Genomic DNA, 144,179 nt, shown 5'->3' with positions numbered 1-144,179 from the left:
GCAGGAGAAGCATTGAGAAGGTGAGCAGGACCTTCTGCCTTCAACAGGCATGGAGAAGCAGGCACAGCAGCCAAGGCACTTCCCAGTGCCACTGCTGAAGAAGGGGGCAGGGGGAAAATGCTGCAGGGTGCTTAGAAGACTGGAAAATACCTTGGAGGCAGTGGGGACATGAATACATGAGAGGAAGGCAGCATGAGCTACTTATTAGAGGCTGAATGGATAGAGATGGGGAGAGAAGGGGAGAGAATGTGTGGCAAATCAATCTGCAAGCACCAAAATTATTTAGAATAATGCAAAAGGATGCACTTGCCATTATAAAATCAAATAGGAAGAGCAACAAATAAACATGGTCTATGATTCATAAAACCATTGTTAGATAGATAGCAGAATCCTTTTCTCGGCAGGAGAACAGGCAACTTCAGCTTTTTCTCATTTCTGCTTTTCACAAGGTCCTTCCTTGTCCTCTTCATCTTCCCATTGACATAAAAGCTATTGACTGGACCTATAAGCATGGCATTGCTTTTCATTGTCTCTTGATTTAAACTCTGTTGCTTTCTTCCTTGTAGGGTATCTCAGATCTCAATGAGAATTCAAAACACTTCCTTATAACTTTGCAGTCTCCATCTTTTGGGTTTTACATCCCCCTCCTTGCCAGCCTTTTCAGATCTCCATCTCACTGCTTCCTACAGAGTACAGCTGCCAGGCCGATGATACAGATGCAGAGATAAAATTCAATTCTCAGACGTTGGCTTAGTAAAACAATTTAAGCATACAGTTCCAGATAGTTTTCTCTATATGCATTTTCATTATGATTTTAGATTCATAGCATTGATCTTTGCCTCATAAACAGGTGAAGAAATCAAAAACACAAGCAGGGTGTTAACCTCCATGCTCTCTCATGCCACAGGGAAAGTGAGCACTTGGGGAAAATACTAAGCAAGTGGCTCAATAGTTGTTTAGTTGAGCAAGAGGCTGCTCCGCAAAGTGCTAGGAAACAGGATCTAATGGACAAAACCATTACTTCCCTTTGCCCTAAGCCTGACTTCTCTCTCCCAACACTAAGATCTCATCAGTCCTTCTCCAGACTTCTTGGTGTCTTGTCCAGTCCCAAGCCACCCTGTTTCTCAGATCTACTCTCATCTCCTTACCCCAGTCTCATCTCCATGCTGAGCTGGTCTTGGTCCCACTGTAGCTGCATTTGGTCTTGGCTCATTTGCTGTGACAGATTTCAGTGAGCTGCCTGCCTGTGTCCTCAGAAGAAATGTCTCCTGCACCAGTTATTTCCCATCAGCTTTCTGATGCCAGAAAGGCTCCAGCAAAGGTCTCAAGGGGGAGGTCACATATTATCTTATTCTTTAAAAAGGCAGAGAATTTCTAGAAAAATTCACCCTGAAAAGGATATCTAGCATGGAAAATTTAATTCAAATATTGTGAAATGTATGCAAACAGCCTCTTACAAGAAGAAATGCAGAAAAGGATGGCTATTTGTGGCACACCAAGTCTGTGACTGAAGTAGTTATGTGAGCTCTTTTCCACTGCTTTCCTAACCAGGAGTAAGAGCTTCCAAATGAGTTAAGTGATTCTCTATGTCAGGCCATATTAGCACTGTATGAACTGCAATATCTATTTAAAATCCTCTTACAGACAGTGTCTTGGTTCAAACTGGATTCCATAGCTGTTGCAAACAAGGTCATTATTATACAGCTTGTTATACCGTGACACCTGGCAGAAGTGAGCTTGGTAATTCACATGCAACTTTGAAAATGTGGCTACACTTCTGTTCACCCACCAGAACTTCTTAATGGCTGCTTGGACAGGCTTCTACTGAACGGGATTGGTACTGATATTGCAGGCCAATGGAAAGAAACACATGAACATGAGGTAGGTTTCTCCTGGCATATGCTGAGGTTATGCCCATGGCCACTTTTTGCTGTGTGACTGTGAAGACCATGCTGGCTTTGTCATGTGAGGTAACCATGACAGAAATCTGCAAGAAGGTACAACATTTTGAGGTTTCCTCATGATATTCAGGGTTTGACAGGCCCATTGTTTATACAGCATTAATACCAAATTGATGCTTTTGGGAAACTCCACCCATGAGTGATCTAGAAAATTTCCTGATATGCCCAACAAAACTTCAGCCAAGTGCAGTAATTGTAGGTTGCAAAATAATTTTTCAGAGTAAAAGGATGGGAGAGAAGAGAGGGTGAAAACACAGAGCAGAAGAGATAAGCAAAGAACTGATGGCTGCAGAAGGACGGACAATATAGGCATGACAAATATTAGTGCAGAAGGAGGCAGAGCTTGTTGGTCCATTTGTGAAGACTGTACAACCATATTATCAGAGGCTGCATTTAACGAGAATGAGGTTCATCTTTTTCCTCTCCCTATCTCTCTCTCTGCCTTCACTCAGCCTGTGCTGGCATTGTCTCTTCCTCTCACACCCTGAAATCTTGAAGCCTCTTCTCCTTGGAAGTTTCAGGGTCTGGCAGGACTTACAACATTGCCTAGAAAATTACACTGGAGCACATAACTTTCTTTCCCAATTCTTTCTATAGCTCCTGGTCATGCTGTGACAGCAATACAAGACTGATCTTGTTGGCTGTGCCAGCCTCTTGAGCAATCCACTTTTGGATATAATGGGTCACTGACTGAGAAACTAAAACTAAGAGGTCTGGAAAAAATTATATACTTTAATGCTTAAAGAGATTATTAAAATGATGCTTGCAGTTGGATTTTGTTGTTTGGTAACACCAAGATCAAGTCAACTTCAGAGGTTAAATCACGAGATCTTGATGTTGACCAAATGCTTCTCCTCAGTCAAATGCTTTCCAAAGCCAAGGTAACCCAGGTACACAGACACAATTAACACACCGATGCTTATGAAGTGAAGTTAAAAAACAGGCATAGGATGTTGTTAGAGGTTAAGAATTTGGAGTACAAAGGCAGATAAAGGTGACTGCCTATGACATGAGTTCTCAGGTGGAAGTTATCCGCCTTCCACAGCTTGCTTCGCCCATTGAGCCCCCAGGATCCCAGCACATGCCTGCACAAGGCCCTGTCCTCAGATAATTAAACATTAAAGAGAAGGAATGAAACATCCGGCACCCCAGGTGATTCAGACTGAAGTGCAGAGAAATATCTCTGGCTCCAAGGGAACATGAAGCAGATAAACCAGGGAGCAGCAGCCAAACCACCACCAGCAGCTGGCCACCGAGGTGGCTTTCAAGAATATATCTCTGTGTCCCAAGAAACCACCTCACATCCACAATTCTAGCAGCCAGAGTGACCAGAAGACAGCCAGCCTCTGTCTCAGAAACTGGCCTGGAAAAAGTGAGTGAAGCAGACAGTGCTGAAGGGCACTGCTAGCATGAAGAAACCACAAGGCAAGACGGCATTTTAGAAAATAGAACAGACAATATTGGCACTGGAAGGTCTCCTGAAAATGCTTAGAAATGAAGCTCAGTGTGATATAAAAAATATTCCTCTTCCAACACAGTTTAACTGGAAGCAGCTTCTCAGGAAGGGAGGAAAGCTGCCCTGGGTCTCCCACATAATAAAACATGGGACTGGTCTATGCAAGGTCCTTACTATCAAAATGTCTAATTCAACACAATCAGAAAATGCCAAGCAGAGCCAACTTGTATTTCTGTCAAGACCTTTTCCCTCTAATTAAAAAAAAACAAAAGTAAAAAAATAAGTAAAAGAAGTCAGGAAGAATGACAGGTTCAGTCCAGAGCCATCCTGGAGCCGAGGAGCCTGGAGAGCTGCCAGGCAAGCTGGAAGGAAGTCAGGCGGGCTTGCGATGGAAACCTGCCCTGTGTTTCATCGGAAGTTCATTCAAACAGAGACGCTTCTGCAAAACATTTTGCTTACGACAAATCGGCATTCTCTGACAAAAACCTGGGCTGACAGAAACCTCCCAGCCCCTGTTCCCAATGGCATAATCGTTCCTTACATAATAAAAAAAAAAAAAAAAAAAAAAAAAAAAAAAAAAAAAAGAAGGAAGAGGAAAGAAACTGGGTGTGTCATAGCTAACGTTAACAGGCTACATTTTATATAGTTTTGTAAGTGACTCCTTATATGGAGCAAATCTTAAAAATGAGTTCTTGAACATTCCAGTCTGATCTTCCACAAGTGCTGAAGGCTCAGCTTTGTTACCCTTCAATGTACACAAACATAGAAGTAACAGTGAGATTTTGGGTGAAGATGGAGCAATTTTATTGTATCCATCATCTTTCCTTTCTGAAAAGCATTTTTCAGATATTACAGATTTGTTAGTTATTAATTCCTCCTTGTTCCCACTACATCCATTAGATAAGAAAATATTGATAACTTCTCCCCCAAACACAGATTCTGTAAGAAGGGCATAACTCTCTCCCTTTGAAATTACTAACTAGAGCATTTAAAGAAAATAGAGAAATGTAGAAAATACATACACAACTTGGGTTACCTGGATGGTTGACAGCATTTTTCTTCTTCAAATAAAAAGACAAGATGAGGCATATTTCCTCTTTTATGGTTTTGAATCATACTGGCAACCTCTCTTGGTCTAGCATCTCTTCCAAAGGAGAACCCAAAAGGTGTAGGAGAAGGTCTGCATGCAAACTGGGGATCTAGTCCTACATTCTCTTCATTTACATGAGAACCAGAGCCAGACCTGGGAGGCTCTAATTCAGATAGCTGTGAAATAAATAGCAAAGTGCCCTTTTAAACTAACCAGAAGCTCAAGTTAAGTGGCTGCATTTGTTTTTCATGTACCTTTAAAGGAAACAGACATCAGCTGCAATTCAAACTTTGCCCCCAGTTATGTGGACACAGGGACACAATGCACAAGATTAAGACATTTCCAGCATGTAAATTCAATCATGTGAGAAGTCCCACTGATTTCAGGCAGTGACTTCCTATTGAGTCAGCAGAGCACTTCTGCCCGTGTGTGATTTTAGGATGACTAATCTCCCTGGCTGTGCTAGGCTGGCGGGAGGTGCATCGGCAGGATGTCCTGCGGGCCTGCGTCCTGCCTCTGGTTTGGGACAAGATCGGTGTGACCACGAGTTCCCACACGCTGTGCTTTCGTCCCTGTGTCCAGAGCCAGCAAGAAGTGCACTGTGCAGTCAGGCTGACAGGGGGATGCTCGAGGGGGGCATCGCTGCTGCTGCTGCATGGCCAAAATCCAGCTTCGTGCTTAGGCTTACCCACATGCTGAAACACTTTGGTAATTTGGAGTGGCACTATATCAGCCCTGGCACGAAGGAGACTTTCACAACTTCTCTAATGAACCTCTCACAGTCTTTCAATAATGCAGCTATTTATAGGCTAGGTCTATACTGAATAGATTGCAGAAGCTGCACAAAAGCTCACAGTGTTTCAGAAATGAAGCTGCAGAGAAACATCAGAGCAGACTGAAATCACTCAGTATGGTTACATACAATCAAATATAATCTGTGTTTTGCATGATTAGACTCAATGCTTAACTGAAAAGTTAATGGCATTTTAACCCATGCATGTAATTTTCTTAGAAGTGAGAGCTGTTTTTGTGAAGTACAAGAGTTTTCAAGTCTTAGACTAAGGGCTAAACCCTGCTCTTGCTCACAACATCAAATCCTAGGTGTGGCATCACTGAATTTTAACAGAATACCCCCAAGCAGTCAGAGCAGAAATTGGACATTATCAGAAACCATCTCAAACCATCTCATCTTTCTCTTACAAATTACTCCTTTTAGGCTTTAGCAAACATCCTGGGTCTTGCAGTTCCAGCATGTATCATGAAATGAAAAGATTAATTAAAAACTGTTCAACCAGTGCACTCATGAGAAAGCATTGCTGCTGTTCTTTTTATCACCCAAGCCCATTTCATCTTAAATGTTTCTGAGATGTGCAAGATGAAGGTAGCACAAAACAGCAGGACTTTGTGCATATGGCTTGCCTGAATCTTTCTTAGAAAAAATCAGAGAAAAAATTTGACTGCTTTGACCTTCCCAGACTTGTGTCTCTTTGACACTTGTTCATGAAGTCCCAGTAAACAGCAGATTTACACAAACATACTTTGCTTATGAATGTTATAAATCTTTTCCTGAATCTTAGGGGAGAATTGACATTCAATGCAGGTGTTGGAGTAAGCACTGCAGGCCTTTGGCTTTCACTACTGTGGCCAGAAGAGGCTTTAGTGACACCCTTTAGCACAGACTCCCAGCTCTCGCTACCTTCTGTGAGCTAAGGTTTTATCTCTCTAAAAGGAGCAGGGATTTCCTCTGCGGATTAGGAGGAGATAAAAACCCAAGACAGAGCTACTATTTCATTACATTACAAATCACAAGTGGATGAAAAAGACAGTGATTGCCTTTCCTTTTTCTCCTTTGGCAACTGATCCCTCTTTAGTGGCTCTGAAGAGAAATAAGGTCCCTCTTTTTTTTTGTGCAGGTCTCTAAGGACACAGGCCATAGATGGATTTACAAACTCAACGGCTACTGAGAGCTCCGGAATTCTATATTTATATGGCATTGAGACTCACAGTATTTCTTCTCAGTCCATTCCTGCTTCTGCAAGTGCACTGAGCAGGTCCTTGGTACAGGCATGGGAAAATCATGTAACCCCAGCCACCAGCAGTCTCAGTACCCTCATTAGTGCCAATGGGCCATCTTGAACTAGATTTTCCTGCACTGGTTTAGACTGTTGATACACCCCAGCCAGAGGAATTTCACATCCAGCCCTCTTCTGACTTTTGATCGATGAGGTTAGGCTAGGCATGTGGATCCAAACCGAAGTTCCCGTTGCAGTGGACTTGTATGAGTAGCCTAGAAATTCCCAGAGACCTCTGAACAGAACCATTAAACTATCCAACAGCAGCTCTTCTGACCCTGACACACCCAGATAGTTTTTTTTTTCCAGCTGCTTCATTAACTTTTGCTTCTGAACTGTGGGAAAATGAAGCAAGGCAAGACAAGACCTTGACCTGGTTGTGTAGCTTCATGGCCGGAAATCTGTTAGCGAAAAAGCCAATATTTCTGCTTTAAGTTTTATTTACAATTACACTGGTGGTACCTTGTCTAGAACTGCTGACTGTCTTAAAAAGAAACAATCTGGAAAGGATGACACATTTTGTCTCATGTAAGATACCGGTGCTCACCAGTAAAATTTGACAATATCAATAAACAATCAAAGATTTTATTTTCATATTATTAAGATGTTTAATTGTAGGTACAATACTAAGTTATAAATATGCTCTATGACAGAAAATAAAAGCAGCTTATCACTCACTGACTAGTTTAGAAACTCTTTTTTTTCCTGCTGGATTTAAAATTTCTGGTGAAATTGGTGAGGAGTGCACTCAGCACATCCTGTTAGCTGAGTCAATTGAAATTGCACCTGTTCTTGGATGCAAGTCCTAACAAACGCAACCCATATACATTGTAAAGAAAAGGGCTTGTATGCACTTTTTCCAATTAACATCTGCCTTTTGGCAAGTCATTAACCTATTTTCTCACAAAGAAACAGCTTCAATTGTATTATGCATCCGAAGCGTGCAAAAGTCCCTGAGGGGGTACTCTGACAAAAACATACTGTTCCTGGATCCAATGTGAACATACATATTCATTAATTGTTTGGGGCAATGAGTACAGAATTTCTGATTTTTACAAGTCCTACAAGGTAAACAGGTTACATAAAGCTACGTCCCTGGAAATAGCCACATCCTGGTCACTGTTGCTCAATAGAAAAATCAAGAGTGATTTTGTGCTGTGATATGGCAATTAAAATAATTCAGCAACACTGTAAAAAACCTTCTAGGAAGAAAAAAGAACATTGTTTACCCTAAAAATAGTACAGCATATTTATTTATTTATTTAAAGAGACATAAATAAAGATGGTTAAGTTGTATTTTTCAAATCTCTCATGCTATATGAATCTGTTCAGGACATCCTAAAATGGCAATGAGAACCTATTCTACCACCATTTTTCCAGCCAGAAGATTAATATGATCAAAATTTAAAACTACAGTTTAGATTCCTCACCATGAAGATGATAAGAACTAATTATTATCTTACATGTGTAAAAGCAAGAAACAACAATCCCCCAAAGACAAGGGAATTGTTCAGATGCATTCACCTCTGGGAACTGATTTTCCAAAACTCTAAATTTATAAAAAATATATCAATATCAAAAAATGAATGCTGAAGTAACAACTGGTAGCATATCTTTCCATTTGGAAGAGCATTTTTAGTTTGAAATGTCTGCTGAAGTACATTGCAATGAGCTGCTGAGCTACTGCACATCGTTTTGACACTTGAGGAATTTGAAGTTGGGTTTCTCCAGAGACAGTCTCCCAGCAACAACTATTCCTGCCACCACCTTCTCCCTCTCGACACACAAACCTTGGGAATCTACTACATGTCATTCTTTTTAGTAAGTAATTGAGCCATTTTTGCAGTAGCAGGCCTGAAAGCTGGAAGCAGTCTTTCTCCAGCAGGGGGGCCTGTTTATATTTAGTATCAGAGGGATAATTTAACCTGAGGGAAACTGTACTGCATCAGGTATATTGTTCAGCTTGTTTAGAACAAGTTTGGGCTATCAATACTTCAATCCAGTCTCCAATACAAACATAATTTTAATAATTTAAAGATCCATGCAATTATTTTTTCACATAGTGCAAAAACACAACTAAGACTAAACAGCAGTGATTTTCCTCTAGTTTTATAATTCAAACTAGTCAAGTACACTAGTTACTTCACAGAGTACAAACCCTAAAGTAAATGCTTCTGCGAGTTTAACAGCCTTGGCAGGTGCTTTTAAAGGAAGTATTCCTGTTCCAAAACTTTATTAGAAATTATATGGATGAAGAGAATAAGATAACTAGCCCACATCAATGTTTTTTGAAAAGAAGCATCACGTTAGATGGTTGTGGCTGTGTTCTAAGAAAGCCTTCACAGCTTGAGGAAAATACATCCATCCTGTTTTCAACCAACCATGACCAGACATCCTCCCAAGTGTTATCACATTGAGTTTCAGTACCAACAGAATGACAATAACATGTCTTAATTTGGGAATGTTATGTTGGTTCACCAGATGTGCAAACAACAGAGGAACAAACTGGATTAAATAGAAAATGCTCCAGATAATAGGTACTGAAAAGGTAGAGGGATTAGTAACAGGAGCTAAGGCAGAAGGGAAAATTTCAGCAGAGATTTTATTTAAAAATAAGGAAGTAAAAGAAATCTTATTGATAAATAATCCTGAAAAAACTCAAAAGAAAAATCTGCAGATTTAAGACATGTATATATATACACACAGTCCACCAAGAGAAAACAAGAAATAAGCAAAAATTTTAATAGCTACATGGTTTTGTGTCTTCTAATGGAGACAAGAAAAGGCAAAAACCATAAGCGTATTTGCAAATTCATAAAGTGAAGTACACTTGATCTAAAAGACAGCATTTACATAACTTTGTGTTATGTATAATTAGTAAAAACAATTGCATAATCAAAGGTCAGGCTGGAATACATATGACCATTCTTTAACAAAAAATCTGTGGTTAGGGTGCTGCCTAGAAACAGTTGCATCCAAAAATTTTGTAAGAAACTGCTTCTTTGCCATAACCAGTAGAGCTCAAGACTGAGCTGCAAATATGGAGTACCTATTGGTAAAAATCAGAGTTAACAAAGGGAGTGAGGTGGTATCTGGCTCTCTGAAGGTGGTTGCTGAGAGAGAAAATAAGTTATACAAGAAAAATTGACTGCACGTTTCCGTGGCCTGAGCTGCAGTCATATTTATACAGTGAGCCTGTGTACTAAAGCTGAGCTCTGCTGATGGTAATGAGGTTCAGCCTGGGAAATGGGCTTTATCTATATACAGTCAGTTGCAGAATTGGATTAAAGTGCTTCCCCATTTCAAGTGTCCTATTTTTCAACACACACGTAAAGTTACAGAAACGCATGATTACCTAGTTTTGACTGCGGATTTACAACAGGTGTTCTGCACTTGCCATTTAAAAACATAACAGATAGACATAAAGAAAATAAATGTTTTCCGTTAAAAAATAAGACCCAAAATCATCTTTCTAAGAATTGCATTTTTATTAAAAATAAAACCCAAATCATCACACACTGCAAAGTTTTTCCTGACTTATGTCTGCATTCACAATGCATTACTTGATGGGGTACATTCACAGCAAGCAAAGCTTGAGCACACGTGGGCATTCTTATAGGATAAGAATCTTTTGTATTTATGACCTAGATTTTGCATATTTTTGTGTTTGCTTCAAATATATTCTTCAGAAGTATAAAGCTGATTTTTATTTTTGTAAATATGAAAAGTGAATTTTGACGGGGATACGATAAGCAGAAGTGTTCAAGTGCATGAAAACTCATGTTTTGCAGCTGGATTCACACAGATGCAATTATAGCTTCAAAGTTTAAATGACTTAATTTCTGCATTTGTAACTAAAAGTTTTCACACTACATCTTCTTGCAATCATTACTAAAATGTTTAGAAGATACAGAATAGCACACTACTTTTTGGTAAAACACTTGAGAATATGTAAGGGACAAAGAACACCTCTGGCATTTTTGTACTGTCTTACTTAATTTAGGTGCTTAAGTAATGTTGTCTTAGCACAAAGAACATTATTTTCACAATCACTGACAGAGTTTAAAAATCTGCACAGTGGTAACCTGCATAATAACTGCTATTCATCTAAAAATACATGGTTAGTGCCTTACAAATACCTTGTTAGGTTGAAATAAGAGTTCTGGAATGTTCAATGGAAATTATTTAGAAAGTACTAGTTTTGATTGGGTTACACTTCATTGAATAGATAACCAGAATATCTGCTTGCTACCAATGTTTGAATTTTTTTTTAATTTCTTCCATTTTTATTACTTTCATATGATGTTTCTGCTTATAGCAAAATCCAGTGAAGAAACATTCCTTGTGATTTTATGAAACATACTCATCAACACAGTTCACTTTATTTTATTAGTTCTGTTTTCCCTTAAGTAACATTTTTTGCTGATCTTTTACGCATTCCTTCAATTTATCTTCCGTAGAAGTAAGACGTTGTTCCAGGATTGAAATAGTCTGCAAGGAGAATAATTTCAATTTGGTTTATATTATTCACACAGTATTATAAAAGCATGCAACATAAGAAAAGTAATTTGAACTCAACAGGAAAAAATACTTTAAGATAGCTTTTCCTTAGCTATTCCACTATTTACAACTTTATTTAAAAATTATGGCTTTGCCTCCATGGAGATTGTCCAAAGGCTTTTGTTTTCACAAAACATTTTCACTGAGAAAGAGAAATACATACATGTATAAGGTAAAGTACTCTGAAATACTACGTGAAAATTTGCATCCATATTCCAATAGAAAAACAGCCATCACTGTAACCACAAATGATACTTTCAAAAAACTAAAAAAAACTTTTAAGGCATCCCCAAGAAAAGGAAGTGAGGAGAAAATATACTATTACAAGGCATTTAGTCTCCATGATATTATTTTCAGCGGAAGAAGTATGTTTTTGGACCCAGGCTGGCAGTTTTTTTTACAACTTACTACACAAATAATTTACAACTCATGACTTGACTCAATACTTCCCAAATCTTGTTTCTTCCTACTTAACATATATATTGCAAAAGAACACAAAAAAAAAAAAAACCCTTAGCTGCTCTATTTTGAAGTGATTTAATGTCAATATATCACAGACTACAAAGAAGTATCTGAAAACATAAGGTAAATCTGGACTAAAAAGATGTATTGAGCACTTGCAAACAAGTGACTCAGAGTCACTGACTGAGACTGAGTATTTGTGCAGTTTCATTGGCACAAGGACTTACTGCACTGCTTGGATTCCTACCTAAGCCAACACCTCACACATGAAGTTGGGAAAGGGATTTAATGGTACATTGCCAATTTACTTTGTTCATCCCCTGTTGGTGTGTGATTGTTCCAGCTGGATTGTCTGCTAAACAACTGGCTCCTGACAAAACTCCCTAGATCTCACTACTCAAAACCAGCTATTCTCTTCACCCAGAATTAAAAATATAGCAACAATCTTTATGATTATGTACCAGGAAGCTTTCACTTTGGCAAACACAATACATGCAATCAATATTTTCTGAAAGGAAAACACCAAAACAGTCACTTGACTATACAGCTATTCAAAATAACCCCACAGTCTTTAATGTTCTGATTTATGAACATTATGAACATCCAGGGTACTGTTGCCCTTTGACAGCACTGTCAGTTTGCACTGCGAGCGTCACCTGTTATTGCATACTTACTAGAGTTAACATCTCCAGCTGCCCCACGATGTGGTCCAAAGCACAGTCCACGGAGGAGGAGATGCCTCTGGGCTGTCCCACAGCTGACCCACTCTCACTCTCTGCCTTCCTTTTTGAACTTCTTGCTGAGGAAGAAGCAGAGGGACTCGGCAGTTCTTCACTTTCACCAACACCCTTGAATACAGGAACATCATTTGAAGATTCAGCTGCCTTTGTCTTCATTTAAGTAGAACCACATCATTAGACAGACAGGATAGCCAAAAGTCAGGCTTTTCATTAAAAAATAACCTACACACACACATGCATATATATATATGCATTCACACAAGGACTCTCAGATTTGCTTTTTGTATCAGGTCCAATGCATAACACTTCAATTTGTTCTGACCTAATAATAAGGGCAATAAGGGAAATCTTAGCAGTCTTTATGTTTCAGGTACATGTGATTGAAGAGCTACGTGCTGTACCACTAGGGCTTGAATTAAAGCTTGAATAAATACAACTAATGAGGGGCATTTTCTTCAAAAAGATAGCTCTGACTGACAAAGAAATTCACTCAGAGTAGTCACATGGATGAAAAATCCATATGTGACTAAACAACCACAAGTGCTTCTTCCAACTTCATAGTATGAAACCTTTGTTTAGTATTAATTAACCTCTTATTTCAGCTTTAAAAGAAAGTAGTTTTCAGTTTGTTCAGTGATGGTACTTTTTGAAAAATTGATTCCTTCAGAAAATGGGAGAAGGAAACAACAGAGAAGATCCACACAATGCAACATTGAGAGAAATAACTTTGATGTGTAAACTTTGCTTCAGGCTAAATGAGAGAGCATGATCCTCCCCATCAATTTAGTTTTGTCTGTGCCTTGAAATTCTTAATGGTATTTTTGAGTCATGAAAGGTTAAATCATCACTAATTCATTATAAAGTCCTTCACAACAACTTTACCTGAGTAATTAATGACTTCTTGAGATTTCTGTGAAAATTTCTTATATCTTCAGACAATTTCAGTTTACTTATACACTAAAATAAATTGTTGTATTTCTAATTACATTTGATGTATCTATATTTACAAAATAAACCTTTTAAATGGTTACAACTAAACTATTTCTCTGGAATTTATTGATAGCCCACGAAAATATCCATTAGCTATGCAAAGGGGAAATATTAGTCTCACCTGATGTATTTAAAATACACAATATTTACAATGTGCCCAAAATATATTTATATTGTAAGGCTCAACAGATTTTCAAAAGAGAAGGTATTAAAATCTTGTCAAACATTAAAAAAAAATCTCCTAAGTCTCTAAAATAATCTTGTAGAATGTAAATTGCTAGCCAGAATTATTAGCAGACTTTTACAAGATCACCTAGGTACGTTGATGAGTTTCTGTCAAGAATGATTTACATGTAGTCGACCCTGCCTTTGAATCATGAAGGATCAGAGACTGATGGATTGAACACTGCAACGATGATAATGTAACTATTTTAAATTTAAGTAATACTAAATCATATCAATATTATTGTGAACTTATACTGCTACATTATCCACAATAACATTCCTGTGTCTTCAGTGCCATCCTGCACAGTCCTGTGTGGTGGGAAGCAGCTGAAAGCAGAGACTGTGGTAAGAGAGCAAAGAAGAAAGTCTTACAAGCCTCTCTGGGTTAAAAGTTCCATTGTACAGTCACATTCTGCAAGGACAGGTCCCGAGCTCCCAAGCAAGAACCCATGAAGTGCAGAGCATGATGTTAGTAGAGACAGGGGCACACACCCAGGGATGGATTTCACACCTTTACTGACAATGCTACAAAGCCAGAGAGAACCCATCTCAAGGTTTGATAGCGCCATGGTATTCACTGACATCACTTCCACTGATTTCTTTCATTGTTGCATTGCCAATAAAGGTCTGAAGTAAGAGAGATTATTTCAACCCAAGGAGGAAAGCTATCAATTCAGTAAAGAGAGCAAATGCTAAGCTACTGAAAGTCTTACCACTTTTTTCCTACAGTAAAATTGATCCAAACTTCAATATATCAGAAAAATAGACTGTGAAAGAATGTTTTGTATCTCAGTAAACTGCCACCAGCATTGCAAGTCATAGTAATGGAAAAGTCCTCTTATAATTTAGTGGGTTAAGCAGCAAATTGAGATTTTTCGGTTACATATTCAAAGACTTAGAAGCACAATACAACATAAAAGCATTTACAGAAGTAAAGCAAAGACCTTGATGTTTGTCAAAACTCAAACAAGATAAGCAAATAATTGAGCTTTCAAAATTTGTAAGGGAAATGAAAAAAGACAATTTCAAATTTTCAACTTATCTAACTTGTGTCCAAAATGATTATTTTTATCATATTCTGGAAATTTACAGATACTTTTTTAAACACTGTCAGACATCAAGTATGTTGCTATAATTTTAAGGTTATCTGCTTTATATTTTAACATTTCCTAGTATCGAGCTTTACAATCTCCTCCAGCTCAGCCAAGGGTCCAAAATGGCTGAAATCTAACACGACACTCAAATGCCAAAACCTTGCTGCAAAGGAGTGACACTAGTCTCAAAAGATTTTCTTTACTTTTGGATACCAGTTAGTTCATGTCCAACACTTTCATTCAGCACAACATTTCACTTTAAATTAAGTTCCTTTTAAAGGAAGTCTTTCTACTCAAAGTCTATTTCAAATGAAAAGTGTCAAGAATTAAATGTTGTCTTTCCTTCAAATTAGCCCCATTTCAGAATTCAACAATTCTGTATGTCACCAGCAATGTAGTAAAAATGTCTCATATTAAAAAAACCCCAAACTATTCTAAGAGTCATCAGAGCTATAGCTTATTTTGAGAGAATAAATTTTAATAAGGCAATCAATTTTAAGTTGTTACTTCTGAGCAAAGCAAAGAAGAAAATTAAAATGTGTACTGTGTTTCCAATCACAGACCATTAGTAATAACATAAACTCACATTTGGGCAACTTCATGCAAGTTACAAATAAGGAGAAGAAGGAACAGATTTAATTAATCAATAGGAAGTTATTACCATGACATTACCAGCGGATGTTCAGCAGAAAATTAAATTTAGCTTATAAAATGATGTTTGTAACAGCAAACCATAATTGCTCATCTTTGTTTTCCGTCAAGCAAAATAGCCAAAACTCTGTGGGTGGTACTTGATCAATTTGTGAGAAATCCTTACACATAACCTTATCACCTCTGCCTGTTCCCAAACGTTTTCCCATGAAACATTCACACAGCCCATAGACACAAACACTGCATCCCAGTCTCCCTTTGCTTCATAACTATTAAGAATAGAATCTGAGTAAAATGCATCCATATATAAGGATGCCTGAGCAGTTTTATTTATAGAAATAAAAAAAAAAATCCCTCCAGGGAAATAAGAAAGAAAAAAATCCAAGTCTCTCACACAATTGCCTATCAACAGGCTTCCATCCTCTATGAGCTCCAAATTTGGAAACTACAGACCAGAGTTTCTAAAAGCATATCTTAGAGATCTTATAATTAAGATGGGCTTATAAAAAAGTGACATTGGTAAGCTTCCTAATGAATCACAAAAATTGGCATGGTCTGCTTTTTAAAAAGAAACCTTTAAATTTTGAACACATGGTACATTTGCCTACTACTAGTAAAATATTTCTGATACTGTGATTAAAACAACTACAAATAATTAGTCATTAGTAGGACATTAAGCTCAAACAGATCAAAGAGCAAAGGCATAACAGAGTAGTGTCCCACCTTATCAGATGTTGAATTCCTGTGTCTTTTGGTTATTTGAAATCATGGGAAATTTTCAGGAGAAATAGTACTATCGTTATCACTACTTTTTTCCTCCTCTTTTGAACCTACCCTCATATAAAAATGGTTCACTGTGGAAATGCTAAATTTAACCATTCAAGAGCTATTTTTTCTTTTTTTTGGGGGGGCTTTTTGGTGTTTTTTTTTTTTGGGTGGGGGTTTTTTTGTTTTTTTTTTTTTTTTTTTTTTTTTTTTTTTTTTTTGTTTGTTTGTGTGGATTTTTTTTTGGGTTTTTATTGTTGATTTTTAGAGGGTTGGGTTTTTTTGTAGGATATAATTACTCAAAGATCGCTTCGACTGCTTTGGAATTATTTTTTTCAGTCAATGAGTGATCCACATAAAACAGCTCTCTGATCTATTAGTCGAACACTGAGTATGTTAAATCACAATCTGTTTTATCAGCTCCTACTGAAGAAAACTTCCCTGTAGTTTCAGCTGATGACAGCACTCTTCATTTCCTCTCCTCTTGCACGCACATGAATCAGCACAGCAACAACTTGCCATGTGCCAACTGTGGCTTTCTGCCCCATGTCATCTGATGAGGTATCTCTGGAATCATTTATTTGCAAATTTTAATGAAGTTGTGCATTCAAGCAGTAAAATACAGATAAACTATGTGGTGCATCCAGAGCAAAGTTCTACTAAGCATTTCTAGCTTGAAGCTTGAACAGTCTGCTTTCAGAACTTGTAACACAGACTCGCACACTTCAATCAAAGTCTTTCATGTCATCTTACACATCAGAGTCTTTTCCAGCTTTTAAAAAAATGCCCAAGCTGAAATAAAAAATTTAAAGTGCACTTAACAGAAGTGCATCACATCCAGTCTGACATGGAAACACCTTGAAAGACCCCTGAAGGTAGCACACCCTTCAGTTTAGAGCCTGATCACGAGCAATGGTACCAGGTTACAAGTTCATGGCCAATAAAACATGCCAAACTATCAGACTTTAGCAAAACAGGCACTTCCACCTTAGGTGGAAGAGCATAACATTTTAAGTCTTGAAAATAGCAAATTCAAAGTTAACTGAGTTTATAGAGGCCAGAAGGCCAGTAAAAAGCAATGAGAACTCGTAGCTTACTTTGGTGGGTTTTTTTATTTAATTATCTGCACAAAAAAATTAACTGAAATCCTGATGCACATACAGCTATGGTCTGATTAATCAGATTTATTTATTTCTATCAGGATGACAGCTATATTGAATTTAGTAATCCTGTGACAGCATGAAATAATAAACTCCCCTGTCCATAGGCACATCTCAAGATATCCTGAAAGTTCTAGACAAAGAAATTACATCACATTTTACAAGCATCCTTTCACACACATAGTGAGAAACTGACTACATAGTTTTCTTATGTCATCTTTTCCCCAGAGTGCTGCTTCTGGTTTGAGAAAACCCGGCAAAACAGAGTAGATCTAATGCACTCAGTATTTTATGATTCCACATATACAAAATCCAGTACAGAACAAAAATATTTTCCTCTGTATTCCATCCAAGTCAAGAAAGCACTGAAAATGAACACAGAATAAGCCTTGTTTTCTTCAAGAAATATAAAAACATTATTTCTATTTCCATAATAAAAACCTCTTAAAAGTCTATAGATATTGGAATGCATCCAGTTAGAAATAAATAATATTCCTGAAATACATCTTTCTAAACTCTCAGATCATCAGTCATAAACTTTACTTAAAACCAGGTGATTTTTTCTTTCTAATTTGCTCATTGATGTTAATTTCTAACATTAACAGTACCCTGTACAGAGTCTGCATCAGTTTAAACTCTTAGAAAAAGCTAAGGATTTCCTCCCAAAAAACAAGCAATACGGGTGAAAAGTTAGGAATTGATAATTAAAAACCAACTGAACAAAAAATCCCACAAAACAACAAAGAAACAAATAAAAAAAGCCCCCAACAAAACAACTAAATAAACCCCAAAGCATATCATGAATATACAAAACAACCCAAGCAGAAAGCATTGGAGGTTGAATTTCCAAAGGTGAGAATCCCCTGTCAGGAAGTCAATTCTAATGTAACAGTTCACGAAGACAATACTCAAACACTTTCATAAGTTATAAAAACTCAAGAGTTTTTTAAACAAATGTTAATGAATAAAAACAAAGGTATATAGCACGTGGGAAAACTCCTTGTACTTGAAATAGCAGTTTGTGGGGGTTCACAGAGGGCATCAACTACTTGGGAGGAAGGAGGCAGGGTGTGAGAGTAGAGCATCCTCACCAGGAACATATCTGATCAGAGATACGACAGCCATTCTTCTGGCTTGCCTGCTCATGACTCCTTTCTGTCCTCTTTCCCCTATCTAAAAAACCTGAATGAAAGCCTTTAGACCAATACCTAGCTAGAAAAGTCTAACTGAACTTTACAAAGAAACAATACCTGGTAGCAGTGAGTTTGTTGTACAGTGTCTTAAATTATATATAAAGGACAGCACTTCCTCTATATCATTCAAAGTCACCTAGTATATCCATATTCAACATGAATTTAGTGAAAAGAGGTTGATCAACAAACCCAGAGGAATTTCTTGTTCTTGAAGGCATATTTACTCCTGAGAAAAAAACCAAAAGAATATACTTTACAACATGCAATTGATTTCTCCTACGCAAGGCTTTCATACTTAACCTGTTGGGCCAAAACCAGTCTTGAACAACTTACACTGTACATAAATGAGAAGAACTAAAGGAGTACACTTCTGTCTTAAACCCCACTTCTCAATAAGAATGGACAGAAAAATTTCTGAATAGACAAAAAATCCAGAATAGACAGGTTCCGCCAGAACAAGAACTGAAGGCTGTGAATAATGTTCTCCTCAGCCCTGCAGAAAGCTGAAAAGGGCTGCAGTCCCTGGGCTCCAGCAGGGGTCTGGTGCTCCCCAAGAGCAGGAGGCTGGCGCAGGGCAGGGCTGCCTGTGCTGCAGAGCCTCCCTCCATGCACTGGCACTGTAGCAGGGCCCCCTGCTGCAGGAGCACATTGGAGCTCTTTGCCAGCCCCTACATAACTGTGTATTTATATGCATATCTACACACAATTTACTTTCAAAGTTATATGCAAAAGTCTATAGATATTGGAATGCATCCAGTTAGAAATAAATAATATTCCTGAAATACATCTTTCTAAACTCTCAGATCATCAGTCATAAACTTTACTTAAAACCAGGTGATTTTTTCTTTCTAATTTGCTCATTGATGTTAATTTCTAACATTAACAGTACCCTGTACAGAGTCTGCATCAGTTTAAACTCTTAGAAAAAGCTAAGGATTTCCTCCCAAAAAACAAGCAATACGGGTGAAAAGTTAGGAATTGATAATTAAAAACCAACTGAACAAAAAATCCCACAAAACAACAGAGAAACAAATAAAAAAAGCCCCCAACAAAACAACTAAATAAACCCCAAAGCATATCATGAATATACAAAACAACCCAAGCAGAAAGCATTGGAGGTTGAATTTCCAAAGGTGAGAATCCCCTGTCAGGAAGTCAATTCTAATGTAACAGTTCACGAAGACAATACTCAAACACTTTCATAAGTTATAAAAACTCAAGAGTTTTTTAAACAAATGTTAATGAATAAAAACAAAGGTATATAGCACGTGGGAAAACTCCTTGTACTTGAAATAGCAGTTTGTGGGGGTTCACAGAGGGCATCAACTACTTGGGAGGAAGGAGGCAGGGTGTGAGAGTAGAGCATCCTCACCAGGAACATATCTGATCAGAGATACGACAGCCATTCTTCTGGCTTGCCTGCTCATGACTCCTTTCTGTCCTCTTTCCCCTATCTAAAAAACCTGAATGAAAGCCTTTAGACCAATACCTAGCTAGAAAAGTCTAACTGAACTTTACAAAGAAACAATACCTGGTAGCAGTGAGTTTGTTGTACAGTGTCTTAAATTATATATAAAGGACAGCACTTCCTCTATCTCATTCAAAGTCACCTAGTATATCCATATTCAACATGAATTTAGTGAAAAGAGGTTGATCAACAAACCCAGAGGAATTTCTTGTTCTTGAAGGCATATTTACTCCTGAGAAAAAAATAAACCAAAATGCAATTGATTTCTCCTAGGCAAGGCTTTCATACTTAACCTGTTGGGCCAAAACCAGTCTTGAACAACTTACACTGTACGTAAATGAGAAGAACTAAAGGAGTACACTTCTGTCTTAAACCCCACTTCTCAATAAGAATGGACAGAAAAATTTCTGAATAGACAAAAAATCCAGAATAGACAGGTTCCGCCAGAACAAGAACTGAAGGCTGTGAATAATGTTCTCCTCAGCCCTGCAGAAAGCTGAAAAGGGCTGCAGTCCCTGGGCTCCAGCAGGGGTCTGGTGCTCCCCAAGAGCAGGAGGCTGGCGCAGGGCAGGGCTGCCTGTGCTGCAGAGCCTCCCTCCATGCACTGGCACTGTAGCAGGGCCCCCTGCTGCAGGAGCACATTGGAGCTCTTTGCCAGCCCCTACATAACTGTGTATTTATATGCATATCTACACACAATTTACTTTCTGTCATGTCAAACCATGACACTTTCAAAGTTATATGCAAAGCTAAAAGAAACTTCTGCCACCAGAGCTGTATCTGTATCAATGGTTTTGTCAGGATAAAGAAACTTCTGCCACCAGAGCTGTGTCTGTATCAATGGTTTTGTCAGGATAAGTGTCAGTGCTATGGTACGAATGTTCTTATTTTGCTACCTCGTATCAACATAACTTGTGTCATAACAAAACTTTGTTGCACAGACAAACCTAAATTGCCTCCTGTTAGGGGATGCTATGGTGGCAGGATGTCCACACCAAGATTTCACAGAGAAATCTCTTCCTAGCTGAGATCTGGCAGCTTTCATTTCCTTTCAGAGCAGCAGTAACCACAGGTGGTTATACCACTTGACCAGGTGGCTACCGACAATACCACGGAGTTTGTTTACTCCATAGAAGCAAGTGTCAAATCTCCTCTAATACAAATTACTTACAGGAAAATATCAAAGACTTAAAAGCATTTGAAATTAAGTTAGCAATCCAGCATAGCAGACTCCAAAGTTAAGTCCAACAGGTCCACCACAACTGCTTGAACACTTTGCCAAAGAGACAGATACTACTATCTGCAAAAGAAAAAAAAAAAAGTCCTATATTTCATAGCTTGAAACTGAAATCCTGTGACTATAGCCACGAAAAATATATTTTACTGTGTAACAGAAGAAACACGGTTCTTCAGCATTTTACAAGGTTTTTGTTAATGAAATGTTACCCCTATAGTGGATGGTGAAGGTTTCAAAAAAACTTCAAACATTTTAACAATACTGCCACAAAAATACTCCCATAAGGATAAAATGAAGCTTCAAAATTTTGACTGAAAAGTCAAATTTATGTGCTTTTATTAGATTTCACAAAATACCTGGAGAAAGCAGCAAAAGTCCATCCTGAGCTATTTCAGCGCTCAGCATTAGTAAATATTCAGAAGGTTTGGATAAGCTGTCCCATTTGTCAAGGCAAAAATAATATTCAGTCCTGCTTTGTTCAGAGGTGGGATTGTAAAAAAATGCTTTGGTAGCACCAGAACAACTTTGCACTTATGTCAGTTGAGTTTTACAATTCACTGTCATAGGAATCAAATTAGGGAACAGCAGAAACTGAGAAATTTGAAAATTACATACAAATATCCAAGAAATGTTAACTTTGGAGTGGTCTGACAGGCCTGTTTCACTTTTGAAAAATAATTTCTGTAACTCAAGGATTATTTGTACTTTAAAAGTATCAGAAACAAAGGAAGCCCCAGCAACAGCATACTTATTAGCTAGAGATGTTAAAGCATTATGCATATTTTTATGTGTTTAATAGGGTATTTTTATCTTCCATTTCAGAAGATAATAAATGTTGTATTTCTGGCAAAATACTTTCTACTCCAACCACAGCAAAAAAGACTATTGGTTTGGAAATGACTTCACAAGTCAGATAATGATACTGGTTTTTAATATATCCAGCAATAATGGAGAAAATAGCAGGGGTGTGGGGAAGATGAAATTCCATCAGTAATCACAAAGGATAAACAGGAGAATTGTGCGGTCACAGGTCACAGTCAGCATGAGAACTGTGTCAGGAAAAAGCCAAAAAATCAACTAAAACATTGACTTAAGACATATAGTGCAAATATTTAAGGCTTAACGTCAATACAGTTTGAGAGACAAAAAATAAATGGTTTATTAAACTGAAGACCTCTCTAATGAAATGTTCAGTCAAATTGTTACTGATAAAATCATCCTTTTTTTTAATATCCATAATATTGCTACAAATTTATTAATGCATTTTAGGTGGTAATGCATCATGAACTCAATTATCTTGTTAATGTATCTGTTAAAACAGTTAAAACAGAAAGACACTGCAGAATTATGCTGGTTTTAGTAACTCTATTGAAACCTGCTCTTGTTTTAGTCCCATACAAAACATACCAGCTATCTGGAAAATCAAGTTTACAGGTGACAAAAAAGGCACCTTGTAAACGATTAAAACAGGGTGACTTGGCATTCTGACTTCATTCAACTGTCAAAATGCAACTTTATGCAAGGCATCAGAGAAGAACACACTACAGAAAGCAGTGGTGTTGAAAAGACCTACAATGACACACAACAGGACAAAATTATAAACCTTTATGATAAGGTTACTGAGTGAAGAATTACAGTATCTTACATGCAACTAACTCAATCTGCTAAGCAAATAGTATTGTACTATTTTACTACACTAGCGAAAACTGGAAGTATGGACATGGAATTCCTCTCCTAAGAGACATAAGGAACAAGGGAACATCCTGGAAGAGTAACCTTTTCCTTGAGGAACACTTGATACTGGTTAATCTAAGAACAGCTTAAGGATGAAACAATTCTTCCAAATCTCTGATGCAAGTAAGCAGTCTTCCTTTACAATAAAAACACTGCAATATTTAACTCAGAGTTGCACTGCAATGCCTTCACTTCAGGCTCTAACATGCAGAGTGGAACTCACACTTTGGTGCACAGGAAATACCCATGCAGTAAGAACATGCCAGAGGACAGCATCTCTCCCCTCCCCACCTCCCTCCTTCAACCAACCCCAACTGCTACAACCAGAGTGCCACATGTCAGGGGATACAGAGAAAAAAAGAACAAGCCCAAACCCAACCAGCCAACTCTTCAGAGCAGTAATGAGTCCTCCACTGATGGTGTCACCCACAGAGCTACTCATTTTTTCCCCCAAATATTTTTTATTGAAAAATACAACAGAATCCAGTGTTCCTCTTCCAGAATTACTAACCATAGACTGTTTCTCACTTGCTTTCCTCTGATTTCATATACTCTCAGGTTTTACTTTACAATGCTTCAAATTCAAGCAAAAAGGATGGAGCTGCCCCCATTCAGTCTCAGTCTCTGTTTACATTACAGCCATGCAGACAGAAGAAATCTGAATCCTCTCAGTCTGAAAAAAAAAATAATTGAATCCAACATATGTACTTCCTGAACAAAAGGAAACCATTACTACCATCTCCATTTCTCCTATTTTTTTCCACTGCAACTTAAGAAAAATATTCAGCTGTTGCATGCATGTAACACACCTGTTTGTATTACAGCACAATCACGCTGGATACATAACTCCACAGACATCAGTCGATACAGTTAGGTTACAGCCAGCTCTGATCTACTCCTTCATCTCTAAATCATTTTTTCTCATCATTTCCTTCGTGCTCCTATTAGTGTTTGGACAGCTGAACAGATCAGGGAATTGACATGGATGAAATTAACCAGATAAAAACAGTCATTAAGTTGAAATTACTGTGAAATCATCCTTTAGCATTGCTCTACCTAATTTCTAACCCCCACACTGTTTTGGTGCAAGACACAAGCCAAGATGTTTTTCTACATCAAACACCTATCTGCTGAAGAAAATCTTTTTTCCTTAGTTGCTGAATTTTATTTGAAAAGCCTAATTTTTTTCAGACTTGTTTTAAGCAATCTATGTAATCTTTGGATGTGACTCAGTGTGTCCATTATCTCACATTAAGCAAGTAACTACATCTCTTACTGCAAACTTGACAGTAATGCAGCATGGCTTCAAGGAGAGATGTGTTGCATTGGAACAACTCATATATTTGGAAAACACTCAAACAAGCTTTTAGTCAGAAAGCATCCTCTGGGTTTAGATATCACTCTAATCTAAGTGATAAATAGAATTTGCTAGCACTTGTTTAAGCACTGTCATTTAGGAAAAAAAATAAAATTTTGAAGCAGTATTCAAGTGTTTGCTTTTATAACAAACTTGCTTTAACAATTTTGAATAACATAGGGGTTTTACATATAAATAAATTATATATAAATTTCAGTCAAGTTTCTACCACACAGTTGCAAGCATGCTGTGCTAAATTCATACTCCAGTTGTATTTGAACAAAGTGTAATTCAAGGGCAGTATTTTAGTTTTACAATCTTGTTTTCTGACATATTTGATCTGTAGCTCAGTTTTATTATGCAACTTACACAAAATCTTGCAGCCTTCTCTAAGAAATGCACATTATGAGCTAAACTTTGCACATTTTGTGGGAGTAAAAAGCAAGGGAATGCAATCTCAGAATTATTAAAGTCCTGTGAATAATAAGTTGAAAACTTTATTTGTACTACTGCATAAAAAAAGTTAAACTAGGTGCTTGCAGGGTAACAGAACCACTGAATGATAACTTCATTAACTTCCATGAAGCTAAATGACTCACAAATGGCATTTAGATCAGTAGTAAATCATCATCTAGGTCAGCAGGAAGCTCATTACAGACTGACAATCCAAGTGACAGAAACACTTTTCTACAAGTGCTATAGCAGTAATTTCCTGTGTGAAAGGCTTGCTGCTGTTCCTGCATTCCTCAGGGGACACTTCTTCTCAGAGGATGTTACTCTTCCCCAGGAAGAGGAAGGAACCAGTTGTTATTGGATGTGTGGGCTGATAGCTGTCGGGCATTTTCTGCATGCCGCAGAATCAGCTGTGAGAACTGTGACTACAGCTTAGATTTCCAGTCAAAGCAGAGGAAAACACTGCTTGAGCAGACAAGGTCACAGCGTACATGTACAGTATCTCAGGAAACTGAGAGAGAAATAATACCTGGAACTTCCATCCCTCCAGTTCCCAGAAATGTGCAAATGTGCTAAAGAAACAATATACACACATGGATCAACTTGAAAAACATTCCTGAAACACAGCTGCCCTGAGAAAGGCCCTACACAAAGTAAAATTTTGCCAGTTTTAAAAGGCCTGTCTTCTTTAAAATATTTATGTGTGCATGTGCACAATTTTTTCTTGTTAGGTCCCTCTCCTGGGCTTCCTGTTCTATAGGAACTCAAGCTCCCTCCATATGTGTTGAGACACTGTTACAGGGTGGGTCACCAGTAGCTACTTCATGCCTATTCCACTATCACATCCACTGACTTTTTCTTAAGTGATAGCACTAATATGTTTCCTTATTCTAATTGCTTATTTCCAAATTTCATTAAAAAAAACAATCCACCAATTATTTTATTATAAAATTATTAGGGAGACAGAACAGTGACAGACAAATAAACAGTACAATCTCATAAAGTACATTTCCTCAGGAAAGCAGGCTAAAAATAGGATAGGAAGTATTATATTGCACTCTCTAGCGCCAAAATTGAGAACTCAGTCTCCAATAAAAACCTGACTTTCTCTCCAGCTAACTCAGAGAATATAATCAAGATCATTAAGGAACATCAGGACACGTATTATTACTTAATTATGTAGAGGCACAACATACTTCCTGTTCTCTCCTTGTAAACCAGCAGTTACATGCTGTGTTAGAATAGCATCACCACAAAATGCAAGGATCATTTGGATCATATTCCTCTTTTATGACATGTGTTGGGTTCACCTTTAAGCATTTGATCCTTAAGCTTTATTTGATGCTAGTGGTATCAAAGCATACTAATTTTAAGGTTATGCACACAAATCTTTTTAAACATGCCTAGACATCTACAGCAGCTCAAAATGCAAGTTTAGAAATTCACTGTTCAATATGCAAAACACTTCATCTTTTCTGCATTTGTGATGAGTCATTTTGTTCATATACACCATAGCTTCTTTAGAAGGCTCTTAGCTGGGCAAGAGAAAAAGCTGTCTCTACTGCTTCATGCTCATTCCAAATGGATTAGGAATAGCCTTTGGGGGGAATGGGAGACATTCTTTCTCTGAAAGCAGCTGAACATGTTTAGCTGCAGAGTTTTGGGGAGAAGGCAGCCTATTGTCTTGCACCAGCCCCAAACATTCTACCTGCCTAGCATGCAAAGAGTAGAAAGGTCTGTTTAAAGTGTACTATAAGCCAAGATGACACCAAAAATTGCCTGTCTAAAAGCAAGACTGGACAGAGGGGGATTCATTTGCAAAGACACAAAAGCACAATTCTTATTTTTATTCTGCTGCATTGAACACTTCAGACTTCCTCTGAATTTACAGTATTTATTCTGTGTTTGTATAACGGCATGAGCCATTCAGAGCCTGTTCGAGAGTTTTTTGGTATGCTCATCTATGAAAAAGGTGCAGATGACTTTAGCTCAAAACTTTGGAGACACAGGATCTCTTCACACTATTTCTTAATTGAATTCTGTTTGTCATTGGGAGTTCAGGGAGTTGACAATTCAAATAAGCATTTACTGGTAATCAGAAGAATGGCAGTAAACAAAAAAAGTTCATAGCTATTCAGGGAGCGGCCTTTCTTATTTCCCTGTCTGGGAACAAAGAAGGTAAGGTGATGGAAGAGGCTGGGAACTGTCAATTCTTATCAAAGCCCTTTTACCCGTGGAATCACTCCCCAGTGCAGAGCTCAGTCTAATTGGCAACTGAGTTTTGGACAAGGAACACAAGTGGGGCAGTGATTCCAGTCTTTGTTTCAAAGGGAATACTGCTGGAACTTTTCTTTGGTGTAGAAAAATGTATGCATACCATGTACTGATCAGAGTTTTTGTCTGAGAACATTTGGGAAAGTTGATATCCATGAACTACAGAAAGCTGTTTGTTGTGCTTTCAAATGATCTATAAAAAACAGCAAAGGTAACTACTCTGCACAATGAAGTGACATATGAGTTTTGTTCTACCAGCTGTTCCCTTCTGAATTGGACTTAGGCCCCAGAGGAGATGATCTATGCATAAAATTGCCATTACTTCCTTTCTTCCTTTTACCCTCCCCTTAACCTCACTGAAGACAGTTGGTGTTTATTTCTTGTAAGGCTGAAGCTAGGAAAGGATGCAAATCAGAATAAATTTGAAGTTGCATGTTAAGGAAAACATGAAGTGTCTTAAAAATTAGTTTTTAAGATACAATTTCTATTGTCATCCTCTCCTACTGGATTCTGGAGTTATGTTAAGGAACAAGGAAGAGACATTACTGCAAGAGCTTTTCCAAGCAACTTTCCATGAGGAAGAAGAGTTGACTAAGCCATCATGTATGCTGAAATGGAGGAATACATGCAAATTTTTCATTCATCTTTGCTGTCTTTCCAAATACATGGGGTGTTTTTTGATTGTGGAGCTTTGTTGGTTTTTTGGTGCTTTTTTAAAATTCAAAACAAAGGCAGAGAAAAGCGTATCAAAAACACCTAAACCCTGAAACACTAACTGCGAAAGCGATGTGTACTGAACAAATTGAGAGTACAGATACTTCTACTTTTTGCCTCAAGACACCTACTACAAATGCAGTACACAAACTTTCTATTTTAAAACTTAATATGTTCTTTTTGCTCCAAACAGAAACAATCCTTATCTTTCCTTACTCAGTAATTAACCAAGTCTTAACTTTGCAGGAGTTGTACTGTAAATGAACAATAAGAATGTCTTGGTTTTAGTGTTAAATGGCACTGGAAGAGAAAGAACAGCAAACATCTCCCAGCTAGCACAGACATTCTGACTTCCAGATTACAGTACATTGCTTTGCTTCCTCCAAATCCTGTTTACATGAGCAAGGTCAGGGGATGAAACATTAGAGAGCCTCTACAGTGATTTCCTGCTTCTGTTAGTAAAAAGTACAGAGACACCATCAACTTTCCCTTGTTTCTAACAGCTTATCAGGGACCGGAGGTTACCAGTGTATTGCCTTGCAGAATTGAAAAGGCCCAACCTCTCTCATGACTAAAACTAAAACTGAAGGATGAAACAGAAAGTAGTCCCAAAGAGAAACAAAACTTCCAATTTTTCCTTTTCAATAGTTCAGAAAACAAAGGCAATGTTAAGTTGCTTGACACATGGAGCAGGAGTGGGAGAGAGGCATTAATGCTTTCCGAGTCTTCAATGAAATAGAAAGGAGAAAGAAGCACCACCCCCAGCCCCCAGATTTGACCCCAATTTAGTGAATATTTTCAGAGCACAAAAGGCTAGAACACACCTAATTTCTAGTAACTGCAACATATGAGAACTCTTATCATTGAAAAAGTCAGGACATTACACAAGTACCAGTTTGTTAGGCATTCACAGCTAATTTCTACAGTGCTTTCAATAATACACAGGAGAACTGAATAAATGAATCATCAAATCCAAAGCTATTTCCTAACCATAATAATACACAGGAATTCTTAATGGCTTTGTAATTGTAGTTCAAAAGAAAGCAACTCCATACTGAAGATTTCACTGAAATTTTTCCACTGACACAAGGATCATACTCCCTTCACTGAGTTTACAAAAAAAGTTGCATCAGTATGAACTTTAGATGAAAAAAGATTTTTCATTCACCATGTTCAAAACAACTGACCTTAGTACTAAGCTAGAAAAGAAGCTGAAAAGATAAGATGTTTACAATTCAGGCAGTTTAATAATGTGTTTTTAGCAAAATCCCTGTAAGAACATTCATATCTGCCTGTCTTAGCTTAAACTCTGAAGCAAGGAAATACAACTAAATTTAAGAAAACCAAAACATAAAAGCAGCCATTTTAAGTCTGGAAGCTGTGATGGATTGTTGGTTTTGATGAAGCAAGAAATTAAAATTCCTTGAAAAGAGGAGAAGTAGGAGGAAGAGATAATACTAGTATTTTCTTAGACAGCTACAGCTCAAAATAAATGAACTGTTAAGAAAATATCTAAATATATATTTTAAATTCACAATAAAGAATCGATTGTTATATTTTTAAATATTTGTTTTTGAAATCTTCTCTAGGCAGACAGTTGTCAAGAACAGATGATGGTGATACTTTGCTGCACCATAATTATCTAGAGTAGTGTGTCCACTTTTGGGCTTCTTGGTCCCAGATAGACACTGACATCCTGGAGCAAGTCGAGAGTGAACAAAATAACAAAGGGGCTGGAACATGATATCGAGAAAAGGCAGAGAAGCAGGTTTGTTCTCTGGAAGAAAAGGTACAGGGAGATCTTGCTGCCATCTCAGATATCTAATGGGTAGATAGAAAGAAGACAGACACACACAAATTAGAGGACCACTGTGAATTGAAGGCAACAGATATGTTGGAACATATGATATTCTAGTTACATATTATGAAAAAAAATATTTTTGTCAACCAAACATTAAAGCAAGCTGCCCAGAAAGGTGGTGGAATCTCTATCCTTACACATTATTAACAAATGAACTGGACAAGGCTTATAAGAACCTGTTCCAAGCTGGCCTTGCTTTAAGGGGAAGGTTAGATGAAATGACTCCAGACATCCCTCTCAACCAATACTATACCACTTTCATTAACAAATCTTCAAAGAAGGAAGGAAAAGAAAAAACCTTTTTGCTTTGTCACAAACCATCTCAGGGGCAGTAATAATATATTTCCCATAAAGGAGTAGGAGAACACACAATTCAAGCTGAAGAAAAGACTCTCAATAAGAAGAGCACTTTCTCCTACTGTCCTTTCTCCTGGATTAGACTAAGACCTATAGAAGTTTTTGACCACCTACTGTCAGGAATTTTGGTAATTATTCAATGAAACATTACAAGATTTTGCATAGACTTTCAATCTTCCTGAAGGCATTTCAGGGAGCTTTAAGAAACTCACCAGAGATCCTACAGAAGTTTCAGTGCTGTTACTCACCCCAGAGAAAGGCTGTATTTAAAGACTCGCGTTTTTGTGGATCACTGTCTCAAGTATCTCTCTCCTTCAGCAGAAAACTGAAGTACACATGTTGATCAGCTACTTCCAGTGGTCTAGGGACTTGACAATATGTTTTGTAAATAACCCTTAAGATCCTTCTGTGTTACATGTGTGATAAACACATTGAACAAGAATACATACAGATACCCAAATGCAGACTGCATTTTTCTCTCTGCACATGTCAGAAGGGCAGAAGAACTCCTTAAGGCAGAGCCTTAAAAGAATAAGTAGGTATAGATACAACACATGTAAATTAACCTGACAATCTGATCAAAAATTTTTGTTATTAGAACAGCGTTCTTTCAGTAGAAGCAGTGCCAAAAAGCTATAAACAGGTTTAAAATGGGTCTTGAAATGTTTGCAGGGGAAAAAAATGTACAGTGATATTGTCTTTGATAACCAGTAGAAAAAGAACAACCCATTGGGGCTGGAATCAGAGATATGTATGAGGTAGGATGATGAATTAGACTAGAATTAGAGGATGGCAACCTCAAGCTGAAAAAGAACTAAGAAAAAAAGTACAAATAATGCACAAAAGTAGTATCATTCAATTGAGGACAAACTGGAACAAGAGAAAATCTGTCAGTGAAGGTGTGATAGAAATAAAGGCAGCATCTGCCCTTTTCTCCTTGTTTCTTATGAAGAACACATCAAGCCTCCACTAGACAGAGTATCCATACATTAGGGAAACTGAGAAAGCTTCAGATAAAAAGGTCCAAGTTACTGAGATCCAGAACCCTCTAGAAACAAGACACAAAGAGTCTAGGTGGCTGGTCTGATTAAGAAACAGGTGATAATTCCACAAATTACAGAGGCTGGTAATGTGGTAGACAGACGCTGGACAGGAAGGTGATACTAAAGGATGAGCTGACATTAGAAAGTAGGGAGGGTCAGATTGGTTGGCAAAGTTGGAGAATGTTATTCACTATGGGAGAAGACAGATATTAGTGGCAAAGAAAACATGCAAATGATTCCTGAATTTGTGTGAACAGTGGAAGGGTTAGGGTTAACTTGTGTTGAACAGGACAGTTACCCTTAATGCTACAATCCAAGTAAAAAGGTTATAGAAATGTTTTTCTAGATGGAAAAAGAGGCAGATGGGGAATGCTGAAATGCAACATTGGTGAGAACCAATAATAACTGGTAGATTGAGATGCTGGGGGTGAAAAAAAAATAGTGATTACTGACACAGTCAAAAAGATTAAATTCTGAAGTAACATTTTTATATTGAAGATTGTAAAGCCAGACAGAGAGCAGTCAAAAAAATGCCGTACTTCTTGGGTCAATGTACTCCTCTGAGTTCTGGGTATAAAGTTTTATAAGCTGCTTTCATAGCAAAAGAATTAATGGAGACTAAGTGATTTGTAGGTATGTAATAAAGAATTACAGTGCAATCATACATTTGAACTCTGTGATGGGCAGAGTAAGTAATGAACACAGAGTACTTAAAAGTGATAGGCAGTCAAATTATATCTACCACAATCCACTGTCTGTGAAGCCTACTAAAAAGATGCCTGTAAGTCTACAAAGAACCACATTTCCATTATGAAAACATGACAACAGCTAAACCTTAAAATATATAATATTATCACCTCTCAAATATAAGTTATATGATTATTTGTTTTGAAGCAAAGGTTTCTCATCAACCTGTGCATCATGATCTTCAAAAATGATCTTAAAGAATTTTACATAGTACCTTCACAACATAGCTTTCATAAAGCATTCATGACAAAATAGAACAGCAGAAACCACACCTGCTGCCTATTTGCAAGTATTAACCCTTCAACCACACAAACTTTTTATGGTAACTAAAATTGCTCAAGACACAATTTGTGCATTCACAGGAACAGATTCAGAGCTAAAAGAAAATTTCTCATTTTAACCTAATTCTAGAACAGCATGTCTTTTAGATTTCATATCAGGAGAGCACATTTCTCCTCCCACGAAACTGCCACTAAAACATTGCCTTCCTCTCCTCCCACATGCCATACCAATGTCATATGTAAAGCCAACACTAGCAGACTCTAATCCTATCACTCTGTCTTCAAATGTATTACTTTTTTTTTTTTTTTTCCAGCTAAGGAACTATTAAATGCCTTAAAAGGAGAAATAATAAAACATCACTTTTAAAATTGTATCGGTGAAACAATGATTCTTTAGTGTTACCATTACTTGCAGATTAAAGGGAGAGTTACAAAAAGTGTTTGAGAATAAGCCAGGAATTTTAGCAGTAATATTTAGATGTACTTAGCATGGGCTTATAAATAGAATTTGTGCTTAGTATAGTGGTAAAATTGCAGCTATAAAATGAAAGCTTTGCTATTACACCATCTTCTGGTTAGACTTGGAAGTGTGACAAAGTTTAAGTTGAGAATTTAGGATATTGAGCTCTGAGCACTCGACAATTGCTAAAAAATCTATTTCATTCATATGGACAGTAAAAGCACATTTCCAGAACATGTTAGCCATACCTTACCTCTTTTTTTTTTTTTTTTTTTTTAAAGCAACTTACAGGAGTACTGATACGTGAAGATGTTCTAATATCGATGATAACTGGGTCAGGTGTTTCTATATCAGGCACATCAAAGGTAGGGTTGACCTGTTGAAAATAAATTATATCGTTATTTCAGCACCAACAGAGAAAAGGAAATAAGAGTGAAATAAAAAGTGAGAACACACACAGCAGCCCAGATCAATTGTTTCCCAATCCCTATTCAAGTTCCTTAAGTCATCCATTACTAACAGACTGTCGATATGCTGACTTCTTCTGTACCAACTCTGATTGCCAAAATAATTTTGAAAGTACTTCTGAGGAAAATAGGTAGTAGGTAACACTGAAGTCTGTAATAAGGTAACAGATCAAAGACAAAAGATGTTGCTCCTGATACCACAGGAAAAACTGCTTTATACTGGGACAACGTCAGAGGCTGATTGATCAGATAGAATGACAGATGACAGAAATGTCATCACAGTATCTGCAATTTTGCTCTAAATATCAGTTACTACTTGATTTTATTTTTGGCTATAAGAGTTATTCTATAACTTTAGCAGTATTTTGCTAATGTCCTTTCCTGAAAGTGAATCATTAAGAAAGTATCAGAGAATATGAAATTTGAGAAAGCTTATGGTTTCACCTAAGGATGAGAATAACCTCCCCATAAAAATCTGTATGCATATTATCTCTAGCACTATATTATCTAGGTGTATCACAGCCTAAGATGTTTGCCTTCTCAGAATGATGCATGGAAGTACTATTCTTAATATTTTATGAACTGGCAAAATTTACAGAAAGACTTGATGGCTTTCAAATCACCAAGAAGTCTGATGCAATATCATCAGTAATCCAGAGACAGTATTAATTCCAATCACCTTATTCAAAGATTAAAAAAAAGTCCCAGAACCCTCAAAGCTCACACTTGCCTAGTGACAGGGTTAAGTTTAGTCACTGAAAGTTACTTAGCTACAAGGGTGATTTTATTTTGACTTCTTAAGAAGAAGATCCTACTATTTCACCTGAAGACTGTCAAAACTCTGGCTCAGCCAGAGCTGCTCACTCAGTAATTGCTTCAGTGCTATTTCCACAAGGAACAATCTCTGATGTCCATACATTGGTATAAAGACCTTTAGGTCAGAGACGTGTTTGTTAAGTAGCTAGAATACAATTTATATCTGGAATTAATAGTCAGGGAAGGAGGGCAGCAACACCTTGTACTGCCTGAAGACTTTTCATTCAGTTTATTTAGATTTCCATAACTTAGATGCAGAAATTTAGGTTAAAATTAATAGAAGCAAGATCTCCCTCAGTAAATACAAGTGGAAGAAGATGGACAAAGTTTCCTAGCAAGCTAGAAGGTAAAGAAACATTTAAAAACAGATATTACCTGATTATTCAAAGTGAAAGTGATTCTTACACTTGACAACAAAATGGACAACATCTTCTTTGAGATACTATCTCTTTGTTGCATACATAGAAATATTGCAGAATGAGTTAAATTCTTGATACAGGTTGGTAAGTAAATACATGGTATTAAGTTTAGAAAAATGTTCTTATAACACCCTACTGCTGTCACAAACAAAATATTTTTCTATCTTTTAATCCACTTCTCTTATAAAACAAACTGCCTTTACTTCTGTCTAACATGCTGTAGCATGCAGTTCTTTTTGTAGAAGTGTCACATCCTGGAGCTAGAATGAAAGTTCCTCTGAGTATACTTCTGCTTATTGCTTTACCAGTGATAAGGGGAGGATGAGGCCACTGTAAACACTGACTGGGGATGGAGGAACTGTCATCAGCCATACTACAATAATTAAATATTAAATTATTAAGCAAGTAGTCAGAAATAGCATCCAAAAGGTGTTTAAAATGCACAAAAATATAAAGGCTGTATCTAAGTCCTTCATACAAATATTAGTGTTTAATATTGCACTAAAAATGAATAAGTTAAGGGAATGAAGCTAAATGTAAAAGTTTCAAATTACTTGACAATTCCTGACAAGGTGATGTGGTTAGCTGTAAAATAATCTTACCAAGGGAAATCTTCAAAATAAGACTTTGAAAAGACTTAACTTTAAGAAACAAGACAGAAAAACCAGAACACTAAAATGCAAGGTAGGGAGCACTGTCACGTATTACAGGTTTTCAAAAACACTCTTTCAAAGCCTTGCTTTAATTACCTGGTAAACTGATACCTAAATATTTTCAATATAATCTTCTAATATGATAATACAATTTACAATTATCACATTTTGATCCATAGCACAATAAAATATATTTGAAGGGAAGGTTTCTATAGAATCTTTCGTGAATTAGAAAAATAAAGTTAATAAAATTAAAAGAGGAAGTTTTAAATGACTCACAAAGCATTTCTTAGAAAAGTGATTTAGCTACTTGTGAAATAGTCTCCCCAAACACAACAAGAGAAAATTAGCTTTCAATTTGACTAAGCACTGTTCTTTGTTCTAGACTGGGGCCCTCAAACCAAGCAAGCCATATAATCTTTTTTCTACTGCCACCTAGTGTATATTTGAATTTCCTTCACCTGAGAAAATATTTACAACTGAAAATACACTGAAAATTACATCAATAAAAGCTCTTTGTGCACAAGAGATAAACTCTATGCACCTTAATATGTTCAAACCTCAAAGCTGTTTTAAAAGAAATTAATTTATTTTAAAGAAGTCTTTAGCACATGAAAGGTTAATTACATACAAACATGGCAAATTCAGAAATAAATTCTCACCAAGTGGAATGCAGTTTTTAGTATATTTCACTAAAATTGCATAACTGATTAAACTATTATTTTCAAATAACTCCACAAGGTCCTTATGTCAAACAGAGACACCAACTGGGATTTATCTCAGCTAAATTTAGACATACTGCTAGACACCTGTGTTTGAGCTGGTAATCACCTAAGATTATCTCTGTCACCAACAGAAAAAAATAGGCGCCTTTAGAGAACAAATAATTTATTTACATTTCCAAGTTTTCTGAAAAATTAAAATTATTATAAGCATTAAAACCCTACTTACTCGAATATTCAAGAATCACATCGATAAGTGCAGTGGGAGAACAATTATAAAATTTTACAACTCAAGAACATGAAATTCAACAATGCATTAAAATGCAGGCTACTGGGCTGAGGAGAAGACACAACTAATGATTTTCTTGTAAAAGTTAATTATGCCTCAAAATTAGGTAGGTAGAGAGAAAATAAAATAGGGAAGATATCTGAAATTTTACTGGTTCAATGTATAGCTTTGAAGAATGAATAAGAAAAAGTAATCAGAAAAAGCAAAATACACTCAAGCTTCATCTTTCTGTCACTATCCTGAAGACAAAACACCAGATGATACCTGCAATTCTTAGTGCCTTTGTGCCAGCTGCTTTATTCAAAACAGCATTTCCAACAGGTGATGTGTGAAAACATTGCAACTGTGCCTCTGATCCCAGCTGAATAAATTCTAAGCCAGCTCCATTTTTGTGTATACTATTCACCCAGAATATCATTCTGGAACTACAGGGACTTCACCACACTGAGACAAGCAGGGATAGAGAAGCAATAGTCAACCAAAAGCAGTAAAAATAAATAAATAAATAAACAAAGGAAAGGTTGAAACATTAGGAATTCTTAAAAATAGGGGGCAAATTACTTTCCTCTTGAGTTTTGCCTGTACATCTGTTGAACTTTTTGTATTCTAACACCTTTAATTTTATCCTAAGGCAATCCCTCTTCAGTCCTGTTGTAGAGGTGACTAAACCAGCTGAGCATAACTCAAGGCAATGTATTACAACACATCTCAAGCATTTAGATGACATTGTAGTGGCTTGTATTGTAGCAAACCTTAACAGTGACTGATACTTTGAAAAATCCCACCTCCAAACTGCCTCCTCTGCCTGCCTGTATCTCTTGTATATGTTACCAAGTCTCATAGAATACTGTTACTTCTGTTTAGTTAAGATGAATTATCTTACCATGGTCACCTAGAAATATGATGAGAAAGGAAGAAAATAAGAAAGGAAGCAGTTCTGTATGTTATCTGAGGTGCAGATGAGATGATAGGAAAACACTGTCATTACAACTGCTATGCTGCTGTGGAATAGATCACACAGAGAGATAGGGGAATCTCCAAACCTCTTCAAGACCCCCCTAACCAGACACAGCTGAACCAATGTACCATTGATAGGAAGAATATATGATATCTAGAAGCTCCCTTTGACATGCCTGTGATTCCATTTCTCTTTTCCCTTATATACTGGAAACATGATGAGCCATAGAACAATGAGGGTAGGATTGCAGTGGAACAGCCTAATGCTAGAATTATCTGTATTTCATCTGGCTTAGAAAGAGGTTGGCATGTGAAGAAAATAAAATGTTTTAACTGAAAAAGGACAAAACCACTTTTTTCTTTTTTTTCTTCTCCAGAGTACAGCACAGTGGGCCTAGACATTATGCTTGTTTTCAGTTACAAGAGGAAATAGTTAAGAAGATGGAGTACTGAAAAATTTCAAGCACAGTCCTACCTAAGAATTAGTGCATGCTAACTAAAGCATGTTACTGCTGGTAGTAACCTGATACCAGTTTTGTGTGTATAAATTATGGCTTTGTTCCAGTTGGTGAGATCTATTCTTCCTCAACACAACAAAAATCCCAAGATTTTAGTTGAGACAGACAGGAGGAGCCATAAAAACAAGAAAAGACAAATGGAGTGACAAAATGTGATTTCACCTTAACACCATCTCAATTATTATGCTATTACATTAATTCTAAAAATTAGCTGCAAAAGTGATTCTAATCACTATTAGTATATTATTTAATTTACAATATGAAAACATATTATATTCCAATAATGAGTTTTGTTGAAACTGCCAGACACTGTTTTGTCTTAAAAATTATAACATACTTGATGTTTACTTGAGAGAAAGATATTCTAGTGACAATATGATGTTAATAGAAAACTAAATACAGCAACACTTATTAAAATCCTGAAATCAGACCAGAAATATAACACAAAGAGTCCAAAACTTTGCTATAACAAAGCCATAGAGCCCTTTCATACTACGGAGCAGCCCAGGAGCCTATCAGCTGCTACAAATGCTGCAGCCATTAATAAATGCAGACATAAAATCAAGTTAAATCTGTCAAAGCTAACTAATAAAGACTTTTTTGACATTCAACTACTGACTTTCCCTGATGAGACTTTTCAGTATTGATAATGAGGTTTCCTAGCCTTAGTTTAACTTTAGCCTGAACTCCTCAATGCTTTTCCAGAGCTTCTCAATTATCCAGGAACAAGAAAAATAATTTTTGAAAAATTGGTTTAGAGTATATTCACATCTCTAGCAGGCATGTAAACACCAGAGACATCTGGAAATGTTAACCTGAAGACAATGGACCCCTGCAGCTATAAAACCACTGTGTTTGTTTAGTACATATTATAACTGGGTGCAATTTGAATGGTCTTGAAACAAAATGTTGCTCCAGCAAGACTGGCTTGAATCTGCTGGCAAATGCTGTGATTGAGTTTGTTCTGGCACTGACCAACTATACTGAAGGCTGGTACCAGGAAACTGAACTTCATTCATTTACTGTACAACAAATATGAAAGTCCAGCACGGAAGTTTGTTTATGCAGCTTGTTCATTTATGAAGCTTTTGGTCAGAACAGGATGCAGTCATCCTGCTCTGACCAAAATGCTAAGCATTAGAAAGCTTCATATCCGAGTTGGCAATAGTACCAGGCATAGAAGAAATCTTATTTCGTCACAGTTCTCTTCCTCCAGCACATGTTCTCAATCTCTATACCACTCATTTGCATGTATTCATATTGCAAACACACCCACCCACCCAAAAAAACCCTCAATATCCCCAAATGTCAATGTTTTAAAACTCTGAGCAGGAAACAAATGCCATGGCAGCAGTATCTATGTTTTCTATGTAGGCAAACAGGCAATGGTGAATTTCTGTAGTACTCTGATAGCTTATTACAGTAATCAGAAAGTTCTGATTGCTGTCCTAGATTTATCTCGGGTAAATTCTTCAACATTAGGGAACCTGGACACTATCAAAAAAGAGAAGAAAATACAGGTAATCGCCATGCAGAAGCCAGCCAGCTCTATCAGGGACTTCACAAATACAGCACAAACAATGGCCTAATTGAAGGGACAGCACTGTTTACCTATTGAGCATAACTTTCAGACTATTTGACAAACACAAGATTTTTCCTAACACTGACGCAGAACATTTGGCATTGCACATTGATCCCCTAATTTCCAACCCTTTCAATAGATGCCAGTAGATAGTTTGACAGTAAAGAAGCTCAAGAATGAAGTATCAGGAAATCAGACTACATAGTGCTGTAAAACACACTGCTAGCCTAGAAAGACTTTTAGATAGGTATCAAGACCTACTCACAATACTAAAGGTCTTGGAAAAAGGGACAGCTTGTGATAAGCAAGTTATTTGACTTTCAGAAATATCACCACTTTGTAATCCTTATAATGATATATTTTGATGAGTATTGTGAAGCTCATTGGAAATTCAGATACCTACTGCAACACTTGCAGTGTTATTTCAGAAACCAGACTATCACTATGTTTTGCTTGAATGAGATGTATAGACACAGAAGAAGCATGAAAGTAATTTCAGCATAAACCTGCCAGCATCAGCTTGCCTAGTAATCCTAATGAGGATTTATAAATTATGGTTGCTTCAAAAGTATTATACATAACAATAACAAGCTCCCTGGTACACATAAAACATATTTAATGTCAGACAGTGTTCACAAAAGCTTCTTGTTTCCTATATTAGACAATTTATTGCACTCACCTCAACTGATTCACGTTGTTCATCATGTAAGTGAGGTGACCTTGGGTAAACATCAAGAAGATGAGGAGGATCATCAATATGTGTTCTTTTAAAATTGTGTTCAAAAACTTCTTCATAATCCAAAGTATCAAAGTTAGTTTTCCATAGTAATACCTATAAGAAATCTTCATATCAGTAACTACTTGAAGGTTATGCAGTGCTCAAATCCTAACTACTCAGAAAAGTCTGCTATTACTAAGTAAATAACTACATCATCACAATACTGCAGTGATCTTAGTCCGATCTCTACTGCATCACAGGCACTTCCCCAGAGTATCTTTACTTCAAATCTAAAAGACGTGGTTCAGCCTATTAAAAAAGTAACCTCTAAAACACATGTGTAATCACAAAACAAAGCAAACTCCTGTCCCACTGAACTGTCCCAAGTTACTTTTCTGCCAGACTAAGGGATCTATACTGTTAAATTTCTGCCCCTATAAAGGCTTGCAGGTCTAATAAGAAAGTTTGAAGGAATAAGAAATCAGAGAGTTCCACAGAACTCGAAAACCTGGTTCCAGTATTTTAGCAACAGGAATCTCTTTTCTGAACTTTGTCTAATTATGTTCTAGGTAGAAACCATATATAAGCCACACAATGACCAAATGCAGAAGGTCACAGGATATGGAGGTACCTGTACAGAGGTACAGTCTTATGAATATTCCACACAGGCTACTACTTTCCAAACAAATAGGTGTAACTTTGCTCTTTCACATAAAAGGTCTTATGTTTTCCATGGCAACAGGTTAATGAAATAAATTGCAATATGCACATACAGCCAAAAACTGAGGAACATGACAGAAGGCTACACTTTGAGATCTTTTTTGTTTGAGGAAAGAAGCAAATAGAAAGAAACAAAAGTATCCAGTGTTTGTCTCAAATATTTAACCTGCTTCTAACAACACTGTCAGCTGGTTCTACACCAACCAGAAACTTGAAACAAGAAGCAGAGATACCGATTTTCCTTCTTTGATGGAAAGGCATGGAAGGATCTGCTGATTGAAAACGTCTTGAAATAATATATGCACAAAGCAAGCAATCTTCCATAAACTTAGAGTGTATCAACTCCCTCCAGTGCATGCTGTGAACAGACAATATATTTTTGGTACTGCATGAGGGGTAGAAGATGATACTTTTATGGCCAGCCTCTGCTCATAAGCCTGACATTGCCAGCAGAACTTTTCCAACAAATGCACCCTACAATTACAGTAAACAATAATCACAGTGAGTTGAGAAGAAGTCCCACAACCATCCTCCTGGCACACCTGGAAGAAGGTTGTGGATGGGTCAGCAAAACGGTATGTCTGGTAGTTACCCAACAGTGGTTAGCATATTTTAAAACATAGAAAAGTGAAAGTTGCAGCAAAGTAAGTACTCCTCTCCCACCAAAACTCTCATAAAACAAAGGGAAAAACTTCAACAAACACAGGAAGGCCCATTTTAAAGGTAATTTAAACAGTTATTAGATCTGCTATGACTACTTTTTAAATTCAACATTTAACTAAGGAAGTGTTTCCTGATGAAACTGGATCTTCCCTCTCATATATTCAGCATGAACCCACTATATCAAACTGCTGAGGAACATAAGACATAGATTTTTACCTACTTTCTCCATGCTCTCATGCCCCAGAAGCTTTACAACAGAAAATCAGGGCAGGAAAAACGCAATTACATGACTGCACTGAACACACATGTCATTCAGGAGGCTCTAAATTCAAAGAACTTTGAAGTAATACAGGCATTCCCAGGATGTGTTGGCATTCAATGGGGAGGTTGTGTTAGGCTGTAAGTCCTTGCCTTCATCAGAGCTTCTCAGATTAATCTTCTGTCACGTGAATACATGCACTTTTGTTCCTCTCAAGTTAAGTATAATGTACCAACAGTCATAAAACTCAAAAAACTCATAAAACTGCTGGAAAGTAAGGTCAACAATTCAGAATCATGTCGGACTAAGTTGCATTTTGGGACTTAAAATCTTATTTAAAACTTCAGTACGGAAAATCAAAGATCATTCTAGTGGGTCAAGAAATAAGTATCTTTCTCCCATTCTCGGTTAGATTTTGTGGGTTTTTTTCCCTGCTTGTAAAATTAATATTGGATGTTTGATAACATTTTCACTTTTCCAGTAACTTCAAGTCTTACTTACTTAACACTTGGTGATAGAAAGCAATTTTTTTTTTTTTTATTTCCCAAGACCACCTCTGCTACTAGCTGAAATTTATTTCAAACTCCACAAAACAGAATATATGCCATGAATTATGGTAAACTCAAAAGATCTTAATTTCAACAGCATAGCTTTTTGTATCTACATTGAGCTTTTAGCTGTTTGTTACAGGAAAAAATGAAAAAGACAACTAAGGAACATTTCAGAGTAAAAATTTAACATCTTGTGCTACAAAATTTCTTTCTTTTTGGAAACTTTATAGACCTCATAGAGATTATTCCAAGCTTGATAGTATTTGTTCATTTGTTCTTAATTATGAAATTACAACAGATGGAGATTAATTACAAGACTTACTGTTTAACATTTTTTTAAATGCTCAAATGACTCTTCTTCCCTTTATAAAATCTAGTACTTTACTGTTTTACCAAAATAAATTAGTAAAGGTAACACAAGGGTTTTTTTTTTCCCAGTTTTAGCCAAAGTTTTCCCAGTAATACAACTTAATACCTACAATTAGAGTAAGGACTTTAAAAGCAGTGAAAACCTAACAAAGCAGGTGCCAGTTAATGTTAATTGCATCATAACTACTTCATTGGCACTGAACTGCAATACTTTAAATATCCTTAGCTAAAAAACATTCCTTTATTTTAATATGTAAAATAGATGTGGTTAGTCTTCTCCTCATCATAACATCCCACGGAAAGTCTATAGAACACACAAGTAGACAGAATGCATGTGAGTAATTAGCAAGTTATTGTGACATACTATATTATAACTATATCCACTGTAACAAACAAAGACATTTCATTTAAGGAGACAATACCACAAACCTGAGCATCCACTCCACCTGAGGCAAACTTTTCACCACCTTTTGAAAAAGCCACACAAAGTATAGGTCCCTGGAAAACAAATAGCACACAGTAAAATTAGGCTATTACAGCGATCGTGATATTTTAGTGCAGAGAAAAACACCAATGCCATTACCTGATGTAATAGATTTTTCAATTTTAATAAAATAAGGAACATTTTTACTGTAGTGAAATTTCTGCAAAACTTGATTGAAAAGTTAATATTGCACATTTCAGTAAGATGCTACATTACAACTACAACAAATTATACTAGGAAAATAGTGGCATTATCCTTAGATTTTATACTCCAGCTTTGAAAAGAAAAATTACAAAATATATATTACATTACTCAAGGCAATATGTTTGAATGATTTATTATCATCAAAAATAGGATTTTGTTTGACATTAACAGGAAAATAAGGAAATGCTGCCATCCCTCAAAAAAGTTAGTCTCTTTAAGCTTCCCCCTCCTTAGAAAACACTGCTTTTCAATAGACAATAGTTTTTCAATACTGAAGCACCAAATAACATGATTTTGAAAATCAAGTGAATTATTAATGAGTTCAGAACATGAGCTTTTACTTAATATCAGGTGTGTAATACTGACAGATAAAAAGCATGGTTACAGGTAAAAACTGATGCATTTCCTTAACCACTTGTGACAAGGTGCATTAACACAACACTTTGGTGTCCACTAAATTTCATCTGCAAGTTGCAAGATAAAAGACACAACAGCATAAACGTTACTTTCCCTTTGTAAAGATCTTGAACAACCTAGTAAGATCTCCATTTAAAGAGGATTATTGTGTATACCTTGTGTCCACGAAGAGTGTAAATAAGTCTTTCTCCTAAGAGGTCCAGAATCTTAAGGGTACCATCAGAAGAAGCAGTGATGAGGTAGTTACCAGAAGGATGGAATGATATACAATTAACCCCTGCTCTGTGAACTGATTTACAGAAGACAATATTCAAAAGCTGTAGATGTCTAAGAGGATATGTACACTTTATTTCTTTGCTCTTTTCTACTTCCCAAAGAACTACTTCATTTAAATGGAAAACAACAAAAGTGTTGAGGCATAGAAGACTTGTCAGAGTATTTGCTTAGTTCAGTTCTAAAAATTAAGAGAAGCAAAGAAATAAAACCAATTCAGGCTGGATTCTTGGGGTTGATAGACTACAAAAAGATACTTACAACATGTCAATATGACTTGTTTGTCAACTTTCCCCAGTAATACTCTTAATAAATCACATTTAATTGCAAAGAGCCCCATTGTAAAGAAAATAAAACACACTACATTATTTTTACCTTTGAAATGCTGCAGCAGCTTGTTCGTTCGAATATCCCATAGTTTCACTGTGTTATTGGAACCTGCAGAAGCTATACATGTTCCACTTGGGTTGAAATCCACATAAGCTGGAAATCTAAATATAATTAATGAAAACAGATTCAGAATGTGTTTCCACAGAAATATTTAGGTGTGTGTACATATATAAAGCCCACAATATTATCACTGAGCTGTCATGAACTTGTGTGGAATCTACATGTATGGAAACTCAATTAAGGCATTTCAAGTAACTGAAATAAGCATAAAAAAAACAAGATGTACGTGATAAATCATAAGCTCACTTTTGTTGAAAATACAGTATAATTGATCCAAGTCAAACCTTCAGAGTTTGTGCAAGAGTACGAAGTTCCTGGAAGATAGTGCTGCAAAGAGTTTGCAAGCAAGAAATAAAATAATTTTGTCTAAGAACTGACAATACTTTGGACTCAAAAAGGATGAAGGTAGCCATGAAATCAGCAAAGCACATATAGAAGATAAATATTCCACTGACTTGTTAACTAATACTCTGGATCCAAGATGTTTAAGAAAAGTGCATATACATAAAAGCAAGTATTTTTTAAACTTAAATAAGGCAGATCACTGAAAGAAACAAAATACTCTTTTCATCAACTGGTGGAAAAGTCTTCAAGCTTTCTTCTTGTTGAAGCATCCAATATCAAATAGCATTATCAAAATTGAGGGAAAACATGGAAACATTCCAAAATCCAAGAATAATCTCACATCTGTTTGAATTATCTTTTGATTGCTGGAAAACAGCTGCATAAGTGCAGCCAGTTAACCTCTTTAGAAAAACATTATATGAATTCTTTTAGTTGACATGGGTTGTAGAATTCTGATCTGTTTTCAGATTTAACATATATAGATGTTAATACCACAGAACATTAAATTAATGCCAGTAAAATTACATTATTACATTTCTCCTTTTTTTCTAGTAAAACTTACCCTTCATAATCTGAGAAGGTATTAACACAATTTTTATGTCTTGTATCCCAGATGTTAATAGATTTGTCCTCACCACATGATGCTATTATTCTTCCATCAGGTGAAAATCTGGAACATGCAAGTGTATACATTACTTAAGAACTGATTCTGCCTAGATTAGCATTAGAGACATAAGCAGCAAAAAAACAGAACCAAGGAAGGCTGTTTGAAATAAGGATGCATAGCATTCAAAGGACATTTGAACTTCTAGTATTTTTCATGGATTAATAAAACTGAAAAGAAAAGCTTCTCCCTCTATTCCACTCTAGCCCATTTCACAATCAACTACAATTAAAAACAAAGCCATAAGCAAGAGGAGAGGGGGTTCGGGGAAAGGTATCAACAACCTAAGGATATCACTTCAGATGACAGAGATTATTATAGAAAACTATAGGTAAAAGGACAAAGAGGACACAGTAGACTCTTGTGTTCAATGTTAACCTATATTTATGTTCTCTGAGCTCTTTCTAAACTTACAAATAGTGGGTAAAGCACTCACAATTATTCCTAGACTAGCAGACCAGGCTTTTGAAGAGAAAAATTGACTCGCCTGTAACTTCCTCGGTCATTATTATTTCACTTATTGAGCACCTGCACAATGACATTGAAAAACTGCTCAAGAACTTTCACATGTGATTTCCTAGAGCTTTTTCTTTTTAACAATCAGATACTTTGAAACTTTGTAGGGGTCTGCACTTCACTAGTGTTAAACTCCTTTCTCAAGAAGCTTATATCTAGGCCTCTCCTAGCTGCAGATTTTCTATTAATATGGAGGAAAGGAAAAAAATTTTAAAAAATAAACAATCTTTTCTTGTCTTTGAAGAGCTGTTCTGTCTTTAAAGAGTATGAATCCTAACTGGCAATCCAAAGACCATTTTTTTTACCTTTTCCAATTATGTAAGCTTAACTCATCTGGATTCATGACCATTCTTTAATGCCACTACTATTCCAAGAATAGTTGAGAAAACCCCTACAAGGCATGATAAATCTAGACATGAGTGCTGGGAAATAAGTTAATACAACAAAAAACCAAACAAAACAGGGGAAAGACAGGATGCTGACTGAAAATAAATACAGAGGACCCCATTTGTCCTTTAATGTAGTAGAACGAAGACAGCAACTGATTTAGCACGTACACATATTAACATAGAGCAAACTTTCATACTTCACCTAGGTCTATAAAAAACATCTGTGCATAAGATTCATTTATTAAAATTTAATTACTGGTTTGAGATCATTGTTTGTCATTCACAGACGTTTCTTCTCTTATTTCTACCCTGGGATATAAAATCCCCTTTGTTAGGAATTCTACTTTACCAAGAGAATAAAAACAACACTTACTTGGCACAGCGAACCCAACCAGTGTGTCGGAATAGGGTAGACAAAAGGCGCTGATAGCTAACACTCCATATTTTTACTAATTTATCATTGGATGCTGAAACTAGAGAGTAGCCATCATGGGAGAAGCTCACACTCCGAACAGATGCTGTATGACCTTTCAGCACTGATGATTCTCCATGACTAAGGGGGGAGCAAAGAAAATGAAACAAAACCCCAAATGTCAAGTCACAAATCACAATTATATTATAGAGCTTAAATACCCATAAAAATCAATTTTGGCATATTTAGAATCTTACCCAAGTGAAAAAGCAGTAAACAGAGGCCAAATCTTAATGCCACCATTATCTTTTTACTTATTTAAATATTATTAAAATAACATTCCTTAAGTTGCATTTAAGATGACCAATTTTACAGAACAGTGCAATTAAGTAGCAGCAATGGCCTTTAGTCTCATTAGCATTAGAAAGAGAATATTTTACACAGTACTCTATAAAATGCTTGAAAGTTCAAGTAACATTGGTCTAAGATCATACTGAATTACTCATAATTACTACTACTAAAGAACAGTCTGATAAAGCAAGTAAATTAATTTTTTTTCCCAAAAACTATTGTTTTCTTCATCACTTGTCTCCCCAAAATGAAGTGCAGCCATGCAATCCTTATTAAAATATAATCTTTAAGCCAGAGAAATATTATAAAGCATAGCTCTACACAGATGAAATTGTGACTTCCGAGTTGTTACATTTTTCTTTTGAAACTACAGAATATTCAGAAAAGAACAAAGTAATACAGTAAAGAACCATGTTGCTTGTGGTCCCCAGTCTCTGATTCTGTCAAAGCCCAGGCATGTGGGAAGGAAAAAGAAACTTAAGTGTCCAATATTCACACTGCACAATAATGAAACACATATCCAGCATTGCTCAGTTATACTCACATGCAAGGAATCCACAGCCTGACAGTGTGATCCTGAGAAGCTGAAGCCAGCACCTGCCCATCTGGTGAGAACTCTACACTTGTCACCGCTTCCGCATGGCCTGAAAATCTGTAAGCGCTGCACCGTGTCTTCAGCTTCCACAATATGAGAAGCCTATCCACAGAGCAGGTAACTGCAAGAAGTGAAAGACATTAGGAGTCTGCTCACTGCTCTTATGAAAGTCAGAGCTAACAACTATGGGTTGTTAGTTAGAACAACCAGAGAACTTAATGGTTATTACGGGAGGGAGGAGTTACTAGGCTTTAATGGATACTTAGCCTAAGCAGAAGCCTGGTAGCAAGTAACACCTACACCAGGCTCTCAGAAGGACATTGCAAGACAAGTCTTGGAGAAGTAAAGGATAATTCTTAACAGGTAGCTCTCTCACATACTAAGCCAACTGGCTTACAAGTACTTTGATGATAGAGAGCAAAACATCCAAAGCTGAACACCATGCACGTCAGTAAGTATGAATCCAGATTTGGTTTCACCAAATCCTAAGAACAATAGGCAAATTCTTCAGTAATCTCATTTTGATCTCTGAGATGGAATTTGTTTCCAGTATCAAGTGTTTAACTCCAAAAAAACATGCCAACTTAAACTGAAGACATGACTTCTAACACTTAGATACCTACACTTGAGTGACGATATTGATATATGATAATTCGCTAATCCTATTTAAGTATCAATTTTATAATACTCATGTTTGTCTAGTTCAAAAGAGAACAAAGTTTCCAGTCTGAAAATAGAGCATGCCTGAGGGTGGGTTTTTTGCAGTCACTTTACAGGTGAACTATACTATCTACAGTCAAAAAGGAAAACCTAACTTTTACCAGAGCTTGATCATTTTCAGGAAACTATAAGAAGCAAAGACAACAGGCAGTTGAATTAAACTGGTACATGCGATTTTCCTACATCCCATCATCTTCATTGCTGCTAAATGTTAGTATATAGGCATAAATAAAAACAAGGTATTCACACTCCCATCCCTCAGTTGTCAAATTACTAACCCTAGTAGAGAAATGAAGGGAGAGGAAAAACAATAGCCTCCTGGAAGCTGGAAGAGTACATGAAGATGGCTTTTCTCTCCCCAGTTTCTTTCAAACACCAACACAGCACAAAGAAATTGAGTTTCCTTATTATCACATGTCAAGGCAAGCCTCAAACAAAATATTAGCATATTAGAATATTAACTATTAAATTCCCTTTATGAATTTGCTACAAAGATACTGGTTTTATTCCTAAAAGACTAGCTTCTGCTAAAAGATGTGAGACCAGACTATCCCTATGCCCAAATCAACAGGCCTATATTTGACAAAGAAATACAGGATATTTTCCCCCCACTTCAACTTTTCAAAACCCTGTTTTACAGCAGGGTCTTTCTAACTGTACTTGAAAGAATTCCTTTTCCCCTTTGATTCTGAAAAGTGATCTACAGTGGAGTAAAACAAAAAGGAAAAAGTGAAATATAAGCTAAAATAGAATTTGAAGGCATAGGGCTGGAAATGCGAAACAGACAAGACTGATGGCTTCTAAAACAAATTGTTGATGAACTACCAAATACCTGTGCAGTATCAGCTTTTACTTCTAAAAACTGAGGGAAATATTCTTAGAAAGATGACAATACCATTCATTCAGAGCCTGATTTCCTGTAGTTTGCTGTCTCATAGATGGGCTGTCCCAAGGTAAATGAGACACAAGCAGTGACCTGAAGTTCTCCTTCCTGTGGGACATCTGTGACCATCTTCCTTATTTTCCCTCTGGACTCCCTGCCACCTATGCAATACTTAAATATTGGATCAGAAAAAAAAAAAAAAAAAAAAAATCACAGAATGTCCAGAAGAATTTTTTCAGGATGTGTTGTAGCACAAATAGGCCTATTGCTCCTCAGAGAATACATGACATAACCAGGTGAAAGACAATTTGCCCTTGCTATGATCAACTGAAAAATATAACTAAAATGTAGAAAGCTGAAAATTCACACTGAGCTGACTCCAATATACAACTTACTCCAGTTTATAACCTGAGTGCCTTTTCTTTTTTAAAATCAACGCTGTACACACCCACATATAGCAGACACATCACTGGATAATTTGCCTTTCTGCTGATGAGTCATTACAGAACTGAACACCAAAAAATAAAGACTTGGCCTTATGCAAAGACCAAGTTGAGAGATCTACAGCAAAGTGGTGTGTAAGCAGATACCTAAGCTTCACATATGCCATGAAAAGGATTTTATGGTCTTTGCAATGAGACAAAGTTCAATTTATGAATTGTGACTATTGATGGTATTCATTTTTATATATACACACACAAATATATGAACACTAGTTGCTGTAATACAGAATTACCATTTCACTCTCATTTCCCACAATAACAAAGTGGTGACTAAGAAAGTTGTGCAAAGATCAAAAGAGACAAACTCAGACAGGCTTTAACAGCTCAATGTACATCCCTCAAAATACTGAAGCATCTCCAATACAATTAATCACTCAGTGCAAGAATTACAAGGCAGATGGAATACAATGCACATGACGGGTGTGTGAATATTCAAACCCCTACCACTGCCAACAAACCCCCAACTTCACAGGAACCCTGCAGCTCTCAATGATACAGTACAACGTCACAATGTAAACACATTTTGCAATGAATTGCAAGATTTCCTGCTTGGAGAAAAACTATTATTAATTGAACCTCTGTCAAAAAAAGCCAATCTGGAATTCTAAGCACAGTGGATAAAATATGAAGAACTTTTAATAACTTCCATAAATTCAGCTTATTGGCAGTTTTTGTTGCATTCTGTATGCATGTACACAAGAGGAAAAGAACTGAGAAGAGTCAGCACACTAGGCAACATTTAATTTTCTGGATTTTATTTTTTCAGAAGAAATCCCAAAGCCCTCCACATTTATTCAGTGTTAAGTTTACATTCAATTTCTTTTAAGTGACTTAGAATCAGTAGTTTAAAATATATACAAGCATTCACCAAGTCTTCAAAGTCTAACAGAATAGAAAACTATTCAGATTTTCAGATTTTCCAGAAATCTGTACATACTGAAAAATAATTGGATAGAAACATTGAAATGGTAAGGTATTGTTTATTTTTCTCTACTTTGTTTCTCTCCCTTTCTCTAGTCCCTCCTCCTTTTATTCACATGCTTTTTATTCCCATTGGGAAGGTTTTAAATTTTTTTTTCTTTTTTTTTTTTTTTTTTTTAAAGGCAGGTAATTTTTTTTTATTTTCTCCCCAGTTTGTTTCTAAATAACTCCAAAAACAGAAAGGGAGGTCATGGGGAGGAGGAAGGGTTCAGATACACAGAAAGAATAACTTTTCAAACACAGAGGCAGATTCACTTATAATTATTGCTTAAATAGATAAGGAACACTTTCAAATGTCAGGTTTAACTTGAAGGTATTTCTTTATAGAAAAAGCAGTTTTTGCCAAGTGCTAAAAAATTAACTGTATAAAATTTGCATAGTCTGTATTCACATCATTACTTTCATCTGAAGAAACATGCATTGCACATACTATTTATGATCTGCCACATAAGAGAACCTAGGCCTTTTTCCTGTCATTTCTACTGAATGTTAACAGCCTACAGAAAGCTTTCCACAAAAGCATATACTTTATATAATTTATTGCCCCAGTACATAACAACTGGCTGCCTTTTAAAATTCGATAAATGGTTCATAACTTGTAAGTACACAAAAGAATTCCTGCTGCAAAGTGGAATGCAATTTTTCAGGAATGCTTCCCTTATGTAGTACCAAGTTCCCTTTTTTTTAACAAACAAACAAAAAACCAACAACAGCAAAAAACCAACTTAGGGGAAAAAAGGAAGATAAAAAAAGGGAAAAAAAACCAAATTGCAAGTAACTGCCTAACAATAAATTAAAGTCTGAAAAGAATCCATGCCACACAGTGGCAAGCATTTTTAGCATCATTCAATGCTTCACTCCAAGCTCCAAATTTTCTTCTGTTCATCTTCTATGTTAACCTGTTTCCACCCAAACCTCTCAAAGCTTTCAAGGCACAAAGATTTAAGAATATGTTGTAACTTATTCTTACTTTATTTTTGGCAAAACTTCAACTACATCAGGTCTCACTTGTCCCTTTTTAACCCTTCTACCTACTAACACCTATAGCAAATCCAGATCCACTACAGTCCTCAAATGTCCAGATAACTAATGCTCACTAGCTTAAGTTTCTACCTACCAGCCCCATGTAAAGACTTACTACACTATGGCTACTGAAAAACATTTATCACTTCAGTGAGAGTAATAAAAACAGCTGGAATGCCCAACACATTAAGGAAAGTGTTCAACTTAAATCTTATGAAACTAAAATACAGATACTAATGCAAAATTTTTTTTCAAGTACACAATATATCTATCACATCTACCATCTATAATCATAATCAAAACATATTAGTGACACTAATCAAGATCACTAATTCGAGAATCAGTATTCTTCAAAAACTCAGGATAACAGAAAAAAGAAAACATTCTAAATAAGTAATTCTTTGAACCACCAATAAATCTTAGTTTCTTCCAAACTGTCCTTTGTCTTTTCAGCTCCCGTCATGTCAGAAACTTCAGCTCCCCAGTATTACCCAAGGTCTCCAGTGGTATTGTTTTGACTGGAAACAGGCAGCATATGCTGTATTATTTCAAAACTCTTCCTAGGGCTGACCCATGCCAGCTGTTGCCAAAACACAAAAAGCCAAATAAAACAGCCCAAATGTTCCTCTATGTTACCTTTCTCTACCATGCTGACAGATCAAATGAAAAAAAAAACCACCAACAACAAAAAACCCAAACATGGTCTAGATCACATAACTTTTGTACCCCTAAGACATGGAGCTGAACATGGAAAAGCTTACACAGAAGCAATGTATACATTAAATATACAGCTAAGAATCAGCAGTAGCTAAGGCAATTTTGTGATTCCTTTCCTTCTCCATTGCCTTTAAACAAAATTCTTACTTGTAGCCATCCCTATTTCTTCCATTTGTGATATCACCAGCATGTCCTTGGTTGCACTGCTACCACACTCTCCTCTAAATGCATGAGAGCTCCTGACGAAGCCCCATGGGTTAAGATTTTTACAATAGGTACAAGACTGCAAAGAAGTGCCAAAGCCCTTCTAGTAAATAAACTTCCTACTCTTCTGTAAAATATAGTACCCTTAACAGCGTGTACATTCCCAGAAAAATGCAGACCATTACAAGGCTTAGATTCAACTTTCCACATCAACGTCCATTCAATCACATGCTACTGTAGCATTACTTAGGGTGTTAAATACATATTTTATAATGTATCTGCAACATCACTGCTACCACTGCAAGAACCTTAACTTTTAGTTCTGTAAGTAAAAATTTTCTGTTTACGTGGAACATTATCTCGCACGATTATTGCATAGTTTTAAGATTAAAAAAAATCCCTCTTCAGTCCCCTCAGAAGCCTTTGTTTTATAATCAAAACTGAGGAAAGTAATAATGGATCAAAATTGTACAAAAATAAAAGGCATTCGATGTTCTAATCCATGTTTTAGAAACCAAACCCCACTATTTACTTTTGCTTTCCATACAGTTCATCATAGTAGACAGTTTCTACAGACGGATGTGAAAACATGTCAAGGTATTTGATCAAACATTGCTATCTGCTCACACGTGAAAAAGCTTGGAGACCACAGTCCATCCAATTCATACTAGCAGCAGTGATTATTTCTCAAATTGCCAAACCTGATTTTTATCTCCAGCATTACAAGTTCTCATTTGCACATCAGCGTGCCCTTCAGTCGTACGATAAGCAGTAAGGCACTTCCCTGAATAAGGATGATAAATAGTCCCATCTTCTTTGAAGTGCCAGATAATAATTTCTGGGACAGGAGATCCATCTTTTGGGCAGCTCCTCATACCTATGAAATCTTCACGCTCAGGGACTTCAGCACATAGCTCAGTTACAGAGTTAAATCTAATCTCCTGATTTGATGTATATTCAAAAAATTGGTTGCCTCCCTGACCATGACAGCCAAAGAGAGAAAGGTGAGACCCAGTAGGATTATGTTCCTGTAAGACATAGTCAAGGCACTCTGAAGGTATTCCTGCGCTGCGGATAGCGCCGTGCCAGCCAGGGCGATCTTCTGGTACATGCAACTCAGCAAATACATTTTTTAAATACCAGTGAAAACTCTTGCATTTCAAACGCTCCCGAAGAACCTTTCTTTCAGAAATGTCTCCATAGTTTTCTTTCCTTGCTGAAGGATTTCTGTTGTAAAAGTGATCTTTGAACTCATCCATCCACACCTCAGCAGCACGTGCTGTGTTCTGAAGGAAATTTGGTCTAGCATAGGGCGCACGCTTTGGAAACACATGGCCCACGTGGGAGCATGGATGAATTTCCAACATGCCTCCACACTGCCAAACCCTAAATGATAATTCTAAGTTCTCCCCTCCCCAAACATCCATTCCTGTATCATAGGTCCCCAGGTACTCAAAATACTTCTTGCTGACAGCAAACAAGCCACCAGCCATAGTTGGGGATCTGATTGGGTCAGTTTCCGACTTGCGCCTGAGACGTTCATGTTTAGGCACTGAGTGCCACTGGAACGTCAGCCGCCAGTCAAACCCCCCAATCATGGGCTCTGCCGTTTGCATGTAGTACTCAAATGTCTTCCAGTCAATGGTGTCAATGACAGGACACACAATAACAGTCTCATTCTCAGCAATCCTCTCAAGCAGTGGTTCCAGCCAGCCAGAAACGCATTCACAGTGACAATCGAGGAATGTGAGAACATCACCGGTAGCAAAGGTAGCACCAATCAAGCGTGCACGAACCAATCCTTCTCGCTTGTTGGTTCTTATCAAGCGAACTCTCTTCAGACTGCTTATGTATTTTTCGAGTTCAGCCTTCAAATACACTTTATCACTCAGGTCATCCACCAGTATAATTTCTTTCAGAAGCACTGAAGGTGATGTTTCAAGAACACTATGTATCGTCCGCAGCAGTGTTGACCAGGCTTCATTGTAGAAAGCAATTATAACAGATGTTGTGGGCAGTCTTCTGTAGTTGTAAGATTTAGTTTTACAACCACTCAGTCGATTATCTTCAATGTGCCGGTGGAGAGAAATTTTATCACTTAAATAAATATTTATTGCATACTTCTCAATCAGCTCTTCCTCCTGTTTCTGCTCCTCAGGACTCAGCTGGGGGCGAGAGGGTTTACCCCATTCTCCTGGAGCATAAGGATCAGGTGGGGGTTTGTCATAAACTGGACGAGCCAAATCGACATCTTTTTCTGCCCCGTCAGAAAAGCGCCTCTCCCATTTCCCTTTAGTGATGCTCTTGCCGGCGAGGGAGACACCGAAGGAAGAAACGGACAGCTCGACCACAAAGTAAGCGATCATTAAGAAGCCGAGGAACACGCAGCTTTTGCGGATCCACGTCCATCTTCTCGCCAGGCGAATCCTCATTTTAGATAGTTAAAAGCAGCTCTTTAGCAGAGAGGAGTCCGTCAACTCCTGCCGGCTCTCCCACGCCCCCAGGGAGGATGGGGCTGCAGGCACTCGGGCTCGGGACGCCGGCAGAGTTTGCAGCCAGCCCTCCGTGGTGGGCCCGGTAGATTCCCGGGGGACCGCGGGGGAGAGGGGCGGCAGCGGAGGCACGGAGCAGCCCCTGCCCCTCCGGCCGCGGCGCTCCCCTCACTTACTTCCTCCTCCTCCTCCTCTCTCTCCGCGGGACAAACCCCTCCTCCAGCCTTGTGGTTTGCTCAAAAAGTTGTCGCTTAAGGAAGGGGAAGAGACTTCTTAGGCCGCCCGAAGGCGCGGGAGCCCGCCCCGCCTCCGCGCCCGGACCTGCGGCCGGAACCGCCGGGCGGCTCCGGGGAGGGAAAGAGGGAGGAGGGAGCGGGCTGCCCCGCCCGGAAAGCAAACGGCGCCCGGCCCCGCACTCACCCATCTCCGCCGCGTTCGCATCGAAGGCGACGCCCGTCACCGCCGCCGTGTGGCCGCGGAAAGGCCGGATCAGGACGGGGTCCTCCTGGGGAGAGGGTGCGCACCGTCAGTCTGCGGGCGGGGGCGGCCGCACTCACCCTCCCCCGCCCCTTAGGGGCCGCTAACGCCCCGCGCGCGGCGGGAGCCGCCGGTGCCGGCGTCCGGAGCGTTTCCGCCAGCGGGGGCGGCCGCCGGGCAGCCTTCGGCACCGGGCGATACCCTCCGGCCGCGGCTCGCCTGCCTGCCTGCCTGCCGTCCTGGCTGCCGCGGCCGTCGCCAGGGGCCGGGGCCGAGCCCTTACCAGCGGGGAGGCCATGGGCGGAGCGGCCCGTGAGAGCCCCGCGCTCCGGGCGCGGCCTGCCGAGCCCCGGATTCATCCGCCGCGCCAAGAGCGCGGATCCCCATCCGCCCATGCGCGGCCGCGCTGCGCGGGGCGGGGCCGCACCGCGGGCCCGGTGCGCGGGTCGCTCTTAAAGCCGCAGCGCCCCCGCCTGCCCCGGCTCGGCGGGGCTGGAGCGGCTGCCGCAGGCGAGACAGGAAAGTTAAAGCCTCCGAGGCTGGCCGGTGCTCGGGACACAGCGGCTTAGGGGTTGCGGGGCTGAGCTCTCAGTGTGGGGCATCTCTGCGGAGCCGCAGACACGGGTGGTGTGGCCCATGTTACCTCGATTTTGTGACTTACAAATTCATGAAGGGCAGCTGTGTTTAAAACGTCGGACTGATTTTGTATTAAGCTACCTTAGTTAGTTTGGCCTCTTGTCTTCAGTTGTTTCTTATTTTGGTCGGACTTTCTAGGTTTCTAAATTGGCGCTCACGTCTGTATCATACAAACCTTTTATCAGACCTTTAATGCTCTAACAAACTACACCGACCTTACACAAAAATTAAGAAAACCACAATGCTGCAACACTGCTGTTAGTAGTGCTGTTAACGCTTATGCAGCTTCATGGAAAGCTAGGTGAGGGAAACAACCTCTCCTGAAAAGTACTGCTTTGCTAGTAAAAACAGGGTGACAGCAATTAGCAAAAAGAATGGCTGTGATGTCAAAGCTGTCATTCGATAGGCGAGTGTTCCTGAAGAAGTAACTCATACTGCAATTACCCTTCCTTTCTGTTTTAAATCCAGTCTGCCTTTTACTGGTTGTTCTGACATTAAACTTTTACATCTACAGAATCAGGTCAGTAATTAGGCCAACATATAAGAATTGTCACTTATAGGACAGTTCCAGATAAATTGTGTTTAACCGTGAAATGCACATTTAAAATAATAACTTTGGAAGTGGTGGAAAAAGTAGGATTATCACAAGTATATAAGGCAGTTTCCATTAAAATCTACTAGCAGTCCTTACACTGAGGTTATGTAGGCTGATAATTTGCCATTTTGACTTCACAATGTGAACCCTTTTCAAAAATATAAGTGGTGGCCCAAGACACATTGACTTTAACTTGGACCTAGCACAAGCTACAGCTTTTATGCCATTATTTGTTTTTGATTTGGCTTATTGGTGGGGTTTTGGTTTGGTTTGTTTTTTTCTTTCCTTCTACATAGCTCACCCTCCCATCCTTTTTGTTTCAGTCCGTATGATTTAGACCATAAAGTAAAATGCAGCATTTTAAAAAGTTAGTAATGATAAGACTTAATTGTTCTGCACTCTACCCCACTGCAGGAACAGTAAGTTAACTAGTTAAATTGACCTCTTCACCATTATTAAAGTCTTCCAGCCTTTCTCAACTTTTTTTCCAACTAACTTCTTTCTGCCAGGTTTTTTTCAGCTGTGAATGATGTGTCTCATCAGGAAGACTGCATTTAGATTCTGTCCCTCTGGGGTATTACCAAACTTTGTGTGATCTTAATTTATTCTGTATCTTTTCATCTCCTGAATAGGAGAAACTACTTTCTCTGCTGCTTTAATTGTGTGCTGCATATTTTGGGTATTTCTTGTACCTTGTATTTTTGGGTTTGGATCTGTTCTGGAAGCTGCTTAAAACCCAGTGGTCAGAAACATGTTACTTTTTTTAGAAACTGAGCTGAATGACAATTCCCAGTCCTACTGAATCCTTTTCCTTTTGCCTTCTTTAGAGCTGCTATGCTTCCAGCAGGTCAGTATATTTTACTAATTTTGGTATGCTAACAATAAACTGTAATCTCTACCTGCCCACAAAATTCCTGGACTATAAATTGCCAGGTGATAGGCATAAAGCAAAGGAAGGGCTGTGATTTTGGAGAGAAGGAGGGTGGCATCCCTCTTTCTGCAAATTGATAGATAGGTGAATGTTTCTGAAGTTTTAGGGCTTACAGAGTTAATCTGTTTCTTGCTGTTTCTTCTCACCTGAGAGTGTTTTGAGGACTCCCAAATGCTTGTAGGAAGCAAAGTATTCCTTTACTGCAGACATGTAATGAGCTATAGTGGCTGTAGTTATAAAGCAGGCAAGTAATAGTTTTTATGATGATTATGTTCCCTCAGTAGTATGTATAGATTTTATTTTTTAATTTATTTTAAGATTACTGCAATCTCCTAATAACACAAGTATGAGTTGGCATTGTCTTTTTAAGGTTGTGATATGCAAGAGCAATTTACTGTAATAAGTTGTTGTGCACTGTGATGACAATGATAAATGGTGCCTCAGAAAATATGTTCCAAGCATCATGTGTCAGCAGGCTGCTGTTTCAGCAGCTATGGAGTTGTTTTTTTCTCAGGCACTGTGTTAAGGTAGTATATGTCCAAACAAAAATTGTATCTAGAGATAAACACTTTAAGATGGTAATTCCAGGCTTGTGCTGATTGCATGGTCACTGCAGGAAAAGAATCAATAAAAGGATGTGTAGAATTCAAGGACACGTGGACAGACATGATAACCTCGGTGCATGAATGCTGCAATGCACACATTAATTACACTAATCACATATGGTTTCATAATGAAAATTGATGTAAAACAATCATGAGCACAAGGGGCAAATATACTGGCAATATAGTAGCCCACCAAAAATTCTATCATGTCTAAAATTAGGTATTTTAACTTAGTGTTAATCCTACTTTAAAATAAAACTAAGAGCCCCAGCTGTAATTATGTGGGATCCTCTTGGGAGCAGCTGTGTTAGCAGCAGAGCTGTCCAGGCTGACGGGAGGCCTCGGGAGGTTGTACTCTGTCACTAGAGGGGAGTGTGAGATCTGCTTTGCCAGCGTGGTGTTGTTCCACCACGTGGGTATTCATGCACCTACATGCAGGAGGAGAATGTAGTTCAAGGGCACAAAGATTTAACTGCAGGCTGTCTTGCTGTCATAGAACCATTATACCTTATGATCTTTCCATCCTCTGATCCTACATTTTTTTCTCCTCCAGCAAAATTGTTATGAAAATAACATAAATATTAAATCTATGAAAAAACTTGTAGTGTTGATTTTTTGCTTCTGTTGAAATTTTCTTATCAAAATCCCATTAAAGTCTGTTTGCCAACAGCAACAAGAGAATGGAAAAGAAAAGAATGTCAAGTAGGTGCATAATGATTTGAAATACAGGGATGATTTGGAATACATATGATGTTACTTTTAGTCTAAGAAACATCCTGGGGTTCTGAGGGAATTGGCAGTTGTAGTGGCAGAGCCATGTCTCCGTCATATTTGAAAAGCCTTGATAATCAGACTGTGACTGCCATTCAGTGACTGGAGTGCCACTGACTACCTGTAACTATCTCAGGCACTGAAGGGAAGGGATCACACCCAGACCCTGGGAACTGCTGGCCAGTCAGCCTCACCTTTGTGCCCAACAGGATCATGGATCAGGTCCTGCTGGAAGTCATGTCAAAGCATATGAGGGGTGATGGTATGAAGCTGATTAGAGCCAGCTGACATGGCTTTGCCAAGAGCAAATCATGCCCAACTAATCCAGTGGCTGCCTATGATGGAGTGACTGCATCAGGGACAAAGGAAAGGTAAGTGATGTCAATTCTGTAAAGCCTTTAATACTGTCCTTCCAATGCTTTTGCCTCTAAATTGATGTGGATTTGATGGATGGACTATTAGATGGCAAGGAGTTGTATGACTGCAATGAGTGCTGAGTGGGGCGTATAGTATTTAATATATTAATGACATAGATAGTGGGATTGAGTGTACCTTCAGGAAGCTCATGGGTGACATCAAGCTGAGTGGTTCATTTGATCCAGGGGAAGGGATGCCATCCAGAAAACCCTGACAGGCGTGAGGAATTGGCATGTACAAACATCATGATGTTTAAAATTGTTCTGCGCCTGGCTTGAGGCAATGTCCAGTGTCAGTAGACACTGGGGGATGAATGGATTGAAAGCACTGGAGAAGGTACTGGGAATACCAATGGATGAGAAGCTGGACATCACCCAGCAATGTGCACTTCCAGCCCAGAAAGCCAAATGTATTCTGGGCTGCATCAAAGGTAATGTGACTACTGGACTGAGAAGGGTGACTCTCCCCCTCTGCTCGGCTCTCATGAGATCCCTCCTGGAGTTTTGTGTCCAACTCTAGGACACACTACATTAAGGCGGACATGGACCTGTTGGAGCAGGTACAGAGGAGGGCCACAAAAATGATGAGTAGTCTGTTGATGCAGATAGATGTTTGAGATTTTTATTTTTTCAGTGTAGGGGTTGTATTTGTACGGAAGGATAAATAAGAGAACTTATCTCTTATTATTGATGCCTGAAGGAAAACACGTGTGAAAGAAAACTGCATAATTCAAGACCAGCACTTTAAAACAAATAACCACCTGGATTAGAAGCTGGGAGTGACAATTACTCTGCCAAAGAACCTAAAGTCATTAGAATTTGTATAAAAGTGGGTGTGTTATCCAATGGTCCTTTTTTTTTTTTTTCCTTTTAATTAGATCCTTTTGTGTAAAAGATACATATCTTCATAATGACTATGGGGATTAAATCCCTTAATGTTCCTCCCTTAGTACCCAAACAGCACAATAAAAACAATGACAGAGCAATATGCAGCATGTGTTGAGCTGCATTTAAGTCTCTTAGTGTTACCTTAAATGCCAGGCTATAACTCTTGCCCTCTATAATATATGTGCATTATTTGAGTCTCAGAGAGTTTGCAGTCATTAATTGTTTTTGGATAATTGAACGGGTTTTACTATGAAATTTTCTGGGATAATCCTATTATGGTGTTTTATATCTGTAGCATTGCTATGTGGATGAATACCCATATGCAATTCCAAACTTAAAGAACATCTTCCTTTTTTTCCCCCCTAATGTTTTAATGGATGATCAATACCAGTAAGGTTTCCTATGTTGCCACGGGTATGTCAGTAAATACATTTCTTTTCGATGCACTTTCATCCAGCTTTTCTAAAGATAAGTAAAGCAGGTTTTTTCTAAATAGATATGTAGTTTGGTGTCTCTTTGCCATCTAATACCTGAAATTCTGTCATGTTGCAAAATTCAGTGTATTGGATTCAAGTTACTTAGGCAATTTGTTTGGTAATGTTCACTTAAAAATCAAGAACTATTCCTGTGTCTTATTGAGTTTGTGAGAGCTAGATCAATTTTGGCAGAATTTAGTACAACATAGCAAAGGTTAGTACAAATTTATTAATGCTTCAGAAGGTGCTATATGGAATGATTTAGAGCCTCTTCACTTAGTACATCTTATAACAGGATCATTCATCTGCTATAACGTGGATGTTAGCTGCAAAGGTGAATCAATGAAAACTGGTGAATTGTATGGAGATGCCTAGATTGGTAAAGTATCTCTTTAGGTATGTACTAGAAGGGGACATTTCACCTAAAGGAGAATGATCTAGGGAATAGAATAAACACGAAAAAGAAATCTAGAATAAGAAATCTAACTAGAAAAATGAGCTCTTGATATCAGAGCTCATCTAAATTTTCAGGAAAAAATGTAATTGTCCAAGTGGACCTATATTATGCACGTTTATAGGTAATTGTAGCAAGTGGCCTTTGAAAAAAAAAAAAACAACTCTTATAACTCTGAATTTTATTTATACATAATTTTCAGGGGTAAGTATTCCCTGGAAGCACACTAGTAATTTCTTGGAGTGCTGAAATAACAATTGTGAGCTAGATATTAATCCTGTTTCTGATTTTTCTATAATCCTCCATAAAATTAGTTTCTTTAGAGTACATGTTTTCAACAGCAGTCTTCCAATAGCCATAAAGCTAAATTAAGTGCTTGAAGCCAATGTCTGCAACTGCCAGGTACAAAGTAAGACAAATTATAACAATTGTAATTACAAAAACAAGTGAGAAAAAACAATATGCCACAATTATTGAAAAATAAGGAACCTAATGGTTCTTGAACAACCGCAGCTACAACATCCGTGATGTTAATTTCTTCTGCTAATTGCTTTCTGAAGGGTGAGGTCTGACCCACCAGAGACTCCAGGTGCTTAGCAGGGGCTGTGCTCTATGCATTTGTTGGGCAATGTCATAGTGCAAGTCTCCCAGCTCCGCACCCCCCATGCATCCTCTAAAAGGATCCTTGACTCTCTATCTCATGACTGGTCCAGAAATTACTTGGGTGCTGATTTAGAAGTGTCACTGATCTCTCCTCTGCTGATGCTTTGTGGCATCTAAGGAGCCAGTTTATTTTACCTGGGCTGAACCAGACTTCTGTTATTATGTTTAAAAGAACTAGGAGACTTTGATTCTCTTAGGTTAGCTACCCATCCAGTGGGACAGGAGTCAGGCAGCAGGGGCAGCTGCTTCATTTTCAGGATAGTTGCAGAGAAGATATGAGAGACAACATTACCAATTACATCTGTGTTCATCACCACTTTACCACAGTAGGGCAGGGACTTGTGTCTGGTCAAGAAAAGCCTGCATCTGTACCATCTATACTCTATACTCTTTTTTTTTTTTTTTTTTTTTTCCTTTTTTTTTTTCCTGTTGCAGCACTAAGCAGGCAGGAAGAGCTTTCCAGCATGACAGTTGGCAAACCCACAACATGACAGGCTGCTACAGATGCTTCCTGCTGCTACCATATAGATTTTCTCTTGACTATTACTTGTGTGGCTCATGCAGAGAGAAAAAATGAAGGGAATGGTAGTAGTTTCAGACTCTCTTGTTTTACTATTAAATACATTATTCTGCTTTTGTGCCTGTATCAAGTACAAAAGCTGCCACCATAGATGAGATAGCTAGACACTTGTCTGATTCCAAAATGAGTGGTGTTGTTACACCTTATCAAATCATGCTTATAAAATGGTAAAAATCTAATCAATAGGCCCTATTCCACTGGTGAGGCTTGCACCTCACCAGTGGAATAGGTTTTGACTTTCTACCACTCTACACAGAGGGGTAGAAAGTCCAAACTGCAAATACCTTACCCATTCCATGCATTCTTTTTTCAGACTCCCTTTCCTCTCTTGCAGGAGGGCTGTATACGTACATAGCTGTATGTGTCAGCTTGTGTCAACCCTTTCTTGCAGAGGCTCTAATTGTATGAAATTTTATGCTGATCTGAGCATAACGGCAAGTTCTGTTTCAGAGAAAGACAGTTCCTGAGTGACAGAGCAAGCCATGTACTGCAGAGTGGAGTAAAGCAGAAGGAGGCATCTGCTTAATACCACAAAATAAAGCCAGGAAGAATACCCCCAATTTTCTCATTAGAAAAAGTTTTCAGAAAAACCTCTCAGGCTTCCTGTAGCATTCTGTTGTATCACAGAACATTAACAGTTTTTATCATCTTGCACATTACTAATTGCAAGCCTGCAGCAGATGGACACACTATATGCAGAATCTCCATCACAAACCAGTTGCAATTCCCCGAGGTGTTTTACAGTGGCAATTAGCAATACAGGTACTATGGAGACTGCTCCTAGCTGCAGGGAGAGCCAACAGGGCCACATAGCAGACAAGGTATGCAGCAAATTGCTGCATTTCCCTTTCAAAGTTACCAGGAATACCTGTGTGCCACAACTTTGCAGGAATTGCCAAGGGAGCATGGTCTGGTGGCTTCTGCCCATTCAGAACAAAGCCAGGCAGTTTTCCATCAATATGTTGTGAGGCTGCAACCTAACAAGTGGTTTCACACCACACAATCTTTCTGATGGAGACAAAATATTAAATTCAGGCTCAAATGATCAGAAGGAAGCCTGTTGGAGATGAGAGCTCTAACTTACTCTGTGTACTCTTTACCTTTTTTCCCTAATTCTTACTTAGAAATTGTTTGCTGCCTACTTTCACTCTAGTTTAAGAGAGTTCATCTTTAACTAGGTTTATATTTTGAAGAACACAGCCTGTGATTAGTATCAGCAGCTTATTCTTGCATCCATAAAACAGACACTGTTTTTTAAGTTTCCCAGCTGTTGCCAGAAAAGGGTCTTACATGACTGCTACAAAAGCTGCCTTCAAGATCACTCCTGCTGCAAGGAAGTTTTCCTGCCTTAGTATTCAATATGATCGTGAAACTTTGTCTTCACCAAAAATATGTGAACACTTGCAGATAAGCACATTTTACTGTGACACATCACTTAATTGTATTATCCATGTTTAATTTTGGTATTTTAAATAAAAACCAATAGATTAAGTTTCTTGCATCAGTTTACCAAGAACTGTTGGTGTTCTAGTTTTGTTACACTCCTTCAAACCTATCATCACTTATATGAAATCTTAGTGATCCATAGTGGTTGTCAAATTTTAGTATTCAGATTCACAGCACAGATCATCATTGGTTCTTCTTCCAATCAAAACAAGAAGTAAAAATGACTGAAATACTCTGGCATAAGTAGAGGGCATAATTTGTAGTGCTCCTGACATTACTGCCTCAAGTTGGATAAATTTTAAAGCTTTAAAACACAAGCTTTTCAACTTGTATATTCATGTTTTCTGCTCTTCTTACTCCTATCCTGTTACCCTGCTTTTCGTCCCCAAAAGTTTTCAAAAACCTTCTCGTTGCTCATATGTTTCCTTCCACTCTCCCCTTTCAATTCCTACTTCCTTCATCTGCAGTGCCATGGTTGTTAGTTCCCTGAGCTGGGCTGCAGGACACAGGGGGAGCCGGTCTGTGCTGGAGTTGTTGCTGTGCAGGAACCCCACCCACACCAGCAGCCTGCAGCAGCAGTTTACCCAGAAATGGTTCCACTGTGGTTGACCACACTGTCACAGAAGGTGTTGAAATGGCACGACGGAGGGAACACTGCAGGGAGAGAGGAGTGGAAACCTGGGCCAGCATCACATATACTACACCTTCACTCTGTGAAAGGCTCAGTTTCAACCCAGTCACATCCCTGCAATGAGGCAGAGCAGTTTGCTTATAAAAGTTGTAGTTTTGCTGGAAAGCTGACAAGGCTGAGTGTACAGATACTCATAATCTGAACTTGTCTAGGCTCCCTGCAAAAGAGATCCCCAACACCAGATCTTCCTTGGCAGGTGGCAAAGCTTGTTCATAAGCTTAGAGATGGTAGACCAAGAGACATAAACAGAAAAATAACAAATTTCCTTCTTAGAAATGGCTAAGCCCTTTTATTTCACAACATAAAAGTGAACCACTTGAGCTGTATAATTTTATTAGGGTGCTTAGTACATAAATAAATTTTTCCATGAAGTTTCCACTAAGGCCTGATTTCTGAGTTACAGCAAAATCGTCAAGACTTGCAAGACTAAAACAAAGCAAGAAAGCCACAGGAGCACTTCTGGGGTTTTTTGGCAATATCTCAGATGTAGTCAGTTTGGAAATACCTATCTATGGCTTAACTGTTGGACTTGGATTGATTCCAAGTGCAATGTTCCAAATTGGGTGTATGGTAGCATGCATAAATGTGTCCCAGTATTTCAGTCTTTTTGACAATGATTGTCAGAGATGAAGCATGACCTTGGAAAACAAACACTGAGGGGTCTGTTGGTTGTGCTGATTGCCTTTGGGAACAGTAATAAAGAAAACCAATGGAAAATCATTTTCTCAAGTGGTATTTTGTCAGTGGTATTTTATCAGCTCACACTCCTCATCCCATGATCAAAAAGCCTGTAGCACTTCTTCATTCAAGTATGTAAAATGCTGATTGTGTTGATTAGTATCAAGCTGACACTTGATTATTTAGTTGATATTCAGACTTGGACTGTTTATGGCCCTTTCGAAAAAGACTGAAGTCAGTCAGATTTAAAGCTATAATAACTGTATTCAAGTACTGACATGCCTGCAGAATTGGCTGGGCATCCCAAGCTCTTTAAAAACGGCAGTTCAGAATACCTTTAACTTCCTGCTGTAGAGTTATCTTTTATTGAATCATTAAGACTTTTGAAATGAAACATGCTTCGATATATTGACTCCACAGATGAAAATTCTAAAGATTCCTGCACCATTAAGGTAGAGAGCCATTACAGAGCATATTGGAAGTTAGTGCTGTAGGCACTCCCCTGCATCCTCTAAACATACTTGTTTTAAATGTGTTTTAGTTTCAAAGGAATGTATTATTTCTAACAAAAAAAGACCATGTTTCTGTTTTGCAGAAACTCAGCTATTTTTTTCAATAGTTAGAATGTCAAATTTTGGATTGAATCATCTCATTACTATGACATTTGATCAGCCAAGCAGCTAGTTTTACTATGCAGGTTATGCGTGGACTCTTTGAAACTTTTTTGTATTGCAACATTTTTAAGATCAGAATGGCAGTTTCATAATGTCTTCCTCCATTAGCATTAAAGTTTTATAGACAATTATGTGAGAACCAATAAAAAGAGAATCCAATTCTGATATAACACTAAGTTCTTTAAGTGTAGCAAAATATTTTTGCAACTCTGGGCAGAAGAAGGAAGCATTTGTATGCAAGATCAGAACTAATATGACATTTCATTTAATTTCATCTATACTTTGCTCAATTAGATAAAAGCTTGTGACACCACCACTCCCTGAGTGGAGAAAAGTTAGCTTCTCAATTTTGTGTAAATTATAGTCTTCTATGACTAAAAACATACTTTTCAGTGCTCTTTGTCTTGATCCGTTAGAATAATATAAATTTCATTAACTTTATATGCCTGCAAGAGAACCTTCTTTTTTTCAAAAGCTGATCTTAATCACTTGAAACCAGAAAAAAAATAGTAACTTCGAGAAAAAAGACCAGGTTCTTTCAAGAAAATCCTAAGTAGTGAGCAGGGCAAGGAAACCACACAAATCTTGAAATAAGCTGGAGTTCAATATCCCTTAGAAACAGCTATTATTTTTTTCTTTCTACACCTGAAAGAGGCAAATAGAGAAATCTTCTCCTTGAAGAGAAGCTGATTTCCACAGGTCTGCAGCTTTCTATAGGTGATGTTAAAATCTGTGGGCTTTCCTATGAACTACAAATAGTCAGTCATCATTCAAAAAGGTTGACTAGAGCAGAAGTGATCCAAGCTCTGCTATCACAGTAAACATTACAGCAGGCAAATATCAGCAAGCCTTTTGGTCAGGTCAGTTTAAGATAAGAGAAAGAAAACAGTGAATTGCTTCCTTGCTTTGCTTTAGGTTTGATTGTTCCAGCAACTGATGTCTTGTTGAATTCCATCTACGTATAGAAATAGTATTTGTGAGGATAATGAATAAACCCAATAGAATTACACCTCCAGCTCAAGAATTTCGGGATCAGAGAAGTACTGAGGTTGGCAAGGGCCTCTGCAGGTTATCTACTCCAAACCCCTGCTAAAAGCAGCATCAGCTGCAGCAGATTGTTCAGGGCTGTGTCTAGCTGAGTTCTGAGTGTCTCCAAGGATGAAGACTCCCTAACCTCTCTGTGTTTTCTTGTGGTCAGGCAGTTTCATGTGCTGTCACTTTTGACTGGCCAGGAAAATCAGAAACTCATTTCTTATAATGGCATCAATTTAGCTATGTTCTGAATCTTTATGGGCTAGGTAACCAGCCAAGCCACTCTGGTGATATTTGGCCTGAAAATTATTTTGGGCTTAAAAGCTTCATAATGAAACTCATGCTGTTGTTTTTCTAATTGGGAAAAAAAGCTGTCTGTCTCTCTTTCATTCTTTATTTTTCCAAAGCCAGTTCTTTCCACAGATCGTGTTGAAAGAGCTCTCCTATGAGTTGCTCTGGGCTACAGCACCAAAAGATGCTACCATATAAAAAGTACTCCCAAAATTTACTGAGAGTGGGTGAGAGCTTGAAGAAGAAAGCAGAAGAGAAGATCAAAAGGGAAGATAAAAATATGATAAAAGAGACAAATTCACAACAGCACATCTTACCCCATCTGTCCTTCACTGATTCCCTGTAATCACCCTTGGCAGACTGGAAGGGTGAAGACAGGAAGGAGTTACCAAGTTGTAATTTATGTCTATATACTGCTAGATTTATTAGAGCAGAGCCCACTTGATTTGGCAAAAGGAAAGAAGCTAAGAATGACCCATTTTTTGGGGAAATTAAAATATGACAAAAAAGTACCTTTTCCAGAGGTTTTTTTTTTTTTAATTTAAAATCACTTGTTTATTAGAATGCTTTTTGAATTATGATCCTCAATGAATTAAATTGTTGCACTGATCAGAACATTAATGGTCAATACATGGCAAGTGATTAAAGAGAAATCTTCCCATCTCTAAAGCAGTGTTGTCCAAAACAAAATCCTGGTTTCTACCAAAATATCAGTTGGAAGAATTTCCTATTTCAAGCATTCTGTGCCAGACTCATGTATGCTTTTACAGGTCCTATTGCATGGATCGGAATTTTGTAAATTGTTCATTTTGCATTCTCTCCTAAAATACACAAAAAATAGCACAAAACACTATGCAGTAGCTGCCAGCACAGTATTCAAAATAAGCTATGTATTTCCCCACAAATATCTGCCAAATACAGGCTTACCTTCAGATCTTGCAACAACCTTAGGTCATAACTGAAGAGATTTTGTACCTATCAGCCATCAGAGCAACCAACTTGTGGAAAACTGAGAAAGCCAAGTTAAATCCTGTATTTGTAATACTGAAATTGTCAAAGATAAAAAACATATCTTCTAGGGTTTATTTGTAGAGTGGCTTTGTGGTTTTTATTGTATCTTAAATCAAAAGCTTTGGGAGGTTTTTCACACAAAGCATTTGAACCATACACCCTAATTCTCTACAAAAGACAGAGCTTTAAAACAGGAAAAGCTGCTATTCATTCTGTGCCTGAGCAGTTGCCATAGAGTGAATCCAAGACTGTGCCTTTGCCAAGGAGGAAGACATAGAAGAGTTTTCTGTATGATCATACTTAGTCTTTCAGCATAATTCAGCTTCATGGCCTGCAAGAGAGGCAGCCTAGGGCAGCCAGTGAAGATGTTCAGAATAGTTAGATACTGCTACATGTGCAAGGGCTCAAAGGCATCCAGAATGCAAACTTCCATTTCAGTGAGCAACTGCTGCTTCAGGTTTGGATTGACACTTGTCATTACTCCAGAATGTGAGCTGATGTTCCAGTATTCCAGAATGTACACTTCCACCAAAAGCTGTTAATTCCCAGAAATACTCCTATTAGTTATTCTTCCACGTTTAAATTCCCACAAGGCAAGCCAAGGAACCCTTTTCAAACTGCTAATTGATAGATTTTGTAAAAAACCTCTACATTAGTTGTACATAACAGTAGTAAAGGGTCACTATCCAGTGTGCTACCTTTTACATGCTGTCTTGTCTCAGCTGTCTAAGCCCATCCAATCATTTTCTTGGCAAACCCTCATCTTTGAGCACAAAGGACAAGCAGTACCTGTAGGAGGCTTCTGTTTAAGAAACTAAGTCATATCTCCTTAATGGATGCTGCAACCTCCTGAGAAAGGTGGCTAGGTATTCTGGATAAAGTTCAGGGAAGAAGATTGGCAGGAACAGCTATAAGGCTCTTTATTCTGGCCCAGAATTTCTCATTACATGGTCCTGAATAAGCAGGCCTAATAAGTCTGGAGATAAATTGGAGCTGCACCCTTCATGCTGGCCAGGCTCAACCAACAAATTTAAGGTGCTTCAGTGAGGGCTTGAAATCTGTTAAGATCAGAAGAAATGCACTGCTGGGGGAGAGAGTCCAGGTGGAAAAAAGCAACTCTTGAAAACCAAGTATTTGCATCAGAAAAGTAGTAAAGACATTAATATATTCTACTTTAATCTATGTACTGCTTACTATGATCTGGATTATTCTAGAGCTCTGCAGAGGCTAGAACTACTAGCAGTAGGAATTGAACTTATCAGGCCTTTGGAATCACTTTCCAATACTCAGTATCCACGAGTTATGCTCCCATGAATATTACATTTGCTTGCTTACTTCAAAACACATTGGAAAATTTGCTGTTATTCTAAGAAAGCTTTCAAGTGTGTTATTTCGTATTTTTTGGCTGCTTGTACTTGCTATAGACCCCTGCATTTACCCACTTATTTAGCATTAAGTCATTTGTTTCCATTATTCTCTTCAGACTACTCCATGATGCAGCATTTTCCTCTTATATTAATTACTGTTTTCAGCCCTCCTTCAGAGCCAAGTTGAGGTGTCCTAACATGTACACAGCTATAGCAGACATCCCACCCAGGAAACCACATTTCAAGCCACTCCAAACCACATTTAGAGCCGCTCAGTCTAGAACTGAGTTTATGTTCCAAGTCACTATCGCTCAAGCATGTATATACATCACACTATATACCATGACCTCTTCAAAGCAAATGAGCATAAAATTGTAGCAAGAGCTGTTTTATATAACTGGCATGCATTTCAGGTTTAAATCAGTACTGTACTGACATTCAAGAATTTCAGTCCCCATACAGACTGAGATGAACAGCACTTTTATTTATTTCAGTTACAAGAAGAAAGACAAGTAAACCTTACAACCAGAAAGGCAATGAAGGCCTCATGAGCTTAGTGAAAACCATTTCATAATCTAGGCAATGTTATGATTTCTTGAGATCACAAAGAAAGCATACCCCCCTCTTAAACAACTTTTCCTTATTTCTGTAAGGATGTTTGTCCTGCAAGAACAGCACACTGATGTTAACAGAATCAAGAGGGACCAGCGATGTACAAAGCCTACGTTCACCATCCCACCCCCCACAAAAGGTTTAAGTGTAGATTTTATTCCAAAAAAGATTAACATGCAGTCATGATCACACCTAGAGAAGAGGGGAAAATTAAAGTTTGTTTTGAAATGAAGTCAAATCATTACTCATTAACGAAGTTAAATGAAGATACTTTTCCACATGGCAGTGTACTTCACAGATAAAGAAAACTCCCTTTATTTTAAGCCAGTGCTTATTTGACTTTTGTAGTAAAGAGAAAATAGCTTACATAAAACCTGACCCTCCTACCAAGCACTCTAGATAAGAACTATGATGTAAGAAAAGTGCTAGAAACGTGTGGGAGAAATCACTATACAAAGTGTCAAGTGCAACCCCCCACCCTCGACCCCCTTGCCTAGAATTCAGTGTATTTACTGAAGTACAATAGAAAAGATGGAATTCAGGAGTGGTTGACAGTGGGATACAGTGCCACAGGTTGAACAATATCCACTAAAGGACAATCCCAAGCATGCATGCACCCCCACCACAAGGGAAAGATGTGCTTGAGCTTCCCAACCTGCTCATTTCTGCAGTTAGCTCCACTATTATCTCCTTCCTCATTACCAACTTAATTCTTGCAGTCCTTTGAAGGGACCACTTTAAAAAATGTCCATAATTCTGGATTATTTGACAAACAAAATCAGTTTGCTATTTTTAAGAATACAGAGCTGGAAAAAGAAGATCTTACAACTCATGTCTTCTGTTGCTCTTCTAAGTAGTATTGGACCAAGCAAACATGAGGAAGTGCCAGAGCAAGTACTGTTTCATCATCCTTCGCTGTCTGAACAATACAGCAGAGGCAGAGCATAACTTCTTCAGTCAATCTCTAGTCGATCAGTTCTGGTGCATTTCACCTGTGCTTTATGTCAGTTCTCAGTCTCCCTCACTTAAGCAGTCAGAGATACATTTATTACACGGTACTCACAGTAAGTCTCGGAATTTCAGGCAGACCTATTAATTCCCCAGGAGTATCCTTTTGGCTCAGTGAAGACTTTTGAGTACCTTAACTTACATTCATTCTGGAGGCAGCCATCATGATATTCCATTTACCCAAAGAGCTATTTGGAATGGGGCTGTTACCATCTTGAAATTGCAGTTTAAAGATAACCAGTAACACAAAAGAGTACCTTCTGTATTTCCAGTGAAGGAGCTGAGAAAAAAATTCTGTAAGAAACCATTGCTGCAATTTTATTTTAACAAAAGGGCAGATTTATTCATGTTTACAAACAAGTTTCAAAAACAAAAAGGAGAACATGTATGCTACCCACTAACAACCTTTCAAAATGCCAACAGCCCTCATGCTGCATGAAGGATTCTATAGATTAGAAAAAAATCACAGTTCCACTCACAGTTCACCAAGACAGCACTAAACTAACATGATTAGACAAAAACAAAGGACTAAGATTCTGATGTATTTTGATTTAATCCATTTTGCCCGAGATAACAGAAATATTTCAAGCAAGTTCCATCACGTATTGATGTCCTGCATTAAACAATCCTACTAAGTTCTGAACAAAAGTTATTCATTAAGTTTCTCAAAATTTTTAAAAATTAAACAGTTGTTCCAAAACCATTAAGTAGTAAATGTATTTAAGAAACTAATTAGGACAGAGGCCATAACTTCATTAGAACACCACTGCTCATGTTTTTACAAAGCATTAGTGTTATCTATTTGGCTATTAGTAGTAGCAATTTATCTACAATATTTAACAAGGTAAATTGCAGGCAAAATTTAGTACAGTTTCAATAGAAACACCCTTTTCCTGAAAATACAGCAGTATTTGAAGGACTAGTTTTTTTGGTTTTTTTGTTTTGTTTTTCGTCTTCTCTGCATCATTTATAAGGAAGCTTCCCATCTATGAACAGGAACAAAAAAGTATCTACAAACCTTGTAAACAGATCTGTATCATTTATAAACATAAATAATCCAAATTATTAACAGCCAACAGCAGAAATTAAAGTATCAATTCAATGATCCAGGGCCTCCTTGCCCTTCCCAGCTTTCCCCTCAGAAAAGGATCATGATAAACTAAAGCTCTGCTAACACACTCTTCAGGACCATTCTTAGTACAACAGATGATCCACAGGTCACTTATGCTGAGTTACTGTTTATCTGTCAGAGTTCATTATTACTCCCACCCCCAGAAAAGCACCCTCCAGTCTGGCAGAAAGCTTTTTTTTAAAAAAATAAATCTACATTCGTACAAGTGTTTCTTCTGTTGAAGTCCAAGACAAGAATATCATCTTGTCCATCATAATGTGTGAAGAGACCCAGTTTCAATTTCTTTACAATGCAGCTAGTGTGTTAACATTCAGCTTACAATCAGAGTGATGTTTCCAAACTATGTAGTGGGCTCCCTGGGGATGAAGAGGTAGCAGACTTGTTCTTGTCTGTTGTAAGGTGAATTCCACTGTCAACCGCATTGTTATTTCTATTGGGAGAGGGAGGGGGACTAGAGTTGCGTTTTGTTGGAGCATCATCTTCAGCATCAGTATCATCAATAAGGGGAATATGAGGCTCGGAGTCTTCTATTCTAAACTCAGGATGCGTCATAAAATTGTGAATTGAACTTCGTGTCTCAGGTTTCTCTAGCCCCTCGTACAAGGAGCTACGAAATGCATTCACCACTCGGATCTGTAAACAAAGAAAAAGTATTGTTAAAATGTTGCATATTTACTGATAATGGCATGGTTCTTATGAGTTTGAATCCACAAACAGCTAGACATGAGTGAATCAAATTTGTATGATGCAGTGGAACTTGCAATAAACTGTAAAAAATGAAGAGCATTTCAGTAGAGCACGGCCAGTCTACACAGTAGGAATAAAAATTGTGAAAGTACTGCAAAGCTGAAGGGCCCTAAAATTCAGACATGGCACTAGAGTTGTTTAATTATTTAATATGGGCTAAGCATTTTTCAGAAGTGAGGCCAACAAATATTTACTTATTCAAAAATTAAATAAATCTCAATGACTGTTTTATTGAATATTTGGGTGAGATTGGAGGGAGGGAAGGAGGGGATAGGCTGAAAATAAGTTAGGGGATAAAAGGGTCACTAATTCTCATGCTAGGAATTAGGATGTCAACTGACTATGAAAAAGCCAAGCAAGTGTAAGCCAATGTCACAATGAACGAACATTTACGAAGTCATGCAAAAAAGGATACCGCTGTAACAGCTGTAAATATTCGAGTATATAGCCATTTTCCACTCTAGAGAAAGCTCCTTAGTGAACAGTGCTTTGGAAACTTAAGACCAGAACTAGGAAATTGAATACTGTATTGTACAGTACAGTAGCCAGGACAGGCTGTATCTTTGAAGACACTACTTAAGTAGCGCCAAGTATGAGAAAAGCAGGATGATCGGCCTTTGCGCGAGTCTTCGATTCACACTGAAGTCATGGACACAGTTCCCAGGCTGAGGACTGTTTCATGGTTTTTTGTTGTTTAATATTTTTTTAATCAGAAAGCTAAGCTAACAGAATTCATAAATAAACCTTTCATAGTTAAAATAGATACAAAACAAAGTACAGCTTTATTTTGCAAATTGTGCACGTCCAGGCTGACTTGAATTTAAGCTTTCCTAACTATTATTTGAAGGATGAAACCAGCTGCCCACACCCCCTTCTCCCATGCCTCGTGGTTCCCTGATCAACCAGAGAAATTGAGGATCTTGTTACTGATAAAACAAGTAAGGTGAGGCAGAAGTGATTCACTCATTTATCCAACACTTTTCCCGAGACACTTTCCCCCTCCTGTTGACTCCTTAGTCAATTCTCAACATCCCTACCCTGAGCAAGTCTCCAGCAAAGCACTGTGAAATAGTGTTAAATACTAAGCAGCAGAGCAACTCCGTAGTAAACAAGAACTTGCTGTTACAAACAGCAAGTCAAATTTAAAGCTTTTTTTAGCGCATCCAAGATGACTTGCTTCAAGCTGAGAAATACATCGTGACTAGTGCTTCCAGAGTTCCTCAACAGAAAAAATAAAGTGACTTCCAGGTGAAGGAATTAAGCTGGAAGGTCAAGCAGATCAAGAGCAGAGACTTCAAAACAGCTAAGATGCACCAGGGAAGTTCACTGTAAACAGAGAAGAGCTCCCCAAAAGCAATGTGTTAAATCAAATTGGTTAAATAGAACCACTGCACATGATAAAGTCTCATGTCTCAACTGTGCTCTAGAAGTAGCATCATTTCCCCACCTCTGCACCCTCAGACCACTTGCACAAAGAATTTTACTGCAAAGTGATCATGTCCCCATTTTTATACTACAGGTACATGCTGAGCCAAATTAACCATGGAGGCAAGGGAAGAAGGCACAGGGAATAAGGGGAAACAGGGACGGGGCAACGATCGGGGGGAGGATATAACTACCAGTAAGGGGAGGACAGAAAAGAGAGTGAATGTGCTGGAGAAAAGATTACAACAGCAGCTAGTACTTCACTGTTCATTGCATGAAAAGAATTGAGCATACTGGCAAGGAGTTGACACATTATACGAGGTTTAAATAAGTCCAGCCAGCTGCCTAAACTGGATTGGCACGACCAAGAAAATTGGCAATGACAATACCAGACTGAAAGTTTGCAATGACTTTATACGGCATGTTGCATCCCACTGTGCCATTTATGTGGCAAAATGAAATATGAATGTCTCATGGGACTGTTTGTTCATTGCTTACAGATGAGAATTTAGAACATTAGCAGCAATGAAAAACAATTCTGGCTTAAGAGGACAGCTGTAATTATCATAGAATATGTGCATACCCACAATAAAGGCTTGGTGCCCATGCAGAACGCATACTACACAAGTGGACTAGACACTACAGCAAGGCCAGGACCCTCAAGAGTCCAGCCACAAAGGCAGAAATCAAACTTTCAGCATTTTCAAAAGGGAAAATCCAGTGTTTTGAAGGCTCTATTTTCAACCACTCAAGATAATTAAACTAGAGGGATAACTATAAATAAATCATGTAAGTGAGGTGCAAACAGGACAATTTGTTAAGTGTAATTCATACTGTCATCAGGCCCTCCTCATATTAGTACCAGAATAGCAAGGAATGCAGTTGGCACTCCAAATCCTCCTATCCAGATGGCTGCTTAAGAGTTGCAACCTTACTTTATAGGAACTATTTTCCAACAAGCAGCTCCAAAAAAGAGACAATAACACATCTGCTTCCCATTAATCTATATTAGTTCTCAAAAAGCTGCTCTTCTGGAGGGTGTAGCAGAAGGCTGTAATAGTGAGGATAAAAAACTAGTTCTCTGCTATGGTAGCTCTGTATCTGCATTGGTCATTTGATGCAATGAGATGCTGCAGTGCCCAGTAGATTCTGCTCAAATAGCAGCATGGAATGACATTGCTCTCTAGAGAATTCTGAATGTCTAATTAATGTTCTGGAGTGTAGTTAGGGATACAGGTTACTAATTAGCATTTTAACTAGGAGATGCAATCCTGTGCATCCTTAAGTGTTAAATCTACTTTTCATTTTGTGTTCTTGAGGCATGCAAATTTGTGAGCCGAGCCTCTCAGTACTACTGCAAGGTAGGGAAATACCTGTCTCACCACTGAAGAACAAATACAGAGGTAAATACTTGTGTAAGCTCAAACATGAATTCTGGGCAAGCCCAAAAATAATAAAAAAAATAACTTTAAAAAAAAAAGTCTGAAGATTTCACCATTTCACTTAAGACAGCTCCTGAAATTAAGGATCTTCATCCATCTGGTAATCTGAAAGTTTAAGCAGGGAGGGGAAGGGGGAGAAGAAGCCCTCTCAGAGTTATTTTAAAAAACCAATTATTTAACCCGTCTCTAGGAAGTTAGAGAAGAAAGTTAAACATGTATTAAGATGGAAAGCTCTGAATAAAGATATTGGCTATGAGCATTCAACTACAACTACTATGCATCTTCTGGCTCCAGAGTTTAGGCCTACATCCAAGAGTAAATAAATCTCCAGCCTCTACAGAGAGGAAGGCTGAAACTGAAATGCCACTTAGAGCACAAGATAGAGATGGTAGAATTGAGGTGAGACAAACTTCGCTGTCACTGATGGCTTATGAACTGCTCCCAGAAGAACCTAGAGAGGAAAAAGAACCCTTCAGATTTGAGTGAAAGGTTTGCCATTTAATGCTTAATTTTTTTTCCTTTTTGTATTAGCTAATTCATATTTCTTCTGACTTGTATGCATTTTAGAAGCCTTGTTTCGCCACCTGAATCCTGATGTTGAAAAAGTTGTTATTCAGTAAATAAGGTCCAATGAAAGCAGAGATTCATAAAGTTCCTTACAGGCTACAAAGAAAATGCATTTAGTGCTCCATGTTCTAACTACATTGATATCTTCAACACACCATTTGATCCAAATCAGCTTGCTTACTTAAGTATTGCTTGTGCTACAGTGCAGGAGATCTATTTTTGTTGACCTGGGTCCATGATCATACAGTTAATTCACTTATTCAATGCAAGTCGCCCTAAGAGGCATATACTCGAAAATTTACAACAGTTTTCCCTCTTTATCTTAAAAATCCCTCTGTACACGAATGGATGAAGGCACAGGATGTGCAGGCTCACAGCTTTCGCATTAAAGTCTTTTGTTGAAACTGTTCCACCTGTTCTCAGCCCTCTAAGAAAAAAAAGTCTTGAGGACTCCACTTTGTGGAAGAGCTCTATAAAAGCCTGAACGATGATTTTAAGTACTAAGGAGAAAATGAGAAACGTTAGGTACGTGAATTAGGAAATGTTAATTTCATGCACTTTAGGAACACACACTCACACCCCACAGTAGTAGAAGCAGTAGTAGAGGAAAACACTACATGTGTAGGGGTAGAAATATTTGTTACATCATGGTGCTGGCTGGCGATGGAGGGTTGCCGCCTTAGAGCCCCCTGAATGGTACTTCCACTCTGGAAAGCATTCACTACATCCATCTGCAAGGAATCAGAGATTGTGACAGCTTGCTCAGCAAGAGAGAGAGAGAACAAGAGAAAGGACCATCCCATCTATAACACACAAAAAGTAAAGAAAAAAAAGGCACTTTTTAAAAACAGAGCAGATAAACAGGCAAGAGTTGCATTTAAAGCTGAAGAGAACAGAGGACCCTGAGGGATTACACATCCATCCATACCCCCTTTTGACAGTCTCAGTCACACCAGTTAGAACAGTCACCTTAGTCAAAAATGGAGAAATTTCCCTCATAACACCCATTGAATCCTACCTTTTTCAAGACCATACCTGAGTTTGTATCCTGTTTAGGCCCCTAAACCACAAGATCTGACCACGACGCAATTCCCTCTCAGCATGATCAATCTCCTCTACATCTTCTGCTAGTTCTTCTTCAGGAATTTCTTCCTTTTGTGTTCCATGACCCGCTTCTTTAAGGAATTTCAGTCGGCTGGTTGGAATTGTTGAAATCAACTAACAGTGGATGAAATACATACATCAGGACTATTCTTTGTTTAACAACAACAAAAAAAAAGAGTAATACCAGTCTTAAGGCTTAACAGATATCCTGCATACAATTAGCAAAGTTGAAAAACTAAATTACATAGACAGGATGAGTGCATCAGTGTAAAACAATCACCCCAGCTGAATAGCTGCAAAGCTGTGAATATACTTACTACCTCAACCAAGGTGCGAAATTAAACTTGGACTACAAAACAGCCTTGCCAGGGACAAAGAATTCCACATTAACATTACTTGACAATGCCAGGAAGAGCAGTACTGAAGCTATAAAAGCCATTAATCCTGTAGATTGTACTTGTATCTAGAGCTTTTAGAGTTTCATCAGTTTGATGAGCATGACGTGTCACCTCAAGTGGGACCTCCATCACCTAAAGTAACCACAATTAATTCAGAAACACAGAAGAGACATTCATTCATTTGTGACCTGGGAGATATCAATCCATTCCCAAGGCAAGTGATGTTTCTGAAATTTTATGTATCTCAGGCCGTTACTTTGTTACTTGGTGTGTAGCAATTTATATATCTTAAAAAAAAGCTAAGTGTGGTTAAGGGGAGTCATCTTTTGGTACATTATATCTAGCACATTCAGATCAATTCCAAGACTGCTTTCCTTGATCATCACAAACCTAGAAGACCATTTCTGCAGCTGCAGAGGAAAAAAGTCTGCTCCAAAAGCAAGATAAACAGCCCTTTATGCTGAAACTGCTACTGTGAATGCTCTCAGCTCACACTTCAGTTTCTATTATTCTCAGAAAATTAAAGCGCTCTGACTTTAATGAGATGCTAGAGCAGCATGAATGGCAGTAGGGAAGCTTTGCCCTTGCAAGATACTTTGGGTCAAAGGTATTTCAAGCCATCTCGATTTTCTTCTAGGAGTCACCTCAGAGTGATTCTACTTGATTTTTTTAAATAATTAATTTTCCAGAGAACCTTGTTAAAAAGCTTAGTCACTTTTAGAAAACATGTCTATGCATGTATTTACAACTAAAATTCATCCTACCCATTTTATGGTGAAACATGAAGTGTCTTTTACTTAGTGGAAGGAAAGAAACTGTAATGGAAAACTCTTCATGTGGTATGAAAAGTTTAGACAACTATGTCATTAAATAATAGAAAACTCTGTAGCTATAAGGTTTCATGTAAATAAGCTTGCTGCTTACAAGCACTGTTGTGCATGCAATAGTAATGACACTCTGGGGGGAGGGGAAAGGAAATAAAAGTCCAAATGTAATGGCTTACTAAGTGGGAAGACTAAATAAAGATTAAAGAGAAAGGCAGTTTGAGTTTTGCTGCATTTTTTGCTACTCCAGGTTTTTAAATCAAGAAAATACTGTCAAATTTCGCAATTCTGATTTTTCAAGAAAACCTTTAAGCACCAAGTTAAATATATTTTAACATTATCACGTTCATTGCATCTTGTATTCTTACCACATTTTCTGGTACTCATATCTGGCTGAAGATACAATTTCATATTGCAAAGGTAACTACAGCTGCTTCTAGCTAAAACTGCTAAACAAACCAGCCACAGGATCTAGTTATGAAATGTTAATAACTGACCCACTCTGAGGAAGGAATATTCAATATTCTATATTTATTGAAGAGGTCAACTGTAATTAATATTTACTGTTAGTCTTCATATATTCATATAGTCCACTTGAAAGATCTGAATGCTACAGACAGTGTGTTTGTTTTTTCCATTTAAAGTATACTGTTGCAAGTAGATATTTGGCATTTTGAAAAATTCTAGTTTACCTGGCCCCAAAGTAGTGTGCCCATGCCCAGGAAAATGGACCACAGCCACTGTTCAACTGAGAGTTCTGAGCAACTGAAAGGCTTTCCACCAAACTGCACAATAATGATCTGTGGAGAAAAACACAATTAAACATGTATCAGTGACCTGTTACTAGAAAATTCCCTAATGCTTAAAGATCACAACAGACTGCTCTGCAAGAGAACATGGGATTTCTCATCTTCTTTTCATTGTCTCAGCAGTTTGAACAAATTTCCAAACCTATGCCATATTCTTCCACTTTTCAGCATTTCAAGAACTACCCATTCATTCTTCAAATGTCACACTCATGAAAACTTGCTGACTCCCCAATTTTGCTTGAAGTTTTTTCCCTTCATTTCACAATTGCAGCATGTATTTGATGCTACAAATGTACAGTGATTACTTTTGCTTTGAACACCCATCTTGGAACTAGGTCCAAGATTCATAAACTTATAATAATAGAATTCATAGATCCATAAGACATGAAAAATCTCAGAAGTAATTCTACAGGATATTACTACGTATCCCATCAGTGTTAAATATCAGACTTTAAATCACCACATATAGTAAATCTTGGGGGAAGGGGGTAGGGATCTCAAAAGCTAAATTAAATGAGCTCCTACTGCCTTAGCTATTACAACAAGCTGTATGGGCCCTAATGAGCAAGCTATCCCTCTGCATAGGAATTATATGCATGGAAGTCTGCCCTGGAGAATCAACAATTCAAAGCAGCAGGGCAGGAATGAAAAGGAGACAGTGTTGACCATTAAGTAGGACACCTGACAGCTGAAAAAGCAAAGAGTATCTTCTGTTATTAACTCTGAATAAAACACTGATATAACAAATCAGGAATTGGGAAGGCATTCAGTCTGCCAAATTTATAAAGGGAACAAACACAGTGGCAGTCAGAAGTAATTTCTAGATGTTTGGCTTGGTTGCACAACAACAGTCAATCTGCTGCATTCATAACCCCAAAAATAAGAGCAGTTTCTGAAGAAGTGTCATCTATAAAAATCTAAACCTAAGAGAGTAAGGTCCCTGACTTAATGTGAAGCAGCAGTGCACACATTTCCAATGCTTGAACTGATCAACTTCATGAATTATCAAGTCTAAGGAGAAATTTAATATGTAGGTTATATATCCCAAATTAACCCAAAATGAAAATGTGTACTGAAATTAAGTAGTACACTGATTTTTCTTCTGACTAATTAAAGTAAAGGCTATTTAGAGGGTGAAAATAGTTCTTGTAAACTATTTTCTGTAGATTCAGTTTTAAATTGGTGTTTCTCAACACCAGCATGTGAACCCAATCAATGAAGATAATTTCCTTTGTTAACATGCACTGAGTTAACTAACTAGCTTTTATGAGTTCCCCTATGTGCTGGAACAGAAGGACCCTAGACATCAGGGTTTTTTCACTTAAAACAGCACCTCTACAATATATACCAGTAGGTACCACTGGTTCCTGCACCAGTAAGGTACAAACTGATACTTAATTTTCTAATGCTTATTCACGTCCTAATCTCATTAAGAAAATAAAAGAAGTCATTCTTTTTCTATAATTGTTTAAATGGATTCTCATTCAGATATACAGGTAGATGTTATAAGATTTAGGGGCAAGGGGTGAATGAACAGATGACACATATAACTTCATATTTTGCCAATAGATTAGAATACTAAGATAAAATTGAAGAAGTTGAAAATTCAAAAGGTAACTACAAATACTTTTATACAAATACAGCATTCCAGCATTGCCACCTTCAAAGAGGTTTGAAAACTCCATTCAAGCTGCACTTACAACTTTCTTATTGTGTGCTTGACCCTGAAGGTTTTCCACATTGCAGAAATTAGATCTCTGGCACTAGCTGATTGGCATTTCCATGGTAAGCAAGTACATCAGTGCAGTACCCTCCAAGAATCTGCTTACCTGCACAACAAATGTCCCCAGCACAATAGAACAGAAGATAGCGTTGTTAAAGATTCCTTCAAAAACATTTCTTTCACCATGAATCTTTCGGGCATTGATTTCATTAAAAAGCTGCATCATCACAAATGTATTAAATACTATAGTATAATGCTCTGAAGGAGGAGCATGCAGAGGTGCATTTCTTCCACTATCTATATCAAAAATTTTCTCACCTGTATATAAAAGATATTTATGAACAGCTTGATTAGTGTCTTTACACACACACTACAGCAAAAAATTAGTTTTAAAAAAACACCTCTCTACAACATTCAGACTAACTTTGTAAAGCCTCAGTATTCTTACCAGCAAACAGGAGCGTGAAGACCACTACAAGCTGGTAGAATGCATGACCCAAAATGTTCTTCATCATTGTACGAGAAATCAAAGGTTTGTTTCTACCATAAGGCTTCCGCAGCAGAAGAGCTTCGGTGGGTGGTTCTGTTGCCAGGGCAAGAGAAGCTAATGTGTCCATTATGAGATTTACCCACAGCATCTGCACAGCTTTAAGTGGAGAATCCTACAAAAATAGATACACAAACACTTCTATTGAAGTGCAGAAATTACAGCTGTTAAAGGCATCTATTATACAATATCAACATGTTCTGAAGAGCATTATGATCTTGGACTACTGTTTAAGTGAAAGTTTGAACTCAAGAATTAATCAATCATGACTCTTCCAACCTTTATTCCCCACTGGTACGTACTTGTGTTATGCATGCTCCTGTAAAAGCAACAATTACTGCTACTACATTGACAGTAAGTTGGAACTGAAGAAATTTGGAGATGCTGTCATAGACATTTCGTCCCCACATAACTGCTTTAACAATACTGGTGAAGTTGTCGTCTGTAAGGATAATATCAGAAGCTTCTTTAGCTACGTCTGTTCCAGCAATACCCTGATAGAAAAAGAAAAACATTATGAAATATAATAGGATGCACTGACTTTTTATGACAAAAGCTCTTATATCTTTGGTCAGCATTCATTTGGATGCACAACACCTGAAGGACTCCTTTAATGTAAGCATATAAAGCCGATTGAAACAAGTTCTACTTGGAAGTCTTGGGAAAATGAAAACAAAGTAATGATCTCTTTAAAATAAAGACCTTAATATAAATTTGAGAGCTGACAGTAAAGACAGATTAAGTTCTCCCAAAGAAATGTTACTGAACCCTGTTCAAGCTGAAGGCCACCAGGTGGTGCAGTGGTACAGTTTAAACTCTGCCCTAATTATTTTGTTGTATGGATTCCTGCAGCAGGCAATGTGCTTGCAACACACTAGGACGATAAACACTACCAAAAACCTTTTGCAGAAAGCCATTAGCATTGAACAGTAGACGATGCAATGTCACTGCATATGCATTGCAAAGCAACATGACATTCTTAAAATTTAAGCACACCTCTAGTCTCCTACAGTACCCAAACAGCTGTGTTCTGTGTAATGATGCCCAAAGACAACTACTTCAAAAAATCTCAGTTTTTCTTTTGGCATTCCAAATCCACTAACTCAATAGCAAATTTAATGATCCCTATTCGTGATATGTTATTTTGTCAAGGAAATGAGTCACCTGCACAGCTATGTGTACACCTTAAAAGGTACCTTTAGAAATCATATGGTATATTTTAAGTGCTATTTAGGTAAACAGTTAGAGAAGATAGTTCCTTACATAGATGAACACAGACAGCAACTGCAGGAAACATTCAAAACAGACAAACAAATCTGCCCCTGACAGTGGCAACTACAGCAGCTATACAAAGATACTTGTTACAACAAGACTGTTACAATCCAGAGAACATTTCATATGTAGCTGTCAAATTTTTAAGTTAAGTTTTTGAAAAAAGCTCCTTAAGAATGATATGAAATCTCTTTCCCATCTTTTCTCTCAGGAGTAGAATCTGAGTCAGTGTTTCTTTTTCTGCATATGGTATAGGAGAGTGTGGTCTTCATTTTTTCTTTCCTTTCAATTGCTTTAAGACTACAGTGAGCTGCCATGACCAAAGTCTATCAGTCTTTAAGACTGAGGAGGAATCCTGTGGCAAAAGGAAGCTTGAGGAATCTGTCTTGCTCTGTGTCTTGAAAGAAAGCTGAAGCCCACACACTCAAAGCATGAGTCTATGCAGTATAAGCACTTAAAAGCCAAGACACTGTTTGGCAGCCATGTGAAAGGGTAGCTGAGAAAGCCATGTAATCTAACAAATCATCCAGACAAATGCAGATCCTCCACTATCATAAAATGCTGTTGGCTTCAATTGTACTTCAATGTACAAGATATGGCCTACAAAGCCATTTTGAACATCATAATGAAAGAGACTGCCAGCTGGTCTCCCTGTTTGTGTCCATGAAACGAGGATCTTTAATCTGAAGTGATTGGATAAGTCATTGATAAAATACTGAGGATGTAAAAAAAAAAAAAAAATCCTACCATAGCAAATCCAACATCTGCCTTCTTCAAAGCTGGACCATCATTGGTACCATCACCAGTTACTGCTACAACTTGCCTCTGATCAAAGACAGTGCTGTCAATTATACCTAAAATAAAATGACATACAAGTGTTACAGTTCTAAATTAACACAGAAAAGACTTAGTCTGAAAGAGAAACCCAGTTTTTGTCTTTATCAGTCATAAAACAAACAAACAAAAAAAACAGTCACCAAAATAGTTCTCATTTGGTCCATCTCTCAAGCAGAAAAGAAAAAAATCAGTTGGAAACAACTTCACAGACATTTCCCATTGTTCAAGTCCTATTTGTTTTTCTCCTAGAAGAACAGGGGGAAAAAAAAAATCTAGCTTTACTTAGAAGCTCAGAGTATTTTTACCCACCTTTAACTAGAGTGTGTTTGTCAGTGGGAGAAGATCTTGCAAGAACACGAAGCTTTGGCCAAATTTTATCTATTCGCTCTTGCTCAATCTGCAGAAAGAGCAGGGGTCAAATTTTACACATGTATGAGACTTAGACTATCTGTTGATCTACTTGGTGAGAGTCAGCATGCTTACCTCTCCTTTTTCATTGCGTATTCTCCTGTTAAAGTCTTTGCCCTCTAAACACAGGAAGTCTTCACCAGGATTCAGAATTCCACATTTCAATGCAATAGCACGAGCAGTGTTGATGTTATCACCAGTGACCATACGTACAGTTATGCCTGCACGTTGACACTTTTTTATTGCATCAGGTACCTGTAAGCAAGAAAAAAACCCCACAGGCTCAGAGACTGTTCATTAGTTTAATAAATCTAGACATGTGAGTGAAAGGAATGTTTATGGCTCAGTACAGGATAACTGTTATTTTAAAATGAAGACTGTAGTTATGGAACATTAAAAAAAAATTAAGTAGCATACCACAGTTCTTTTCCTAAAAACCACACAAATTACAATTCTGGCAAGAGGCCTGTGCCACTGCTATGTCTGTTCCCCTCCCTCCTGCAATTTTTCAAATACTGCAGTATTGAAAAGACCACAAAAATCCTCATAACATATTAGGCTGTACTGAGTACTCGCATTTTATTTATGATTATGTGAAATAAACTACAGCTCATACCCCACTACTTCAACAATAACTTTTACTGTGAAGTGACAATAGTGCAGCCCCAATTTCACACATGCATGCGGCATAAAAGCTTTCACTATTGAAAAACATTACACCTCAACCACAAGGCATACTTCTTGCCCTCAGTTCTCAGGTGACAAGCTCAGCTCTCTCCATCATTTCCCATGAGAAGCTGGTAACAAGCTCAATGGCTAATCTTATCCAAATCAAAAGCCCTACTACTCCAAGTGGTAAAAAAATAACAAATTGTTTCATTTACTGAGATCCCGCACAGTAAGCACCTTAAGTTATTAGTTTGTACAGAGCTTCAGTAACACAGCATAAGTGACATTAAGTAGTTTTAATCTGCTTTTATAGCTCCATTAACTTTCCCTTCAAGAAATTAGATTTTCATTTATTAACTATGCTTAAGGCATACAACAGCAGTTCAGTTCCTAGTACTCTGCATGATGAAAAGCACGAATCCCATGTAACAGAATCACTGCAGCTCAGCTGGTGACCCTACCTCAGGTCTCACAGGATCTTCAATCCCAACAACAGCGATGCATGTCAGCCCAGTAACGATATCATTTTCATTGTCCCACTCTGGCTCAGGCTCCCCTGCTGGGAAGTCTCTGAATGCCAGGCAGATGGTTCTGAGACCTTCAGAAGCCATTGGCTCAATTACAGTTTTCACAATATCATCGCGGTCCCTAGGTCTAAATACCTTTGGTTCTCCATTAGCACTCAGTATTTTGAAGCACCTGGAAAGAAAGGTTTAAAGAGTTAATCAAATTTTAACCAGAAGTTCAACTCACTCTTTAGCTTATCAGTCAACTCCTCTAAATTTCTATAAGCTGTGTTTTTGCTAGGCTCAATCACACGGGCACAATACTCCAGTAGGGGTATCTCTAAGGTAATCTTCTTCAAATGCACTTTCTTCAGCTGCAAAACATACTTTCTGTAGAAAGTTAAACTGAGCCAATCATCCTAGGATGAAAGTAATGCCTGACCAATTTCACATACAAACATCAGCTACCTCCCAGAGGTATCCATTTCTCCATTGTATGTAATCAGACTGGTGTCTGCACTGGTTGAGTCAGGCAATCCAGTTTCAAGCTCAGCAAAATAATCCCACCTTGTTACCAGCAATACAGTTTCAGAAGTAAGCGCACTTTCAGAACACGCATGAGCTGCTTGAACAGCTGCAAGCGTTAAACCTACAGCACTATAAGCAAACTTAGGTACTGCTACCCTTAAGAACAAAAACGTTCACAGCCCTTCCCCTTCCCTCACAGTTTAGTGCAGAGAATTCAGAGAGCATCTGGTAGGTGAGGCAATGTGAAATATTAAATGAAAAACAAATATGCAAACTGATTAAAATGTTTGTATAGGAGACTAGATTCACCACTATGCACTCTAGCATTTCAATATGTGCTCTCCCAATAATGTTTCTTCATGCCAAAGATGCCACTGCTTTCACAGATAGAGCATATATACTTTATTAATATTAATGCCATAAATACAACACTACCAATGATTTTGAGCAAGAAATTAAATCTTGCTCATGTGTTCTTTACAAAGTTTTACCATAAAGTAACACTATTATCCATTAGTTTTACAAATTAGTACTACTACAGCACCAGAAAAAAAATAATTCAATACTTCCATTAAATATCAAATTCAGATCTTGCAGACCTGCAAAGATGACAAGTGTTACAGTTAAGTGTATAGTCCAAGGATTTAGGGAATTCCCTAAAAGTTTTCACCTCATACGAAAAAATTAAAATGAAGCAGTCCCTTAGAGGGACAGTCATATAATAACTGAAATTTGAAGTCTATGTGAATTTTTTACTTATCTGTTAAAATGTCAGCAGTCATTAAGGATATCTAGTGTTAGCTGCAGTCATAAGGTTGGTGACAAATTTGAACATTACAAAATGACTAAATACACATAAATAAATTCTATGCAAAACCACACTGGAACTCACTTCAAAGATGTGACTTAGTGATAAGGAAAGAAAAAAGAAAATGCTCTACCTGCAAATGTTTCTGCATTACTTGTGACTCATTTGTATCTTATAAATGTTCATGTTTAAGTTTTAGTATAAGTGAAGTTATATATGTTATAATAGAGAAGGAGCAGCACAACTGACAAACCAGATTACAGGTACTGCACAGGAAGCAGATTATGATGGCTAAATCTTTGTCCTATTCAGTGCATACTCTGAAGCAGTTTCCTATTTGGACACTATTCCTATAATATCCAAATCAGTCTAGGTTTTCTTCTTCTTTGTCAAATGCCCTTATTATCTATTTTGTTATTTCAGTTACTAAGTCAAGTGGACTACATGAGTCTGGGATGACTGAGTTCTAGCAACTTCTACAGTTCAGTTGTCCAGCATTATAAGTTAAAAAATACCTCAGAAGGTGGAAGTAATGTGAATATAGGCACATCTATTAATTGATATGGTTTGCCTTAAAATGTAGCTACACAAAAAAATATTTTAAGTTTCATATCAAGAACAAGAGTCCTTTAAAGACTGACATTTTGTTCTCAGCACAAAAGCTGAGAAGGAAGAGCTCGTATTTTTTCTTTAGTACATTAGTAACTTCCTAGGTAACAATTTGGGAAGCTATTAACAAGCAAAAAAGTAAATTTGACTGATGAATATAATCTATGTGCTACCCAGACTAGAAACCGTTTGACATCAGAACCAAAACAGGCCTGGCTACTAGCTGCTGTTTCTAGAGAACAAGATGCATACATGTTTGAGTCTCTTCTCACCTAGTCAGGAGTTACTACAGCTAACTTCACACCTATAAAGGTTTGTCCCAGTGGTACCTAATCGCTCACTAAGTCTAATCTCATCCTAATAAATCCTTTCTAGGTGGGCAGATGGATAAGGAAGCAATTGCTTTGTCACATTAAAACCCCTCAAGCTGCTCGAACTTTCAAGTTCAACCTCCTGTTAAAATGATCGACTTCAACAGAAAGATGCACAGTCCAAACAGCAACATGCTAAAAATAATCACTTTTCAAAGGTACAAGCCCTTCCTGGAATTTAGGCATATCAACTGATGGGACTTTACTGTAAGACAGGTGAGCATTTTGATCAACCACACCTAAAAGTAAAATAGTTTAACTAAAGCATGAGACCATCTCTTTCTTTTTTCTTTTGTTTTGAGGGGTAGGGCTGGGGTGTCTGAAGTAAAGTAACTAAAGTGCTAATGGCCCATCTTACTGTAGAAAGTCCAACAACTGAAAGAGACAGGCTGTGAAGCTGCAGTCACAAGGGTATAGGACTGCAAGGGTATTGGGTGTAGAACTACCTGTGATTAGAGAGACAAGTATTCCACAGACTATGCCTGTCAAGCTAAACAAGAAACAATGTTGTTTAGCATGCCAGTATCTCCACCTATCACAACATTTAGCAAAAGTTAAGTGCTGAATCATAGTAGTAGTTGTTCTTACTTTTTAAGAACTATCTCAGAGGCACCTTTACTGAATATCCGGAAACTGCCATCAGAGTTTTTCAACACAGTACTCATCGATTTTCTAACAGAGTTGAAGGTGTACACTTTGTACAAATCCTCTTCTGGTATCTCATTTCTTACATCCTGATAATCACGTTTTAAATCCAAGAGCAATCCCAGCAAGGCACATTCAGTTTTATTTCCAACATGACGCGGTAGGCCACCTTCCTTTTCAGGAGGCTGCAAGAAGAACAAGAACCATCACTGATTAGTTAACTGATAAACCACTGAAGCACGGCACTTAGAACACAAGGAAGGAGAAGCTTAGTTCTGGGATGGGGAGGTTTTCTTTTTCAGTAATTACTTCATAAATTCCTATGAGTCATAATCCAAAGTCATACTGCTGCTTTTTAAAAGTAACTTCTGTACCTATTTAGGATCTTTCAATCCTTCAGAAATAACCCATTAAGTTTGTATCAATCCCAACATGACCTTTCTAAAAGACATTTTCCATTACTTTAAATATTTATCTGATCAATTGAGTGTAGACCATGAACAATTGTTTTGGATTTTAAAAGTACAGCTAAGTTCACATATACTGACTTCAGCAAGCTAAATGGCATTATTTCTGCTAAATTAAAGTATCCTCTCCTGTAATAATTCTTCAGTGACTTAGACTATGACCACATCACCTGTTAGCCTTCTTCTGAACAAACTAAGTCTTTAAGCTTCTTAAGTCTCACTACAAGTTCTGTTTTCCAGGCCATGGTCTATTTAACTTGAAAGAGTTCAGAAACAAGTTTCCAATCCTTTAATACCAGAAAAAAGTTTCTTATCTCAACAATGTGGGATATGCACATACTAGTCCTATCAACAAAGAAGTATTTCTCTCAAAATATTTGAGTTTATATACTCATAACACTACAGTATTTTTTGCAGCAAAATATGGAAAAGCACTTTCTTCATCTGACATGTCTCAGGTGGCTAGAACTGAACTACATTAATCATAAATCAGCGGTCCATTTTCATTGTTCAGAGCTGCAGGATTTTGAATTTGGCTGTACTGAATACTCACACTCTGAAAATGTGCAGTTTAAGACATCCAGTTCTGGGTGCCCAGTATGAGAGATATCAACATCCAGGAGTAAGTGCATCCATGGCACACAAAAATAATACAGAGACTCAAGCACCTGACATACGAGGATGAGCTGGAAGGGCTGGGACTATTCAGTCAGGAGAAGACAACACTCTGGGAGAGAAAATTTTTGGTGTCTATTGAATGCCTGAATAAGGCACGTGGTTGGAAAAATGGTAAGGACTGTCTAGCCAAACCTTCCTAGTGGTGCCCAGTGAAAGGACAACAGGCAATGGATACAGACTGAAGATTCTGAAACTCCTTTTTAAGATAAGGAAACACCTTTTACTCTGTGGGTGATAAAATACTTGATCAGGCTGCCCAAAAGGTTGCAAAGTCTCCATCCTTTGAGATCCTTAAAGAGATCCTGAGTGAGTGCCCTGAGCAATGAGCTCTGGCTAACTCTGCTTTGACCAGGAGGAGTGGATTGATTGGAGGTTCTCTCAAGAGGTCCCTTTCAGCCCTCTCTGATTCTGTAAAGCAGCCTAACTCTACTGCAGTGGACATAATTCAGTTAAAATGGTAGCAATAAAGGACTTGGTCAGCTTACATACAGCTGCCTTGTTCTTGGTATAGAAAGAGCTTTAGAAAACAGACTGTGAAACTCCTCACATGCTGTAACTCATTCTAGAATTCCCATCTTGTTTCAGAGAAATCAGTGCTGTCAAACTTCATGTGCTGCCTCAAGTACTCCATTTGTGGAAATTCTTGCAGACATACCGTTTTTATTGGCTGATAAGTAGCATCTGAACTGAGTTTTCACTGCTATTTGTGTACAAAGTATCCATAGTGGAGGCTTCTTCAAAATCTTGAAATGCTAATTCATTTACTAAATCCTACTTATTATTTTTACTGCCTAAAGAATATAAGTTATACAACATGTTGGAATAACTACAGCAAGGACGCTATTTTTAGAGTTTTAGAAAATAATGAACACAAAATGGTAAATAATCCACTATGTAAAATGTGTAACAGTTCATTAGTCTTTCATTTCAAAACATTTTGCAAGTTTCAAACAAGATTTTGTCAAATATGTTACAATTCTAAGCTTACAAACTTATACAGCAGTATCTGGAATAAAAATCCATTAAAATCCTTACCTGTAGTTACATTTTTCCATTATATATTATTTAATGTACTACTCTTAAATTTAAACTGTTTAATGTTTATTTTTAAGTAGTGCTCAAATCCAGGCAAGACACCCTTCAAGTGTCATAAACAGCCCCACTTATACAAAAAAAAGAGCTTTGAACTTGAAAGGAAATTATCTTGAGATTTTGTCTTTGAATTATCTGTTCTAACTGAAATAAGCTATTTTTTTATTGAGTTTCAAATGAATGGTTGAGCAATTTACAGCAGGTACGAAATACCATTTACACTGCAACTGCCTGTGGCCATCAGACAATTTGCATCTTTTAAGGAAGTTACTCAGTTATCTTGATTGGAATGAAGAAATCCACTTACCAGTATTTTGGAAGTATAAGCACAATTAACAGAAATTCCTGTCACAAGATAAGCCATAGTTTTCTCTGGAATAGCTTCTGGTTCTGGAATTTTTTTATAATGTTTTTCATTGATGTAGGCTTGGACCACGGTCATTCTGTTCATAGTCAATGTTCCCGTTTTATCTGAGCAAATAGCTGTGGCATTGCCCATAGTTTCACATGCATCCAGATGTCTCACCAAGTTATTATCTTTCATCATTTTCTAAGGAAATAAAAGCAGTTAACAGCAATCCATGACCATTGCTTCACTTCAGAAATTCTCATTTATGGGATCCAGTCTTACACAGCACTTTCAGAAAACACTCAGTCATTCATTCATCTGGCATATTTCAGAGGAAGAACTTGCAGCTGCCACTTTCTGTATAGACTTCCTTAAGTCCATTATGTCACAGTAAACTTCATTTTGAACAAGATACATAATACATGTCAATCTCCTGTATCTACATGTCACACTGACTATTGATACTATTCAGACTTTTAGGAGAAAACAGTTTATAACAATATTTAGAAATTGAGAAGCGGTAAGGTTTGAGCTTTACCAGACACAATGTGGTAAATGTAATGTAATGTTAAAAAGTGTTTCTGCTTACAAGTCTAATGCAGCTTATTAGATCTGTCAGAAGATCAGATAATACAAATTTCAAAAAACCTGGGTTCAGACTTATAATCAAGGTGGGAACCTAATGTTTCAACTAAAATAGTGAGGGTTACAGGAGTTACATAGATTAAATATAGTTTAAAATTCTTTCCTTAACAGGCTTGTGAAGTGTTTTCACCTCTAAGCAGAAGACAAATTTCAAATTATACAATAAGGTCACTACTAGTAAGTGCTGTAAGTTATGAATTTAGAACACAGCCTAAGCACCCATCACCTTTACAATTAGATTTTAGACAAATAATCAGTCTCAGCATATGGATGCAGTAAGAAAATTAAGAACACAGCTTAAGTTAAAAAACATGCTGTATAGTAAGCAGAAAGCAAAATGCTTTACACTATTCAGTGTTCAAAAAAAAAAAAAATCAATCTAGAAGCTTTCATAGCAATTGTTTAACATATCAGCTAGGTAGAAGTTCAGATTTACAGAAAAGTTTGTTATTTACAAATTCTAAAACATCTGTTTTTTGTAAGCAAATGTTACAATGGTACATACTGAACCCATTCATCTTTAGCTGGCAATGCTCACTGTCCTTGTCAGTGTGTATTCATTCAAAGATGAAGAAAAGTACTGCAGTAGAATTCTTATGCAGTTCAGAGAACAAGAAAAGCTTCTTCCCAGTCTAACATACATATATATCTGTGATGCAGCATAACTCTGTATTTAACAGCTGATGAATATGCCCACCTACCTTAAAAAAAAAAAAATCTACTTGCCCTCTACCTACTTACCTTAACAGAGTAAGCCAGAGATATAGTGACTGCAAGTGGAAGACCTTCTGGTACTGCCACCACCAAGACAGTAACTCCAATAATGAAGAACTTCACAAAATACTGAATATAAATTGGGGTACATTCAGCAAGCCAAGGTCTCTTCTGAACCCAGAAGGTATCAATTACAAAATACAACACAAGGATAATGACTGTGATTGCAGACATCAACAAACCTTGTTAAAAAGAGAACAAACAGTTTTAAGAAATTATCTCAAATATTTGGCAATACAGACTGTAGATACATGCAAATACTTCTGCCCTTATACAAGCTAGATTAGGACTAAGGTTTCAAAGAGGCAAGTCAAAACATGGAGGCAGTTCTCAGACGTGTTCCAGTTTCCAATGCAAGTATTTCGTCATGCATTTCACCTAGAAGTGCCTAGAAATCTTTTTTTCTCCAATTTAATTGGAAAGCATGGAGCTAATTAGTAACAGGACAGACCAATATGTAAAGTCAATAAGCAGAATAAAAAGTGAGAAAATTCAGGAGGCCTTCACCAATTTTATGCTGACTGATTCAGTAGAGTGCTTCAGTGTGGTCTCAAAGCAGGAGGACAGGAAAATCCATGCATGAAGTAGATGAGTATTAAGGCTGTGTGGGGAACTACAATAGGTCAAAAGATACATAAAGGAAAACAACACCTCTTGGAAGAGATGAAAAAAAAAATCTTTGACCAGGACAGTAGTTTACAGCACACATATTTGTTAATCTCACTGAAAAATTAATACCACCATACACAACTGCAAAGTGTTACAGCTAAAAGTTTCATTGCTCCATTTCAGACTGTATCTGTGTAATGATACAAATGCTAAAGTCAGCCCTTCTTGAGCTGTGGGCTGGGCTACAAGTCTTCCTGAAATTCCTTCCAGCCCAAACCTTTCAACAATTCTACATGGACCAAAATAAATCCTGAAATATTTGAATTAAACCACTATACACCAGATAATATAGCCTAAATTTTATACTGAACTTCACTGTTGTTTTAGCCTACTTTCAAGAAGCAACAATCTACCAAAGATTTTGACAAGGCAGCTGAATATTAGCTGATAGAAAAGTAGGAAGTCAATAAAAATATTATGTATCAGCAAGGCATATGTTAAGTGGAAAACTCTAAGCCTCTGAAAGTACTAGAGATAACCTCGTTGACTGTACCACATTTTCCAGGCTTCACTCAAGTTACAGTTCTCTTGGTACATTGCTAAATGCTGTATCTAACCTAAAAAGATCTTTCGTAACAGTTGTCCAATGTTATGAAGTTGGAATTTTCCCTCCTAGAAGCTGGCACTTGAAAGCCTGACTCTATTTAAATTAGGGAAAAATAAAAGCCATCCACATGACAGAGCCTGAGAGGCCATCAGCATACTCAGGCACAGCAGCATACTTACATGCATTACAATTTTGCACTTAAGTAGCCAGCCTTGAGTGGTTTGATTATTTTATCTCCTCCCAAACTATGCATGTTCCAACTTTTTTTAACATGACATCATCATGAGGAGAGTACTGAGACATTGTACCTGCTTTGCCAATCTGAACTGCGAGCTTTGTGAGTTTGCCTTGGAGAACTGACTTTTCCTTCTTTGGCAAATTTGCTTTCTTCTTGTCTTTCTCATCTCCATCTCCACCATCCTCACTCTTCAGTGGTTGCATTTCCATGGCTGCTCCATCCTGAGCTTTAGCTAGAAGTTAAGATCAAAAAGAAGTTTAGTCATTGGTGAGTCTTCCAAATCAAAGATACCTAAAAAGCTTAATACACAGCTCCACTAAATATAATAGCACAGAGAATGATCTTGTATCCAGAGAGGCAACACTTCACATGAATGTTTAAATAAGTGTATTGTGTATTGGTGAAAGAATATCAGGTTCAGTGAAGCATCTGTTTTGGGCAGATTCAATTATGCCATCTTTACCATAAGCACTTTGGATATAAGCATTCAATATGCATTTTTATAGGGAAGTCTGTATTCATCTATACTCTTAGAAAAGAGACTTGCAAGAAAGAATCAAAGAACCTGCATTTACCTTTGTTACGGTTTTCAACAGCTCCATCTTGCTTTTTACCTGTCAGAGAGGGAAACAAGTTTGTGTTTTAAGCTGGCTGTGCAGAATTCATTTTTTTATTTATGTTTTTATACAATAACTACAATACTTTGCTAAAACAGGAAACTGCATTAAAAAAAAAACAAAAAAAAAACATGTAAGTCAGCTCACAGAAACAGCTCATGGCACTTTTTGGATTTTACTTTTCCCATACAAGACTGCTGCAGTGTTAATCTACCATGGTTGAGTTTGCACAAATTACTGATACTGACACGGCTTGTGAAGAAAGCTTTACAAAAGACTTCCTGACATGCTTTTCTAGGAAAGATATTTGTGACAATTCAGTGATTTTGGAAGCCTCTATCTTGCTGTAGTCTTCCAACACTTGCCACCAGTATCTGACTACCTCTGTAAATAAACCGCAAGGTCTCACTTTGAGAATCTGTTTTGTACAACATTACAGAAACTACTGTGGTATAAAAATTAATAAATCCATAGCAAAGCTTAATGGAGGTACAGCACTGGATTACTGGATTACTATTTACACAAACACAAGCACAAATCTGTAGGCAATATACCATACATCATGGTGAGAATAGCTCAAGTGCATAATAAAATATCACTCCTACCTGTGTTCAGAAATGGGGCTCAACATAAAGGTCAGTGAAATAATGAAAGAATTGAACAACTGAAATATTAAAGATTGGAAGACTAACACATCGTGTGTTGTTTTTGGGGGCTTGAAAGTGACAAACTTTATTTCTGAGTAGAGAAAGCAAGGGTTATAATTACTGTTTGTGATAAGCTGAAATGAAAGCACAAAATTGAGCAACTTAGAACAAAACCCAAACATTTTCAGTATTACTGGTAATTCACCAACTCTTTGGCCTTAGGTTATGTAGATGGAAATTTTCAAGAGTACTCAAGTAGAAGAAAATCAAATTATCAAGCAGCCTGTCTGGCATGACATTTAATATCTCCACTACACCATTACTGTAGACACAGTCTGATTTCTATACGTAAGATTTCTCCCAGCATTCTCACAACAGCTGAACAGAAAAAAAAAACCAAAAAAAAAAAAAGCATGTTCACTTTCTCCAGAAGATGCCACCTCAGACTTCTTAAGAACTCATCATTGTTTCCTGATTTTGTATTTGTTCTCCCCAGTTCCCCTCTTCCTCTTTCAAGAGCAAAGTTCTACATTTGAGTTACTTGTAACTCCTTGTACATACATTTGCTTTCACTCTGAATCGTGCCATACACAGCCAGCTAAATATAGTCCCTTTAATCTCCTTAACATTCACAGAGAAGTTAATTTAGTTTAACCTGAGTTTTATCAAGGAGAATCTTATTAGGCACCTAACTTAAGGGAAACAGGAACCTATCTATCTTGGGATACAAAAAAACCCCAATAGTGCTTGGGTCCGAGGATACACCAAAACACTACTTGTCAAAGAGACTTCTGCTTCTACGATAATAAACACTGGCAGAATATTAATAAAAGCTATAATCCACTCCGTATCTCCTGTAGCAGCTGGTACTGTTATTTGTTCCCTTCTCCTTCCTCTGTAAGGGGAAGGCACAGGACGGCAACTTTCACACTAATGACTGCAAGTGCTGCAGGTCAGCTTTTTCTGTTCACTGTCATGCTTGAGCTTGAAACTCACTTAGAACTTTCAATGCTTCTTGTAACATTTTTCTAACTTTTAAAGAAACTCACTAGTTTTTTTCAAGTTTTAAGAAGGGTCAGAATTGTGGGTTAGGACAAGACAAAAAAACTTCAATCTCAATTCCTGCACAGAGCACACATTTTAGCAATTGCCTAGAGTTTGAAAGTCTCTGAGAAACTTAAACACATTTCTGTGTGAATTTTCCATTAGTGTCTTGTATCCCTCTGATAAAAAGATCACTTAAAAGTACCACTAGATACTTATTAGGTTGAACTTCATAATAACTTGTTTTCCATAAACAAGTACTTGCTATTAGACATCAGTGTGCCTTGAAGTTACACAAGATGAGAGTTTAACCATTTATACATGGTATGCATGGCTGGTGAGCAATTGCAAATTTCCAAACTCTGACTGATCAATGGGATCTGAAGTTTAACTAAATTCCATGTGACAAGAGTTAGTAGTAGTGGTGCACTCTCAGGTCACTGGACCTAAGTTGTTTTTCCTGTGAAACCTACAGAAGGTATGAGTTTTTAAAAAAGCTTTCTGGCTTTGGATGACTGGAACATGCTTTTATCCAGTAATATTCAAAAGTTCACCACCATCCCCTCTCCAACTCCCCCACCAAGATATTTAAGATTAATATGCCTACTTTTCTTTTCCTTCTTTTCTTTTTCCTTCTCCTTCTCCTCTTCATCTCCTCCAGCCCCAAGTAAGGTAAAAATTATTCCAGTCTGAGAGTTCACACCTACAGCAGTAACCACCATTCTTCCAGAGCCTTCCATCACATGTGTACCTGAAAGATTGAATCAGGATTTCCACTGAGATGTGAGCAGTTACATGGCAGGGAACACAAGTACTTTGAGGAAATAAGCTTTTAAACTTGACTTTGACAAAACTCTGAGCCGTGTATATGTACCACTGTGCTCCCCTAAAGCTTTAGCAGCCAAAGCTATCTGGAAAGTAAACCCATAAGCAACTACACAAAACATTAGTCAGTTTTATAGGTCTGATCACTCCAACAAAGTTCAGTACTTTTTGGACTGGTTTGGGATAGTTTCAGGAGACAACCTAGATAAAAAACCAATGTGCTAGTTTTAACCACAACATTTTAAATAACCAGTTTACTGCAGAAACAAATTACTTTATTCAAAAATTGTCAAACGCTACACACCTGACAGCAGCATGGGATCTCTGTCCAGAGATTTCTTAACATGATCAGATTCCCCAGTCAGCGAGCTCTCATCAATTTTGAGGTCATTTCCCTGAATGAGTACACCATCAGCCGGTAAAAGGTCACCTACGAGAGATCACTGGGTTTGTTGACTGCAGTTCCTTTTTTAAAAATAAAAGAAAGTTCAACTTTAAAAATATGTTTACCATATTTCACTTGTGCAATATCTCCAACAATTATGTCAGCTACTGGTATTTGGATGACTTGGCCACCTCTGATGACTGTGAATTTCTGTTCTTGTTCAATACGGCTCTGCAATCCCCGAAATTGTTTCTCTTTACTCCAGTCATTGAAAGCTGTTACTAATACCACACAAACTACAGATAGGAGGATTGCTGCTCCTTCAATCCAACCTGCTTCAGATTCCTCCTCTTCTTCACCAACATTTACTGATCCACATACTGCAGAAAACAGGTTTTAGATTTAAGAAAGTTCACAAAGATATTTCAGCAAAGAAAGTTTTGGCAAACAAAAAACTTATAGCTGCTAAACATTTTCCATGCTATTTTTCTTTGCAATTTCACCTTTATTTCCATAAGGGTAACACACAAAGAAGCTAAAGAACCTGAAAGCTAGAGCAACTTGAGGAAGTTAAACCACACTGCTTATCTGAACACAAGAGAAGTTGATAAAGTTTCCTGTCCTTATTTTGTTAAATGATGGCATAAGAATGTCAAACTGGTAAACAACATTCTGCTTTGTCAACATATCCCACTTCACATTTGTCTTAACAAACCAGATATCACTGCAAAAATTCAGTTAAGAAGTCCCAATCCCTTTATTTTCTGTTTAGAAGTAAAAATATAGCTTCATTTCTTAAATTATAAGTTACCAGTGTCACAGCACAAATCAAGGAAAATTTAAGACTTGCTGACTCCCCAAAGAAAGACCATGACTGCAAATTATAAATTGCTTAAATATTTGAGGCAAAGCTAAAAAAAAACCCCACTAGCACAGAGACTGGATTTCAAGTAAGTCCTGTTCCTGCTGCTTGCAATTTACCTTTGGTCAGAATAATACCAGATCATGACCAAGGAAATCGCATGTTGCCCTTTTAAGGCAAGGTAGAGTTTTAGTAATGTGCTCTCAATAAGGAACAATAAGCTGCTTTTCCACTGACTTACTGTCTCCCATCAGATTTACAGTATAGGCATGTTGAACCAGGAAAGTCAGGTGTATAATAATAGTAGATACCTACTTTTGAAGAAGTTTACTTACATGATTCATTTCCTCCTGGAGGCTGGTAAAAAGAAAGGCCCAAGGATACTACGGCTGCAATTTCTAATATAATTAGTGTAACGTCCTGTAGTGCTTCCCATACTAACTGAAGAAATGTTTTTGGCTTTTTAGGAGGTATAAAGTTCTTCCCAAAAACTGCTTCTCTCCTTTCTATATCTGCTGGATTTCCACTTAAACCTATTTAACAATAAGATAAAGTTAGTGACACACACATTGCACCCTCACATTAGAAGTGACTGAAGTTTCCCACTCATGGAATCAAGTCCCACTCCATATTTCAGTAACAAAACCAAAAAAAGCCACATCTCAAACATAATTACAGAAGTAATAACCTTAAATCAGAGTCACTATAGGAAGCCAGCTATGTTTTACAATTCTCACCTTGCAAAAATAAAGTTGATGGTCTACCTGCTTAATATGTCACTTAATATGACATAGGAACAGAGTAATAATAACACACATACCTTCGTTCAAAGTAAACAAGTTTGCAAGACAAGATCATTAGTAGAGTTACTACTATTGAGACTGAGTAGCACCATAAAGCTTTAGCAAGACCACAGCCCGTGAAGGCAGCTCTGGTTCCCAGTGTAGGGATTCTGTATTCAGACACAACATCCTAGGATCCTAAAAGTAATGTAACATTTATAATGAGATGCTTATTATGATTAAAAATGTAACTATTATCATTATGATATTTCAATAATAATTATTATATAAAATACTAATAAAAATGGTTGAAGCTCTCTTCAGGCATCACGTGGAAAGATGCAACCACTTTATGATGCCGTTTCCACCTGGAGTGGTGGTAGTTATTTGCTCTTCTGAAGCTTCCCTTTCTATCTCCTCTCACACAGAGAGAGCCCATGTTCAGCACTATGCCGGGTCTGTCACCTCAGTTTTGTACCTATCTTCTTTCATATAGCCATATTTGAGTCCTCCTCTGTCTCAATTCTGGTACCATCCTTAAGGGACACTAGCAGACAGGAGTGAGGGATCTACACGAAAGGCTACAGCATGTTTCAAGAGCTTGCCAAGATCTTAAAAATAAAGGAATACCAAGTATTTTCAGTGCAAGGTCATGCACTCAAGGTCTTCCGTGAGCACATCTCCTGGCAACTCCTCTAAAAATTTCCAGCTGACTAACCCACCATTCAGAATTAAGCTCATTTTTCAAATCAAAATTGCCAAACTTCAAGGCATGTTCAGAGCAAAGGTCTGGGTACTTCAATCATATTGACCTCAAGGTTATGATTAGCACCAGCTGAAAGACAATCATTTTTTTAGTAGCAATTTTTTTTAGTAGCCAACCCAACTGCTTAGTGATAAATGCATTGCAAACATGCTAGGTAATAAATAAGAACAGTAGCCACTGCAGCTGGCTTTCATAATAATGGGGGTATTTAACACATCTAACAGACATTTTTGAGAATCATCACATATTTCAAGACACTTTGAAAAAGTTACTGAACTGCAAAGCTCAATTTTAAATGCTAACAACTGCTATGGAATCGCTTAACTGAAAAGCAAACTATATGCAGATCTCTTCAAAAGAGAAACTAAACATACTCTGTGTATATGATATATTACATTTATTCCAACAGTCTTCAATTCACCTTGAATTCACGTCTTTGAAGGTTTAATAGAAAGGAGAAATTGTACTCATTAGCCATAACCTTACACTTCTTGCAGTTCAAGCTTTAAGGTGCTTACTTTCACTCGCAACTCAAAGAGCACTGCAAGACTATTTTCAAAATCAAGCTATACATTACAGGATCTACAGAAACTCAGGACAGCGTGGTCATTCCAAAAGGCTGGGCCATATTGCTATTTTGCAAAAGATATTACTTCTCTTTTCCTTTAACATGGCAGAGTTTGGAAATTTATTTACATAATATTAGCAACATCACTTTCTTCCTCCCTTTCCAGGGTACTACAGTGCAGAACATCAGAAGTGTACAACAAAGGTCTTTGAAAATGAAAAGTGCTTCAAAATGAGGCCATATAAAGTCAAGCTACTATCAGAACCACTTAGTGAAGATTGGTAAATAAACCTAGCAAATATAAAACCCATTTATATACATTTATAAACCATATGCACTATAATACACCATGCACCATTACTGAACTTGCTACATTTACCAGACAGCTGGCAATTTCACAGTTCACAATCTACAGTCCTGAGATCAAAACTACTGCCATTATATTCTTAATTATGCACCTTAACTAGTTTATATTAATTGTGGTTAAGTTTGAAAAATATTAGACAAGGGACTAGTTAATGCTTCATATTCAAATTTTATTAGAAATATCTATATCTGTTCAGAATATTAGACAGACTTTTTCTACTAAAGATATGTCAAACATTCTTTTTGCATATTTGCATACATATGCAGTAAAGTTTACGTAAGCAGTAAAGTCTGCTCAGTGTCCTTTTTTAAAGTAATACTGGTAAAGGATCGTTCCCATTTCTCATTTCAAATCAGATAAGTCTGATCCAAATTTTGCCTGAAAATAGATGTTTTCTTACATTGTCAACAACTTCACAGCAAGAAATGGAACAAGCTGAACTCATCCACTGTGCACCATGTCAGAACTACCTGTACTATTCCTGTGAAGCCCCTGGTAATTACATAGTGGTAAGAGTGTCATGTCATAAAGGAAACATGATTAGGAAAAAGTGTCCTAGGGCCCTGCAGGAATACACACGAGGTTTTAGAGAGCTAGTATTAGCATAATGCATAACAGTTTTCTGCAAGATCTTCCCTAGACTTTTCTCCTTTAGTATTGCCTCCCTTTCTATACTTACGGTTAGAATTTGACAAAAGCAGAGACCTAGTTCTACCTTTACAAGAGCTCTCCAGTACTACCTCCAGAAAGTTTATAGCAGGTTACCTGACAGAGAGGCTGATTCTCTAAAACTTCATGTTGTGGTTTAGAGTCAAAATGACACCTCTGTCGGATGCTGTTCTAACTCAATTAACCTTTTCTGAGCCTGTTAACATGTTCAACAGTTGAGTCTTTGGTGTGTTTATGAGCTTCTCTCACACTTAAAAAAGGATAGTGCCCTTCTATTAGGTCAGTGACTGTATGTAACTGATTTTAGTGTACATCTAAATGTCAAATCCTTTTGAAAGTGAAAGGCCTTGATCACACAGCCCTCAGTACAGCACAATCAGTCTGCAGGAAAGGGCATCCAACCCTTGAGTTTTAGTACACAGACACATGACAGGTTTAGTAATCTGCATGTTTGTTATATTAAGAGACAACATAAATCCTGCAGTATATGAGGTGTTTGGTGCTTAGTGCACTGTGGCTATGTAAAATTGTATGTCCACCTAGCTTGCCCTAAAAATGGATCTCTAGCTTTGCAGATCACTGTACAACAGAATTCAACTCTCGGTTCAATTCCCAGTTGTAGAAAACTATCTCCCTTTTCACGGAGAAAAGAAACTGCCTTTCCATACTATGCAACAGGTCAACAGGGTAACGAGAGCCTATTGCTCCTGAGATGTGTTACGCTGCTTATACACCACAGTGCTTCACACACATGCACTGTGCTTTACAACTGCCAAGGGACAGAAGTTTGTACTCCTTGTGATTTACAAACTTCTTCATCCTGAAATTGGTCTACTCCCATTCACTGGTAGTTCAGCCATGTCAGCTGGCTACTTTCAGTTTGGTAAGAGGAACACAATTCATCTACTGATAATTTCAGGAGTCTGGAAATCTGGCTTCAAAAGCAGATCAAGCCAAAACATGCTAAATGCAGATGTACCCAGAGGTACCTTACGGCATTAGTAGGCTGTTCTTGGTCCAAGAAGACAAATCTTTCCATAGCATTTCTGAAGAACAGAAAGCAACGGCTCTCCAGGTTTAAGACAGGAGGTGCTTTGCTGCTACCGACATGACACCACATTGGTTAAAATCTGTGTGAGTCCTTAAATACAGAGACACTACAATTTGCCAAAATCTTGATTTTGGTAATTCTCAATTGCTCTCAACAGCAGGACTTCACAGTGTGTTTCAGTTAATGTTTTTACATATTTTTATTTAAGTACAGTTTACTGCAAGTACTACAGTATGTAGATACTGCAGTACTTCATTGGAAGAAAGCAGTAAGAAAAAGCCAGGTCTTAAGGAGAACTTCTGCAGGGTTCTCGAGAAGGAGACTTAATAAATTTATTTACTTATTTCTTCACATTTATACAGTCTATCTTGGAGTAATAATCTAGATAGCAAAAGCACAGTGTAGCCACATTTTACAGAATGCCACTTAGTCAAACAAAGACTCCATCAGAGATGCTTATTTCTAAGGAGTAAGATTGTGTAATCACTTTGCAAACCTTCCACTAAGAGTAAATGTCAATGCTTCAAGTTATATTGATAGTTATCTTGCATAGCTCAAATGAGATCTACAGAAATACTGCAGATTTAAAAACTAGATCCTGCTATTAAGAATCCAACGTAACACAAACATGTAATCAGTTTTAAAAATTGCTGCATTAGCAAATCCAAGAACTAGGTAGCCACACAGAAGCATTAATAAGCCCTGCATTAGAATATTAAAACCCTGGGCTCTACAACAGCATGATCTGAACTGTGAACTATAGGTCATATGAACTACTCAGAAAACTGATGCTTTCACAGTGAGTTGAACACTGCTGTGTTGCACTGCTGTTTCATATGTGGATGTCTACATCAATGAACTCTGTTCCAAGTGCAGCTTCATTAATACAACATCTCACATGCAGCTAGACCAACTGAAAAAAAACTCTTGCTTACTTATTACCATGGAATACTTCTCTCTTAAAAGAACAAGAAGCAATATTTTGTTATGGTCACTAAAATGCTTTTACAAATTTTGTTCTAGTAAAAAGCAGTTTGCTGACTAAGGCTTTTCATAAATGGAGTTTCCCCAATAATGAGTGTTAAAATTTACTTACCTTCATTTGGTGAAGTTTTCAACTTTGTACAGATGCCATGTACATCACCATAGCATTCCTGTATTTTATGCAGTGCATCTGCAGCTCGAAGTTCCATAAGAGAACGGAGCTCTGCAAGAGTAACTCCAAAATCTCCATGATTAGCTTCTTTTACAGCGTTTTTTACGCTGCTATACGCAACCGAGTTGTTTGCCATGTCACCCATGATGCATGCAGTCTTTAGCGTAGATAGTTTCCAGCAAGGAACAAAATTTCAACTTAAAATATTTCCAAAAGGAAAATAAATCCTTTGGGTATGAAGACAGTCAGGAGAGCAGACACATCACCCAAGCAAGAGAGCCCGTCTGGAGAGATATCTTTGAGGGTGTCCCATGGTGCGTTCTGTTCCCCGAAGCCAAAAGGCATGTACAGTCTAGGGAGAGAATAAATACACATTCAGTTACATAACATCTATACTGAAATGCATTGTAAGACAATCCCTATTCTTTCTACTAAGGTTACAGAACAAATTTCTTCTCTAATTTCCTATAATATTTTCAGTTTGCATTCCGCAGGCAAGAGCGGAAGAAAATGGATGTTTCCCACCCCAAAACAACCTTGTATTATTGGATTTCCTTAAATCATTAACTTTGTAACAACTGTTGCCTTGAACACTGGCATTTTCCTTCAAATGTCCGTATGGTTCATCATCAAGCAGCAACCTTTAAAAATACCTAAAATTAAATCTGTTTCCAGGGAAATGGAGCTTGTAGCATCCATTAGTGATGTCACATGGGGAAAGAACATGCTCAGGTTAAAAATTCCCACTTTCCAATGATGCCCTCACCTCAGAGTTTGGGAAGAGCAATTTTTTTTTTTGTGTTCCCATTAATTCATTTGTGCAAACTTCAAGAAAAAACTTCAACACTAAGCTAGCTTACACATGAAATACTTTTGTATTCTAAATTGGATTATATCTTCAGGTAGACCTAGCTCTTAATGAATTTTTCACGTCCATACAGTTTTAACCCTGCTCTAGCCCACTTCATCACAGCTCAAGCCTTGCAGAGTGTCTCCATTTAATTCTTTGAAGAATTAAATTGCACAATACCACCTTTCTGCACAAGGGATGAGCAGACTGAGAGCAGTTCTTCCATCTGATGATCAATGTATTGTAGCTGAGAAATTATCATCTAGCCACAGGACTCTATAGCTAATTCTACTCCTAATCCCTGCTCAGCTGACATATCTTGCACATACACATGAGGCTACACAACAGTGTACAAACTCCTCATGCCTGTGTGAAGATTTGCTGTGTGCCAAAACCAGACTTCTGATCACGTAAATCAACTTTATTGGCATAATGAAGTGTAATGAGCACATGTAACAACATATTCCCCCACAAAACATGACTGCCAGACTCAGGTGAACAATAACTTGGACACTTTCAGGTCAACAATACCCTCAGGTGTCATATGCTTAGCAAAGGCAAAATATGAAGGCAAAGCATCAGCAAACAAAAGATTTCTAGCTACTTCCCTGCCAGGTTAGAGGACTGTTTGGCTGAACTGCTGAGTCTATGTTGAAGTAAAGGTATAAGCACCCAATTACCAGAAATTTGGGTCTTGGTTCCAGGAAAGACTCAGATTTCTGCTCTGGAAACAATCAGTTGCAGCTATACTAAATCTACCATTTAAAGTACCACGCCACTTTACCAAAGTACTTTGTTTGCCCTGAGAACAGCCACTGACACTGTAAACCCCTGAACTGATGTCACCTAACCACAAGTGACAGGTCCATCTCTGGCAGAACTACCACTTCTACAACTGCAACTGCTCTTCTCTTCCTGTCACAGGAGATTCTGAGAAAGCCACTGTCCATGGCTGTTCTCCAGAGAGTGACAAAAAGCATAAAGCAATCAATATTCACATGCTTAAAACTTCCAATATTCTATAACATCAAAAAAGCTCTTAATTTAAAAATTAATTTTAAATCTTGTTTTCTCTGTTACTTGCAAGAAAATGTTGCAACAGTTGAAGAGTCCATGATGATAGTGTTAACCTGCACGCTAAGATGAAGTTTTGATTAAGACTCTAATGAGTTCTGTTCTGCATGTAAAGAATTTCATGCAAACCGTGTATGAAAGAGTTTTCTTTAAAAGACATGTCACATTGTTATCTAATACCCAAAAGCTAGATGTTGTTGTCCAGCTGGTAGCCTAGGAGGATTTATCAGCTGGCATCTGATCATAAGCTATGACAGTGTAACAAGAAGCAGATCAGGCAAATGAGTTTGTATAGCTATGGAGAAGATGCTGCAGCTGCTAATTAGGCAAAAATAGACCAAGCAGAAGGCCCCACAACCAATTACATCAAACTTGATTTAATTTTAATTAAGCAAAGCTCTGTTCAAGCCTCTAGCAGGAGCCCTGTACTTGATGCCCAAATACACCCAAATCCAAGAGAAAAGGATAGGAAAAGCTACAGCTCTAATCACTGTTCACTTGTCATCAAAAAGTTTTAGGGCTTTCTCTCTCCATATATATGCATAGAATGGGCCGAACTTGCTTTCATATGCAACTAAATTGAAGAGCAGTCACCCTGCTTAGTCACAACTCAGTGTGCTTTGCACTCCAGTTCTAACTTCTCCATGCATCTATATAAATTTTTACTAGTAAGTAATAATCCAGACTAGTAATTAATAAGTTTATAGTGAAGGGAGTCCTCCTACGCTCTAAATGCTGTCTTAACATACCAATGGACCCTTAGGGTTCACAGGCAAATTCAATAAGCATTCATTAACTACAAAAACAGTGCAGTTATACAGATCAGCTCTAGTAGTCACACAAATTATTTGGTACATCCATGTTAGCAAAGAACTACGGAAAATTGAAAGGAACAGCGTGAAGACTTCAAATTCTGAATATGGAACAAGTGCAGTGTTGCTCCAGATCACAAAAATTTGATTAAGCATTATTAATTTTTACACAAAATCAGACCAGCATCTGCTTCAGTAGTCCATTTTTACCAGACATTTCAACAGAGAGCACAATAGCTGCTTGTCATACAGGCACAGGATGGACTTAGTCTAACACAGATTTTTCTGTAGGAATCAGCAAAGAAACTTTCTTTAAGAAATATCCTTAATGCAGTTTTGATGTAAAATCTTGCAACATTCAATCAGTTCTTGTTACAGCAAGTTCCAAGGGTCCACTTTTGTAACATTAGTGGTGATGCATAGTGAAACTATTACAACTGAAATTTAGTAGCATAAAAAGAAGCGCATTTTAAAGCTAAAAGATCATCTAATAGTATTTATCTTCTCAACTAATGAAATATTTTATTTGTTTTGACCTGTGTTTCAGTTCTCAGTTATTGCATCAGTCATTTGAAATAACTGAATAGCATGAGCTCTGAAGCACTATAGTTTAAAGCAACTCACCTCAATCTTCCAATTTAATATCTCAAATTTTAAATTCAGGAAACAGTTATCATGCTAAAACTCATTTATACACCAATGCTGAATTTTCAGCCTATTTAAAGTTTAATTCAGTTGAAGTTTTGTGTTAGTGCCCAGCTTAAACAAGCTGCATACAAAATTATTAAGATGTCTACCTTTCATTAGACACATCAACTTTTGGATAATACTTTATCACCAACACTTGGTTTATCCCTTTATATCACTGAGACTAGGAATAACTTTAAAAGCTATTCTCTGTCACACAAAAGTGACTAAAAAACTTGAACTGCAGAGGCAATTTCAGTAGCAGCACATACTCTCATAGATAGGATTCAGATACTTATATAAATATCTCTGAGAATACCTTGCTGCTCTTTGGTTGTAGTAACTTCACTGACACATCATATCATTGTAGCTGCTTATGAGGAATAACTTCCTTACCCAAATCAAATCACTGTTTATTGCTAAGGGACTGTGTTTTTTACCAAACAAAGACACTAATTCAAACCCATAACCCATTAAACAAAGGTTAGACAACTCTGCCCGTGATGGAAGTTCAATATCATAAGCTTCTGTAGTTGGACTGGAGAAAGGAAAAGCTCTAAGCAGAAGTCTACATGTAAAGATGCCCACCAAAGCATGAAGAGACTATAGATTACTTATCTATTTAGTGCTACCAGAACATTCTGCACTGACCAAATTAGAAGCTGCAACATGTTTTTTGAAGTGTTTCTCTGGTGGCACAATTACTATTGCCCAGACGCACAGGACCTAGCCTACCTTAGACGCTTATCCAAGCTTTTCCTAAGATTACATTTACCTTTAATACTTGCTTCACTAACCTACAAGGAAACACAATTTTCTTAATATTAAAACACTTAAGCACACTCATACCTCAAGAGTCAAAGCTCCAGCAATTATAAATCTTGTGTCATTCAATTTAATTTATACATCTGCTTGAACAGTATGCATTCAGACACTGAGCATTAGCTGATAGCATTTGACCCTCAGCAACAACTAAAACTGGGCCCTGTAATATAGGAAAGGGCTTGCAAAGTGATTATCTCAGGAAAGCCTTTGTTTAATCTAATTAGTTCAATGAATACCAGACAGATCTGTATATCAAGAAGCTGTTGTGATAAAAACCATCTCCATATGTTTCAGTTGTCATGACTTTTAACCTGCCTACAGCTTCAAAGATATTGAAAACATATAATATGCTCTTGCATACTTCAGTTTGGGTGTGATCCACAGCTTCAATTCATCACATAACATTGCAGCGGTGGGGGGAAGAAAGAAGGGAAGTTGTCTGCAATATTATTATAATGGAATAGTATTACAATGAGGCAAAATATAAATACAGAACAGTATGCATTTACAAGTCACTATTCTGTAAGTTAAAATGTGCCTGACTGAACAAACAGGAGTTAATAACTTCAGTGCCATGCTATTGTTTTAGAGAAAACAGACAGCCTGGTTTATGAAGAGACATGTACAGGTGGACTGAAGAACTAAGAGGCAAAGGGTACGAACAAAGTTTTTAGCATACCATCTCCAGCCTATGCCCAACAGCGTTGCAATGACAAGTTTCAGTTATTACAGTTTATGTGCTATAAACAGTAAATTCATCAAAGGTCACGACTTTTGCCGAGTTTTCAAAGAGAAATCTGATTTAATTCTGAAGCCTAATCTCCTGGGAAGCAGATGTACTTACCTATCTGAAATAAAAACTGGCCTAGATTCTGCATTGGATCTAAACACTGGTATTGTCCCTGCTCACTGCAGGGAGGTTAGACAAGACGACATTTACAGGTCCTTTCCAACCCAAATTATTCTGCGATTCTGTGATTTATGGCACTTAATCTAAGGGATTTCTGCTGTCTACTGTGATTGACACTTGTAGAAACCATTTCATCCATTGGTGGTTTCTTTCCTTTAAGACCCCGAATTCATTTCTTATTGAAATTATAGGAAACAAATTAGGACTTCAGTGGTCTGAAGTCAGTTTGGTAGTAGTACAAATTAGCAGTGCTCACACACAGGTTCTGCATAATTTTCCTCCTGTTTTGGTAATAGCAAGGAAAAATTCTACAAGCCTTGAAGGTGAGTTATTATGGCACAAAGGACATAAGCTTCTCTTACAAAGCAGCTTGGTCCGCAGCCTCTGCCAGGAGCCCAGCAAGCAGGCAGACATTTTGTTATGCCATCAACCATCTGCACAGGCTTGTATTGCCCTGCCCTGTCCAAGCCACGGCCTCTCCCCACTCACTAAACAACTCAGCTCCAGCTGAAGTGACACCTGGTTTAAGAAACAAGACCAGAAAGTGCTGTATAGAATAGTCTGAGTAGGAAACTATTTTATCAAGTGTTTAAAGTAATCATTAGCTTTCTGAGGTAACCAAATAGATATTACTGATCCAAAAATAGACAGACTAATGCAACAAGAAGGGCTTCAGAAAAACCTATGACCACTTTCAAGGAACATCAGACTTTGAGACACACTGGAAAGTCCCAGAAGACAAAACCAATGTGATCATCATTAAAGAAAGCAACAAGTGTTCTGTGTGTTTGAAGTACTAGGGTTTCATAGTCACCTATTTCATATCACATTGCTGGCTTGGCCACAAGATGACAAACACTTAAGACAAAACCATGCAAAAGTGTCAAGTTTGTAACCATTTAAAACACTTTTCTGCAGTCCACAGCTCTGATCAACACTCAGGCAGCTTCTGTCTTCTCTACCCACTGGCCCTGAAGCTTCCTTCTCTGTACTTCTTTCTCCTAAACTCATCTGCTTTCTGCTCTGTGATGACACTAAAAACTAAAGGCTACATTCAAGAGGACTGTTTGCAATAAAAGGTTACTCTAGTTTAGGATTATAATCCCAGTGGAAAAAAAAAAAAAAAATTAACATCTAGATGGTACTCTGTCTCATCCAGAATCATTTTGAGTGTGTTCAAACACTAAAATGCATTTACTGTGTGTGTCAGCTTCCTCATCTAACTTGAGGTAAACGAAGCTGCCAAAATTTGGATTAAGGCAGCTGATGGCTGAAGGTAAACCTGCTGGTATTTAAAATGCAAGAAAAAAAGTTTGCCCAAAGCCCAGCAATATTTTCCTTTCCTTCAGATCTACAGAGTTCTAAATAAGATGACTGAGAATTTCAAGTCTCTTAATCCTGCACAGTTTAGGATAATTATGCTGTAAACTAAGTTCTTTTAACAGATCTGTCATATTAATAGCTAAATATATAAACCTAAAAGTGGTTTGTTTTTTTTTTTTTTAATGTAGTAAAGTCATCCATTAACAAATATTCACATTACTAGGTTCATTAACAACTTACCACACTTTTCCCATCAACATTTGTCAAAATCATATTGACAAAAATGACAAGACAAAGCTGAACTTTTCGAAAAAGAGATAGGGTGGTAGCATGGCAACCAACTCACTAAAATTATGCATCATAAGACTACAACAGAGTTTACTGGCATTCCCAAAGTGCAAAATGTGTTCTGGTCACAAATCCTGACAGGTGTGTTAAATGAGGCATATGATATCACTGTATGCAACTAAGTTTCAAGTAAAGGAAAAGTGAGATGGTACCAAATTTCATCCAACAGAGATGGAGCTGGATTCCTGGATTTCAGCTACTTGTTGTGTTTAGAGTTCAGTGCAATGCATCCAGCTGTATCACTTCTGATAATGTCAGCAAACCAGCAGCTGACTTCATCAGTTATTCCTACAGGTATATGACTTGTCTTGAGAAATTTTTTCAGCTTTTTTTCACAGAACTTATATCTACCATTTCATCCTGATTTGAACATTCTCCATTTTTTCTTTCAGAAAATATTATTTTATGCTAGTATCCATTTATGCAGAGCAGTGGGCTTTTGACTGTGATTATGCTTCATGACATCAAAGAGATGCAAAAAGCTTTTTAGATTTATGAGCCTTCAGGCAAAAGTCCATTCTTACCTGATTTTTCTTCTATTCAGAAAACTTCAAAATATATTTAAAGTTAGTCTTAAAACTACTAGGAAATATTTATGCCTATATTTATGCCTATGAGATTGAGCCAAATTACTTCCATAAAGACACTATATATAACCAATTCCTTTCTATTAGAGCAATAAAATTAACTTAGGCAATGTTTTAAGGCTTTTCTTGCTACTTTGGACTAGCTTACTGCTAAGCAAAAACAGTACCACAAAACAGTCTATATGCTCATATACAAATATGTAGGTAATATACAAATTGTGGTATTAATGTGGTAAAGGATCCATTTATGATCCTCAAAATCATCATTCCAACCAACACCAAGCAAGTGTCTGGAATGTAAGAAAAATAAAACAAAAACCTCAGGTTTGGTCACCCATCTCAATAAGCCCACACTATGATGCTAAATTGGATATATGTTTTGTCCTCTTGTGGTCAAAGTTTAAGAAGCTTCCCTCTTGGCCTGTAACAAGGCAGTTTGAGAACCTTCAACTCCAGATTTTTCACAAGCCTTTTGGAAATGCCAGACCACAGTATACCCTTATCTTCAAACCTTTAAAGAGCCTTACTTCTTCAGAAACCTATAATTTAAAAGCTATGCTAGCTTGAATGTCATTAATTCCTGCCTGCCAGAAATACACCAAATAAACTGGCTAAAAGAGTCATTCCGAGAAAATCCCTTTCAAAAACTGCAATTATGTTTGCCATCTTCTCTTCCTAAGGAGACAGAGGGTTTTAAAGTTCAAATATCATAAGTAGTCCACACTTGAGCAGCACTTCAAGAAATACTTCACAAGTTTGCTGCTCTTGCTAGTTATGTCAAGAGGTTCAGGGGTCCCTTTTGGTTTGTGTTTTCTTTTGTAAGAAGTAAGGAGTTTTTTACCTCAATATTTAAATTTGAGAATCCAGTCTATGGCTTTGCAGAAACACAAGAGTGAAATCTCATGCAGAATTCTTTATTATGATTATACTGGTCATCCCTTTACATCTCTTTGATATTGAGAGCTTAACTCACCATTCCATTCTACTGGGCTCCTCTTTCTGGTACAATGTAAGAAGCATGTTCAGTAGGCTTCACCTCATGGTATTATCTGACATATTTTATGATTTTGAAGGCTACATAGTGCTTTATGCTTCAGGGACATCTCCAGTTTCAAAACTAGTGATAATACTTTTCAATCTTTTCAATCTCTCTGATGTCTGACACCCACTTAAAGGCTAAGTTGTCATGCTCCCTGCATTGTCACACACTTCTAGCTACTGCCAAGTTTCTCATTTATGCAGGGTTGGTTGCTGGTTAGGGATGGTTTTACACACATTGAAGCATTACTGCAGTATAGCTGTCTGTAGAATGATGGCAAATTAACTGCTCTGTGATCAGTACACACATGACAATCCCATGTCCACCATCCAATATAAGACAATAAATACTACTCTCAGGATTTTGTTTCTTTAACACAGACAGGGAATATATAAGCATTGTTAGCAGACAGAATGCACAAAGCTGAGATTCCCACCACAGCACTTTGTAACTCTAACAAAGCAGCAAGTCTGTCACATCCTCAGGTGACCAAAGGAATGGCTGTTCTACAGTGACATGGTGTAACACTCCCACTCACAGAGGTCCTGAAGCAGCTCTCATTATTTGACACTAACAGCACTGCAACTTACACCTGGCACCCTTATCCTTTTGCACTGGGAAAAGCCATGGACTCCGCCAACTGCATTAATGAAGTAACAGAGTATGGGAGCCCTGCTGCTGCAGCAGGCACACAGGCAGCCTCAGGCCCAGAACACACACTTCTTGTGTGCTTCTCTACTCTTCTTTACAGCACCTCAGCCTCTGAGGGAAGGAATGTCATTTTGGGTCCTGTTCTAAGTCCACCTCTCATGGGATATACAGCACTCCAAATGGTTTTGGCACTTCTTCCTTTTCTAGTACCTTTTTTTTTTTGCTTTCTCCATGTACTTCTACGATCTTTAAAAACAAATAATTCTTTTCCTAGCCATGAAATGTGCCCCCCTCCAGGATCCAAGGAGCAAGAAAGCACCATACTGTGGTCCCAAGCCTCCACACTCCCACGAGCTGTGATGGTAGCCATGCATTTCATGGTTCTACACCCATGTGAGTGAGCAACTTGTAGCTGTGTGGTGCAGAAAGCTGTCATCCAAAAATTATCTCCCCCACCTCAGTGGAAAAATTTAAATAGCAGCATTTCTACTGTCTGAACAAGTTTTCCCACAAGACACCAGGAGGGGCTGATTTATTTGTAGAAGTCGTACAAGTAATGTGGATATGCCAGCTGAAGGGACAAGACACACAGCTAATGCTAGAAGCATCTTTATCACAGAACTACATGGCTGCCACCTGTAAGATAACATTGAAATTCCCTTCAAGGGAACGATCCTCTTCCCTCTGTTATTTCAAGTTGCAATGGGTTGAGCAAACCCTGGACACAAGTCAACTGACTTGCTACTAAACAAGCAGCACGGTACATAACTTTTCAGTGAAGGGCAGACACAGTTTGTTTGGACTGAACAGCAAATTCACACGACTGCCAGACAATGGCTCAAGCAGATTTAGTAAATTCAATTTATTTCTCAGTTTCAGTAGGCTATATAAAATTGCTATACAAACTGGCAATGTGCAATTAATAATCACAACTTCATTTCTGAAGTCTTCTGTTATGAAGTACTTCATTGCATATAACTCTTTAGGTTTCGGAGATTACAAAGACATCAGTGGCTGATTAATTAATTAGAAAAAAGAAAGCAACTCGGGAAACATGAAAATAGCACCATGCTTCATGATCATATTTACAGGTCCTATGCCACACAATAAAGGAAATCTCTTCTCCAGCTCCCATAAGCCAAAGACCTTGAGTCTTCACCAGCATCAGTGGATCCTAATGCACTTTGCAGACAGCTCTGCTTCCAGTCTAATCAGCAATCATTCAAATTATGAGGTGAGCTAGGTGTCTAATGTAGCTCTGGCACAGCTCCCCTAGGTAAAGAAAGGCCATGCCTTGAAGAACTTCATCACAACCAGCTGCACCTACTCTGTGCTGAGGAACAGCTACCAGACTCCCATCACTCCCCTGCCCTATCAAAGCACAAGGCCAGCAGAACTGAAGTGGCAAACCAGCAGAAACTCAGATGCCTGCAGCAGAACCACATTTGGCATGTACAGCAAGGTGTCAGACTTCTGATAAGGTAGCTCTGAATCCTCAGTAGCAATTGCTAGTTTAACAAGCTTAATATCTGTCCTTCCAAAGGATGGTATCTGGATTGAAAGCCTAATGCATTTAGCACAGCTAAATGCTCATAGTTCAGCAGCAGCTGACCCTCAGGGCCAAGAGACAGTCTACCTATGAAGATTACAGATCATCATTCTGCCTCAGCAAAGTCAGACCTATTTTGTTCCTTCTACAGAAAGCTACTTCCCACAAGTGTTTGTTTTACAGCGGCACATTGTAACAGTGTGCAGTTCAGCAATCATGCTGTTTCTAGTGATACCAAAAGCATACAGAATCTCTGAAGAAAGGGAATTGGGAAAGGCAGTACCAGCTTCTGCACTCAAGTGACAAACTTCAAGCATCCTGCTGAAATTGTGCCTAACTGCTGATTGCACAAACTCTTTAAATAACCAAGATTTGTATGTTCAGCTCATGGCTTCCAACAGACTTCCTCAAAGGACCAGCACCATTGCACGTCTGACTGTATCACACCTCGGCTCAGCATGAGATTCTTTCACTATACAGCTTTGTAGGGGCTCACAGACCTTGTTAAGTCAGAAGCCAACTATATTTTTAACCTAAACCCTGCAACTCACAAATTTCTCTCATGCAGCATGCAGGTAAAGCAGAGTAAGGAAGACAAGAGCTTCCTCTAGCTGAGGCTAGTGATACTCAGTGAAGTGACCGAGAAGATCAAGTATCATGAAACAGACAAAAAGTGACACAGCACCATGAAGCAAAATATAGCACAAATTACCCAAACTCCCACAGTTAGGGACTAAGTTTTTCTGAAGGAAATTTTAGGAAATTCCTTCTCTGGTCCTATTGCTTCACTTTCCTAAGCAAACTCCTGTATCCCTTTTTTCCTCAAAGGATGCCATCAGCTGGTTTCTCAGCACTTTCAATAGACCCTTAAGCATGAAGGACATGTAGCATTTGGAGAAGAGAAAGCAGACTACTTTCTCTTTGGAGAAGAGGAAACAGCTGTGCTAGGACTGTTCTCCAAAAACCTGCTTTTCAGTCCCATTAAAGATGATTTATTTTAATTAGTTCATCAAGGGAAATACAGAAAGAAGCCATCTGAAAACCCCTATAATTAAGCATTATTTTAGTAGCCTTTAAAAAAAAAATTCCTACCTGATATAGACAAGACTTAGAAAAAACTGGTGCAAGTATGTAATCTGCTAGTAACAAGCAGCAGACTTGTTATTCGCACTTTCAGACCTGAGGTAAGGAAAATGAAGTGAAACTTAATGAAAAGTCCTACACAGTGAAAACCAATCATACACTTCATTTCAAAGTTGTTATGAATTTGGATTATTTAAGTTACACACAAACTCAAATCTGTACACCATGACAAACAGATTGACAGCCCAGTTCTACCCCGGTCTCTAACCTATTAATTTTTTTGTTTGATTTTACAACATTTGTTTTCCAAATTTATACCAATGGACTCCTAAATCTCCTTCATGTTTATTCAGACATAGCAGCACAGCTCATAAAAAATGTTCCCAGCTTACCTTCAGACAAAAGCCATGCACTAGTTTTGCATGTTGCACTCAGACTTGTTACCAGTATCTAGTAGCTTGCTCTAGGTTACTATCAGCAAGTTGCTACTTCAAGTGTCATACCCCTGCTACAGGAGTCAGATTTTTGCACATGTATCCATTGCCTTTGAAATCTTCTGCTCTAACCACTACAGCATGAAATTAGGGTAAAGGTTGGTTTGTTTGGGGTTTTGTTTGGGAGGGTGGTGGAATAACTAATTTTGTTGATGTTTGAACAGTTATCTAATAAAGGAAGTCAGCAATGTGATCAAAGATTATACAGTCAGAATCCAGAATCAAACTAAGTGTAAAAGAACAAACAATTTTAGGCAGTTACACGGCTGTCTGTCAAAGTCACAATCTAGTTTGACGTGTGATGCTTCAGGCACATAATTAAGCTAAACAGCTTTCAAGACAGCTTTCTTCCTTAAAATTGAAAAAGGAGGTAGTTACTAAAACTTTACCTTGTTGTTGAGCAATTATTATTAAAATAAGCCATCAGCTGTCACAAAGTATTTTTCACAGAGCAAATATTTTCAAGTATTTAAACATAATGGCAAAATTGTCCATAGGAAGCCTAAACCAAGCTATTTTATTATTTTAAGATATTTTAAGATCAGGATTCTCTGACTCTAATTTGGAGATTCTGAAATGTATTATTAGACGTTCCTAAAAAAATTGATGCATGGAGAATCCTCCATTGTTCTTGTTTGACAAGACCAGGGTTGAAGGCAGACATTGCCAAGCTAAATTTAATGGCCTATATTATGGAGGTCCACAATTTTTGGTTTACTTGTCCATTTACATGATTATTAAAACGGAACTTTGGCAGTAAAACTCTGAATTCTGATCATAAGCCAAGTCACAGGGATAAAATTCAAGAACTTAATCCATCATAGCAGGGGGAAGAAGAGCATATTTGGTAGGAGGAACACACCTGCTGTGAGAAGATGACTTGTTCTAACCTCAGTGTGAAGGACTGGGCAACTGTCTGGATTTTTGCAGCCAAAAAGCCCCTTCTCAGTACAGCAATGCCTGAAGACATCTGCAGACAGCCACGCGTACACCCAAAGAGAAATTCAACAGGAGTAACTACAGTGGCTGCACTGAATTCTTAATTGAGTTTGCTCAATTTTTTTACTGTCCCGGAATATTTGACAGTTATGAATTATATAAGTAAAGTGACTGGACAAAAGACTGGAAATGCATCTTGCAGGGTCAAAAGTCCAGAAAATCTCCTCAGACTTCACAACCAGAAGCCAGACTCCATGTCACAAGGCTCAAAGGTTCTTGTTCAGAGATTTTTTAAACAGGCAAATGGTAAAAAGGCAGTTTGGGTTATTATTCCTCTTATCTGGTTACTAACCAGTATATTAGGGTGGATTACCCTTTTGGTTCTCTGAAACTGTTAAACTGTCACTGATTTCAACAAACTAAAGATAACCAGAGCAGTGCTATAAAAGAATAATATCAGAAAACAAGATAACAGAATTAACTCCATTGGCATGTAAAGATGTCTATTGACTACCAAGTGCTATTGTTTTGATTATGTTCGTAACACCTATATACACCAAGACTTCATTCAAGCTCAAACTTCTTCCATTCTGGCTGAGCATTTTTATATTGAATATCTCTTCACATAGAAAGAAACAAGTAGTCACAGAATAAACAAATAAAGGTATATGGCACTCGAATTTATGGAAGTAGATAAATTTTCTTTCCTCATGTGAGGCTGTTAGTCATAGCTCTTCACGTACATATAGAACACAATACCTATAAAAGAGGAGCTTAGATGAATAACTAGATATATAAGTATTTTAATGGATAGCCCCATCCAATTGTTGATACACAAAAACAGATCAGACTACAATTACAAAGGTATATACAACACCAGTGTTTACCATTATAGCAGGAGATAGCATCTGAGACACCTGATTGGCTTTCAGCAACTATTTGTTGACCCATTTTTCAGGAAAATCCCTCTTCTATCCATTAAACTGTTCTTAACTCAGAATTACACACAGGCATATTTGTAAGAGGTGCTACTCAGCTATTTAAGCTCATGAAAGCTACTTTTGCAGAGCCAGCAGAGGGAGTACAGACATCATTTTACTTATCAGCTGTGAAAAAGATACCTTGTACGAAAGCACTAAAAGAGCTGTGCCTGCAAATCTAATGCACTTAGTTTAAAGCATGCCAAGAACTTCCTCAGTCTTTCATAGACATGTATGTCAATGGGCAGTAGAGTTGGTATTTCACTTCTGATCCTCAACCAGCTGTCACATCTTAGAAGTCTCATACCTGATACATGGCAGGAGCAATTCTAACAGTACTAGTGAGTACCATAAGGTCTGATGCTTCAAATGCATTTAAAACAATTTTTAAAAACCAACCAAAAAACTCAACAACCAAAACCATAATATAGACACAATTCAAGTTTTTATTCCTATGGATTCCACTGTTTCTCAGTTTCTGAAAAACTAAACCCTTTTGGTTGTCCATTTCTTAGAAAACAACTTCACTTGGAAGACAAGGTGAAAAACTCAGAGTTCAAGACAACCTCAAGCAAAGGAGCCCTGAAGGCACATAGCAGTGTTGGACTAGAAGGTAACAAACAGCGAGTCTTTCTGCTGATATTCACAGAGGCACACACCTCCTGGCAAATCTGGTTTTACACAGCCTCTGAGGCAAGAGCCCTGCTGCTTTTTTTAGCATTTCCATTGATCAGCCTGCTTTGGAGTTGACAATTATGACTGAACAGTGTTGACACAGCGGCGGGTGTGGAAACAAGTTTTGGAAAGAGAAATAGGCTTTGAGCAGACTGATTGATAGCTTGTTGCCATCCTCTCATGGAGGTGAACCCAAAACTACAGGCCAACATGAGACAACATACCTTCCTGCCAAAAACACCACAGACACCCACGTTTTTTAGTCTACAAAATTGACTGTTTTTTTTTTTTTTTCGTAAATAAAGTTTGCATTTCTTAACTTGTTGGTACAAGGCTAAGCTCATACAAAATTCTTTCCAATCTTAAGCATTCATCAAATAATTTTTGGGGTGGCTATTTCTAAGTTTCACTATTTAGAAGTCTGTATATGAGAAAGTCACACAAGTGCAATAAATGAATGCCTTTGTCTTAAAGTTTCCTCTAGAAAAGCAGCAAAACACTCCTCCTCCCAAAGAAAAGATAAATTTCCATCATCTTAAACTTCACATGAACTTTAAAAAGCTTTGACAGCTTTAATCATTAGATTTTGATTACTACCTACTGAAGAAGAATGTGCCTGTAGCTACATAATTTAGCCTTCACTTGTTTCAGGTTTTAAAAATAGAAGAACCACCCTTCAGCAAATCAGATGGCTGTTTCTTCTCCCCATCTACAAGAAAGTGGTATTCACTTCTCAGCTTCATTTTCATATGGCAGATTCACTAAATTAGTAAGTCAGAGTGGGCTGATCTGGTTGCCATCTTACAGAGCTTGCATGATATTTTATAGCTGACTAAAAAGTTTTACCCCTATCATGCAACGAAGCCACCTCACAGTTTTGCTGTTGAAACTCAGAGCTCCTGCAGTGTTCTCTATTTGTGTGCTGTGCCTGGGTGGTTCCCAGGACTCCAGCTAGGCTGCTCAATACGTTGCTCTGCTCAATATGCAGAGCAACCACAGCAAGGAAAGCCATGCTTCTTCCATCACAAACATGCTGATGATCAAGTGTCAGGATGCATACCAACCACTCTGACCATCCCTTACTTCCCCAAGTAAGGGGAAGTTATTGCAGTCTCTTGTGACAACAGTGAAGTTCCTGCAGGTACAAGGAGTCTTATACAGATAGTAAAAATTATTTTTCTTTTCAGGCAGAATGGTTATCTAACCAGACTCACCACACAGATAATCCAATGCCAGTGCCAACTCAAAACACGGCAGAGAACTACACTGAACCTGTTTGAGTGAAGCAAATATGAAACCACACTCACAGGAAATATCCACAAATTCTAATTCATCCGGCAACCAGAGCCTTGCTAAGCTCCCAACTAACTATGTTTGTAACACACTTCACATTTGAGAGGCTGACATTAGGGTTCTAATGAGCAAGTTAAGACACTTGATCTGTTTATATAAAGTAAGTAGGGTGTGGGGGAAAGGGCTGAAAAGCCCCTAGAAACATGACCATCGTTCCCCTTGGTGAAGTTTCTACAGCAAATTCCACAGAATTTTATACTTTAGAATTACTACAGCTGCCTTTAAGGATCTACAGAGACTTGTTATCTCAGTTTTTAACCTGAAACCCTTCCATTTAGGACACAGCTGAACAACTAGTGATTCTAGCATTAATCACACCCCAAGATTTAGTACTTCAATAATTGGTAATAGACAGCATGCAGAACATGCAAGAGCTTTTCTAGAAGACAGTGTTGAAATTGTGCTCTTCCCCACCACCTGTTTTTACCACCTGAAGGGTCTATCTCAAGTTCTGAAGCCTGTGTGCATTTCATGGGTTAAAACTTTACATTCCTTCCATCATATGCAAGATTCACCTGACCAGACGGGAACACCTACCTCTAAGGTAGGCACTTCGGGCGCTTTTTGTAAACAGGCAATGGATAAATTAAAACATATATACCAAAATATTATATTTAGTCACCTAGGACATGATCTAAAATAGTCACATGCATCTCATCTTAGATGCGCTTGCGTCGCTTCACAACAGAAGCGGCGCAGAGTGACTACTTTCAGTTTTTTAAGACGCTTATGTAAGTGGCCAGGATTGCTCTGCCAAAGTTAAGCACAGTCGGCTGGGCTGAACTCGCATATCAAGCAGCTGCACTACCATGTCAGAGCAAGAGGAAGGATGTGGCTTCACAGTTACTTTAGGAATACCCAAGCCTGTGCTACTGCCAGAAGGTACAGCCCTGCGCCAGCACCGCCGCTCACCTGACCTCAAGGTCAGGGGACAGCCCTCGATGGGAACCGGTGACAAGCAAGACAGCAGCAACACCTGCGGTTCCTCCTGAAGGTCACACAGTGACAGGGACTGCCCCTTCCAGCCAGCACAGGCCTCACCAGCTCAAGTCAATCATGGAAGCTCTTCTCCACACCCCCAAGATCATCCTGGGAAGAAGATGAGCCTAGATGTACCTTTCCTGCAAGGCCCCACTACAGACCATCACCAGGGTCCCTCTTTAGCCTTCCCTCTTCCAGGTCAAGCAAAGCCACCTCACTCTAATTCTCTCCACACACCACAGGACAGCCCCTCATCGACTGTCAGGAGAGGTGCAAAACAAGGTACCATTTTTGGATATGGCCTCACAAGAACAACTGAAGGCAAAGCCCACTGGTCACACTCTTGCTCGTGCTGCCCAGTGTGGGCCAGTCCTTGCCAGCACAGGAGAGCCCTGCAGCTGGCTCAGGCTCCCTGTCCTGCAGGGTGGCCAAGACCTTTCCTACAGGCATCCTCGTCCCCGTGGTAGGGTACAGGTGCCAGCCAGCCTCAGCTCTCCTGTTCACCCTCACTCCAGGAATGTAGGCCATGCAGTAGCCTTACAACCATGTCACCATTTTCAGCTACTGCCAATTGTGACAGTGAAGGGGAAAGCCCATCAGAAATGTTTTTACTTTGTCAGCTCAGTAACGCTCAGGAGGGGCCTTGGGCAGCTCCCTATCAGGAGCTTGAAACTGACCTGTTTTACAATGGCTGCCTCAAAGTAACATATATTAACTTTGTCCAGTTCAAAGGATTTTGCCTAGGGTTATACATACAACCTTATTCTCCATAACAATTTCTGTAGCCTTAGATTTGACTATCAATAAAAGGTAAATATAAAGCTTTGAGCGTATGCAAATTCAGCGTTGCAGTTTTGGAATGAGAGGTTCATCTGTCAAGAATGGTCAACTATCTTCCCAAAAAATATTAAATGCTCCCCTCAAGCATACATCCCTTGTATTTTTTCATCTGGTAAACCAATTTTCAGTGTTAGAAGGTAGCACAACACAGCTTTAGGGTGTCAGACTTCTCACAACCAAGACAACTTTTTCTAAACCATTTTGCTAATATGGTTTGGGGACCTGCTGTCCAGTGCCCGACAACACCAGGATCAACAAGAAAAAAAGAGAGCCATACACAAATCACTCACTCACAAGCAAGACTTAGTGTGTTATATGCTGGCACCTAATTTTGGATGTGTGTGTTTGTACCAAAGTTCTTTCAAAAGGTTCCCATAACCTGGTATGCACTGCAGAGTGAGTAACTCTGTATGAAGGATAACTCCACTGTAAGTGCCACCATTACAAATAAACAGCACACATACACAAATCCAGAGAAAGAGACCATGCCTTTCTCAAATCCCAGAAAATTTAGTCCTTTATTCCCAAATCTCTTTTAACTCACTTGAGAAATATAACTCTAGTTCAGGAACGAATCCTTAGATCTGCAGTCACCACAACAAGATCTACCTATTAGCAAAACGCATCTGAAAGCAGACTTTGTGAAGATGTCAAGATGTTCCACTATGCAAAGCAAGCTCATTGCAGAAGAAGAAAAATCACTGTCAATGTTAACTACTTGGATTGCAGAGCAGAAGTAGGTGAACACAAACTGTAATGATTTGTGTTATTAATAAAGCAGAAGTAAAGCAGTTGTGCTAGCAGTGGTAAAGCACCTTCCTTACCCTCTCCAGCTGTCAGTCTCAACTATGCATATTTGAAAGCCATCTGGAACAGACCCCTGACAGCCGGTTTAAATCATTTCATGTTTCATACAACCTCAACTGAGTGAGGCTGGTAGACACTGCTCTAATTTAAGTATTGATTTGTACTATGTTCCATAGGCTTCATGAAGTTCTGCACCAGCTTCATTCCCAAATGAAGAAAAATTGGCAGATCCAAACAATACAAAGCAATTTGAAGTGCAATATCAATACTGATAGCAGTAGCAACTGGATGGAAGCGAAAACTCCTGTTCAATATGCATACTGAGATCCTGATCTATCTACTAGATCTAAACAACCAGAAGAGATTAAAAAATACCACTGTTTCTTAAACAGCTTAAGGGCTAACCATACCTGCCACCTTTTCTACCTATTTATCATTACTATCTACTCAGTCGTCTCTATGTAAAAACATCAGAAAGCAGGTCTGGATGCTCAACACAAGCAAAATTTCTTTTACTCCACTGTAGTATCAGAAATCACCTAGGCATATAGTTCTTGTGTTTAAACCCAAATATACATTTATAGAATGCCATTAGTTGAAAACTGGCACTCAAACCTCTCTCCCATCAAAGCAACAAGTTCAAGTTCTCCCATGTGAACAGGTTCATACTCCCCAGGGAATGGTTTCACATGACTACTGCATAAGGAGGAACATTCCCAACCATCAATCCAAAGATTCATGTTGCTTTCCTCACGTGAGCTTTACTTCTCACTTTGGAGAGACCAATTTGTGCACAAAGATTGTGTAACAAACCATCTAGTGGTGCACTGAGTAGACTCAAAGTGGCAGAGATGGCACAAAAGAGGGGGGAATTATTGCAGTTAGGCTAAGATGGAAATGAAAGTAGCCATGAGGTCACCTCAGTCAGCCAGTGAAACTTTGCACTCACAGTGACAAGCCAAATAGGCAATTACAAATTGTGCTCTCTCTGTTTCCAGCCTCTTGGATTATGCTGATAAACCAACAGGTTCAGAAGGCCATCAAAAAAGTCTGACAAAACGTTGGAATATTAAAAAAGCATCAAACATATTAATAGAAGTGACTAACACATCTTTTGATGGCGACTTGAAAGACTCCTATCTCTTGAAACACCTACCACACAAAACCAAATGTTTTCCAAGCTTTTGGAGAGTCACAGTGACCACCTTCAACTTTTTAGAGCATTCTACAACTTTCTTTTAAAAAAGTGTGCTGTAGCTAGAAGACTTCTTTATTGCTAGTGGCCTAAGTTCTTTATTTCAATAAAGACCATAGCACTATGGTTATTTCTTTCTACAGTGGAAAAACTCCACCAAACACAGATAGTGACTCTTCCTTCTATCCCCATATGGAGTCACCAGTTGTTTTATTTAAAATCTAGACAGAAGCCAAAATACACACCACAAGCAACACATCCTTGTATTTGCAGAGACACGGGCAATCCTGGAAGAGCCATGCAGACAAGCCACCAGTCACTGATCAAATAACAAGTGCAGAAAAAGTTATGTGATTTCTACATAAGTGCACATTTGTAACCCTCCACCTAAGAGCACTTGTGTTTCTTTCACTGGTGTATGTAATGCAAAGGTGACTAAGTTCTTCTTTGATCCAAAATCTTGAAATTAATATGAAAGTTTAAGTTTTAATGACGATGTAAGCAGGAAAAGAGCACACCACTATAACCCTTGGGGCATGTCCCAGAAGTTAGATAGTTGCTTAAAGCAGAGCGAGCTGAATCATCTTTCCTGCCTTGAGCTGGGGTTTGTTGCTATCAACTGTGCAGAGCATGGTGCATCCTGGCCCTCCTCTGTACAGGACCAGACACTGTACACCAAGTGGTGAGAAACCAATAGTGTTGTTTTCCCTGCTGCTACCTTATCTTTCTGTGAATATAAGGGCACAAGTAAGGGTAGCAGATTACAAGTGATAGGCTCCCAGAAGTGTGTTTTAAGAACATGGTGTTTCTTGTGCTCACTGAGAATTAAGGCAACGTCCAGCTCATACACAATATTATGAAAAATGAGACATGAAAATCACTGGAGTCCACTTCATAAAATAAATAGGAAAGCCATGCAGAAAATTACCTAACTCTCATCTACAAAGCAGCATCACATCATAGCCAGCAAGAAGCCAGGGCTACCTACCCCTAGTGCTGAGACTCATGCTGTAAGTAGCAGAACCAGCCAGACTTAATGGCCAGCACCAGTTTATCAAATGTCATCCTCAAAACGGATCTATACAGTCTTTAGCTGCACAGTGCAGTTGCAAACACCAGAAAGGAGAAATATATTCTCTTTCTCAGTCCATTCCCCTTCAAAGGCAAGGCAGATGTTATTTGTCTGCTCTGTAACAGCAATTACATATTATCTCTTACTGGACAAAAAAATAAGTTATATTTATTTTCAAAGCTATTTCTGATTTCTTTTTTAAATGCCTCCTACATTTTCCTTAGATTTCTTCTCCCACAAGACCTCTGAAATACCAATGGAGAAAGCCTCATACCTACTTTACAATTCACCAAAATTAATCTAATAACACCTCCTGCTGTCATCTGTCAGTTAGAGTAAGATTTATAAATGGCAGCAGAAATAATTTTCATAATGTTTACTGGAATACCAATACCTTGAACAGACAGCTCCTTCAGAGATACTGCTCATATCAAGTGAAATCTGTCACAAAAACTAGAAATTCACTTTAATTAACTGTATTTGAAAGCCTGATAATTTAAAAATAAAAGACAAACTGGACAATACCATGTGTCTGTGTAGAAATTACATTCTGTCTGAGTAGGTGCAACTGTTCCAAGATGTGTTAGTTTAATATTTTGCCTGTTGATTTCATTGTACATGTCACCTCCTGGAAATCCTCCTTCTATACTGCTCATTATCATTGCTTACATCTTCTGTGTGATACTGCTGAATGCATTTTTATTTTTCACATGCATTAAGAGATGTTTCATGAACAAAAAAAAAAAATCTTAATTTTTTATCACTGTGCTGTTCAATTAATGAACACAGTCTTTTCAGCTAGTTGAAGCCTAAGTTAGGAGAACTTAGATACAGTACCTAACATTAGGTATTGAGAAGTGGAGGAATCCAATCTTGATAAAGGCAAGCTATTTTGAACAAATTAGCAAATCTTAATGCTTCTGAGAAATACCCATCCTCTACATAAAGTATCATAGGGTCACTTTCCTTTCTCAAACCAGCAACAGTATCACCTCATCTTTCCTGCCTTCCTTGTTATTCGATCTGTTAAACTTTGCAAGAAATAAAAATGTCTTCGGAGGAAATTTAACAGGTTTGTATAAAAAAGCCAAAAAACCTGCTTGAGACCGTTGCACACACTCTAGAAAACCAGTAGGCAGAGCTAATCCTAGCTTTTTAGACAATTCTGCAACTCCTAGATTTTATCTGGTTTTTAATTAAAATACTCTATAGAGAAAGATCCTTATCTGCTGAATTGCAACTTTTAACAAGTCTTATTATTATTATTATTACTTAAGACGAGTAGAGAATACTAGGGAATACAAATTAAAGACTATTACTGCAATGTTATTGATCCTTTTGTAATAAAGTAAGCATGCATTTCTATAATAGAGATCTTTTATAGATTCAAGCAGTCTTCTTTATTTTTCAAAATATATTTACTTCTAAATGCCCAGGACTCATCATAGCTGTTTGCTATTCTGCATTAAATTTGGCTAACTGAAATCTGACTTCACCTTTAAATAAAATGTGAATCCCTTTTTGTACTAGTATTATTTTCTCTTTAAAAACACAAGAAAACATATACAAAAATAAAGAGTTCAAACACTGAAAGACATTAGTGAGGTCACATTTCAGTGGTAAAGAATGCCATTAATATTTAGTCTACCTTAATGGAAGAAATTCGAGTTAGAAGATACTTTAGGTTATCTTGTCCACCCTCATGTCAAGGGAGGCTTTCTTGCTATGGCACATTATTGATTGTTTTGCCACATTCATTTTGAACTTGCCAGTTAATAGTAAGTTCCCAGTTTTAAAATCTTAAATGTTGGTGAAGTTAATTCTTCCAAAGCATCTGTTTTTGAGGTGGCTTTAGCAGATCCAGCCTATGTCTCTTCCTTCTTAGTATCATCTCATGATTACCTCCCATTTATCACATTCTTTTTTCCTAAGAAATTCAAACAGCTAAAAATAAAGATAACAAAAGTAATTACTAGACCTTTGTGCCTTTGCTACAGAACACGCTCAAGCCTCTGAATTTCCTTGGAAGCTTTCTACAAAACAGTTTAGATGTTTGCAATTTTAACAGCTGACAGAAGTTCTCCATATTTTGTGGTCCACAAGAGTGACTTTCTAAACGAGACTCTTCCTTTATACTACAGTGGATTTCAATTTGCAGGATTACCCCTGGATTATTAGCAGAATATGTATTACATATTATTAATGGGGATCCTTTCCTTGTACCACTGCCTGTAATGCAACTTTGTGTAAGAAACCGATACAGTTTACTCAATGCTAATGTGACAGAAGTCTTGTTTTCTGCTTTAAATTTCCAAAATCATTTGCTTCATACGCAAAAGTAACAGTATGTGTGCTTACAAATAGTACCTCCACAATTCCCTTTAAAATTAGTTTTGTCTTGTATCATTTGAATGATCCACATAGTTTTCCATGCGTTTTTCTTTGGGTGGAGAGAAGTAATAATGTTGCAATTTAGCACTGACATAGGAACATTGATTGGGAAAACCTGCAAGTATCCGTACACAACACAGCATTCACATTTCCTTCAGCTAACTCAGCCTGGGTCGGTTACCATAATCATCAGTAGGAGCAGCAAAAAACCGAACCACACAGTGATGCTCTTCCAGACCGAAAATTTCACATTGAAGTGTGCGAGTTTTTTTCCCTCACTGAATTCAGTGACCACTTTTTCCACTGACACCAAGAGTTTCCATTCATTATGCCATAAGTATTAAAGCCCTAGTACATTGGAAGCTATTCCTGCCAAAAGAGCCAACAGTTTAAAGATACACAAGTTTACTTCTATTGGAATTCACAATTTGTGGTGTTTGGAAGAAATCCTTGAAAAGTGCCAACAAACAGCTGAAAAAAAAATGGCCCTGGCTATAGCTACACTACCACCTTCTGAACACACAGTATCATGAACCAAGGAATTGGAAAGTTATCTAACCAACACCTTTCCAAGTACCAAAACACATTATTTTAACCCAAATTCATTGGGACCGAGGAATGTTTTAGAGATGCAGTAGCTTTCCTATAGGAGGTAGTTTTCCAAAGGCACGCTCACTTCATTCCCCAGGAAGTCAAGATTGCCAACCACTAATGATGAAGGTATTTCACAAGTACAGTGGGCTTGGAACTTGACTTCTAAGAAGGTACATGATTTGAATAATCACCTAGCCAGTCACCTCTCAAGCAAACATTCTCAGAATGAGGGTTTCAGGCACAGCATAGGTACTGTCACCAGCTCCTTCTGAACAGACCTTGAGAAGAAAGCCTCAGCAACTAAAGTTATAAATGTACAAACGCCACACATAACAAGTATTTAAGGATTTCTGTAATGTGGATCTTGAAATGACAAGAAAAAAAAAAAAAAAAAAGCCCCCGAAATTTTGTTCCTGTTCTCATCACCAGCCTCTACAGTTTAAAAAGTCAAACGTAAAAAAGATTTTTGTGGAGTATGGATCACGCACAGCACCACATAACCGCCTATTACAGCTGAACTAATACACTGCCCCTCAGGCTGCGAACCCTGGGACAGACTCAACCACAGCTCTCCGCTGCTAAACGCTTCCCCGGGCTCAGGCTGAGCCCCTTCCTGCCCCTGGCGAACACCACTCGCACGGCCGCTCTAAAGGAAACGCTCCCGGGGACAACAGACCGCTTTTCATGAGATCTTCCTCTCGAAATCGTAAGTCCTTCCGACTTCAGCCTTTACCGACTGACCGAGGGGCTCGGCAGGAAGCCAGGGCAGACGGCAGCGCGGACGCGCACCCCACTCCTCCCCACTGCGAGCGCTGCCTCCCGCGCTCGGCACCGGCCAGCCATCCCCGGCGGAGGCTCCAGCCCGCTCCCAAACTCACGTGGTGCAACAGCCAAAGGTTACACGCACCGCCGGGACGAGGATGACACCGCCGTTAGAGGCGCTTCCCACCGCGGAGCGGCCCCGCGCGGGGACGGGCTCACCCGCGGCGAAACGCCCGCCAGGGCTTCGCTCTCCCGGCCCCCGAAGTAGCGTCGCATCCCTTCCTCGTCCGCGCCGGTCGATGAGCAGCCCGGCTAGGCATCGATAAATCAAACCAGCCCGTCCGCTCCGACGGAAAGCTGCGTACGACTCAGCCGCGGTCAAAAACACCGCCCTGGGGGCACGGCGGGCGGGCGAGGCTGCGCGGGTGCCGGGCTCCCAGCCCCCGCGGGGCGGCGAAGTGCCCGGGATGTCGGTGTCGTGCTGCCGCAGCGGGCTAATCCCGGCTACTTAACCCGGCGGGCGGCGGGGGCTGAGCACCACCTTAATCCACGACGTGAGCGCGCCCGCCCGCCAGGAGCTTGCAGGGCCGCGGCGTGCCGGCCGTGTCCAGCCGCCACGTCGGGGTCCCCGACGGTGTGGCTGTGCGCTCCCGCGGCGGCTCAGCCCCGCATCCGCTGCCCTCAAGGTCACGCCGTGCCCCGGCTGCACGGAGGCGGCCAGGTGCACGCTCCGGTTACCTGCGGAGAACCGGCGAAAGCCCAGGAGCGCGGCGCGCAGCCCCTCCGGCCGCGCCGCCCCCCCGAGCGAGCCCGGCCACGGCTCGCAGCCCCGCGGCGCGAGCGGAGCAACGCTGCACCTGCCGCCGCGCTGTTGCCCGGTCTGTCGGCCAGCCGGGAGGAGAGCCGCCCCGAGCCGCCGCCGCGCTTACCTCCGCGCCGTGGGGCCGACACAGCCGCCGGTCGGGGGCCAGGACGAGGCGCCCGTAAACCTGACGCCGCCCGCTCGTTCGCTCGCCGAGCGCACAAGGTCCCCGCGCTCCCCGCCCTGCCCACGGCCGGCCGGCCCCGCCGCGCCGCCCCCGCCCTGCGGCCGCGCGAGGAGGGCGGGAGAGGGGGCGGGGGGGTGAAGCGGCGACCGAATTGGGGAGGGAAGGAGGGAGGGAGGGGGCACCGGCGCGGGGAGAGCCGGGGGAGGAGAAGGAAGGAGGGAGGGAGGGAGGGGGGCGCGGACCGCCCGCCCCGCCCCCGTCGCCTCACCGGCAGGAATCAGCGATTCGCCCTCCTCGCGGGCGCTCCCACCGTCGCCGCCGCCGCTCCCCGGGGCCCGCCCGCCTCCTTTCCCCCGCACGCACCGGGCAGCGCCGAGCGCGCCGCCGAGCCCCTGCGCCGCAGAGCAACCGCTACAGGAGCCGGGCGCCACCGGGCAGGGCGGGGCGGGGCGGGGCGGAGCGCAGCGATCCGCCCGCCTCCCGCCTCCGCCCGCCCGCCGCAGTCACTCACTTGCCCGCGCCCGCCGCCCCCTCCTCTCCCGGCGCCGCGGCCGCCGGTCCCCGCCGCCTCCCTCGCCGCCTGCGGAGCGCGGGCCACGTGACGGGGCCCCTCTGTCGGCCGAGGAAGGGGGGTCTCGACGTGCGGAGTCTTCAATGGGGGAGGTGGAGGCGGGGCCCCGGTAGGCACGGCGCCCGCGGAGGCGGAGCCCCGCGCCGCTGCCCGCCCGCCGCCGCCGCCGCCACTGGCGGGCGGGAGGCTGACGCGCTTGTTTCCATGACGTCGGCGGGCGGGGCCGCGGCGTTTGATGGAGCCCGGCGGGCTTCGGGGGTCGGTGACTTTGCCACGAGCGGCTCCCGCGGGGCGGGGCGGGGGCGGGGCGAGGCGGGCCCTGGTGTCGCGTCCCTCCGCCCGTGGGTCGCGAGCCGCCGCCAGCGGGGACGCGGGCCGCCTCGAAGGGGCGGGGATCCCCCGGCGGCGGGAGAGGCCGCGGTCCCACGAGGGAGGGGCGGCCACCGTCCGGACCGGGGCGCGTCTGTTGCCCTGGTGGGCGGGGGCCGTGCCCGGTGCCGGAGCCGTCCCGGGGGCGGGGGCGGTGCCGTCGCGGGAGGCGCCCTAAGGGACCGCCGGGTGCCCGGGGCGCGGTCCTCCCCTGCCCCAGGGGGCGCGGGGGCGCCTTGCCGTGCCGTGCCGTGCCGTGCCGTGCCGTGCCCGCCGGGGCAGGGGCGGTGTCGCCCCACGGCCTCCCCCTCCCGAGAGCAGCCGGTGGGAGCCGCGTTGGCGGCTCCTGAGCAGCGGGCGCGGGGAGCACGGCGGAGCCTGGGCGAGGCTCCGTTCTGTCTGCCGGGCTGCGCTGCAGCAGGAGGTCCCTGTTGCGTGGGGCCGCTGGCGGGTCCGGAGGGGCAGGAACCAGCGTGTCGCTCGCTGCCGGCCGTGGGGATTAGGGAGCTCCGGATCCAGCCTCCCGTCAGGCGTGTCTGCCTCTCGGGGAACCCTGGCAGCTCCCCCAGGAGAACGGGGAACGTGTAGGGGCCGCAGGTGTTCAGCGCTTTCCAGTCTCCAGCCGAAGGCTCTTTGATGGGAGAAAGGAAAACAAATGGGGTTATCAAGGTTTGAGCCCGAGTGAGCTGTCCGGAGAGACGCTGGAGAATTACACTGGAAATGAAAACCCTGATTTCAGTTCTCTTCCAATGCAGTAGACCTCCCACTGCCCCCTCCCCCCAACGAAAAATACCCATCCATAAACTATGTCATTCTATAGCCCATTTGTGTGGGGGTCTGAGATGTGTTTTGACATCCTCCACTCTCATCTGTTGGACATCTCGGTCGAGTGACTGGCCAGCTGCATCCCAGGCTGTCAGGTTCTTTGAGCCTGCCATAAATACCCTGCTTCACCTTCATTATCGTTCAAATCCTAGTGCTGCAAAGGAAATGAATGGAGAAGCTTATGCAGCTCTACAGTCGCAGACCCGAGATGATGCAGAGCCTAGAGGGTTAAAGCAACAGGATGAAGTCAGCACAAAGCAGCCCACAAGGACTGGCAAATAAATAAATCATCCTAACTACGCTATTATTATGGCTTGCCTGAGGTTCATTGTCTCTTTCTTTTTTACCTGAATGTCTGTTACATTTTTCTCCTTGCACAAAAGAAGCAATCAAAAGGGATTGTGAGCAGTAAATGGCTCCTGCCCATTTTGAATGTTGCTAAAAATACTACCTTACCTCTCCATATCTAGAGGTCAATTGAAAAATCAAAATAATGAGGTAAGCAATCCTTCAGACTGTTCTGTTGAGGAGATTTCTTGCATTTCATCCCAGAAGGAGAATATAAAACTATCTGAACATACATAAAACAAATTCTCTTGCATTCTGTTTGCAGTTCAGCACCCTCCTCTGCACTTATGGCTGTAGCTCAGTGAGGCTTCCTTCCCCAGGCACTTGGAAATTACATTTCTCAATACAGCTTTATAAGACTGGCAGATGTGTTCTGCACAGTTCTGTCATATCTCCTGGCTCTCAGGCAGATAAAATTAGCTTTGGTACAGCTAAGAAGGAGATGATGTGTTTAAAGCACTGCAGTTTGGGTGCATGTCTGTACCTGCTTCCATCTGTCTTGAGGGAAGGTAGGTAGGTTGTGCTTCAGTACTTTTTCTATGAAATGGGAATAATGTCCTATTTTATTCACAGGAAGGAAGCAAAGGTGGGAGGGGTACATATAATCATTATATTTTATGGCAGAATTCTCAAGTGGATACATTTTTCAAGGCACACAATAGTCACTTAATGTTCCTTTTCATTGATACACAGGGATAGCATAAAAACATGCAACACATTGACTGAAAATAAGGAGAAATTTCTCATATCTCCACATAATCTTTTCCCTGAGGATTTAAAAATTTTCCAAATTAATCCTCAGTATCCAACATGCTCCATGATTTTTTAAATTTTATTTTCTTTTTGTGAAAAAGAGGTTCTCCTGCTGTTTCTGAAGATTAGGACATATAATTGACTAACAGAAAACATTCCCCATAATATAGGTCACCAACAGTATAAAGCAAGCAAAACCAAGAAGCAGAAAGGAATATTTCTGGAGACCTTTCATTTAACTTTTGGAGAAACAGTATCATTTCAGGAAAATTCAGAAGTGGTTTGCAGGCCATTTGGAAAGACCAGATTTGATGAATCAGTGCCAGTACTTCAGCCCATTCCATGACCAACATGCTAACAACACAAGCATCAAACATTTTAATAGACACAGAAAATGTGTCACAGCAAATATAAGTAGATTGCCTGTATCTAATCTACTTAGTATGAGACTTTTAACATAAGAGTAAGAATGTATTTGGATCATTACAATATTCGGTCAGAAATTATTAAGGTGACAAGATCTAAATTCTCACATCACCATCCTGTATTAACTAGGGGACTTTTGGCAAAATCTCATTATGGGCTTCATCTGAGAAGAGAAAAAACAATATTTTCGTAGTTTGTCTATATATCTTAACTGTATTGAAACTGTTTTCTTGACTGTTTTTCTACCACTGTTCAAACTCAGTCATTTTATTCGATTGGATGGAAGTGGAGAGCGCAGACGAAGCATGAGAAATTAGGGGAATATTTGTGTGAGCAAGGACATATGAGTGTCTTAAGCTTCCAGGGGTTTTGCAGAACCAAAAGTTTCTGTACCAGGCACACGTTTCCCAGTTGATATTCTTTGTTCAGTGCTACTGTTTGACCAGTCTCTGCAGTCCACCATGGAGAAGATCCCTGTTTTCCATGCTCCTGGCTGATGGGCTGAGCTTGTTCCTGACAGGCCCTGGAGGTTATATCTTGTGATTGTTCCAGTATCCTCCACCCTAAAAGATCAATCTGTTGCCTAAAACCCTAAACAGCCACCTAGATAGGCAAACAATAGACCACTCACTCATCTTTAGGTGGCACAATGACCAAATTGCTCTGTCATTCACCCATGCAGCCTAACAATGACCTTGTGTAACAAAGCAGTATTTCCATTTCATCTTGAAATCCACCACCCCACCCTTAGGAAAGAGGCCTATCTGTAAACATTTGCATTTTTATCAGCTCAAAATTCTTCCTCTTGGCTGTTCGGGAACTCAGGATTTGTGCATAATGTGCTTCCCTTCGACAATGCATATGATAATTTCAAATAGTTGATTTTATTTTCTCTATTCCATTTCCCTCTCAACGATTTTGGATCATCTGGTTTTTGGGTTTTTTTGCGTTTTTTTTTTCATTCAGTTTTATGTTTTATTGTGATACTGCAGGATCAGGAGGGTGAAAGATTAAAAGAATAAACAAAGAAATGTGAAGAGTAACAGTTATTACACAAATCCGTTTTCATGTATACTGTATATTAACAATATACAATATTGTTATTTTATATGTTATATGTGTATCACAAAAAAATATACTGGACTTAATGTGTTAACTGTTTCTTCTTTACCTGTTCTTTTCAAGTGCCTCTGCAGCTCAGCAACATTACAGTCCCAAAGCAGGTGAAAGAGTGGAAAGGTATTTCCTGAGCAAGGGCAGGATGCCTGCATGTAAATTAAAGAAAAAAAAAAGCAAAAAACCAAAAATCAAACCAACAAAAAAAACCAAAAAAAAACCAAAAAACCCCCACAAACAAACAAACAAACAAAAAAAAACAAACCCAAACAAAACAAAACAAAACAAAACAAAAAAAAACAACAACACCAAAACCAACCAAAAACCAACAAAAATCCCAAAACCACCAAACCAACAGAACAAAACAACCAAGCATAAATCCTGGAACTGATGGAGAATTCGATCAGTTAAAGGAATTCTAGCAGGCATGAGAGAGAAGGGGTAAATAGAGCTGGGTGGGATAGCAATAACTGACACATCTATAAAGAGCAGAAAAAGAAAAAAAAACCCCAAATATTTGTGAAGACTTTCATGATAAGACATAAATCATTAGATCCAAGTATGGACGGTGGTGACATAGTATGACCATGGCTGCCTCCAAGAGAAAGTGAGAAATGATTGGTGAATGGATGTATGCTAGCATTCATTAAATAACTGAGTCTCCCTAAAAATGCATCCAGTGAGCATCTAGCTACCTCCACAGAAGTGTCTTTTCCTATGTAGTACTTCTCCAGTTTGGAGTTGATACTTTCTTCCCCATGGCAAATTCATTCTTTAATTCCTAAAGGATGGCCAAAGTTTCAGGCAAGGCTGTCCTTGCAGAAACTGGAAGCAGTTTTGTCCAGTTGACAAAAAGGGTTTGTTAAAAATAAGCTACTGTTTTCATTTCCCAGGAATTGCTTTTAGGCATCAACTCACAGTACCTGTCCTTGGTATGGACACACATAGCTCTTGCAGCTCACCTACCACCCCAAGACTCAAAATGATAGGAGTGCCCATTATACTACCAAACCACAAAAGTCCTTTTGGGGGTTTGTGGTATGTACACTTCTGGACTGAAATAAAACCATTAGTTCATTAGGTTGATGTGGGTGTTTGTAGATATGATGCTTTTTGAGCCTTTTAACTGGTCTGATGAAGCTGTGGCCTTATCTTTGAGAGCCTCTTTTCAGCTGATGATAGCTTGTGAGGCTTCATTGATTTCACTCCTTTTTGTGACCTATTCCAGTTCATGCTGACTGACTGAATATCTTGCTTGTAAATTGTAATGTTGTGTTCCTCTCCTCTGTGATCAAGTGACAAAGAACTTATTTTTCTCTTCCTCTCCCCAAGATAAGAAGCAAAAGGAGTAACCAAACTATCTCTCTCTGATCAACATCACTGACCAGTCTGAGTCACACTCCTGACTCACAAAAATTTGTCTTACAAAGAATAAATGTAGACCCTCCCTGATCTCATCAGTGCTGGGTAATTTTCTTAAGGAAAAAAAAAAAAAACAACTCTCTTGGCAATGCTAGTTCTAAGTCCTTTGGGTAAGAAAATAGTTCAGTTAAGTTTTAGGTTCCTTCAGCAAACATTAGAATTTCTGCCCCTTGGCAATTTTTCAAGATGGTTCGAAGCATTTTAGAGTCATTAGAGGAAACAGTTCCCATTCGGCGTTTCTTTCAGTAGAGATGCACTACCTTATTTGTACTACTTTAGTCAAGAATTAATCATTCAAATAATAAGTGACTACCAGAACACAGAGAAATAAATTATTTGTTTACTTTGTTGATCACATACAGCTCTAAATCATCTTGCCTGCTTTCAAGATACTAAGGAAATTATCCCACCTACCTAAAATTGCTTTTGAAGAATATTACTAATGGACTACTTCACATGCATTTTTTAATAGTTTAAACCTCTGGGCTCAGCCTTGCAAGACTTATTCAAGAATAATCTTTTGCAGATTATAAATACAGATCTGAAGATTATCAAGGTCAAAATTTGGATATCTATGAAAAGATGTGGCTATAAAATATCTAGTATGAAAGCTTCAAAACAAATCACTCTCCACAGTAGTATAAATTATAGCAAAAGTATTTCAAAAATGTTTATATTTGTGCATATATGAAATCAAGAATGTTTACAGTGTTTAAATGTAGACTATGGGCAGTCAAAAGAAGAAAGCCTTGACTTGAGTGTTGTTTCTACTGTCAGGTAATAATAGAATCATATATATTAAGGTAATTAGAAACAAACTTTTAAAAATAATTCAAAATGTTGCTTGTCAACATAAAAATGAGGAAAATTAACTAAGTTCTTATAACACAAACTATATTTCTATTATGTAGCAGTAGAAAAGATCAATAGGGTTTTCCTCTAAGTTCCCTTTTGTCAATAGGATAACATGGCAGCCTTGTCTTGCACTAGCAGAGCTTGAATATACCATGTAATGGGTACTGCTAGTAACAGTACTGCTGTGGGTTATCTTCAGGCTACAGCATGTTAGACAGAAGTAAAGGCAGTTTGTTTTATAAGAGAAGTGGATTAAAAGATAGAAAAATATTTTGTTTGTGACAGCAGTCCAAACATTGACAATTTTGTTACCTTCAGTTCTGACTGGATTCAGTGAGAGCTGCACATGCTTAGTAATTACTAAAGCTGATGTCTATTTTTGTAAAAATATCTCGGATTATTAAAAGGTATTTTAAAATAAAACATGTGAAAGGCTTTTAGATCTATTCAATATTAGATCTAGAGTAATACCTAAATTTGTTTCTTTATTTTGCTTCACTCAGCTTGTTGTTAATTCACTGTTCAACCACTTCTCAGTGCCTTTCATGTTCAAGCCCCCAAGCCCTGGCAGTGCCTTTTTTATGAAGCCATGCACTCAGAATGGTCCACCAGGACAGCAGAAAGGGCCCGCAGCTGCTCTGTGAAACTAGTTAGGAGTAATTGTATGAGATGTCCTTGACATCTGGCCTTTAAAAGTGTTGCAAGACCAGCTGGTCCTAGGAAGAAAACTAACGTGGGTCCATTCACAGATGTGGTTCATGGACTTTCTTAAGAATAAAGTTGGAGTTGCAGGGTTAAAGTGCCAGAACTATCACAACCTGTTTTGAAAATGTCAAAAACTTTGATCTTTGTAAACACTATATGTTTATCTGCCTCCCACCTTTATGTGGTTCTGATGAAGTTCGTGATGCTCTGTCAAATTACAGGGAAATGTAAGTGCTTGGAAAAGGCTCAAGAATCCCTCTCAAAGATGTGGTAGGTATAAATAAGTATGAAAACATACATATACATATAGAGATCTTGCTTTAGAAGGAAACTCTAATTTAAAAAAGATGTGCAGCTACAACTTGAGAACAGTATTATAATTAGCAAAACAAAAATTTAAAAATTGTAAGAAAACAGTAAAATCACCAGAAATTCCATCAATATTAGAAAATCCACCTTGCTACCTAAGCCAAAAGTTTTCCTTTCCTTATTACTGTTTCTTTCCCTATGCATATATCCCTATCTATTTGGGTTTTGCTGTGACAACAAGCAAAAATAACCATTTTAGAAAAAAAGTTAGGAGATCTGATAGTTTTAAAATGGGAACCATAAAAAATGTTGTTGGGTTTTTTTTGTTTGTTTATTTTTGGTTTATTGGTTTATTTGTTTGTTTTTAAAAAGGAACCAGGACTCTTATGGTAAACCGTGGAAGTTAACCATAAGAAATGAAATCAGCAAATTAGAGACATCTGTAGCCAGAAAAAAAATAGTGTTGTATAGATAAAGTTTGTTTGGCTTTTTTCCCTTTTCCTCTGATCTATTCCTCTTTTCTAAATTAGATAAAAAAACTCCATGAAACATTAAATTGGCAGGCAAGTAAAGCTAAGATAAAGCACCTCTCTTAAACCCATAATGCCAGGAAATTCAGCTATAACAATACTCTTACCCCATACTGTAGTACTTTTAAAGTGTGAAGTTTTTCATTGTTGACTGAGATAGATAAAAATCACATCATTTTTTGCCTCCCCACAAAAATTTTTGTTTTGAGGTTGAGGAGTAGAGTTTTTTGATAGTTTGCTACAACATTTCTATTTTCCCCTGCAATGTGTTCTACACATTGGGATGTATTATTATAATATTTTTGGGTTTATGGTTGACAAAAGTAAACACAGGTATGTGAGAAAACCAATGAATATCATTTATATCTCATACTTGTATTAGATGGGGCTTTTTCTTTTTTTTTTTTTTTTTTTTTTTTTTTTTTGTCATTCTGTTGCAAGCTCCAAACAGAACAGGTATGTAGATTACTTGAACTTGTGCGTGCCTTTGCAGGTTTAGGACATAAACTGCCTAAAGGAACTCAATAAATTATATTACTTGTGTTGTGTCAGGGAGTTCTGTATCTCTCAGTATAGACATTATCTTCCATATGCAATATTTAAAAGTAATTTCCAAAACTGCAACCTGTCCTTTGAAAATTTAAAGACGTGCACTTATATACCACCCTTACAAGAAAAAGAAATGTTTGCTGGGGTTTTTCTCTTAATATATTTCAACCTCATTGCAGGCCTGAAATACATCAAAGAAGCACAGTGACGTGAAGCCTCATAGTGTATGTCATTTTCATTAGGGTTACAAGGATTTGTTTTTAAAAATAGAAATCAGCAGGCAAGTCCAACTTATTTTTTTGTCCATCTTTCCCACTTTTTGCCTGTGGCCCATTGGGTGAAAAGGATGAACAACTTTTCTGAGTGCTGACCTCTTTAACGAAATGGTAGGAAGGAGGGAGGAAGGAAGAAAATTAAATAATGAAGTCCTGGTTCCACACGCCCTTACTCAGCTAGCACTTTGAATATGTTGACCTATTGGAGTATAAAGATTTAGAAAGACATTTATTAATTTTTAAGAGTAAGGGTAAATTAGAGAGGTAATGGATCTCAAGCAGCTCCTGAGTCATTGTATCTTAGATACTCATCAGTGGACTGGTACAATCCAGCCATCTCCTATTTTTCAGGGCTGCCTTTAGAGGAACTTTATCAGTCTACAGGAATTAAAAACTAACTGAACAAAAAGAACAAATAATCATATAAAATGCATTCACCTGTGTTCCAATTACTTTAGTTTGTATTTTGAACCATCAATGAAATAAGAGGCGTGATACATCCAAATGGATCTAAATTATATATCAAAAATAATTTATTAGTGTTTTAAGACAAATATTTCATTTGTATACCATAATCTGTATGGTAGGGTATATTTCCACTTGGCTTTAGTGACACAATTTTGGGGGATGAGGATGACGATGACGATTTGTTTTTAAACATGACTCATGAGGTTTCTTCTGCATGCAGGTTGTATAATGCTTCTTCCTTTGTGATAATGACTGTCTGTTTTCTACTTTTGCCTTGCTTTTCTATTGTTATTTCTAAATTGTGTACATTTAACCGATGAGTGGAGGATTTGTTTAATTAATCCAATAATTAAAGAATAGTTGTCATATTTGCTGTATATTAAATGTCTTAGGAGAAATAATTTTTAGTATTTGGTACTTTCATTTTATTATTCTACAGTGTTCTTATACTAGGATATCTGTTATGCATACATCAAATTACAAAAGAAAAAATTTAAAAATATAATCAGGTATCCCTGATGAAGGAGGAGCTTTATGTTGTCAAAATCAAATGCACAAAGGAGTAAAAGGTGATATTTGTGAAAATTCTGGAAGACATACCGAAGTTTCATGAGAATTGAGATGAGCCTAAATAATGTTTGTGTAAATTAGTAAGAAAATATGTTTACTTTTTAGTGTGGGTAAAATGCAAGAGCCTTCTAATGGATTCTCAGTGCTTTTAGAAAAGCAAATTCTCTAAATGCCAGATAGTACCAGTTTAGGTGGTAAATAAATAAAGCAATATTCACCAGAATGAGCATGGCAGAGTCAAGCTTCTTACAGTCCAAATAAATGCTGGGGGAAAAATATCCACATTTTATTATTTTCTCCTCTGATATTTGCTGTTCTTCATAGTTAATATTTATCCTAACAATAGTATTAATATTGCTTTGACAAAGAGAAGATATAACGAAAGGAAATATGCATCAACCATTCATCTCAGATCATTCTCTAATTTACAAAATTCAAATGTGCTTAATAAAGTTTGCAATCCTTATTTTTAATGATAAAATCTAATCTACAAAGAGATATTTGTTATTTTTTGTTACACTTTGTTTCGTATATTGTTCACTCATTAAATTTAATTTTACAAGTTAATAAGGTGCTGTATTTTTATTAATATAGTTTGATACAATTGCTACACCCTATTTAATGATAGTGTAACTTTGCAATTAAACAATTTGTTTTACCCACAGAAGGTTTCTGTGATACAGTCTTTTTTTTTTTTTTTTTTTGAGTCCACTGAATTGCTGCCAATTTCTTTGTGAAACTATTTGCTTTTTCCATGGCACTCTCTTATCCTTTTATTTATTGCCCACTTAAGTGTTCTCCTGAACTTTGGATGTTTGATGACAGGTTTGCAAGGTTCAAAACATTTGATTTGTTGGGCCTTGCCCTTTGGAAATGAAAAACACGTAAGAAAAAATAACGTCTCTGAAGATTTGAATCAAATATAAGTTGTCTCTCATAGCCTATATAAACATATGAGGGCTATGCCTCTGCAGGATAATGATGAGCTGATTTATAGGACAACAATTCAAGTTTCTGTTTTTGAATTGTGGATGGTGGTCTTCCTTTAATTGTACCTCTCTTATAAAATAAGGTATGTGGTCGTTTACTACTCAGTGTTGTAATCTCTCTCTACTGACTTACATAGTCATCCAAGTGTCCTGTCTCTAGTGACATGTCTGCTCATCAAATCTGTAATCAGCACCACTTGTATAAGGGTTTGGAGTGCTGTGTCACATCAGCATCACAGCCTGTCTGACAGAGACCACTGCATATTTCTGAGGTTTTTCAGAGGCACTGTCACCTTGTATGTTGTCAGAGCTGCTTTATCCATGAAAAAACTATTTCTACCCTAGCAGCTTGAAAATCTTTACAGTATTCCCCTTAGGAGAGGGGGCTTATACAGTGTGATGACAACATCCATCAGCTCCTCTTCAGAAAAAAAAAACCAAAAAAACAACAAACATATAGTGTAGGTAACATTGCACTGAAAAGAGTTTTCAGGGAATTATTTACTAAAAATTATCTGCCAGGATGTTTATGCTATGGGGGAAGAAATGCTAGGGAAAGAATAAGGCAAGAACTGGCAAAGCATGACCACCTAAGTCTTGAAAGTGTAAATCCCATGTCTACCAGAGATGTATGAAGGTAACAAACCACCCTTAGCTCTGTTTCACCCTTACCTCTGCTGAAAGCATCCTCTGCTAAAGTTGAGAAGGAAAACTTGCCTGTATGTCTATCTGACCGTAACATTTGGTTATATAGAAATTCATTGCTATTTTACTTGTACCTGTTCATATTTGTAGTTCTTCAGTAGCCAACAAGCAATAACCAGAACACATACATGTCAGCACAGTCTGCCTACTCCAACTTGAAATGTTTGCTAATAGCTAGGATGGGCTCTTAACTTAGTTTTTCTCCCTTTTGCCCAGTTTTTATATCAAATACTACATATTACATCCAAATTTTGATAATGTAAGGCACTACTTTAGGCAAATTGCCTCTATGGGTAAGGCAGAAACATTTTTTATTTTCTAGGGCAATTAATTAGGCATCTACAATGTCACTCCCACACTTAAATTAATCTCCATATGTTCAGTTATCATGGGGAAAAGAAAAGTAAGAAGCAACTGAAATGAAAACTCATAGCCACAACTCTGCAATGTATTTTTCAGACACCTAAATTTCTGTCAGCTTGCTGGGAAACCATAACCTCTTTATTACATGCTTAGCTAACCAGCACATATCATGATTACTACACAAACAATGGCTCTGTCACTTTTCATCATATATTTAAAATAGAAGGGGGGAAAAAAAGAAGTGTCACTGATGAGATTTTTGTGCTTTTATTCCATGCAGTTTAGGATAGTTGCTATTTACCTGTGAAATACTACTTTTGATTTAAATAGTGCATCACAAGTTATTTGTCTTGTGATATATTGTCTTTGGTTCATTTAACTTGTATCATTTTCTTCCTAATTTGGAAAACAAAATCCATACTTGCTCAGTAATTTTTTGAGTTGCCAAAGTTCTAATAGGTCTTGCTGGGGATCCTTTTAGAGTTTTCAAATTAAATATCTTGTCTGATGGGTGGACTCAGGAGAAAAAATAAACACAGAAAGCGTATCTGAACTACTGAAACACTTTAACACAGGAAATTTTAAGAACTTGCAACTAGTGAAATGCAGCAATTTTAACCTGTACTTATGTATTCTTGGCCTGATATGTTTGTTTTCTTTATGCAACATTCCTGTGTTTTAAGGCATTAAAAGTGTTCCCACCCTTGCCTACAGTGTTTCAGTTGCACTCAGTCTGGCTGATCAGTAGGTGTGAGGGGACAGGATTTAATGTTGCATGGGGTCAGGCTGGCATGGGATGGGATGGGATGGGATGTTACTTTTCCCCATGGCGGTCCCCTGGTGCTGTGGTGTGTGTTGGTGCTGGAAAGGTGTTGATAACACACAGGTGTTTTGGCTGCTGCTGAGCAGTGATGGCACAGCACCAAGGCTGTCTCTCCAACGCTGTCCCCTCACCAGCAGGCTGAGAAGGGGCCAGTTCTTGGGAGGGGACACAGCCAGGACAGCTGACCCAAGCTGACCAAAGGGATATTCCATAACATGTGGCATCTGCTCAGCAATGAAAGCTAAGGAAACGGGGATGGAGGCATTTGTTATGAGATTTGGTCTTTTAGAGGAACCCAGAAAGTGACTGGACATCTGATGGGAAGAAGAGAACAAATCTTTTCCCTCACTTCTGTTCTTGGCCTTTACTTTATCAACCCTGAGATTAGCTCAGTTGTCTAGGGCATGGTGCTAATAATGCTAAGGTTGTTGATTTGATCCCTGTATGGACCATTTACTTAAAAGCTGGATTCAATTATTCTTTTGGGACCCTTCCAACTCAGAACATTCTGTGATAAACTGCCATTTTCTGACCTGTGAGGTTTTTTCTGCTTTTTTCTTTTCAAAATTTATTTTATCCTCACCCTGCCTTGAGGAAAGGGAATGATGGAGTGACTTGGTCGGCACATGTTATCCAGCAGGGATCAACCCACCACAACCAAACAGGCACAAATCTTGCCCAGCTAGCAAGTCACAGACTCAGCGCTCCTTCTAGGTTGGTGCCCATGCATGTTTACTTACTGCATAGATCTGACTGTTGTAAGGAGTTTTCTTCTCCCAGCTTTTGGAAAGGAGCATGAAAATCAAATCCTAACCATCTACAGAGGCAGCTGAACCAAGCTGCTACAATCATTCTTTGCTCTACAGCACTTCAGTGCACAGCAGGTACTTGAGACCCATACTTTCAAGCACCCCATATGAACCCTATAAAAACTTGTTGACCTGGATTTTATAGTTTCAGTAAACAGAATCACATTAAGGAGGAAAGAGTCCAAGGCTTTATGTAAAGTTCTGCTTGATATGCCTTATCTGTGACAGGAAAGTTCCGTGACTTTCCCATCTTTCAGGTCTCATTTTCAGTTTCTGCATTTTCTTAGGTCTTGTGATCTTATTTCTTATTTGGTTTAATGTTTTCTTCAAACTACTGTCCGCTTTCTTGCATTTTTATTTCCAGCTGGGTAATTCATCAGGCATGGCAATAGACCATTATGACAGAGAAGACTGTTTAGTTGTAGCCACACCTGTGCTTTTTTCTTTTTCTTTTCATTTGTAGAGATTGAAGAAGGATGTTGAAATTTAATCAGTCTAAAAGCAGCCCTTCCTCCTTCCCCTTCCTCTTCTCCTTCTCCTTCTCCTTTCTCCTTTCCCCTTTCTTTTTCCTTTCTTCTTTCTTCTTCTCTTCTTCCTGTCTTTCTCCCTTTTTTCCACCCTTCCTCTCTTTATTTTCCCTTCTCTTCTTACCTATCTGTAGAACCACTAAGGAATTCAGTAAGATTTCTGAACTGTTTGTAACTATATAACTAGATGTTAATAGAATTGTTCTTCTGTGTAAGAGCAAATAAAAGAGACATTGAGTGAGAAAATTTCCATGGAAACAATATTTCAGTAGCAATGAAAAATATTTCTCACCACGACATGCTAAAAATAACTTCACAAATAACTTCATAAAATTGGACTTTTTTATTGATAGTATGGGTGCAAAAACCATAGTACTTTTTAGCTGGAGGATAATATGCCTCATTCTGAGTTCTGCATCACTAATTCTTTAATAGGATAACTTTGCATTTCCCAACCTGC

At 38.5% G+C, this 144,179-nt stretch overlaps 4 protein-coding genes across 16 annotated transcripts; 1 reads left to right on the top strand and 3 right to left on the bottom strand.

Annotated features, from left to right (window-relative positions):
• Window positions 1–10,048: 10,048 nt before the first annotated feature.
• POC1B (POC1 centriolar protein B) lies at window positions 10,049–55,614 on the bottom strand. Of its 5 annotated transcripts, none has more exons than XM_041474366.1 (12): window positions 55,492–55,614; window positions 55,152–55,236; window positions 47,158–47,329; window positions 46,224–46,403; window positions 44,844–44,951; window positions 43,862–43,977; window positions 43,369–43,502; window positions 42,538–42,606; window positions 39,508–39,660; window positions 32,695–32,781; window positions 12,276–12,491; window positions 10,049–11,070 (listed from the first exon to the last, which is right to left on the bottom strand). In XM_041474366.1, the coding sequence occupies exons 1-12, from the start codon at window positions 55,504–55,506 to the stop codon at window positions 10,969–10,971; spliced, it is 1,437 nt and encodes a 478-aa protein (XP_041330300.1). In that variant the 5' UTR covers window positions 55,507–55,614; the 3' UTR covers window positions 10,049–10,968. The 5 variants fall into 5 exon arrangements, 4 of the variants coding, with proteins under 4 accessions (XP_041330300.1, XP_041330301.1, XP_041330302.1 ...); XM_041474367.1 differs by having other exon boundaries at window positions 12,276–12,449; XM_041474368.1 differs by lacking the exons at window positions 10,049–11,070; window positions 12,276–12,491 and adding exons at window positions 19,991–20,119; window positions 21,059–21,187.
• Window positions 50,068–55,105, bottom strand: GALNT4 (polypeptide N-acetylgalactosaminyltransferase 4). Its single transcript, XM_041474365.1, has one exon. The coding sequence runs from the start codon at window positions 54,669–54,671 to the stop codon at window positions 52,920–52,922; it is 1,752 nt and encodes a 583-aa protein (XP_041330299.1). The 5' UTR covers window positions 54,672–55,105; the 3' UTR covers window positions 50,068–52,919.
• A 15,740-nt stretch (window positions 55,615–71,354) lies between the features above and the next one.
• Window positions 71,355–130,143, bottom strand: ATP2B1 (ATPase plasma membrane Ca2+ transporting 1). 9 transcript variants are annotated; one of them, XM_041474247.1, is made up of 22 exons: window positions 129,924–130,143; window positions 103,543–103,954; window positions 98,579–98,776; window positions 97,507–97,761; window positions 97,301–97,426; window positions 96,779–96,922; window positions 94,439–94,477; window positions 93,934–94,095; window positions 92,377–92,591; window positions 90,949–91,191; window positions 88,348–88,589; window positions 85,399–85,636; window positions 84,344–84,523; window positions 84,170–84,257; window positions 83,771–83,877; window positions 82,054–82,245; window positions 81,653–81,866; window positions 81,311–81,522; window positions 79,365–79,472; window positions 77,382–77,564; window positions 76,964–77,149; window positions 71,355–72,798 (listed from the first exon to the last, which is right to left on the bottom strand). In XM_041474247.1, exons 2-22 carry the CDS (start codon window positions 103,745–103,747, stop codon window positions 72,487–72,489), a joined length of 3,849 nt encoding a protein of 1,282 aa, XP_041330181.1. In that variant the 5' UTR covers window positions 103,748–103,954; window positions 129,924–130,143; the 3' UTR covers window positions 71,355–72,486. The 9 variants fall into 9 exon arrangements, with proteins under 9 accessions (XP_041330181.1, XP_041330188.1, XP_041330189.1 ...); XM_041474254.1 differs by lacking the exon at window positions 129,924–130,143 and adding an exon at window positions 129,681–129,895 and having other exon boundaries at window positions 76,924–77,149; XM_041474255.1 differs by lacking the exon at window positions 129,924–130,143 and adding an exon at window positions 129,681–129,894 and having other exon boundaries at window positions 76,924–77,077.
• Window positions 120,445–130,940, top strand: LOC121357186 (collagen alpha-1(I) chain-like). The gene is made up of 4 exons (XM_041474263.1): window positions 120,445–120,512; window positions 128,388–128,687; window positions 128,781–129,546; window positions 129,687–130,940. The coding sequence occupies exons 1-4, from the start codon at window positions 120,445–120,447 to the stop codon at window positions 130,938–130,940; spliced, it is 2,388 nt and encodes a 795-aa protein (XP_041330197.1).
• Window positions 130,941–144,179: the final 13,239 nt, after the last annotated feature.

The sequence above is a fragment of the Pyrgilauda ruficollis genome, unplaced genomic scaffold (assembly GCF_017590135.1).
Source record: "Pyrgilauda ruficollis isolate IOZ18807 unplaced genomic scaffold, ASM1759013v1 scaffold32, whole genome shotgun sequence".
Lineage (NCBI taxonomy): Eukaryota > Metazoa > Chordata > Aves > Passeriformes > Passeridae > Pyrgilauda > Pyrgilauda ruficollis.
Note: the sequence above shows the minus strand (reverse complement) of the source record. Positions and strands in the feature narration are given on the sequence as shown.

Coding starts and splice junctions, on each gene's coding strand:
- ATP2B1 (XM_041474247.1), bottom strand. CDS start 103,747: ATGGGTGACATGGCAAACAACTCGGTTGCGTATAGCAGCGTAAAAAAC. Junction 94,478..96,778: donor AGAAAAGAAGGAAAAGAAAA/GTAGGCATATTA, acceptor CCTCTCTGACAG/GTAAAAAGCAAGATGGAGCT. Junction 77,150..77,381: donor TAAACAGGATACAAACTCAG/GTATGGTCTTGA, acceptor TGTGTGTTATAG/ATGGGATGGTCCTTTCTCTT.
- GALNT4 (XM_041474365.1), bottom strand. CDS start 54,671: ATGAGGATTCGCCTGGCGAGAAGATGGACGTGGATCCGCAAAAGCTGC.
- LOC121357186 (XM_041474263.1), top strand. CDS start 120,445: ATGCGCTTGCGTCGCTTCACAACAGAAGCGGCGCAGAGTGACTACTTT. Junction 120,513..128,387: donor CAGTTTTTTAAGACGCTTAT/GTAAGTGGCCAG, acceptor TTCCGACTTCAG/CCTTTACCGACTGACCGAGG. Junction 128,688..128,780: donor TCGCTCTCCCGGCCCCCGAA/GTAGCGTCGCAT, acceptor TCCGACGGAAAG/CTGCGTACGACTCAGCCGCG.
- POC1B (XM_041474366.1), bottom strand. Junction 47,330..55,151: donor TGCGAACGCGGCGGAGATGG/GTGAGTGCGGGG, acceptor CACTTCTTGCAG/TTACCTGCTCTGTGGATAGG. Junction 46,404..47,157: donor AGGCTGTGGATTCCTTGCAT/GTGAGTATAACT, acceptor CTCCCCCCTTAG/TCATGGAGAATCATCAGTGC.